Source organism: Spinacia oleracea, chromosome 4 (genome assembly GCF_020520425.1).
Source record: "Spinacia oleracea cultivar Varoflay chromosome 4, BTI_SOV_V1, whole genome shotgun sequence".
NCBI lineage: Eukaryota > Viridiplantae > Streptophyta > Magnoliopsida > Caryophyllales > Amaranthaceae > Spinacia > Spinacia oleracea.
The window spans coordinates 94,634,637-94,778,815 of NC_079490.1; the positions used below are offsets into that span (position 1 = coordinate 94,634,637).

The window sequence follows — 144,179 nt, forward strand, 5'->3', positions numbered from 1 at the left end:
AAATAATATGTTTTCCTGGCTTTATGGTTTTTCCGCATGATTTATGAATTGTCATATGTATCATAACCTAACACGACCCATGTGAATAAATCTAAGTAAAGAATGTTTGAACTATGTATATGTATTTACTAAGTTAAACATCAAAGGATCTAAGTAAGATTCTTAACCTATATTATATGTCAAAGAATTTAGCTGGATTTAGTATCTACTGAAACTAGATGAGCTAAAGTTACATGAATAGAATTCAATTGGGAATTATTCTGCAAAAGAATTTATCATGTATGATATAATCTGAGGATCGCCAAAACGTATCGTATGGCTTTAGGCATGACGAACATATACCAATCTCTATTGATCTAAGTGAAGATCAACTAGATTGAGATCAAGAATACTTATGGTACTTGAAAAGGTACATAGGAATAGTTCTTGATTCAAGGAAATAAAGATATGCTAAATATTGATGCTACACGCATAAACACTGGCAAAGGATCAAGCAACACCCTTTGGAGTTAACCATTGATAAGGACGAGCTATAGAGCATCGTGTTTTAAAATGGCAACATGGATTGGAGACCATGATTTGTTGCGTGGGAAATTAAATATTAATTTCTATGTTCTAAGATACAGCTGGAAAGTCTTCCACATATCCGTGAACTTCTTGGATAAGAAAATCCAAACCAAAGCATCACTAGCAACCTATACAGTTGAAGTAGAAGTACTTATTGCCTAAGAAGCAATAAAACTGAGTTGTTTACATTGAAAGTTCTTCACTGAACTTGGCTGGATCACATGTCTGCTGACTTGATGGTTCTTCATTGCAAAATGCGTAGAACCACTATTTAAGTAAGAAAGACTAGATCACAAAATAAACATACTCAAAAGATCTTATCATCATATCTCGAAGAACATTCGATGAAAAGGATATTAAGATTGGCAAAGCATGATAACTAAACCTATGCAACAAGTGAGAAGCAACACTCACATTGTAGCACTGGAAATCAAACATAGCTTTGAAATTCCATGAACTGTTTTAAAGATGGGTTTAAGGCCCATGGTTGTAAAACATTGGGGTTGAACATTTATCATAAATGAAATGTATTTTCATATTCCATTTAATCTTGGTTTAGTATTAAATGACGAGTCCCTTCAATTTAACGAAATATTCAAGATAGACTGTCAGGACTAGTCCTGTGACTAAGAAATGTCTATCAAGTGAACTTGAATGTCAAAAGTTGAAAATGGTCCCTGGTCGGAGTTTTCTATAAAATTGGACGCATAGAAAACGTTAGACGACTAGAATGCAAGATGACTAGTAGTTCTGTTTCTTGAACTATGTGGACATGGCAATGTCATAATCATTTACATAGATACTTACTTTGGGAAGACTAGTATCGGACAAGACCTATGAAACTTTACTGTAAGAGATGAAAATCTGTCATAAGTAAATTTCATTAAAATTATTAGACACTAAATCCTCAATACCTGAGTGATTTGAGATTACTTGTTTGAGAACTGGTTGCTTTGACGTTGACCAACCGTCGCACCGTAAAAGGAGGCTATAAAGGCAACGCTCAGGTAATCACCTATCAAACGAAGTCTAATCTCAAGATCGCAAGATTGGGATTGTCCTCCCATAAATCGGGATGAGATGCTTAAAAGTTGTACAAGGCCACTCGGAGAGCTAGAAACTGTGAAATGCATGGCCGTGCTCGGATGAATCATAGGCTATGATTATCTGTCTATTTGATCAGTTGAACTCTGAAACCGAGGAACACCTCTAGACATAATAAGGATGACAACTCTTACCTTATGTTCAAGAGCAAGCATCGAGCGACAAAGGAATTAGGAAATGCACACTTGTCCCTAAGGACAAGTGGGAGACTGAAGGAAATAATGCCCTTGGTCCAAGTATGCATTCTATGTTAAGTCTAATAAGTGCGGTTCAGTATTAATTAACAAGTTAATAATTCAGTGAGATCAAGTGAGCTGAATGCCTAGCTAGAGGCCGCTTCAGTTCAAGTGGAATTAATGATATTAATCCACAGCTTACTCTTGACTGAACCCGTAGGGTCACACAAATAGTACGTAAACGGATCAAGTATTTAATGGCATTAAATACTCCATCTATGGATATTCGGAATCGATGGATCTTGGTTTCAGTGGGAGCTGAGATCGTCACAGGCAAGAAATGAATACTCCGGAAACGATGATATTGCCGGAAACGGAAATATGGATCGTATCAGAAATATAAATATTATCCAAGTCGTAGATGTTGCCGGAAACGGAAACATGGTACGTATCGGAAAATATTATCAGAAATGGAAATATTGCCGGAATCGGAAATATTGCCGGAAACGGAAATATTGTCAGAATCGGAAATATTATCGGAATCGGAAAATAATTCCAGAAACGGAAATATTAAATATTTGTTCGAAACGGAAATTAATTCCGGAATCGGAAATATTAAATATTGTTCGTATCGGAAATGAATTCCGGAACCGGGAATTTAATCGGAAGCGTATCGTACGAATAAGCATCGGACGAGGCCTGCCGGACGAGGGCCCAGCACGAAGCCAGGCCATCGCCCAGCAAGCCAAGCGGGCCACACGAACAACCAAGGCCACGCCAGGCCCAGCGCAAGGCCAGGCCCAGCAGGCCATGGCAGCGCGCGCAGCGCGCGCAGCTGCGAGCAGTGGGCTGCGAGCATTGCTGCAGCTCGCGTGGGCTTGTAGCTCGCGTGGGCCGAGCGGCCGTGTGGGCTGTGCGCGGGCATGGCCTGCACGCTTGCGGGTCATGCTCGTGTAGAGTTTGTGTTCACATACGAAACCTAAAGAGTACAGGATTTGTTTAATGATTAAAATTCCTAATCCTAAAAGATAAATTAATTAAATAAGAATTCTACTAGGATTCTAATTTAATTAATTCGTATCCTAGTAGGATTCGATTATTTATTCCATGGTCTATAAATATGAGTTAAGGGCTCATAATTTATATCGAGTATTCAAGTATTCAAAGTGATTTTTGAGAGCAAAAATTCAGTCATATAATTGCCTACAATAGCCGAAAATTCTAAGTAACTTAAGGGCGATCCTAGTTGGTCAAGCTTAAGGCGGATCCGGACGTGCTGTGGACTATCTACGGAGGGACGACACTTGGAGTCCTAAAGACTTGTTCTTGTTCGGTTCGGGCGCAGCTAGGGAGGGCACGCAACAAAGTGTATGCATCTAAACTATGCTAAATGATTATGTGTAAATAATATGCTTTCCTGGCTTTATGGTTTTCCGCATGATTTATGAATTGTCATATGTATCATAACCTAACATATTGCACTAATGCGAACACGACCAAGAGTAAGAGGCAAAGACTGTTAGGTTATGATACATATGACAATTCATAAATCATGCGGAAAAACCATAAACCCAGGAAAACATATTATTTACACATAATCATTTAGCATAGATTAGATGCATACTCTTTGTTGCGTGCCTTCCCTAGCTGCGCCCGAACCGAACAAGAACAAGTCTTTAGGACTCCAAGTGTCGTCCCTCCGTAGATAGTCCACAGCACGTCCGGATCCGCCTTAAGATTGACCAACTAGAATCGCCCTTAAGGTACTATTATTTTCGGCACTTTATAGGCAAATGTGTGACTGAATTTTTCTCTCAAAAACTCACTTTGAATACTTTGAAACTTGTGTTATAAATTGTGAGCCCTAGCCTCATATTTATAGCGGTATGGAAAGGGAATCGAAATCCTATTCAGATACAAATTAATTAAACCTAGAATCCTACAAGAACTCTAATTTAATTAATTTATCAAATAGAATTAGGAATTTAATCATTAACCGAACTCTGCATGTTTTAGGAAACGTGCACGAACACAAACACTTGCACACACACGCACGGCAGCCACGATGGGCCTCATGCGTGCGCGCGAGCAGCAGCCCACTCAGCGCCCGCGCGTGCTGCGCGCTGTGCGCGCTGTGCGCGCTGCGCGCTGCGCGCAGCCTGCTGGGCCTGGCCTTGCGCTGGGCCTGGCGTGGCTGTTTGTGCGGCGCGCTTGGCTTGCTGGGCGATGGCCTGGCTTCGTGCTGGGCCTCGTCCGGCAGGCCTCGTCCGATGCTTATTCGTACGATGCGCTTCCGATTAAATTTTCCGATTCCGGAATTCATTTCCGATACGAACAATATTTAATATTTCCGATTCCGGAATTAATTTCCGTTTCGAACAAATATTTAATATTTCCGTTTCCGGAATTATTTTCCGATTCTGACAATATTTCCGTTTCCGGCAATATTTCCGATTCTGGCAATATTTCCATTTCCGATAATATTTTCCGACACGTACCATGTTTCCGTTTCCGGCAACATCTACGACTTGGATAATATTTATATTTCCGATACGATCCATATTTCCGTTTCCGGCAATATCATCGTTTCCGGAGTATTCATTTCTTGCCTGTGACGATCTTAGCTCCCACTGAAACCAAGATCCGTCGGTTCCGAATATTCATAGATGGAGTATTTAATGCCATTAAATACTTGATCCGTTTACGTACTATTTGTGTGACCCTACGGGTTCAGTCAAGAGTAAGCTGTGGATTAATATCATTAATTCCACTTGAACTGAAGCGGCCTCTAGCTAGGCATTCAGCTCACTTGATCTCACTGAATTATTAACTTGTTAATTAATACTGAACCGCATTTATTAGACTTATCATAGAATGCATACTTGGACCAAGGGCATTATTTCCTTTAGTCTCCCACTTGTCCTTAGGGACAAGTGTGCATTTCCTAATTCCTTTGTCGCTCGATGCTTGCTCTTGAACATAAGGTAAGAGTTGTCATCCTTATTACGTCCAGAGGTGTTCCTCGGTTTCAGAGTTCAACTGATCAAATAAACAGATAATCATAGCCTATGATTCATCCGAGCACGGCCATGCATTTCACAGTTTCTAGCTCTCCGAGTGGCCTTGTACAACTTTTAAGCATCTCATCCCGATTTATGGGAGGACAATCCCAATCTTGCGATCTTGAGATTAGACTTCGTTTGATAGGTGATTACCTGAGCGTTGCCTTTATAGCCTTCTTTTACGGTGCGACGGTTGGTCAACGTCAAAGCTACCAGTTCTCAAACAAGTAATCTCAAATCACTCAGGTATTGAGGATTTAGTGTCTAATAATTTAATGAAATTTACTCATGACAGATTTTCATCTCTTACAGTAAAGTTTCATAGGTCTTGTCCGATACTAGTCTTCCCAAAGTAAGTATCTATGCAAATGATTATGACATTGCCATGTCCACATAGTTCAAGAAACAGAACTACTAGTCATCTTGCATTCTAATCGTCTAACGTTTTCTATGCGTCCAATTTTATAGAAAACTCCGATTAGGGACCATTTTCAACCTTTGACATTCAAGTTCACTTGATAGACATTTCTTAGTCACAGGACTGGTCCTGACAGTCTATCTTGAATATATCGTCAAATTGAAGGGACTCATCATTTAATACTAAACCAAGATTAAATGGAATATGAAAATATATTTCATATATGATAAATGTTCAACCCCAATGTTTTATAACCATGGGCCTCAAACCCATCTTCTAAAACAATTCATGGAATTCAAAGCTATGCTTGATTTCCAGTGCTACAACGTGAGTGTTGCTTCTCACTTGTTGCATAGGTTTAGTTATCATGCTTTGCCAATCTTAATATCCTTTTCATCGAATGTTCTTCGAGATATGATGATAAGATCTTTTCGAGTTTGTTTATTATGTGATCTAGTCTTTCTTACTTCGATGGTGGTTTTACTCATTTTGCAATGAAGAACCATCAAGTTAGCAGACGTTTTTCTTGCTTCAAGAGTGGTTCTACGCATTTTTCAATGAAGAACCATCAAGCCAGCAGATAGGTGATCTACCCAAGTTCAGTGAAGAACTTTAAACAACCCTGTTTTATTGCTTCTTAGGCAATAATTACTTTTACTTCAACTGTATAGGTTGCTAGTGATGCTTTGTTTGGATTTACCTATCCAGGCAGTTCATAGATATGTGGAAGATTCTCCAACTATATCTTAGAACATAGAAATTATTATTTTAATTTCCCACGCAACAACTCATGGTCTCCAATCCATGTTGCCATTTTCAAAACACAATGCTCTATAGCTCGTCCTTGTCAATGGTTAACTCCAAAGGGTCTTGCTTGATCCTTTGCCAGTGTTTATGCGTGCAGCATCAATATTTAGCATATCCTTATTTCCTTGAATCAAGAACTATTCCTATGTACCTTTTCAAGTACCATAAGTATTCTTGATCTCAATCTAGTTGATCTTTACTTAGATCAATAGAGATTGGTATATGTTCGTCATGCCTAAAGTCATACGATACGTTTTTGGCGATCCTCATATTATATCATACATGATAAATTCTTTTGCAGAATATTTCCCAATTGAATTCTATTCATGTAACTTTAGCTTATCTAGTTTCAGTAGATACTAAATTCAGCTAAATTCTTTGACATATAATATAGGTTAAGAATCTCATTTAGACTCTTTGATGTCTAACTTAGTAAATGCTTATACATAGTTCAAAACATCCTTTACTTAGATTTATTCATATGGGTCGAATATCTCCAATGGAGTCTTTCGTGTTTGATTTAGTAAATGCCATTACTTAATCCAAAACAATATCATAAGATCTTTGTAAATAGATCTTAATACCCAGTATGTACTAAGTTTCGCCTTGATCCATCATTGATGAATAATTTCAAATCTAAGTCATTAGCATTTGAATGTTATTTCACAATAGAGAGATATGTGTGATATACATAGGACCAAATAAGTTTTACGTACTCCCACTAAACTTCTTATATATCTATAAGAATCATGTATATTTTATGAAACTAAAATACTTATTAGTTTCACTAAAATACAGTTCCAATTCCCAATTGCTTGCTTAAATCTGTACTTAGATTTTATAAGCTAGCTTTCCTTTTCAAGCATTTATTTGGATCCACAAACTCTATGACATACCATGTACATATTGTATTCCATCATTTGATTGAGGAATACGTTTTGTCATCCAATTGCCATATGTACCAATATGCAATCATTGCTTGAATTATAGACTTAAGCATTACGATTTTGCATGAGGTTTCAACACAATCCATGCCATGAATTTGCTTGTAACCTTTAGCAACTAATCTAGCTTTGTGTGTGAACATAATTCCATGTTTGATGGTTTTTATCCTTAAAACAAACTTGCAACCAATAGGTGTGAAACTATTCTTGCAAATCAACAAAATTTCAATTTTGTCATCAAAACATTGAGTATGTTTTATGGCCTCTAACCATTTAAAACATTTGAGTCTATATATGGCCTCTAACCATTTTAGGGAATCTGGGTTTCGTCATAGCTTTCTTACAAGTCACAAACTCATTAATCTACATGATAATAGTTTGACTGCAAGTTGTAGGTTTCTTCACTATTTAATAGAAGAATCTCATAGTTTCATTGACCTGATCTCTATGTTTCTTCACTATCTAATAGAAGAATCTCATAGTTTCAGTGACTTGAATTCTATGCCTACTTGGGTATAGAACATCAAACAATAGAATATCAATAGCCACTTGAAAGTCCTTTGAATATTCTGTTCTCCTTGAAGCACTTGTAAAGTCTTCTAAGAGATATCTATTCTTTAAAGCCACTTCTAAAGTCCTTAAAGAATAAGTTCGGATTTTCTGAAGCACTTCGAAAAGCCTCCGGAATGTCCGTTTATGTTTGTTGTTCGCCTCGAAGACTTTCGAGGTCTATTTTCTCCCACTTGTCATTTTGGAAACGAATCTCCAAAAGGACATTATTTCGAGCAAACAAACATTATGTTCTCAAAAATTCGTGGTAGAAACAATACCCTTGTGTCTCATTTGAATAAATCACAATGAAACATATATCTATACTTGGGCCTTAGTTTGTCGAATAACAAACACTAAGCTCCCACTGAATTTAGCAACTCTCTATATATATATTATCGAAAAGATATTCTGAAATTTCTTTTCTATAGCTTTGACGAATTTAGTTTAGTTTGGTGGTAGTTGAGCATTTTGTTTTAGAAATTATAGGAAAAGTCTTTATGATTCATCATTGATCGAATCAAGTACTAATTGACTTCGATTATTCCAACTAAGATATGCCATATCTTATGGACCTAGATTGTGAAATTACAACACACAATCATTGATGATCATATTTGGTCTCAAGTAATCATCAACATGATCTAACCTAGATCTTTATGATTTCTTGCCAAGTGGATTTTATACCTCTGAATCTTTGAACTAGCCAAACAGATTCAACTTATATCACATTTGAGTAAATAAACCTATATTCACTCAAATCCATGTGAAATAATAAAGTCATAAAACCTTTCTTTAGCTTTGAACTCTATCGTCTAGGCGTTCTAACAATAGTTCATATTCTTTGTTACTTTCAACAAGTAAGACTAGCTTGTCTTAAGTTGATCTAGAAATCAACCAACTTTCAAAAGTCCATCAAAATAGAGCTTTTTAATGTTAACTTGTTGATATGGTCTAAGCAACAATGCCAAAGATTAGTGGAACTCAAATCAAGAAGTTGATTTGAACCTAGTAAAGTTCTTTAAAGAGTTGTTTGTTTTAATCAAGCATATTGACTCAATCTGTAATTGACCATTTCATTCAAATAAACAAACAAACATTGTTTTTGTTTTTCTTGAATGTGAGTTTTTCTGTGTTTTGAAAAACAGAAATTTAGGTATGCTGATTATGGAACAAAATAGCCATTAAGTTCCAGCCTTTGAAAGGACTTAAAACAAACTAGATGACCCTACAACTAATGTAGCATTGCCATGCTTCATTTCCCACTTGTAGGTCATTAGTGTATCCTAGCTTCCATTGTTTGAGTTATTACCGAAGTAAGAACCTCAAGCGGTATATGATACCAAGGAAGTTTGATTGCTAGGTCACTTCTCTTTAAACATAAACTTATAGGTAGAAACGGAATCGTAAATTCCTTTCATTTGTTCCTCGTTTTCCTATTTCTTGTACCCTTTCTTATAGTCTTAAGAATTGAATTCTTTAGTGTTGACTTTTATACTTTGTTAGACATGTCTAATGTCACCAACAAGGTTCTTTACCATTTTAATTTATGTTGAATATTTTGTTTCAACTAGATGATCTTACTAGAAGCTTCTAAAGTTCTCTAAGTATCGATCTATTCGAATGTCTAGGGACTAGACTCATTCGAGAAATAAATGGACAAAGATATTAGGTTGTTAACCATTGGTAAGGCTGAGCGTTTAAACTCAATGCTTTATGATCTCAAAACTACATTGTATTTTGAATTCACAAGCACCAATTGGTTTGCCATTCGATTTTGATATTCGAAAACAACCATAAAAGTCGATATAAGAAACGTACATTTTAAATTGCTCACTTTCTCTCTTTTCCGTGAATCGTTCTTGGATTCACTACCAATCGAGGAAATTTACTGTTACCTTTCTAAAAGGATTTATTGCAGTGCAAGATATTTAATTATAAACAATAATTAAAACATACATTGAAGCATGCAAAGTTTAAACATTTATCATGAATAATAACTTGAAATTAAAGCAACCATGCAATTCAAACAAGTTATTAGCATTTTATTCGATTTTATTGTTCCGGCAGGTGTGAATAAAATGATTCCAAGACCCTAAAATCATTGAAGAACTAAGCACAATTTGTCGACTTAATCCTAAAACATCTTAGGTAAGCAAAAGCCTTTTGCTAATAGTCTAGAAACTACTCTTGGTTGATAGGTACGTCTAAGAACTTGTTAGGTAAACCTATCGATTTTGCCACGACATAAAAGGACTCCTTACTTATATCGTTGAGTTTCACCAAAACTAACATGTACTCACAATTATTTGTGTACCTTGCCCCTTTAGGACCAATAAGTAACACCTCGCTGAGCGAAAACTATTACTAGATTGATGTAAAGGATATCCAAGCAAGTGTATATTTTGGCATGGCACCTTTTAACTCAATTTTTAAGTTTGGAACTTAAGGCTCTTACTATGTTGGTTAGATTTTAAGTGAACTAAAATCCTTAATCATGCAACATAATCAAGCTTTTGATCTCATGCATTTTAAGACATATTTAAAATCAATAAATAACTTAAAACATGCATAAGATATTTGTGATCTAGTATGGCCCGACTTCATCTTGAAGCTTTGACTTCAAAGTCCGTCTTGAAAATCTCCGTGGGAGGCACCATTTTCTTCAAATAGGATAAGCTATAACTAATTACAACTATTTGATGGTTCGCAGACCATATTTGAATTGAAAAATAACTTTGGTACTTTAGACCAATTACATTCAAATTAATGGTACGCAGACCATATTTTCTATCCTATTTGGGCCATACTAGTCACTTCATAACCTGCAAAACAGTACATATACAATATATACCATTCACCCATTCATTATCATGAATGGCCCACATAGCTGGTTAGTAAAACACATTATGCATCACGTAAACATTTGCAGCAATTAATCAAGGGCACCAATAATCTACCAATTATTCAGTCCTTATTAATTCTAATCAAGTTGTTTTAACCTTAAGGATTTGTAGACCTAATCAAGAGTTTATGACTAAAAAGCGCTCCCACTTAAACCAATAAATTCATATGCTTTACCAATTTTAAACATAAAAATGTATTTCTAGTCTAACCGGAAACATACAAATTTAATTAAAATTTAAAGCTCATATAAATTTATAATTGAATCCAAAAAGTTTAATTTAATTTCAGTCGTATTTAAATTAATTCATGATTTTAATTTAAGTAAAATAATTAGAATAAATAACATTTATTATAATTATAATATTCAAAATTAAAATCCAAGAAAATAATTTAAATTATTAATTTTAAAATTAATTAAAATTACGTGAACTGAAATTTTCAAATTAAACATTCAAAACGATCTAATCGTAACGCAAACATCCTACGCGTTGCACGCCCATGGGCCGCACGCACACAGCCATTGCTGGCCATGTGCGCGCAGCCCATGCGCTCGTCGCATAGCTGCTGCATCCCTATCGCAAGCCTCCGCACGCATTGGTGCTCGCTGCGCGCGCCAGCGCTCATCGCACGCGGGCTATCGCTCGCAGTGCGCGCGCGACATCGCTCGCTGGGCGGGCGACATCGCTCGCTGTGCGCGCGAGCAATGCTAGGCGCAGCGCTCGTGGCACGCGAGCTTGCGCTCGCTGCGCGCGAGGCTGCGCGCTCTTGTGCGAGGCAGCGCGCGTTGTGGCGCAGCTCGCTTGCTGCCCACACGCGACTGCCTTGGCTTGCCCTACGCCCATGCCCATTCGTCCATTGGTCGTGGCACACGACACAAGGCAGGGCTGCTGCCTTGTGCTCGTGCACTACGCCCTTGCTCATTGCATTCGTGCCGCATGGGCGACGAGCTCCCTTGCTCGTCGTCGCATGCCCGCATTATACAACACCCCTTAAGGGTAACACGAAGCGTCCATTGCTTCGTGCGTGCAAGTTATATGAACGAATCGCATAAAAATTTAAAATTTATATTTAAAATTAATGACAAATTAATAAATAATATTAATTTCATAATTTTAGGGCGAAAAAATCGAAAATTTATTATCCAATTGATTTTCGATTGTTATGGATTCAAGTCTAGGTCATAAAAATTTAAAATTTATCGTAAATTTACAATTTTTATGGTGGTTTTTAATCATAGGTTTCTAATTAAATTACAATTAATTATGAAAATCAAATTAATTCTAAATTATTCTAATTTTCAACAAATTAATCATAATTACAAATTAGATTGCATAATTAACAAGACTAGGCATTCAAACTTGTTAAACATATGCAGTAGGTCAATCAAAAATTCAAGATTTATCAACAAGAATCGCAAATATTTAATTTAACATCTTAAATTTACGAAATTTTGCATTCGAAAAACTAAAACCTTCGAAAAGTCATAGTTAGGCTTCGAATTTGAGAATTCTGGGTTCGGCAGAAAAATACTAATTTTGTCAAAATTTTAGAATGCCTTTTACATGCGGAATTGACACAAAAATCACTCAATTCGGATGAGTAACGAAGAAACTGCCGAAAAACTGCGTACGTATAATTAAATAAACGCAATTTGCAATTAATTAACAATTACGAAAATTAATCACCCCTTTTAATTCTTGCAAATTTGTAATATTTAACCATGTTCATGCAATTTAGATTATGAAAATAATAAGGGGCTCGTGATACCACTGTTAGGTTATGATACATATGACAATTCATAAATCATGCGGAAAAACCATAAACCCAGGAAAACATATTATTTACACATAATCATTTAGCATAGATTAGATGCATACTCTTTGTTGCGTGCCTTCCCTAGCTGCGCCCGAACCGAACAAGAACAAGTCTTTTGGACTCCAAGTGTCGTCCCTCCGTAGATAGTCCACAGCACGTCCGGATCCGCCTTAAGATTGACCAACTAGAATCGCCCTTAAGGTACTATTATTTTCGGCACTTTATAGGCAAATGTGTGACTGAATTTTTCTCTCAAAAACTCACTTTGAATACTTTGAAACTTGTGTTATAAATTGTGAGCCCTAGCCTCATATTTATAGCGGTATGGAAAGGGAATCGAAATCCTATTCAGATACAAATTAATTAAACCTAGAATCCTACAAGAACTCTAATTTAATTAATTTATCAAATAGAATTAGGAATTTAATCATTAACCGAACTCTGCATGTTTTAGGAAACGTGCACGAACACAAACACTTGCACACACACGCACGGCAGCCACGATGGGCCTCATGCGTGCGCGCGAGCAGCAGCCCACTCAGCGCCCGCGCGCGCTGCGCGCTGCGCGTGCTGTGCGCGCTGTGCGCGCTGCGCGCTGCGCGCTGTGCGCGCTGCGCGCTGCGCGCTGCGCGCAGCCTGCTGGGCCTGGCCTTGCGCTGGGCCTGGCGTGGCTGTTTGTGCGGCGCGCTTGGCTTGCTGGGCGATGGCCTGGCTTCGTGCTGGGCCTCGTCCGGCAGGCCTCGTCCGATGCTTATTCGTACGATGCGCTTCCGATTAAATTTTCCGATTCCGGAATTCATTTCCGATACGAACAATATTTAATATTTCCGATTCCGGAATTAATTTCCGTTTCGAACAAATATTTAATATTTCCGTTTCCGGAATTATTTTCCGATTCTGACAATATTTCCGTTTCCGGCAATATTTCCGATTCTGGCAATATTTCCATTTCCGATAATATTTTCCGACACGTACCATGTTTCCGTTTCCGGCAACATCTACGACTTGGATAATATTTATATTTCCGATACGATCCATATTTCCGTTTCCGGCAATATCATCGTTTCCGGAGTATTCATTTCTTGCCTGTGACGATCTTAGCTCCCACTGAAACCAAGATCCGTCGGTTCCGAATATTCATAGATGGAGTATTTAATGCCATTAAATACTTTATCCGTTTACGTACTATTTGTGTGACCCTACGGGTTCAGTCAAGAGTAAGCTGTGGATTAATATCATTAATTCCACTTGAACTGAAGCGGCCTCTAGCTAGGCATTCAGCTCACTTGATCTCACTGAATTATTAATTTGTTAATTAATACTGAACCGCATTTATTAGACTTATCATAGAATGCATACTTGGACCAAGGGCATTATTTCCTTCAAAGACTACTTATCGCCCAAATTCAAAATGCAAGCCCCACGACTTCTACATTATGGATTAAAGGTAGCAAAACATTACCGATAGCTCGCACCTACACGAGCGGAACCCCAAGGCATATTTCTCGAAAGTACCTACAAAAATCGTACGCCAAAAGGAAGCATCCCAACATGCATACTTGGGGGCTCCAAGCTACGAAACGACCATAGCAAAATAAAAAAATCTCGAAGCAAATGTTTGAACAATCGAAAGGGCACGATGTTTGAGCCCACTTCATGAATGGGCCTGAACCCTATCAAGCTTCTAAGCAAACTATTCAAAATTAGTCATTGCTCAAAAAAAAAAAAAAAAAATTGATTCAAGCAAACTGATTAATGGACCGCACACAACGGCCATTCTATGAACGCTCGTTCGCACATACATATCATCTTTTCTAAGTATCGAACATTTACAAACGCGTTCAAAAGAAAAAAAGAAGAAGAAAACGAACGAACAAGAGGCCAACTGTGTCATCAAGAAACCTCGCCAGAAATTATTTTCAGCGCCCAGCGCTGGGCGCCGAAGTCTTTAACGCCCAGGCATGGGCACCGAAAATGATCCCAGACCCAAAAAAAAAAAAACAGCTCTGACTTCTATAGGGCCCTGCCATATTCATTCGACTTGAAAATTGCCGATTTCTTTACTGAAAGTCGCACCTCACGGCTTTGTTAAGAGTAGCACACCACTACAAATGTCGCTCGCACTTACGAGCACAATCCCAAACACGATCAAGGACATAACAGAATGCGTATCCCCAAGGAACCTCTTTGACAAGAAATGACCGTCAAGCACGAGTGCTTGGGGGCTCGAAGGAAAATATATATTATGCAAAGTTAAAACAATATTCCCAGACCACGCTGTACGAAGTCCCATGTTTGGATGTCTAAAAAAAAAACGGGATTACAACCTCAAGACAAAGGTCGCCGTTGATACTTATACATAGTCCCCTAATCAAGGACCCAAGTAGTGGCAAAATTGAGCAGAAAAGACTAGCTCAAAACCATGAAAGATGATGACCACCAGACAATGGTCCGTCTAAGCACGTTGTCAATCCACATTCAGGTTGTAACTAAATCTGAGCATCCCCCGAAAGAAAACAAAATTCTTCAAAACACAAAAACAGGCTCGCCCACCTCCAGCGGGCGGGGTCTGCGTCACTAGCCGCGCAGGTCCTCAGTTTTCGAAAAATAAAGTCTTCAAATTCCAAATAGGCTCGCCATCTTCAGCCGGCGGGGTCTACGTCACAAACCACGTAGGTCCTTATTTTCAAAAAGCACAAACAAATTTCAAAATAGATTCGTCCACTTCTATCGGACGGGGTGTCCACCCTTAGCGGACAGGTTCGCCATCTTCAGCCGGCAGGGTCTACGTCACAAACCGCGTAGGTCCTTATTTTCAAATTTCAAAAACAGATTCGTCCACTTCTATCGGACGGGGTGTCCACCCTTAGCGGACAGGCTCGCCATCTTTAGCCGGCGGGGTCTGCGCCACTAACCGCACAGGTCCTTAGTCGCTGCAGCGATAACTTTTTCTGGTTTTCCCTTTTTCCAAAAATTAAAGGACTGGTTTTCCTTTTTTCCAAAAATTAAAAGGATTGGTTTTCCGTTTTTCCAAAAAAGAACGATGTGTTGGATTTTCCTTCGTTTTACGTCCCATAAAAACAAGGGGGTTTTCTCGTTTAGCTAGCCCTGAAAATGAGAATCACTAGTAGAAAAAAGCCCTGTTGCAGCCCCCTTATTGCAGAGTACATGTACTAATACGCTTCAACAACCAGTAGGTCAACGCGGGTCAAACTCTTTAAAGGGTTGTTGCAGCGTAAAAATTAATTGTCCCCTACAAAAGAGCTTTTTGCAGCGTACATAATAAAAGCCCGCAGCAATAACCCTTTTATTTTGCAGCGTACATGGTAAAAGCCCCTGCAATAGCATGTTCTAATTTTTTTCGCCGCAACGTTAATTCACACCAAACATTTCATCTCAAACCTCAAGGCCGATTTCGAAATTATATCTCGCGCTCAGTACCCCCTTTATTCTTCCCTCAGCGTTCCCTGCGTCTCACCCGTCGCCGGTGGTTCTCGCGAGTCTCCGTCGCCGCTGGGTCTCGCCCGTCGCCGGTGGTACTCCAGCAAGGGTATATTTCCTCGCCTCCTCGCCTCCTCACCAGTGGTTCCTTGGGGATTTGGGAGTTATGTATTTTCGTATCGGCGGCAGAGCACCACTCCACCGTAGCGACGTGAGTGACGGCGGTAAGCAACTCTGTCACTTCATCTTCTTGCTCCTTTTTTTTGTTGTTTCTGGGGTAAATTAATTTTGTGATTTGGGTAAGTTGAAAAGTACAGAAGATTGAAGGGTGCACACAGATTGACTCAGATCTGGGTAACATACAGTGGAGTTTTATAATTTAGGAAAAATACATTCTTGTGATTATATTTGTTTTTTTGCTTGTTATTCCATGACCCTTTGCTTTTTTGCCCCTTCTCGTTGTTGATATTTTGGATTAATGAAAAAATATTAAATTTCTTGTTGGGCTTCTCGCAAAATTCACAAAGTTAATGATTTAAGCAATTTTTTTTTTGTTTTCCTGGGATTGATTTGGTTGATGAAGGTTAGTTGTAAAGAAACAGTGTTTAGATTGACTAGCTTTTAGAGTTTTCTTTGTTTTATTAACTAGAATTAGGGATTTTCAGTATAAATAGACAAGATTGAAGTAGAAATAGATGCCTATTTCTTGATATTCAATTGATCAGATTCTTGTTTTGGTCTTTGTTGCTGGTTATTTATCTGGGAATTGAAGATTTGAAGCTCATAATTGGTTGTTTGAGCTGTAACCTTTCCTGGGAAGTAGAGAAGGGGGAGAACAAGAGGTGATTTTGATAAGCTCATAATTGGTTGTTTGAGCTGTAACCTTGCCTTGGTTGTTGAGTGATTTAAGGACTTGATTAGGCACCAGTTTCCTTGTGATCAACACTCATGAGTTTATACAGAAGTGGGTAATGAGTCAAATTCGTATTAATTGGTATGTGATTGATGGAGTTTGTAGAGGAGATTCAGAAAGGAGTTAGTATACCAATAATGATTGGCAATCTGTTAGTGAGGAAAAGGCTATTAGTTCACCTCTGCAACTTGTTGGGCTTGTGATGAAAGCAAAGTCTTATAGCTTATCACCCGATAAGCCTGAAACAAACACACTCTTTGTGCACAGATCAACTACTGGGAATAAGGTTGTTGATTGCAATGATCTTCCTGTGAAAGTTAGTGAATCTGTAGAATCATTTTCTGTTAAGAATGATGAAGAAGAGCCTGAATCATTGAGGGTGTTGATCTGTAGTCATAGTTCTGGTGTTTCTAATGATATCACTGGTCAGGAAATTAGGGAGGAAGATTTTGTATCCTGCACGTCATTGGCTAGTGAAAACAACAGTAATAACGACGAAGAATTCGGCTAGTGAAAACAACAGTAATAACGACGAAGAATTCCTAGCTTTAGAGTCTAATTCTGATGCAAATTCACCAGCCTCAAGTGATACAGAGAACACCCAATCAGCTGTTGTTGTTCCTCAAAAGTCTAATATTATGGGGTCAATATCTATGCCAAATCCTGTTAGAGACGTGTTTGCAGTTGCGGAAGAATTCCTTTACTTTTTCTCCCCCTTCTATTTGTGTCAGACTGCTAGATACCTGATTAAGTCAGCATGTGACATGAGTGGTTGTCACGCACTTGGCAGCACTCAGTGAGAAAGTCAAACTTTGCTAGTCTTAGACCTTTTTTCTACACTTCTATCTATGCCATGTAGATGACCTAGTTGAGATATACATGTATGGATTACATTCTTTTATCTCACTTGCTTAATATTTTAACCCTTTTCAAATTATCTCACTTGTTGCATAGTCATAGTGCAGGCTTTTGGTGCCCTAACTCCCTTGCCAGTTGATGAGCTTAGGGATGGATTTGGTTGGTCCCATGTCATCCTTCCTTTAATCTTCATCTACACTTGTCTCTGAAATAGAAGTGTCTCCCGAGTTTATAGTTGTACTGTTGTAATATTCTTTTTAACCTGTGTACTGTCTCTTTTTGATCTTGCAATAACATCATCTGCCTTTATAGTTGGGGTGGAGGGTGCATATCTGCCGTCTTTTCATTTTTTGAGCCAATAATTTATATTGGGTCAGTTATTGATTACAGGAACTATATAATTATCTGTGTTAATCCAGATAATTATTGCCGGAAAAAGTAAATCAAAACTGGTATTGAAATTCAAGGCTTTGAAACCAGTTATGCAAACCTACTTATAGCTTGCTTTGTGAGCCTGTGACGAGATTGACTACATGCTTTATTCATAAGTTAGATATGTTAGTTTTCTGATCTTTTTTTACCATTTTCTCTGTAACAGCTTAGAGTGCTCGATAAAGAAGATCCACTTCATCTTATCTAATATTCCTCCTCTAGGAAACGTTGATGAGAAAGATGCTATTGAGATGTGGAGTGCAGGTGATACCCCTTTCTTGTTTGATTAATTGGCTTCTGGTGTCCATCAATTTCTTTTGTTTTCACACCCTATGATTTCTCATTCTTATTTATCCAGATTAGTCTTAGCGCTGCAGACTTGGGGGAGACTTTATGCTCCCTGAACTTTTCTAGTCGAGTCAAGGGAATCGAATATGGTCCATATTTGGTTGGTTGCTTTTTTGTTCTGTTCTGTATGAGATATTGGTGCATTCCCATTGTGTATTAGCTAGACATTTGTCCTCTGAGTATGAACTTATGTTGGAAATATGGTAGAATAGGTAGGAATTTCTTCACTCTTAGACCAATTAAAGGGTTCAAATGGTATTTCTAAACTAGCAGAACTGTGATGGATGGATGGCCTTCAAGCGAATTGTATACATGTAGAGTTCACCTCTTATATACTCGAATGCATAGAGATTGTATGCGTACAGTTTAAGGCCGGCTAGAGATAGTCACGTTACACCATGACTACGAAGGCCGGCTAGATGAGGTAATTAATTAATTTTCCTTACTCTTGATTCGTATTCGAGACTATTAGTACATTGTCATTAGTTGCTTGAATTTTAAAATGTGACATTTAATTGAATTTAATCTAATGCTCCCATCAAATTTTATCTTTTGTAAAGGTCTATACTCCGAGGAATGCGCCTTATGCTAGTGAGGAAATTGATGTGGTTCGTGAGCAATGGGCTAAGTTTTTTACGAGCAAGTATTTATTATTGGCCTGAGCGCGCTTGATTGAGTAGGTTTAGATGTTATAGAACAATCTTTTACTTCGTATATTAAAATGTATGCGTTCCTTGAAATTGGAACGTACATATATTTAAATGTATATGGTACGTGCACTTTGGTTTTGGAATATATACAAAACTACAGTTATTGTTTTTATATTTGTTATACAGGTTTCGATATTCTATTATTGTTGTGACATGTTTCTATATTTGGTGCAAGGCACTCTAGGTATCCCTAAACAAAATTAAAATTTTCCACCCAAAAGTGCTTTGTTGCAGCGTACATATATATGTGTACGCTGCAACAAGGGTGTAAAATTTGGCAAAATTTCAGACTTGTTGCAGCGTACAAATAGATGTACCCTGCAACAGGTCGGGTCTTTTACAGCGTACATAAATTTGTACGTTGCAACAAGCCAAGATTTTTGCCAAATTTTTTACACTTGTTGCAGCGTACATGCATATGTACGCTGCAAAAAGGTACTTTTCGCAACGAACATTGTACGCTGCAACAAGTTCAGACTTGTTGCAGGCCCCCTAGTTGCAGCATACGATGTACGCTGCAACAGGGGTCTAAAAGCCCGCTGCAATAAGGGTTTTTTCTACTAGTGAATCTTTAAAAAACATTTTTACCTCGTGGTTGGACTTGGCCAGACCCAATTACACTTTATAGCTTTGATTTCGAAAACATTTGTAGCTACCCCCAATGACAAAGTGAGGAAGTTTCTACGCCTCTTTAGATACTTCCAATGACAAAGTGAGGGAGTTTCTATACTATCCGTTGACAAATCCCAATGACACGTGAGGGATATGTCGACACTTCAAGTGATGACCCTTAAGTCAAATGTTATCACTTAGGGGCTCGTGAGACCCTCGCAAAAGCAGGTCACCATGGCTTGTGTGACGCACTCCGTCTAATACTTTGACCATCGTCTTACTCCAAGACTCAGTCAAAGTGGGGGCTAACTGTAGACACCTACTTTTGTCCCCATTCCCAAAAGGGAAGGTTCGATGATGAGAACATAAATCTCCACTTGACAACGCATCTCCTATAAAATAACGAATCTCAATTCCCCTTTTCATTTCACCCGAAACCTGCTATTTATAGAAACCTGCTATTTATGAAAACCTGCTAGAAATAGTAACTGCCGTAATAGGTAGTTGTTAAAAGTGGCAAGTCATAAAAGATAGAAACCTGTCAGAATTAGGTGTTGCACTCCAACATAAATCCTAAATGAGATAGAAATTGCGAGAGAATCCTATTCCTAATACGATTCGAAAATAAAGAGTTACGTATTAATTAAAATCCTAACGAGCCTAGAGTTCGTACGGGCCCAGACGCATCCCGTCATAAAATTAATACGCACTAAAAGACTCGATTAAGTCTCATACACTCCGGATTCTAAGAGTCCGAATCTGACAAAGAAACGGCCCAAACATCAATTTCAACGCCCAGCCCTGGTCGCTGAAATTGCCTGGATCCTATTTTCAACGCCCAGAGATGGGCGCCGAAATCTTTGACGCCCAGCCCTGGGCGCTGAAAATACTTGGGATGTGTTCTTTCCTAATTCTTCGTGGATTAGAGTTCTACAATTCTATCTTTCCACGAACTCTTTTTTATAAATATAGCCCCAATTTCGACGTGAAAAACACACACAACACACAATTCATATTCTGAGTATTGACTCCAACCCCTAAGCCTAAGCCTCACGCTGCGAAATTGATCCCGCATTCTGTCGCAATCGATCCAAAAATCGAACAGAACGTATCCTGTCCCTTGTAGCTGAAAAATTAAGCCCGAAAACTTGAGATTCGTTAAATAAAAGGAGAAATAGAAAAGCCAAAGTGGTTAGTTTTCTTAGAACCGTGACGCACCTCTCAAGGGTGCGTCGTAATGTGTCCCTTCGCATGATTTAATCGCTTTCCTCGCCTTTTATAAAACTGTTAAACTATTAAATCTGATTGTTCTATCACGCCTAATAAAGATAATATCTTGGACAATGGAACTATCATGCTAGGTCCCTTAAATCAATCTAAACAAGATAATCACGATCGATCTAGTATTATGTGTTGCATATTGTTAAAATCAATTCAGATTAGTTTAATAGTTAACGCATGTCCCTTCAATTATTTATGTTGAGCTAGTAAGGATATCCTGCCTCTAGAATTATCGAAGAGCGAGTACTCCTCTCGGTAGTTACAGTCCCCCGAACCCTCAATCTCTGCCCTGCGGGTGTACGTTGAGCGATCCCCACACCAGGGATCACAAGGGAACTTATGGCCGTCGTGGTCAAACATAATTGCACTCCCTTTATGTCACGATAACCGGGTTTTGTCAGTTTTTCTCATTGTCGTTAAAAACTGAATGGCGACTCCTATATTACTAGTCAATTGGGTGTAAACTCACAGGAAATCCAATTACACTTGATTTGACAAAAAGAAACGTCACACCCACGAGGGACGAGGTCACGCATTAGCCTCGTGCTTTTTCGAACCCCTCACACAAAGACATCCACAATATTTTTCTGCTCCACATAATTTGGCTATTTGCCTTAGCATCCATACTTCACTTTACCTACAAAGACAAGCAAAAATCTTAAACATTGTTAATACCAATCACAGATGACGAATAAGATTAAAATTTAGAATAAAATTTAAAATAAAATTAAGATTAAAATAATTTCTTCATCTATTTCACTTGTCAGCAAATGTTTCATGTTACATAGTCAATAATATTCGACTGCACTGCTTCAAAATCAATTTTGTTTCACCTATATCATTGTTTAAGATAATACCTTATCTTCCTCTTTGTATACTTTACAGTTCATATGGGTCTTATGATTAAAAAAAAAAATATGTTGTTTCTTTCAATACTAGCAATTCAGAAATCCCGCAAACAAGATGATATCAAAATCGTGTGTCAGAAATATAACTTCAAGCTTCCAACAGAAAACTATGTACATTCTATTGTACAGTTATATTACAAATTTATGAATAAATGACACATTCATACAGATGATAAATAGTTGAATTTCAACACAAATCTAATCAAGTTCACATGTCAAATGTCACAGATCATATAACATGTAAGTCACTCTTTTCAGGTCCAATGTTGTAAGCATTAACAAACGTAGTGCGTTTCCTTTCAGGGGTTTTGTTCATGGTTTTTAGCATTGATCCTAGGTTGAAGCTTACCGCCCACCTGGGTTTATACTTTAAATTTACCGAAGTGTTTTTCTTTTGGTTAAGTGAAGTTGTTGTTTTTTGCTTCAGTTTGTGGTTGCCTGTCAGGGTTTTTTAGCATTGATCCTAGGTTGAAGCTTAGAGCCCACCAGGGTTTATATTTTGGCATTTTGCTAATGCCTTGTTTGTCATTATTTGGGGCTTGGAGGGGGGGGGGGGGGGGGGGGATTCTCTGTCCTTAACAGAGTCTGCTTTCCAGTTTAACTAATATGGAGAGAGATAGAAAGACAGATAAGTTTTAGAAGCTGATTTTCTTGGTGTACAGAGAACAACCGATACTTAACCGTGAAGGAAAAGTCTGTCTCCTAATCTGAAAATAAAAGCATATTTATGCAGATTACTGTTCATATGGATTTTGCTTGTAAAATACAAGTAGCATTTTGGATATCCGTATAAAGCTTTGGAAAATAGTTATTATGCAGTACATATTTTTTGAATACTTAAGTACGTTTCTTTTTGTTCCTGATTTATATCTAGGTCCCGGATTTCGTTATCCATCAATCTTAGGAATGTTTGGAGAAGATGAATGGCTGGTCTATAGATCACCATGCAGCTAGTGGTAAGAAAGGCTTCACCTTTGTGCTCCATTCTACTCTATATATGTCATCATGAAATGTGTGAAATGTTGTTAGTTATTTTAATATGTCAATTTTATTTCATTTTGTTTGTCCATTTTGGGTATCATATTTTCGCCCCACAACGTTCAACTGAAAGTTTGTTGTATTGCTTCAAATGCTCACTTATATTTATGGGCTTATTAACTGACACAAACGATTTCAGGGTTGACAAAGAAGGTCGGTGCACAAACAGATTTTATGAACATGAATTCAAACAGAGCCACAATGGCAACATAAACCGCCCCTTTTGTGAGAGGTTGGTGCACACCCTATAATGCAGTTTCATCCTTGCATCATCTCTGGCAAAAATATAGAACTAACAGGGGAAGAGCTCAATTCCTGCAGAAAAGCTTCAAACATTCAGAAGAACCATGTTGTATAGGTGACTTACAGATGCATTTCTAAGTTACTTTTCTTCATAAGCTGTTCATATTTCAAGATTATAAAACAGCAAGTTGGTTGAAAAAAATGATGAGTTCATTTGGATGTTTAAATATTGGTAGCAATGCATGCTTTATGAGCCTACTAAAAAAGTGAAAATCATAGAGACTGACCTACCAGCTATTCATAACCATGACTCTGAGGTTCTGAATTGGCAACCCCCCCCCCCCCCCCCCCCACCAGGTAAGGTCAAACTCAATACAATTTTGCAGTGTCGAAGGAGGACAGGGTGGGGTTTGGGATGGTGGTTCGTCCTAATGGTGGCTGGCAGCAAGCCCACAAAGGGCATCCCTGTACTACAGGCAGAAGCTGCAGCTCTGCAGTTTGGTCTGCGTTACGCGAAGGAAGCTGGCTTCTCACTGGTTGAGGCAGAGGTTGATAGTGCAGGTCTTGTAGCACTGCTGAAGGGGAACTCTACGGAGCTATCCCCCACCCAAGTTATTGTTCATATGGTATTAAGTGTTTCGCAAATAGCCTACCTTATTGTTGTTTTGGTTTTCGTAGAAGGAGTTGTATCATTTCACTATTGATCCTGAAATTGTTACGGTGGTTTGAACACGACCTATGTTTGAAGGTTAACCAAGTGCCCCAGGAAAACAGTTAAATCCTTCTCTTTCATTTTTTTGAACTAAAGTTTTATTGATTGGAATTTCCTAAAAAAAGTAATGACCCTAAAGCTTAACATTAATACACTTGGAGCTTTTAAAAATGATGAACCTCTAGTTGTAAAAAAAAACCAAAATTACTAACGATAAACCAATCACGAAACGCTGCAAATCCTAAAATATATTCTTACGAGTAATGACATTGCAAAACAAAAAGGTGGGCAGATGAACTAAGAAAGGGCAACACATCAGGTAATTTAGAGGCTTAAAGGTGGGCAGAGGAAGCAGATAGCCAGATAAAACAGTTTATACCTGGATAGAATATCATTTCAAACGTTCGCAATGTAATAGTTAAAATGATACCAAATCATCAGTCATTCAATCATAGAATTTGATCTCATAGAGGGTCTAATTGTCAGTTCTTAGCTCAACAAGGTTCATAAATATTCACAAGAAACGAAAGTCATACCAGGATTATCAAGATCCACATCCATATTCACAAGGGCACCATCAATTCATCAAGGGGTGCATCTTCCGGTCCATCTCTTCCTGTCAGTCCATCTTTATCAAAGTCTGTCTCCATATATACTATCTCCAATCATCTCCTCTTCAGGTTTGCAAATTAAATTAATAAGTCACATGAAAGTACATGTAACACATCAAAATATTATTTACATAACTCTTTTCCAGTTGCAAAAGCATAATATGTTTACCTCTTTCCAATTCCATATCTTGATTATTCCCACTAAATTGCTCAGCATTCACATCACGTGCATCTACATCATAGAGTAAAAAAATAAACAATTTTCAGTTTATAAAAACACAATAAACAAAGAAGAAGTTGGGCCCTTTCAACATGTCAAGTGTTAGGGGGAGGGAGAGAGGAGGCAATAGGAAACTTTCTAGCTAAACCAAAGTGGCAAGATTTATTGTCAGGGTAAACCAAAATATCACCTTTCCTACTTTGCTAAGATACAGATGTTCAAGCCAACTACTTCATACAATGTTAATTGGTGCCACTAGATATTGTATAAATATCTAAGATAACCCGAACCCATACCCAGACTCACTATAGCCTAAGTCCGAGAGCCCAAATCAACTACACTCGTTACCAGAACTGAAGGCCCCAAACCCATATAAAAGATGAACACGCCATCAACTCTGCTGAACCCACAACAGTGGCTTAGTGCCAACATAGTTCAAACTAATTTGTCTAGCTATTATATTAACTAAAATCAGACTTATATCATCCAAAAAGCAATCATAATCAAATCTGCTAAAAAATCATAATCAAATCTGTTAAAGAATCATAAACAAATATCCATCAACAAAATTCGGATAATCTCAATAAAATCAAATAGAAAACAAACATTAAGTTCAAACTTATGTCATCCAAAACAGGAAAAAAAAAGAGCCAAATCGTCAAAATTACAAAAAAAAACGCAATAAAACATAGAACTGGAAAAATAATGATGAAAATTACCTTCTTCTCTAATTACCTCCCTAAGAAACTGCAATAGAAAACTACAGATCACCTCCTTGTTCTCTCCTGTCCTCTGCCTCTTCTTTCAAAGCCTATAACAACACCCAATTAGTCATTACACTTATTAAAAATTTCAAACATATAAACTAGTTCACCAAAAGAGTTAATCATGTACTTAATTGAGAATACTGATTCTCAAGATGATGAATCGTCACTTTCATATGATGTAACCATTGCTCAGTTTCTAATCAATTGACAATATTCCACAAAATTTTAACACCCAATAGAAGCAAATTCAGTCAAATTTCATCATCAGACAATTTCTAGTATCATCAGCAATACAAATTTCGATTAATTAATTAATAATAACCAAATCAATCAAACAAAATAAGTAAAAATATTTTACGAAAACAAGAAATCAATCGCAAAATTAAAATATGGTGTGATTGAAATTCAAACTCGTATATGGAACTTACAAAAAATCGCATAATTTAAATATCATATGATTTAGATTCAATATTAATGTCTGATAGAAGCAAGGAGTATAGAATTGTTGATAAATAAGCATGAAAGGGGAAGCAACAGGAGGGTGAAAGAGGCAAGAGAAAGAGGCGATAAATTGGGGGAATTACCTCCTATAAATTGAAGCTAATTCAGGGGAATTACCTCGGCGGAGAATCGTTGTTGATTTTGCCCTCGTTCTTGATCAGCAGCAAGAAGCTTGAAGGTTTCGTAGCGGTGCCGCCTTGAAGAGTTCTTTGACAGTTTGAGAATTAGGAGTTCGGTCAGAATAGAGAGAGAGAACAGTTTTAGGGAATTCGCGTTGGATTCACCATATTTTTCCCGCTTTTGTTTTTTTTTTTTTAGATAAAAAAAAGTGATTTTTATTAGCCACGAAAATAATTTTGTGGCAAATTTCGTGGCACAAGTGTATGTTCGCCACGAATGTATTTTTCTCGTGGCATAAATTTTGTTGTTATTCTTAGTTTATTACTAAATGTTATTTTTTCCGTGGAAAGATGTAAAATTGCCACGAATTTAAAATTCCCGTGGTTCACAAGTGATGATTTGTAGTAGTGAATGTAGCCAAAAAATTAACGAAATTGAAGCGATCACTACTACAAATCCCGTCATTTAGAGACACTTTTTAAGCCTGTTTTCGACGCCTAAAAGCGTCGAGAATTCTGGCCTCGACGCCTTCCAAAAGCGGCGACAAAATGTTAGTCGAGAATTTCTCAACGCTTATAGGCATCCTCAAAGGTCAACGCTTTTTTCCGACTAGGTGTTGATTCAAGCGTCGAAAATCGCGACGCTTTAGGGCGTCGAGAAATGTATACATTGGCGTCGATAATATCTACTTATCCCGCCATACTTAGCAACATCCTAATTAACTTCTAGACGCTTTTGGTAGTCGGCTAAGAGAATTATGGCAGAAATTTTAAATCTATATATAAATGAGCACTATATCACGAAATCAAAAAGCATTCAAATTTATTTGTATAAGCTTTTTTTTCCACCTACGTACATGCACAAGAATAAATTTATAATTATAAAATTAAAGCAACAAGATCAATAATGGAACCTGAATTTTGAATAATTGGTCTTCAATAAAATTAGCTTAACTATAAAAATTTAGATATAGCTAGTTAATATCTATAGTACATACATGTTACTAGCCAAAATCCATAGTACATAAATGTCACTAACCAAAATCCTAACCAAAACATCATCAGATATAGAAATCATATCTACTAAACCAAAGAACTAAAGCCTAGAAAAACTAGGATCTAACTATATATATTATGATAGTAGCTTAGAAGCTAAGTGTCCTTGCCTTCATTCTCGTCTTGCACCTTATCAAGTTGGACGACCTTCAAAGAAAAATAAAAAATGTAACAAGTACACTATATATATTTACTATGAAAGTAATCAAGCTAGTCATTGTGATCACTATATATATATATATATATATATATATATATATATATATATATATATATATATATATATATATAGCAATGCATTAAAAAAATAAGATAACTAAATTCTGTACAAGGTGGGAATGAGTCGGTTATCTAGTATTTGCATGAAGCTATCTGGTAAGCAGTACTAACCATTGTACACTAAATACTATAGTACAATACTAAATACACAAGTTCAAGTCACCGATTATTACTCCTTTGGACAATGTAAGAACTTCAAAACTAATAGTGCAAATAAAGAATACAACAAAGCTCTTATTTCATTGACTGGAGTACAAATTAAACAAAATGCAGAACTTCCAGCTATAACTTGAGTGTTGAGTGTTGAGTGTGATCACAACTTGGGTGTGAAATCTGTTTGGAAAGTTCTACTGAACTTCCAGCCTTCGTTAGTATAGAAAAAGTGAACCTATCAAGAGTTGAAGACACATTCTGCCACCCTCGTGCATTGGTTGTTGGAGAAACTCACTAGATTACCACTAACATTCATGAATAACAGAAAAATTCTAAAATTCTTGAAGCTGCCTCCACAACTCACCTAACATAACATAAACCAGTTATTCTAACTAGTTTACGGGACTCCAAAGAAAGTGTAAATGCATTCTTTCTCTGGAATGTGTTAGTAATTGATCTTGGCTGCCTAAGGCAACTACTAACCTGCAGTAGGGAAAATCTTTTAGGCTTTAAATAAAAAAGGCAACTGTCTTATCATTAGACGAGTGCATGCATTATTATAATAAGGGGTTCTGAATGGTTATATCTAGGAAATTAGGACTAGCTAGAAAGTAACAACAACCTGAAGACACAAAGCAAGAAACTTTATTTAAAGTGGCTGCCTCGGCATCAGAAACTATCCTTTGTTCTCATCCCTTGTTCCATATTTGACCTGACTACATAAATGAAATTGACAGGTTTCTCTTTCTTAAGCAGTAATTCTTCTAACACAAATAACAAAGCTATGACACAGTGAGGCAGTAGCTAATCTATTCTTGCTGTCCTATATTCCTGTAGTCCTGTGAGGGGCTATGACTCCATCCCAGACAGTTCCTATCATTCGTTCATGATTGTGAGTTTCACTGGCACTTTAAGCTCATAGCTTTTAGAGCATCATGAGCATGAATTCACTTCATATCATATTGAAGCTATGCAAAACGGTTTGCACGAATGATTAAAAACAACACAATTCAGAGAAAGACCTTGTTTTAGAATCACCTACTAAATACAACAAGAAGCAAATAGTGAAACCAGAACACTAAAACAAAACCAGCATAGAATGGGTTTGGAAATGGTCTCAAAATATTAGATTGCTTTGTTTTCAGAGGTTAATCAAGTACACTCAGTAATAGGACCCAACAAAACTGATCAGGAATAACAAAGAAACAGCTATAAACTGATCAGTCTAGAAAATTCTCAACGGAATGATTTTTCACCCAGCGCTTACACCCAGGCATTGAGCTAACCGCGCCTAGAAACAATGTGTTTTGTAGTAGTGCATGTGTAGGACAAAGTGACAAACTCCCCACATCATTTTAACACCAAGAAGTTCACGTAAAAAATAAGAACACCAAGATTCTAGAGTGCATAGAAAGTATTTACACAAGGATTGTATTACCTTGTCTCACTTTTCTGAACTTTTTGTGCAATATGGTGGAGAACTTTAGGGAGACAAGTCACCAAGATATCACATATTCACATGAACCCCAACCTCAATTGTTCTGTATTTCTCTCTTGTTCATCGATTTTTTTTGACACCCTAGGTAATTAGCTTTACAAGGGACCACTCTAAACCCATTCTGGATTTTGGTTTGTAAAAGTATTACCATGCTCCACTAAAACATAGAGAAAATAACCTTATAAGCCCTTGGTTCCATTATAACACGAACAAATAACCTTATAAGCTTAGAACACCAAAACTGCTAAGCCCTTATAGAGAGATATATAGAACGAAGTTTATAGCCACTAATACAAAAAAGGGCATAGAGTACTGTTGAAATACACTTTATAGGACGCCTTAGAGGCGTTCTCCAACTTAACGCGCTATAAAGTTTATAAAACGGGTAAAAGAAGCGTTTTATATAGATAGTCATAAAGTACAGTGATAAGAGATAAGCGTCCTCTATTCCCTTCCTAAAATCAGAAAATAAAGAAGAAATATAGAACGGTTAACGTACATAGCCGTCTCTTTACTCTATAATAATGCGCGCCTTCCGTACATAACCGTCCTCTATTCTTCCTGTTAAATATTGAGATACATAACACCTTGCGTACATAGGCGTATTATATACTTCCTGTTTAATATAAAAATAGAAAGCAGTTTCCTTACACAACCGTTCTATATTCTACCCTTTTTTTTATATATTATAGTTGCACACGCGTCCCTAAAATAGGATATTACGATTCTAGGTCCTATATGTAAACCAAATCTTAATAGATAAAATAGAAATGATATCCACGCGATCTTTCTGAAAATAATTTCATTCAATAATAAAATAATATTGTTCATTCAATAACAAGATCCTATTATTCATTGACAAAATATAAATGATCTACCCAAGTACGGCAAAAACAAAATCCAATATCAATAAAAAAAATAAAAAAAATTGTAGCGGAAGAGCTTTGGTAGAATGGTAGCAGCAACAACGTATTGGGGATTGTATAGCAGCAGCAACTGGGGATGGTGTAGCAGCAATAATAGCAGCTTCTGAAGCAAGAACAACTTCTGCAGCAACATCAACTTCTACAGCAACAGTAGGGACAATATCGGTGCAATTGTCTACTGGTGGTAGACTAGCTTGGCAGTTCGTCTGCAGGACTGAACTGAGGTAATTAACCATCTCCTTGAGCTAGCTTAAGTCACACTAGATCATCGTCAAAAAGGATATCAAATATACTAATTAGTAATTACTAAACCTAACATAAGATAGAAAATGCACCTTAAGATGAATGGAGTTTTCAATTTTGATGGGACTGTATCACCAAAAAGGCTGGCCTCATCTGCCATCCTATACAAGACTCTTCGCACAATCTCACCCAAGTACATTCCTGATATCATTTTCTCAAATATCTGTCACAATATGTGGATATTGTTTAGAGTTTGTAAGATAAAAGGAATACGCAGATTTGAGGGTCACGAGAGAAATAAAGAGGACAGAAAAAGAAGAGGATAAATTTGGAACGTTGAGGGGGAAACAAAGAATCAAGGATAGCAGAAAAGACTCACCATCTCCCCTGATTTGGGAAAAGGACCATGCCAATATGCCACTTGTGAATTTCACTAGCACGTTCGACATAAGCTGCGTTTATTCCAGTACCCAATATAACAGCAGCAATTACATCTTTATGGTACCTACCTCTAGCTAGGGTTCCAACTGTATCGTTGACCTGAACCATTATAGAAGGTAAAATGATATCAAATATACTGTAAGTTAAAAACATCTACTTATAGAGGAGAAAGTAAAAACTAAAAGAGAAAGGACCATCACAATTTTGTTCAAGCAAAGAACTCTTTACAAAAAGAACAAGACTACAATGATTGATTTCTAGGATATAATCTAATCACCAGAAAGAACATAGCAAGTACTCGTATTAGTCCACTACAGGCAACCATGCCTCCAAAGACATCTCAAAGCACAACTTGGTACAATAATCATAACATGAATTTACCATAACTTATCTGTTATTTGTAAATGTTAACCTGAACCCAAATAATTCACAATAATAGAAAATTTAAGGCAACTAACCATTGGAGAAGCGCAAAAAACAAAGGAGGTCGTGATTTACCAATGCGAGTTTTGTTTTATCAGCAGAAAATATCACTTGCTGTAAATTTAAGAAAGAAAAATCAGATTGAAATTTTGGGCACACGATCATATTCAGGCATGAGAGCGCCCACTAAGGCATGGCCGGCCTCTACACAAAAAGGAAAGCTTAAAACAGTTACAACCTATAGGTTAGCACTATCAGGCGAGAAGTTTACTAGGCTTGATCATTTTATCTTAACCCACCATGATATGCTACTAAATGCTTCGTCTCCTCGGAAACATCTGCGTTTTTCTTCTCTGGACCAGCAATGTTCTCTCCGAGCACATTATTCTCATCACTGTAAATAGCAAGAATGCAAATTACAATGATCCTAGCACATTGCAGTATTAGAACCTGGGAGCAACCAACATTGTAATTTGTAAACATCATATTAACCTCAACAAGACAACCACCTTTATAACAGACCACCTCAACTCAAGGCAAGGGCAGAAAAAGGGTTATGAGGATTGGATACGTGCATTCCCTTTCATCAACCAAACTGGTTACTTTCCCCCCTAACACATTTTGTATAATAACCAGGTGTCTTAATTGAAACAGATGAAAACAACTAGGTGCCTTAATTGAAACAGATGAAAACAAAAGACAAAGAAATCCCACCTTTAGGTTTACAGAACTAATTTGACAGGAGTTTGTAAAATGAAAAATGCAGATTCAAAATCCCTTGTGAACCTCAAGGCTACAGTTTCATCTATAAGCATAGTTATGGTAAAATGACAAGCTTGCATCATCATCATCATCTACACAAACTAATTTTCGTAATATGTTGCTAGAATTACACAAATTTCTTCGTTAATGCCTAAAACTTCAGATAAACAAATCATCTGATCTAATATAAAATTTATTCTTAAAAAGTATTTCCCCCTCCTCCTCTTTCTTTCTTTAACTGGGAATTTCAATATAACTCGACTTAAATCATATAAACTTAAAACTAAATCAGTTTAAAGGACTTAGTTTATCAGATTCATTCGGTAAAAAATCATGAATTGTTCGGCTTAATTATTAATCAAGCATCAATGATTCGATCTAAAACTTGAATGAAAGTTTCTTCCACATATAAAATTCCATACTTTGACATTGTAATTTGATAATTAACAATATTCATAATCCCTAGGGTTATTAGTTGAAGGATAAATATGCAGAACAAAATTAAGGATACCAACCTTGAAATTTGGAGTGGTGGGGAGTCGATCGGCGTTCACCGGATGTTGAAAAGGAGCGGCGGCGGTATTGCAGTACGGCAGTACAACGGCACAGCGAGGGAGAACGGGTAGTGGTGCGCGGTTTTGGGATTTGGTTTTGCGGGAGATGGATTTTGGGGTTTATATTCTGTGAAACACTAGTAATACGAGTAGTTGAGTTTTACTGATTAGAGTTTCATTTGTATTTGGTTTTGGGTTAACCCTAAAATTTAAATTTTTGTTCAGTTAATTAGATTTGGTTTTAATTTCATTCTGCCGTCAAGGTTAATAGTACGCATATATCATTACCGCTTTATATGTTATGAGTCGTATATATGTATTTATTTATTTTAATTTTTTTTTTTTATCGTGGTAAAAAATACGAAACTGTTAAGTAAGGCAAGCGCTCTATATTCTTTTTCCACGGAACAGTTATCTGGGAAAGGCGTTCTATATTCTCCTGAGAAACGCCTACCACACTTAAGTGTTCTCTATCCAGTGTCACTTATTCTAACTTTTGTAGTAGTGAGCCTTTCCTCACGGCAAAGCAAAGCAAATGTATAATAAAATAAAATGCAAAGAATACTGTAATCTGGAAGATGACAAATTTCCGAGAAGTTAACATATCGGTTATTGCAGTTTTTTATTACATAGTGACCAATTCTCATTATGATGAGTATTTGTTAGGTTGCTAGCTTATCCTCAGGAAGAAAAGTGAGTTATTTATTTAAGAAAAAGAAAAACAAACTTCAATCCAATATAAATTTGTATAACAATGATTTACTATTACTACTACTGGAATCTTCTTTAACCCCTTTTGATTCCATTATAACATTCAACTAGACAGTTAACGATAAAAATGCCAAATATAAATCTGAAGGCCTAGATAAATTACCAATACCAATCTAGATAGTTAACTAGTATAATACCCGTGCGATGCACGGTTTAGATTAATTTCGAATGAAAATTAAATTATAGTTATTGACAACTGTCATCAATAGTGTTTATAGATGCTCTTCTAACTAAAATTATTATTGGATAGATATGTTATGGCTCCGTCCAATCTCTTATTTTATTTAAGAAAAAAAAAACACAAACGGTACGTATATAAAATTATTTTCACCATGTTCATCACCCGTGTCAAAAATTAAAGTCATTTACATCCATCATTTACTTAGATAATCATATCCACCTAATACTCAACAAACCATGTATCTTTATACACGATCACTTAACACCCACCTACACAATCTAGTTTATTTAGCTACAGATGACTTCAACGCGGGGCGAGTGCGGAGGATTGGTCACTCCATAACTGTACTTGCTTATCTTGTTCCTATCCTTTCCACCCACGATAAATATGATATTCATCCTCATCGCCAACACAATCTCGATCCCACCCTCGCGGGGCACAAAATAAAACTCATCCCGCTCCTTCACCCACCCTAAAATCTACACCCGCCTCAAGCTCACCCTTGGTCCGACAATTTTTTTTTGGTATGAATGTTTTGAATTTTAAAACATTGTTCTAGAGTGTTTGGCAACTTAGTTATCTGATTAGGTGATTGAGTAAATGTGCGAAATTATAATATGTAGGTTAGTATTAAAAAAAATATTGATATACTTATAATCAATTAGATAAAGGATAATTGAAGCTGTCAGGTACTACCTACGGCAGATAACCTCATCACCCGCATCAGATAAACTTTTCATTCCCATAACCCACAAAACTTATCTCCATCCCTAGCCACCTAGGATCAATGATGGGGTCAATCATGTTGAGGGTCAAAAACTTTCCTTCATTCCTGCGTTAGATAACTAAGTTACATATATATGAAATAGTTCATTATCACTTTCATGATTCACGATAAAATTTTAACATCAATTTAGGCACTAATTTAAAATCAATCTACTTATTGAGTAATAGTGAAGATGTTTACATTTTAATTAATAAACTACAACCCTTGTTGGAAATAATAGCGTAGCAAATGCAAAGCGGTAGCAATCGAACAATAGGAGATTTCAAGTCGAAGTAACTCACAAGTAGTCGCCCCACATAACATCTTATTCAATTTTTTCGTTTTTAGGTGGTAAAAAATATATTTTTTTTGGGTGGTAAAATACAAGATTTTTTTTAGGTGGTAAAAAACAAATTTTTGATTTTTTAGGTGCTAAAAAACACTTTGTCCTAATAAATATGGACTATGAAATTCTATTTAGCACTCCTATTTTCTTCTTTTTTTGAATGTTCAACAATAAAGCAATACAATTAGATAGTGACACTTGTCAGCTCCACACCGATGCATCTTTATATACATGTATATGTTAATAGATTAATAAAATTGCAAATATGTATATGGCTTTTGAAATTCTCTTTAACACTCCCATTTACTTATTTTTTGAATGTCCAACAACAAAGCAATACAATTTTTCCCCTTACTCTTTTTTGAATTCATTGAATTACTTTTCATAACAGGGGATTTAAATGTTCTTTAAGATATGAATAAGTCATACCCTAACCCGTTCTATGTCCTTTTTTAATATGTCATTTGTTGTAAACAACAAAAAATTGTAAATCCAATTGGTAATTTCATATATTTAATTTTTTAACTTGCAACAAAGTCTCGCAATACACAACTTACAGAGGAGGTAAAGAGGAAAATATCAATATAGAACATATAAAAATTTGAATCACATAATGTGTCATCCTTACATACGTTTAGGTTTCAATTAAATTGTTCGTTTGCATATTTTCTTATTCCTTTTAAACTTAGGCTTTGTTTGGTTGATAGATACAGAGTAGTATATTCTTCATCTAATCTATTTCTATGTTGTGTAATAAAAACATATTTTGCTATCCATACAATAATAGCGGCTATAATATTTCAGTATTAATATACGTCATAGTACACATATTGCATGTTCAATTTTTTTGATATAAGATAATATACAGGTTTTCCATAATATTGTATAAGATAATTATTTTTTGGACAAAAAATTATTTATGTCAAAGGTTGTTGAAATTTATTTTTTGGAAGTTTGTTGCATTTCATATAGATACTCGTTAGTATGTAATCAGCAATATTTCAATTTTTATGCAAGTCTACAAAATATGTCTTTTTAAAATTAAAATCCTTATATTATATTCGTACAATATACTCCGTATTGATTCTATCTTCATCTTTCTTTTAATATGAAATATTTTCTTACGATATATTTGATTCTCTCTTCATCTTTGTTTTAATAATTTTAATTTTTATAAAAAAATACTACTATAGTACATACTTAAATCAAGGCGATACTATGAAGCATGTTCTAAGTGTGAAATAATTACAACAAAACTATGAAATATGTTAAAAGTGTGAAATAATTAGATCAAGGAGATTAAGAATGTCATTTATTGATTTAAGTAAATACATATTCAAACATCCCTTATGTTAATAAACACTTTATTAAACGATTGTAGTTTAATTAAATTATATGGTAAGAGTATTAAACTCTATTGTCTAATCGTAAGAGTGCTTAACATAAGCATGGTTAAATTGCCTATACATTAAATTGATATTTATCAGACAATTGCTCTCTTTTTAATCTATTTAGATACGACAAACTATTTGCACAATAGCTTAGATAGTTCAAATTTACTTGAACGTAAATATTTAGTATGCAATACTTTTTGTTATTTGATTCTATTAAACAAATTCTATTAAAAAGAAATAGTGTCTTAGTTGTTTGATTCTATCAAACAGGCGTTATGCCGCTATTAATAAAAAATAACAAACTTTTCTTTCAACCTTGTTCGGTTGTTACTCGTGTTGTTTAATGTTAAACAATGAAGCTCTTTTATGGATTATTGACATTGTTGGTATTGAATTACTTTTTTTGTTTTTTATGTTATAGATCGGTTTGCATTGGTTTGGGTGGTGGACTGGTGGTCTTACATTGGGAAGAGTTTGGGAATTGTTTTTTTAAATTGTAGAGAAAAATTTCATAAACCGTACTTTGAAAACATACTTCGTAATATGATATTGAACTATAAGCTAAAACATATTTCGAAATATGATAATAAACTGAAATATATATTCCGTATAATTGATTTGTTTGCCGGAAAATATTTTTAGAATGTATATTATAAACAGAATCTTTAGGATTTGTAATCAAAATAAATAATACAATTCCTTAAATAAAATATTCTAATTCCCTCAAAAAAAATTATTTTTTTAATTAAAAAGAGAGGCGAATCAATGAGTGACACTTGTCATCACCACATTGATTTCCTCTCTTTTAGTATATTATATAGATATATAGATATAGATTTCCTCTCCTAAAAAATTATAAAGTTTCCCTAAGAAAATTAAAAATTATAAAGTTTTCCTAATAAAATTACAAAGTTAAGTACTCTTATATTATGAGACTACGACGAAGTTCAAGCTTGAATTTTCTCACTATGTCGATGGCGCAAGTGTTTAAGTTTAGTTTTCAGTTCATAATCCTATATTAGAGTGGAAATGGAGAATGTGAGAGGTGAAAGCTAAAATAGAGGAGTGAAAAAGAAAAAAGAGAACCGACATTCAATATTACACCCGATTTCTTGAAATATTTGGGTTAGACAATACTCCGTAACATCCAATATGATATGCATAAATCGATATTTTCAAATATGTGCAATATTATAAAAAAAAAACCCTAAATACTTGGACATATATCAACATAATTTAGATAGCATCTGATGCAAAATGCATATTTTTTTTATAGAACTCAGAGATTATATATCTCAATAAGTCAAAGTTCGTTGTTATGCTTGCATATTAGTAAGATATAGTTTTCATATTCAGTAAACATAATTTTTTTTTTGAGGGGATTCGTTATACATATATTCCGTATATGTTAGGAATGTTGTAAAATTTTTAGTAAAAGATTGTTAGTTAAAATATTGATGAAATTTTATGGCATTATCCATAGTACATTTTTATCATTTACAATGAATGCAGTTAGTTATAAATGATAAAAATGTATCTGTAATATATTTTCCTTATATACCTCCTATAGTTAATTCTCTAGCTCTTTATCTTCTTTAATAAGATTTCAGTTTAAAGAGTAAAAAATGTCTATGATTTATATACCATATGTTTATATATTACAATATATTTTTTAACAAAAATAAAACAAAGACAATAATATCTTTCATATTTTTATAATTAAAAAAATATATTATATAACTAAAAGAGAGGCAAATCAGAGAGCGACATTTGTCAGCTCCACATTGATTTCCTCTCTTTTAGTATAATATATAGATAGATGATAATAAGGCCTACATAAATTAGCTACTCAAAATTTACAAAAAGAGTGCAACTTTGTGAGATTTATATAACTCAGGTATGGTGTTTTATTGCATGGAATAGACTATCTCTTCCCATACATTGTTTCATAGAATGGCTGAGTAGTTCAAACAGACTACAAAAACTCCTATGGTAATGTTTGTTTACTGATGGCCAAATGATTTAAGAAGTTTGACAGAAATATGGACTAGTAACAGGCTAACACAAAGTAGTAAGAAAATCACCTTTCCGGCAGCACCAGACACACAGAGACAAATACCTATATCCTTATGAGAAGATCCAACCTCATAGAAACCAGTATATTGATCATCTACTAAAATAATAGGGACATAGATTGCAACATTATTAGCCTTTAAGGGAAATATGGTTATTGATCGAACTAGAAGAGGCAAAGTTGCTTAGTAGTAATCTGTTTTATAACCAATGAAGTATTAGCAATAGTTGATGACAAGGATACTTCATATTATTATGTATTTTCGGATATTAGGCTTATAAGATAATACCTGCATTTTTAACAAAACAGAAACTAAAGAGACAAGAGGAAGAGATAATGTACCTGATTGCCACACAATAGCAAATCTCGCCAAAAAAGTCTCAAATGTTGCCAAGTACTGGTCATTCATACGCATTTTCACACACTAATGAAATATATGTAATTCTAAAAACTCAAAAGTACCGTCTAAAAGAGGGCATGAAGCTCAATACCCTTGATACGATGGTTAAAGCCTATATCTCTAGCTATACCTGAAATTTGCAAAATGAAAATGACAAATGACAGGTCTGCCTGTATCTATCTACAATAAGCACGTAAACATGACCACTTGAATCCTATATAAAGGGCTTAAGAGATATGATTGAGAAAGACAGACATGTAATTATTCAAGCGGGAATATGAAATTTAGCTAACTAGTAAAACAAAGAATGTGATCCCAGAAAAAAATGAAGGATCAAGCCACAAAAGATTTTGTAGCATAACATGTAAAACCCAAACGAAAAATATTAAAATTCAAGTATACAATGAAAATACTCCATGTAACATCTGCATTTGATATTTTTATGTACTCAAAAGTCAAAATGATCCCTGAGAAGTATATTTTTATGACCTAACTTATTTCATAACTTCACAGCCACACATGTATGCTAAAATACATGAAAAATCATCATTAAGTTTGTATCCAGCAAAAATAGTCAAAAAATCTAAGAGAAAGGATGCCATCAATTCCCATGATACCCTTAAACTGGATTCACTACATTAGATATTACACCGAAAACCTAAATCAGATGTCCAATGCTCAAACTATCTAACGAATTAAATATGGACATTCGACCAAAAACAAAATAAAATTCCATTATGAAAACCCTGAATCAAAATCTAAGTTATAGACCAAAAATTCCCAATTGACATATAATTAGGGGTGTTCAAAATCTGAAACTCAATTAAAAGTGGATGCCAAACCGGTAGCGAAGTAAAGAGAATTGACAAAGTATAGAAGATTTATCATTTTAGCAATTGACACAAGAGAGAATATAAAAACTAACGCATAAAACCAAAGAATTCTGAACTTGAGAGAAATTTCATACCTTAAAATCAAGATGGAATTTTCGGCAAAGAATTTTGTTTTGTTAGATTCTGGAACAAAAATTCATTAACTAGAACAAGATATGGAACAAAAAATTTAACTTGAGGAAAAAACCTAATATATTCAACAAATTCAGAACATGGGAGACCATTAATACCTCAAAGTGTTTGAATTTTGTTTACAGCTTGTTGTAATTCTTATAATTGCAGCAATTCTTATTGCATTCTTGTTACATCAACCATACGATACAAATTAAAGTGACGAACTTGCGGTAGAAGTAAAGAGAAAGCACGTAGCCGGTAGCCTATTATATGACGTTCGATGATCGGACGACAATAAGTAAATGTAAAAACAAGGAATCTCTGAGGGTGGGTTGACAATGACAATTCTATAACACTTGTACATTATTATTTATATTCACGCATAGGAACATTATTGAGCGTTTTTGATTTGAAGTTGCAATTAGGAATGAAGGTAGCTAACGTTGTAGGCTATCAAGGTTAGGTTGTAAAGCAGTGGTTAGAGCTTCCCAGCCCGCTTGAGTTGGGTGTGAGTCATCCCAGAAGAAGTAGTTGTTTGGGTGTTGGCATACCGTGTACATGTTATTGCCATTTTGATCCACATTTCCACAGTAGTAAGCGGGACTTATACCCCTGCAACATGGCCTCATGGGGTTTGCAAATTTTGAACTTCCTGCAAGAGGTTTTACAAGTTAATTTAAGTAGCTAGATATATCGATCATGTGTTAAGCTAACTAGGTTGATTGTTAAAATGAATAAGTACCTTGTTGATTAGTAGCATTTTGTTGGATGACCGATAAAAAGGCATTATACAAATCAATGATGACAATTGGGGAGCCATGAGTGTGATTATTGTTCAAGTTGGTAACTGCTTGTTGTAATAAGGTATTGTGAAAAATAACGGCCTGGTTGAATGTGTCATTGCACCTTTGGAATGAATTCTGTATTGTACTACGAGGTAGACATCCCAAAGGTTGTAATGCCGTCACTGATATTTTCTTCACTCCTAATTTGTAGATGCGTTTAATATCCACCACCAATTCATTTACGACTTGAGGTATAAATGTTTGCAATCCCTATATCAAACCAAAACCACCCATTTAGCTTCATCAAAGTCCTATCATGAGTCATGAGTCATGAGTCATGAAAAATAAAACATAAAAAATAAAAAATAAAAATACTTGGCTACTTATTTACCTGAACGGAACCACCTCTAGAAAGGTACGCTGAGTAATCATTGCCAACAAGACTAACGTGAGCAATGGAAGTCTCAAGGTCAAAAGGTGTGAAAACGGATTCATTGAGTAGACGTTCAAAGAAATCGATCTGGGTTGTCATGTTCGGGTATGGTGCCGTAGTGTCAAACACTCCCGTTCCTCCGAAAGCGAAGTTCATCCCATATTTCAAATGCTTGCCTCCAAATCTTCTAAATTTGTAGGCTACCGGTGACTTTAATCCCAGATATCTAGCTGTATATATATACCAAATTATAAACATGCATATATAATTATATTGTCCATTTTTATAATTTGCAATGTTCTTGTAACTCATTCAAACAAAAAAGCATACAAATCACTTAATCGTACAAGTAAACGTTAAGGCAGATTACACCAAAACTTAGACAGTCAAATGTGAACGATAAAGTAGTAAGGCACACTTTATTTATCTGTATAAAGGGGACCCCAATAATATACTCCGCATATTTTACAGCCTTAAAGAGAGATAATGATATGAGTTAGGACGTGGGTGAAAAAAAGGAGGGAATCAAAGGAATTGGACAGCCACATAAAAGATACGGAGTATAATTGGAACAAATTATGTTAGGAAAAGAAGGGTGATTTTTACTTCAACTCAAAAACAAATAGGGTAGTTTTTTTTTCGGATATCAGATATGTGTGGCTATACACATATCAGCTAAAAGACAAAAAATGAAGTATCATTCATGTTAAAAAAGTAACATTCTGTAAAAAAAAAAATATCATTCTGTTAAAAAAAGTACCATTTTTGTTTTCAAAAATGTTTTTTTTTTTTTTTTATACTTTTGTCTTTTGCTATGATATGCATTAGCAAACACATATCAAATATGCAAAAGACTTCCTCAAAACAAATACAATAAAGATGTCACTATGGAAAAAAAGGTGAGTAAAAAAGGTGAGTATTTAAACAGTCTTTTCCATTCTTTTGTTGACTATCATTTCATACATCAAACATCAAAACATAGGGTGGTTCTATAAAAGTTAATTAAGACCACTAATGTTGAAACAAGCCTTTCCAAAAAACACATTTAAGTGTCCTACATTGATAAAAGATGAGAGAGTTAATCATTTAATAAGGCTAAGAGGCTACTCCCTTTATTGCCATATAGTTTAAGGTAGAATTTCCTACGGTTTTGTTAAATGGACTTTCTTTCTCTTGATAACGGGTGCGGCATAGGCCCGTATTTAACATAGTATCAGAGCGGAAGTTTGTTGGGCCTTTCAATTTCTAAGCCACTAGTTAAGGGACTTCTGTTGGATGTTCATTCCCAATGAGGGCTATAATACCTTCTAGTGTGTTACAAATCCTATGGATACATTGGAGAAAAATGAGATAAAAATACCACCTTATAAGCTTGTGGAGTCACTCCCACTATTGCCAATTGATTTTAGTGTGGAACCTCAATTGGGCTTATAAGTGGTACAAACTCTCCTCCTCCTCGTGGGTTGCCCAGATCTATTTCATCAATCATTCGAATCTGTTAATTCCAACATGATTCACCGGGCCATACACGGGCCCGTACATGAGAAGAGGTTGACCACATATAAGCCTGGCGGATTTCCATCCTATAACCAATTGGTGCTAAGTGGAGTTGCCCCTCGATCTTATATGTTAGTCAATCTCTCCCTATTTCTTCCATGTGGGATGACTAGTCCCAACTCACATGTGGATCATGCTCTTAACGTTCCCCCTCACATGTGACCGGTTGAGTTAGTCATTTGACATGGTATCGGAGCCAGCATGACGCAAAGGTCACGGGTTCAAATCTTATCTACCCCTCCTTTCAAAGTGGAATATTTCGCGTTGGGTATGAGAAGGCCTATGCTGCATCCACACTTCAGACCCAAAAGGCTTTCATGTGAGGGGGCGTGATAGAGTATAAAACTAATCTTAAAGCTTCAACCATCAGCTTAAGCTTTTGATTGATTTGATTCTTTGACACAAATATTGTTAGAGTGTTAGCATTTATACCAAAATTTTCCTAAATATTTTGTAAACATGAAGCGGGTATTAACTGTAGAACCGGTGTTAGCAGATTTTTGGCATAAAATCGCTCATCATATTAGCTATTTATTTTAGCATAGAGTGGATGATAATACCCACCTATAAAAGATGGATAGCTATTTTAACTCAAACACCAAAATAGAGTCGATGATAATGCATGTAATTGGCGGTTTTATATAAGGTAAATATTGATTACATCTTTAACGTATACGGTTCTTAACTTGACTAAAGTTGACTTATAAATTAAATTCTAAAATACTTAATGGATTAGTAGCAAGTCAATCGCGAAAAGGCTACATATATCCCTTGGGTATGATACCCTTGGTTGTGATTGGTTTAAAATTTTAAATTCCATGTGGGGTTGCTCGTTTAGATTTAAATTTTAATCCCATGTGGAGTTGTTTATGTGAAAACAACCAATGAGAGCCCAACATATGTTACTATTTGATACCCATGGGATATATGTATCAGCTTCATTAGCTAAAGGAATAGTTTGGATCTATTAATAATTGGAGTATAATGAAAGATAATGAAAGATAATTCGACTTCCATCTCTAAAACAAATATAGAGTAGCAAATATAGAGTACTACCTATTAAATTAAATAAGTCAATTCAAGTCCCTTAAACTCTGTGCCGGTCAAATCGGGTCGAGTATTTCGGGACGGAGGGAGTAGTTTACAAGTACTACAAATGGCCAATGAAAAGGATAAGAGTGCACGGAACTGAAAAAAGGAACGTACTACTTAACTTATACAAAATGCTTCTAGATTTTAAACAACTCCGTTTACTTTTGTAAATTTTGCGAAAATAAAATAAATTATAGTACTCCCTCTGTCCCTTAATACTCGACCTGTTTTGACCGGACACGCTTGCCAATGTACAATTTTGACCACCAATTTCTTTAATTGCATATTATAAAAACTTATAAAATATTAATATTTTGAAAATATATATTAAGATGAATCTAACAATATATTATATACTAACATTTGTTTTCATATACTAGAAATAAAATAAGGTTAAAGTGAATTATGTGAATATTGCAAAAAGTCAAAACAGGTCGAGTATTAAGGGACGGCGGGAGTACTCCGCAATAGATTTCAATAATTTTGACAATACATTATTAATTTATACTGTCGTTGTAACTTTTTCTCAATCAATACTCGATCAATATGTACCCTCATTTCCCTTTTTAAAAAAAATTTACCTGCAAATATCAAACAAAGGAAAACTACTTTGAAAATACTTTCTTCTTGGAAAATTAATTGAAAACATTTTTACGCCAAATTAAATAGAACCATGATAAAATTTTAAATATTGTCTGAGAAGAAAGTTTAATTTTTAAAAAAATCTACAAACCCTACTATTGTATGTAATACGGATTACTTGGTAAACTTCAAATGCTAAGTATGTTTCACAAATTTACTATGATCCAAAGCGCGCATGAAGTGACACAGAAAAACGAAGGAAAAAAAAAAAGGACAATATGTTAAATGATAACATATTTAGTTACTTAGTCGGTTGATAAACAACAGTTCGAATACTCGGTTGAACAACGCACATTTAATTATATCTTTGGTTTATAACTTACGAATTATATCATTTGATATCTTAGTATTTCGGCTCTGCTTGGTTTGACGGAAAACATTTCAAGTAAAAACATATTTTTGAGGCGGGTTATGAAAGGTTTGAATTAAACGGGGTGTAAACGAGTTACGGTTTGTAAACGGTTTGGGTTGTAAACGGTCCGGATTGAAACAGTTTGGGTTGTGAACGGGTTTTCCCCGGGTTGAAACTGTTCGTGTTAAAATAAATCGGGTCATTAACGATTTTCGGGTCCATTCGGTCCGGGTAGAAACGGTTTCGGGTTGACGCATGACGGTTTGTTATCGGGTATCGGGTCTTAATCGGTTAATATTTTCGAGACGGTTCAGGTTCGGGTTGATTGTTATCGGTTCGGTTAGTTTTCGGGTTCCAACTAACGGGTTATTAACGGTTCGAATTCTTAACGAATCGGATTAACCCAGCAGGTTCAACGATTCGGGTTGAGATTTGACAGCGCCTACCTTTTACTACCTTTTACTAATGCACATATATAATTCAAACTAATTTGTTTATTTATTTGCATGTGTTAATTTGGGGGCTTTCATATGGCAAAATGACCGACCATAAACTAGGTTAGGTAGCTACTCTTGGTCATTTCACCTTTCACATACGGAGTAGTACAATTTTGAAGCGGTGTAAAATACAAACCTCCAGTTGTCATTTTACGAAGTCACGCATGCATTTTAATTTGTAATCATGGACCACGTCTCAAAATTAGCAACAAGTTACTCAAATTATAAACGTACGTACCTAGAAAATCAGTGAAAACACGACCATCCGAGAAACGTCCAGAAGGCTTGCCGGGAAATGTGATACCATATGGTAACTTCCAAGAGTCACCATTTGAAATTCTGTTATTTCCGGTATCTGCGTAGGAATCTCCGAACACAAACAGTTTCTTTGTGTCCACACCGTTATGCTTCACATGATGGTGGTGCTGGTGGTGGTGACGCGAGGAACCCTCTACCACCTCCACACCTATTAAAAAGATAAATAATCAAGTAATGCATACGTAGTACTACATACATGTTTAGAATAACTTTTTTGGGAGTGAATAAAATTATTGTCTAATGTTTATATAGAAAATTTATGTTTGTGCGTAGATCACTAATTGATTTTAACAAACCATTATTCGTGAGTAGAGCACAATAAACTACGTTCTCACAAAGTGTATGTCAAAATCAACTTTTATTGTGCCTAAATCGTTTCTCTTTATTTATATAAAGGTAATGACACTAATAATTTTTTTTAATTTTGTATCTAAATAGCTATTTAGTCCGTAATCCGTACTGATCTGGAATGCACGACCTTTAGCTTTAAGGTTAAAAGGGGATCCCAGGTCCCAACCTACAGAAATCCCAACTAATTCTAAAGATTGATAAATATATATACTTCGTCCGTTTCTGAAATATTGCGTCATTTGTTTTTTACACTATTTTGTTTTTTACACTATTTACACTACAATTTGGCTATTTTTTGTGATTCGTACGTAAGGAAATTTTAGTCATGTGTGGTCATGTTAGATTCGTATCAATATATATTTTCTAAATATTAAATTTTTATAATTTTTACTTGCACAAGATTTGAGATATTAAGAGTCAAAGTAATGATTAGAGGAGTAAAAATAAACTATGGTGCGATATTTTGGAAACGGAAAGAGAAACCATTTGGGGCGGGCAGTAAGAATTGATTGAGCTCCCACTTGATTCTCTACTATATGAACTATTTGAAATCAAGTACTTTTAACAAAAATTAATAATTACTCTCGGTCTCAGCCTGTCAAAGATATGTTGTAAGTAGATGAATAATGTGTATACTTACCTTTACCTGTGAGAAGGAAACTGGATGAGCAAAGGAAGAAGGTGAATAAGAGCTTTTGCCCCGGAGCCATTATTATTGTAGATTTGTAGGTAGCAAAGTAATAAGAAGGATGGATGAAATGCGGAATGAGATGTTGTGGTCGTAAAAGAGGGATGTATGCTTAATGCTTTGAATCTTTGGTGGCTCAGGAAAAACGTTGTATATATAATGCTTTCTGAATCAAAACTGAAGAAAAAAAGAAAAAAGACAAAATAAAAAACGAAAATGTTAGTTGTATTGTATTATGACCAAGTGTAGACGCACTTGGCTTCGTAAAAAAAATAAAGAAATTGTCTTCTCTTTTTATTTTAGTGTATGACTTTATTCCATGCTTCCCTTTTGTGGGCCCATCGTCCTATTTTGTATCATTATCTTATTCATCCTTTTATTGTTTCATGTATTCCTTTAATCCCTCTGTATTTTATTAAAATTCACATATTGATCGACATACATATTAAAAAATGAAAGTTGAATCTAATTGTTGTAGGTGAAATTACCGTGTCAGCTTGTATTAGTAAGAAGGAGACACGTGGCACTATCTATGCCTCGTATGCAGTCTACAGACCAAAAGATAAAACAACGTGTCTCAATCACTGCCCTACACGTGATAAATACTCCCCTAAATATTTTAAAAGATGATAATTAACATAGCCTTATTATTATCTTTAAAACGCTCCATACGAATAAAATGTCCTAACGGAAATTTATCTTATTTTATCATTTCCATGTTTTCTACTCCGTGTATATTACCCATAGTGATAAGTTAAATATTTAAAAAGATGATAACAAACAAAAGTACAGTAGATTTCATCGTAAATTTATCCTACTTCTACTTTTCCATGTTTTGTACATATCTTTTTCATTCTTTAAATTACCCATGATGAACAAATAACTAAGACATTAAAAGTCATTTTTCAATCTGATTTGCTCTAAGGATACACCAATGTAATAAAAAAAAACAAATTATGAATGAAGAATCAACTGAAAAACCTTTGCAAAGAGAAAGAAGAAAAGAAGAGTAATATTTTATTTTATTTTATTTTATTATGAGTGTATGTAAATGGGGTAAATGCTGAAAATTTAATACAATATAAGAAAATGAAGCAATCTCTAAGGGATGAACTAAATAGAATATGAGGCGAATAAATAAGGACAGGGGGAGTCTACACTTACAAAGCATATGTAATGATTTTGTTAAGATCACATGAATAACTTACTCGAGTTTTTTCATTATTGAACTAACATTTCATAACTCGATTTTTCTATGAGTGTCTTATGTATAAACATTTTAAATTTTTTTTTTTTTGGCAGTCACAAACATTTTAAATACGGATATTTCATGAAATACCCTCGAGTTTTGAAATAATTCACCAAATGCCCATCAAGTTCCAATAATTCACCAAATACCCCTGACAATTGACTTAATGCCCCAAATACCCTTACTGATAACGGTCCGTTAGTCCGCCGTTAGCCTAGTTTCATAATTCACCAAATGCCCCTTTTTTAAAATTTTATTTCACCAAATACCTCTATTATTAAACTTATTTCACCAAATGCCCCAACCTTAAAAATAGTTATTCTGATGTTCCAACGTCTAGTTTTTTCGTTTGAAAATTAGTCCTATACTAGTTAAGAAACTATTACGCACCATACCATATAATAACATAACTGAGCAATTCTTGAGTAAGATTGTGTTAAAAGACCCATTGTTATTACTTATTATTGACCAAGACGACTTTTAATTCATAAAATAGGCAAGTAATTTCAGGGTTAAAACTTCGGATCTACGACTCTACGTGATTAATTGATTGTTATAGTGCATCACCAAGTAGTACGCAACTACGTACGTAGTACTCCTTACGTCTCTTAATACTTGCATCGCTTTTTTTTTTGGTCCGTTTCTTAATACTTACACCGTTTTTATAAATGTTTTTTTTTGTCAATATTATATTATTTTTCACACTTGCCTAATAACCCATTTACACCCAGGGGCGGAATTAGGGGGGCTGGCGGGGCCATGTCCCCCCATGATATGTTCAAGTATTAAATATGCACTTTAAAAACACATGTCTAGTATAACTCAAGTGGTTATTTTCCTTGAAAATTGGAGGTGCAAGGGAGGTACAAGGTTCGATTCTTAGCTCTCTATTACATGTTAATATTTGGCCCCCCTATGTATACTTTCTGTTTCCGCCACTGTTTACACCCATACTCCTTATAAAAAATCATTTAACAATCACTACAACATATAAGATCAAAGAGGGCGAAAAAAGTCGCCCTCTTAGATCAAATTATCGCCCTGCTAAGCTATAAGGGCGACCTTAGAATCGCCCTCAAGGTCGCCCTGTTATTGTCGTTGTATTAGCTTTTCAGGGCAAACAATAAAAGTCGCCCTCTTTCGTTGAGATCTAACAGGGCAACTTTCTTCACCCTATTTGGTTTATTCAAAAAAGGCATCCATATTCGCCCTCTTTGGTAAGAATCAAGGACGGCAGAGTATATTTGTTTGCCCTCTTAAATCATATCAAAAAGGGCAAGCGTTTTGCCCTCTTTGTTCAAATCAAATACAACAAATAAAGTCGCCCTCTTTGATAATTATTTTATTTTAAAAAAAAATAATCTGATAGGTAGGCTCCTACCTGATATAGGACAATGACATAATTCACCACAAACAATAACAAATCTTTGCACATTCGAAAGTTCTTTTACAGCCTCCAAAAAAGCATATATATATATATATATATATATATATATATATATATATATATATACAGCAAGCCAACAACTTAACAAAATAGTTCATACAACTTCATAAAGCTCTGTAATTTGCCCCGCGCGATGCACGATATAATCATCTAAATATAAATTTGCACCGCGCGATTAAATCCTAGCTATATTAACACTTTACTACAAGGAACTCAGAATTCTATTAACACTTCAATGGAACAGAAACTAGTCATTTATATGGAACAGAGGGGACGTTATGGTGGCATGCTCATAGAAAATGGTTGCGAGCCACTGTATATGGAGCTCTAGTCATTTATCCAAAGCTAGGATCTTCATATCCCTTCCCAAAGCCTGCTAAGGAATTTCCTTTAATTCTAGGTAACATTAATCTCTTATTCTCATCAGACTCCTTCAATTCCTAATCTGTATATGTTCTGAATGCTTAACAGACGGCTACAGATGCTGCTTATACCAAGCCCTTCACTACCAATGTTGTGTGCACCTTTCAGTAATCTAATGTTCAAGCCCTTCACTATAGATGCTGCTTATACCAAGCCCTTCACTACCAATGTTGTTATGATAGGGCCAGGACAAACAACCAATGTATTAGTCACTGCTAACCAACCACCAGGACGTTACTACATGGCAACTACACAATAGTTGATAGTCAATGCAACTATCAAAAATTTAGCATGTAGGAAAATGCAAGATGTCATAAGCAAAAAGTACATTCCCCCCATTTGATTCCATTCATTAAGTAATCCCACTGTCCCAAGAGATTTTTTATTTTTCTATATTAGTTTATCCCATTTTATTGTCCACTTTAGCTCATAAATGAATATTAAGAATCCATTCTCAATGAATTAATTGATTAATTGATTTTATAATAGTTTGTCCAAATATAGAAAACAGAAGTGCATGCATCCAGATAGATTTTATAAACTTTGTCATCCATGGCTCTTAATTTCCAGATTTAGAGAGCAACTGTAAATACAGAGATATGGCATAATTGACCTTAAAGTGACTCAAAATCTGTCTAGATTAGTATGTCTGCAGGCTTACGATATCAAACATGAGAGTAATAACAATACTTATATACATTGTCTTTTTTTCTTAGGTTGTTGAGTGGTAGAGTCTAGTTGCGATAATGATGATTGAGTGTCTAGATTGATTGTTCTTTCTCCTGCAAAATCAGAAATCGATATCAGAAGCTCCACAGAATGTGGTTAGTTTACAGATTCTAATAACAATGCTAGAAACCAATCATATATACTCACCTTCGGGCAAATTTCTTGAGCTAGAAGCCATCAAATCAACTCCTGAAAACAACGGAACAAGACCTATAAATTAGAAATTTATGTAATATTAAGGTCAAAACCAGATGCAAACAACTAAACCCGAAAGTAAAGGAGGGGCAGATATTAAGGTCAAAACCAGATGCAAACAGATTGAAATTAGGAACAAGACTTATAAATTAGGAATTTATGTAATGGACAAACAATAAGAAATATTAAGTTCCATTAAAGATTAACCAATTCAAATTAAGTCCTGAATACATATAACTAGTAGCATAAATGAGAAACAAAAAATCTCCTTAGCAGCAAGTCGATGAGTTATTCACTGTCCAAGTCATACAAGCCCCCAGGGATTTCTTCTTCTTCTTCATCGTCTAGCTCACTTTGCTAATCTTGCTCACTATCTTCTTCTTCTTCTTCCTCTTCATTCACAACCTCATTTCCCAACTCAAAATCACTTGCATTCACCAACTCTGGAGGAACATCATTTCTTGGTAAGAGAACATCATCATCATCATCATCTCCACCATCTCCATCACCTTCCACTGAATTTGGTACTTCAAAGTCCAATCCAACGTCGTCATGATCATCATCAGAGCCATCTACCTCAACAATAGGGAAATTGTAGAAATTACAAGGGACAGTCTTAATAACAATTCTCCAATCTGGCTCATTATGTGCCCTAACATTATAAACTTTCCCTACTTGAGATGCCATAGCAAATGGCTCATTGGTCCCTAAGAACTTTTTGAAATTGAGACTTACGCCGCCAAACTTATCTCTTTTTATCCCTCGCCGATAAACATCAAACCAAACACATCTAAATAACACCACAATAGGTTCTATATCCCCACTATTTGGTGCATCATATTCAAGTTCTATGACTTCTTTCAAAACCCCGAAGAAGTCATTTTCTCCACTCTCTGCATCTCCTTTAACAATTATTCCACTATTTTGCGTCTTTCGCCTTCTTTGACGCTTCTTAGTGTGAAAGCGATACCCATTTACATAGTATCCTTGATAGCTTTTCACACTCTTACTCGGGCCTCGTGACAATGATAGTAACTCAGTTGTTACTCTTGGATCCCCCTCCGTGTAAAGCTTCCAAATCTATGAAAATGAATTTCTTAAGTAGCTTAAATCATAATATATAAAGTGGAAATTAATTAACTACACTCGGTTCACTTACCTGAGATCGAAACCAATCAACTAGACTTGGCTTTGGCCCATGTATAGTGGTGTACTCTCTGTACAACATACAAGTGTTAGTGCACTTCTTGACACTTGTAATAAAATAGTTATAGAAAAGATGATAGCTTACCCTATAAATGGTTGTACTTCTTGACAATTCATCAGAACATACAATTGAGCTTGCTTCCAATCCAAAAAGCTCAATTGCTTAAATGTTCTTTTGCCTAATGGATTCCCCTTCTTTTGGAAAACTGATAACTTAAACAGCAGAGATTCTTGCCTATCCATGTTATTTCTACTCGTGCGATTGAACTTGGTCTCAATCCCATTTAGATATCTAGATATAAAGGAAAGACATTCTTCCATTATGCGCGCATTAGCTATCGAGCCTTCTGGTTGTGCTTTGTTACTCACAGTAGGTTTCATTGTGTGCATTTCCCTACAAGCGGTAACCATTACACAACAGGTTGCAATAAAAAAATAACTTCACATATTAATATAAAAGGAATAACTTGTTACCTTTCAAACCGATATTGCCAACGATGTTGCACTGGGCCAGCTATCTTGGCCTCATTGGCCAAGTGGATTGGAAGGTGGACCATAATATCAAAGAAAGCCGGAACAAATACCTTTTCAAGCTTGCAAAGAGTAATTGCAATACTCTTTTCCATCTTCTCCAACACATCAATTTTTAGAGTTTTAGAACACAATTGCTTAAAAAATAAGCTAAGCTCAACCAAAGGTTCTAGCACCTCCTTAGGTAAGATACCTTGAAATGCCGGTTTAAGCAAATCTTGCAAGAACACATGACAATCATGACTTTTCATGTTTGAGATTTTTCCATCTTCCATACTTGCACATCGAGCTATGTTAGAAGAGTAACCATCTGGCACTTTAACCTTGGACAAGAACTCCAATACTTTACGCCTCTCTATACATGTCAACTGATATGGTGCTCTAGGGATGGCATATTTATCACCTATCTTAATAGGAATTAAATTATGATGCACATTCATCTCCTTCAAATCCTTTCGAGCTTTCAAGGTGTCTTTTGTCTTATTAGGAATATCAAGTATTGTTCCTAATATACTGTCACAAATGTTCTTTTCAATATGCATGACATCTAAGTTGTGTCTTATCAAAAGCTTACTCCAATAAGGAAGTCTAAAGAAGATGCTCAACTTCTTCCATTGGTCAAACAAGTATCGATCGGTTCTCTTTCGCTTCTTCCCAAAAATCACATTGGGGACACCATCAAATGCCTCTAATATCTCATCCCCTGACAAAGGAATAGGAGGTGGTCGTCTCTCCTTTTCCCCATCAAAAGATTTCTTGTCATTTCTCCACCTATGATCGGGTTCCAAGAACATACGAGTACCTTTAAAGCATTCTTTCGATCCATGCTTTAACCGCTTGTGCCAAGTATGCTTATGACATGTTGGGAAAGCAAGTTTACCACAAGTACTCCAACCAGACAGATTCCCGTAAGCAGGAAAATCACTCATTGTCCACAATAGCGCGGCCTTCATATTAAAATTTTGGCGACTATGTGAATCATAAGTTTTCACCCCAACTTCCCATAACTCTTGAAGTTCATCGATCAACGGCTCCAAGAACACATCTATATCATTTCCGGGGGACTTTGGACCAGGAATTAGGAGTGATAGCATGATGTAAGGACTTGTCATACACATCCATGGTGGGAGATTATATGGCACTAAAAAGACTGGCTATATACTGTACTTAGTGCCTAAATGTGCACCAGGATTGAAACCATCAGTTGAAAGACCTAATCTCACATTACGTGGATCTGCTGCAAAATCAGGAAATGAATCATCGAGCTTCTCCCATGCCTTTGAATCATATGGATGCCTTAATACGTCCTTATCCATTCGCTTCCTATCCTTATTCCATCTCATGTGCTTAGCAATTTTTGAAGACATAAAAAGCCTTTGAAGCCTAGGAACTAAAGGAAAATGACGAAGAACTAGACGAGGTATTCTAGGAATCCGTTGTGAGGTCCCTTGAGATTCCGAAAATGTGACACTATCATCAAATTCACCACTACCTTCTTTCCATCTGGACTCCTCACAAGTAGGGCATGAATCGGCATTTTCATACTCCTTTCTATAATGAATGCAATGATTTACACAAGCATGGATCTTCACATAATTCAACCCAAGATCTTTTGTGTACTTCTGGGCTTCACGGGAGCTCTTTGGAAATTTAGGATCATAATTGAAGGCCTTATGTAACGCACTAAGCAGCAAAGTAAAGGACTTATCATGCCAATGTCCACTAACCTTGAGATGTAAGAGAGTTACGATGAACTCCAACCTTGAAAAGGTTTTACAACCCCGGAATAATTCTTCTTCTGCATCTTTCATTAACCTATAAAACTTATCAGGAATTTCGGGATGGTCTTTATCCTCTTCATCTCTATCATTCAAATTCTCGGGCACTACATTTGTGGCATCATGCACCAAAGCAGCCATCTCCTCGGATACGAGAGGATCTTCATCATCAAACAAATCACCTTCCTCCTCGGACATTTCCATGTTTCCCATGTCAAGTTGTTCTTCTCCATGGAATATCCACGGATTATAGTCAGGCTCCATTCCTACTCGCAAAAGATGAGCCCGCATTGTCTCTCGATTATGGTCGATGTAATTTCGACACTTCAAACAAGGACACCATTTCTTAGCCCCGGTATTAGGGATTGTGTCTTTGAAAGAAAAATCGAGAAATTTTTTAACACCATTTCGATAAGTTGGTTGTAGCCGATTGCTCAACCCTTGTATATGCATCCAACTCCTATCATTATCCATGCCATCTAATCACAAGAACATATACTGTACTAGTCATTCAAAGAATATGAAACTACTGCAAGCTTGATCATAAAATAACAGCTGTATAAATTTAGGCTCAAGGATGTTGAGAGTTGACTTATGTATAAAGATCATATAATCTGTGAAGAATACGTACTGTTGAGATATCAGGAGTAGTGTGGGGTAAAATAAGTAATGCAACACAGTACTTTCATACACAACAGACATATGAGTACCTGAAAGTAGAAACCTAATCTTGACAGAAAAATAATTGATTCTTATTATGTACGTTTTAATCTGATTTATATTCCTGACTATTATTTAATTATTCATATATATAAATGAAATTTAGCAAGTCTTCAATTGTCAGCAATACTGTACACTGCTTCAGCTTAAGTAATCACCAATTCCGTTTCAAGTATTTAGTTTTCTTTTTATTATGGAAATATTCGTCTACTCATACACCTATTTAATCCTGTGGCTATTTACAGACGCACAAATGCAGAAGTTGCAGGATGTTTGTATTCATCTATCTGTTATGTACACAAGATTACTGGAGGTGTGAGGCTAGGCTAAACTATATATTGATGGTTGCGGAATTTCAACTGTTATCATAATTTAGAATGATACAACAAGCTTCATATTAAAACATGATAGAACTATATAATGAAGTATACTTTTTTAGGGATGAGTTAATACAAGGGAGCTTGTTATGTATAAATAAATAAATAGCAATTATTTTGAGGAGAAAAGTGGAATATTGTCCACAAATTTTGACCTTCTCATGCTGCTAGATGTATGTGTAATGGACTAATGGGGCTTCGGGTTTTGATTAGGGCATTTATTAATTGTAATCTATGTATGGTAAACTTGATCTTGAGGTCATCTTAGTAAATGCAGTAATGTCAAATTTTAGTGAAATTTAAGCCCATATTGTCAAGAAATTCTGTTAATTTTTTTGTTAGACATTTGTTGAGCCTATTTTGACAAACAAACGAATTCTTTTTTATGAGAACTAGCTATAGACTGAATAAAAAACAGAAAGAGATAAAGGATTCAGAAAGCTAGTTTAAATTTTGTTTTGATGAACAATACAACCAAACAAATAAACAATTCTGTTAAAATCCAACGAGAACAAATTCAATAACTAATCAAATTGAACATTATTCCCACAAGTCAGACAACCAAATCAATAAAACGCAATCTTCATGATATCAATTACAACATTAACCATATTATAATTTCATCAATTACAACAGTAACCATACAAGATACAACAATGCAAGTAGAAGTGTAGAACACTTGCCACATTCATGGAAAAATCAAAAGAAGTAGATGATACCAGTAAGCAGAAATCGGCCTTCTCTCGAACAAATATCTGCGGAAATTGATCTTCTCTCAAACAAATCTCAGCATAATCGGGCTTTTTTCGAACAAATCCCCGAGGTTACGAACTAAGCATAGACGAAGTTGAGAAATTCAATCAATTAGGAAAATCTAGGAATGAATTCGGGAGAGAATCAGGGAGAGAGAGGGCGACGAAAAAACTGAGAATCGATTGATTTTTTTTCCAGGGAAAACGAATTTGGGATTTTAGGGTTTGTGTTTGGAGTTTCTTGAAGAACTCTGGCAGAAGAGTAGGAGAGTCATAATGGCCGATAACGAATTTGGGATTTTCGAGGTTTATGTTTTATTATTTTCATAAAATCATTTGATCAAAGAGGGCAACTCTTGACGCGCGTCTTCGTATTTTTAACAAAAAGGGCGACCCTACCCTATTCGCCCCTATTGTTAATGTGTACGACAACGATATAATGTCGCCCTAGTTGGTTAATTAAGTAAAGGCGATAATTTAAGCGCCCTCTTTGTTTAAAAAGTGTCGCCCTCCCTTTTCTATGTTTTTGTAGTGAATTCACACCCCCACTCTTCACCCCTTACACATTTCCCACTAACTATGTTTAAAAAATACTCCTTTATCAACTAACACTCATTAAATTAGTAAGTCAATTCAAGTGTTTTAAACTCCGCACCGATTTGATGGGAGTAATATGTGAACCAACTTGAGAAGATAGAATACGAGGATATCGTTCAATCACTGTGACCTAGCTGAGTAGCTGCTACTACAAGTAGACTATCAATTTACGATACAAAGTTTGTGCGTAATCATCACAAAACGTTGTTTTTGCAAATTATTGCTTTAGAAATATTTTTTTAAACAACTACGTAGTACTACGTACCTTGCAGTACTATGATTTTTTACCGTTGCTATCATTACCTAGTGTTTGGGCTTCCAATTGAATATCAATTGGGCCACTAAGTCCAAAGCCCAATGGCTCAAAACAACAACATCAAACCCGCTACACTCCAAAAGGCTATTCAGCCATCAACCAAGGCCCATGGCCCAATAGCAATAAATGACCTATGGGAATTTATTATGCAAACACTATAAATAAGCCGCCAAGGCTCACACCTCAAGGTACGTCCAATTTATTTCCTTAAGACTACTCTCTAGAGAACTTCTCTCTCTAGAATCCGAGCATTATTCTTACTTAGGCATCGGAGGGGCATTCCTCGGAAACACCCCCGAGGCTAGTAACTTTGTCTTTGTGCAGGTGAATTCGGACATTACTATTCAAGCTAGCAAGATCTTCAACACACTCGAAAGGGCCTTCATTCGAAGCCCATTGTTCTATCCACTTCAACATCGGAACAATTTGGCGCCGTCTGTGGGGAAAAACACTTCAAAGCCTTGGAAAACACCCCATTTTTCACTAGAAAAATGGAAATTCCCAACAATGGCAACCGTGACTATGTCCTTGTCCATACGGATTCAGGATCCGGCGAGGGAGAGCAATTGCAATCAGTGGCGAGGTCGAAACCGACAAGGGCTACCGCCGCAACAGCTAGCAGACCTCCACTCCCTTCTCGAGAAGAGCTCGCCGTAGCCATGACTATCATGCAGAATTTCCTCTTCAATGAGAAAGAACAGGCACAGGCGGCAGATCTCCGAGAAGCGAGGAGAATCAGGCGACAACTTCTGCTGAACAGGCCACCGCCTAACGAAGAAACTGCGAGACCAGAACGCACTCTCCCTACGATGTCGGGAACACACTTGACGACAAGATGGAGAGAGAGTACATGGGATACGCAAAAAAGGGCAGAACAGCAGCCAGAATGGTTTGAAACACCGTCTCCAACACCGCAAGCTCTCCAAAGCGGGGTAAGTGACCACACTCGGATCCGAAGCTCGGTACACAGCAGGCTGCGACCTTCGGTCCATGATAGGCTGGGCAGCACCAGTGGGTCCAGTAGGCAACCCGAGGCTAGTGGCCGGTTGAGAAGGAGAAGGAGGAGTGACCGAACTCCCAGTCCCCTACACGCCCCCGAGCAATCCCACAGAGGAAACTCGAAGAGCGAAAATATCAGGGCGAGGCTAGGAAAGAGGATCATGACCCCAGCATCTTCCCCGTTCTCAAATGATATTGTCATGGAGGAGATCCCTAAAGTTAGGCTACCAGCACACTTAACATACAGCGGAATCACGGATCCGAGAGATCACGTCATCTCCTACGAACAACAAATGTTCCTAAGCCCCTACTCCGAGGCCTGTTGGTGCAAATATTTCCCAACCACGCTGACGGGAGTTGCGGGAGAATGGTTCAGGTCGCTGCCGAAGGGATCGATCAAGAGCTGGAAGAAGCTGAAGAAGAGGTTCTGCATACAATTCGTGAGCAACAATCGCCCCGAACGAACGACCGCAGAGCTAACCTCCATACAACAAGAAAGAGATGAAAGTCTTCGGGACTTCATGGCCAGATTCATGAAAGAATCAACTAACATCCCGAACTTGCAGCCAGACGTAGCAATCTTCGCTTTGAAGCACGCACTCCGGGAGGGAAAATTCCGAGATAAATTGTCAATGAAAAACCCCTTCAAACATAGCCGACGTGCTACAAATGGCAGATGCATTCATCAGAACGGAAGAGTTCAACAAGGCAGCAGCAAGGTTGAAAGGCCCCTCGGATATGAGGGACACCAAAATGAATCAGAGTAAGCCCGAGGGCAACTCAAGAAAGGGGAAAGAGAAGGTGGGTGCGAGAGAGGCGAGCCGAAAGAAAGATGGAAAGAAGGGAGAATTCCAACCCAAGTACACCAACTACACTCCACTCACTATACCCCGAAGAGAAATTTTCAGCCTCCACAAGGATGATGAGAAGTGGAAGCTACCAGACAAGCTCAGAACAACCCCCTTCGCAGAAACAAGAACAAGTGGTGCGAATTCCACGATGACTTCGGCCATACCACTGAAGAGTGCAACTCACCGAAGGATAACATCGAGGACCTCATTCGCCGAGGATACCTAAAGCAATACTTGCTTGACCGAAGAACGGAGAGGGAAGAGAAAGAAAAAGCAACGTCTGGAAAGCTACAAGAACAGGCCCAGAGAAGAGTCCATGAGACCGAAGGGCAAAAGAAAAAACCAATTCTCGTGGTGTTCGGAGGACACAGATCCGGCCACGCCAGCAAACAACACTTGAGAGCTCTCTCCCACCGAGTCAACTTCAGCACTGTAGGGGAGAACCAACCCACACCCCCGAACATGACCTTCACTGCTGATGATTGCCTCGGGACCCAGTACTCTGTGGATGTTGTGGTTGTTGAGATCCATTTCGATCACCAACGGGTCGTCGTATTTGTACTTTACCCCGAAGACACATTACCTCTCCGGAAGAGGAAAACGCCGATGAAACGAATGAAGTAAGGTCCCGAAGTAGATTCAGATCTTTGCAAATTCACTGTGAATCTGCTTCGGGACCTTACTTCATTCGTTTCATCGGCGTTTTCCGCTTCCGAAGAGGTAATTTGCTTTCCGTTCTCGCTTTCTTTTATTTCTACCCCGAAGTACTGGTCGATGGAGGGAGCGCCGTCAACATAATCTTCAGAAACTGTTTCGAGCAGCTCATCCTCGAGGAAGGAGAAGAGCCACTGACTAAGGTCAGTTACCCGCTCATTGGCTTCAACGGATCCGCAGAAATTCCCCGAGGAAAGATCACCCTTCCCGTTACCATCGGCCAAGGCCTAGCGGCGAGAAACGTCCGAGAAGAATTCTTGGTGATGGATTGCGACTCGGTATATAATGTCATCATGGGACGAACCATGATTCACAAGATACAGGCAATCCCATCCACATACCACCAGATGATGATGTACGTCTCGGACGCAGGTTTCGCCGAACGGATAAAAGGTGACCAGGAGGTGGCAAGATCAACCTGTCACACTGCCATCCGAAAGCCGAAGCTAGGAGACAGTCCTGAAGATGAGGATGGGAAAGGTTCCTCCCTGAGAGAGGAAAATGACGCAAAAAAGAGAAAGGCTGGGCCGAGCAGTCTGATAAAACCCGCAGAGGTTGATGCTCGACCAGAAACCCTTTCCCCCAAACCAGACAAAGAAATGGAGGACATCCCCCTGGAGGATAACTCAGACAGAAGTGTTCGAATAGGCAGGGGCCTAAGCTTGGGACTCCGAATCGATCTGATCCAGTTGCTGAGAGATCACAAAGATATTTTCGCATGGTCAGCAGCCGATATGCCAGGGATAGACCCGGAGATGATCTGTCACAAGCTGGATGTCAATGCCGAGGCTCGACCAATCAAATAGAAAAAAATGAATTACTCCTCGGAGAAGAACAAGGCCATCGCCGAAGAGGTAAAGAAATTGCAAGAGGCAGGTTTCATTGAGCCGTGCATGTACCCTAAGTGGCTAGCCAACGTGGTTATGGTCAAGAAAGCAAACGGCTAGTGGCGCATGTGCGTTGATTTCACGGATCTGAACCGAGCCTGCCCAAAAGACTGTTATCCCCTCCCGAGGATAGATCAACTAGTGGACTCTACCAGTGGCCATGCATTGCTCAGCTTCATGGACGCCTTTTCAGGGTACCACCAAGTATTCATGCACCCCGACGATAGAGCGAAAACCGCCTTCATCACAAGCGCAGGAGTGTTCAACTACAGAATGATGCCCTTCGGATTGAAAAATGCCGGAGCCACCTACCAAAGGCTAGTTGATCACGTCTTCGTCGATCAAAAAGGAAGAAACATCGAGGTCTATGTGGACGATTCCATAGTAAAAAGCATGAAGGAGGAATACCACATCAAAGACTTGACCGAGACCTTCGCCAACTTGAGGAAATATAAAATGAAGCTGAACCCGAAGAAATGTGTCTTCGGGGTAAAGTCAGGGAAATTCCTCAGATTCATGGTGAGCGAAAGAGGAATTGATGCAAACCCGGACAAGGTCCAGGCAGCATTAGACCTACCCGAGCCAAAGACGAAGAGAGATGTGCAAAGGCTAACAGGCAGGTTAGCCGCACTGTCGAGATTCATATCGAAAGCTTCGGACAAGGGGGCACCCTTTTTCAAAGCTCTCAAACCAAAGACCCTCCCAGGAGGAGAAGCAGAGCCTATCAAAAAGAAAGGCGTCCCGAGGAAGGTGGACCCCGAGCTGACATGGGAACAAGAGCAGAAGGATGCATTCCAGCAGCTCAGGGCTCACCTAGCCCAACTGCCGACGCTAGCCAGGCCGAAGGAAGGGGAAACCTTGAACTTATACGTCGCAGTTAGCCCCGGGACAGTAAGCACAGTACTTCTTCGGGAAGAAGAGAAAAAACAACAGTTAATCTACTTCACCAGCCGAACTCTAACAGATGCCGAGACTCGGTACCCACTCATTGAGAAAGTAGCATACGCAGTGGTGGTAGCTGCCGAAAGATAAGGCCCTATTTCGACTCCCATCAAATAGTGGTGCTAACTGACCAAACACTGGAGGAAGTGCTAGATAAGATAGAGAGGTCGGGAAGATTGGCTGCATGGGTTTTCGAGCTATCTGAGTTCGGCATCAAGTATCAGCCGAGGACCGCCATGAAAGCACAAGCACTCGCTGATTTCTTGGCCGAATGCTCATATCAGGAAATGTTGGATGACACCAAAAGAACATGGGAAGTATACACTGACGGATCTTCCACAGTGAATGGCTCAGGAGCCGGCGTAGTGATGATACCTCCAGTAGGAAAAAGCATTGAATACGCCCTGAAGTTCGATTTTAAAGCAACCAACAATGAGGCCAAGTATGAGGCCGCGATCGCAGGGATAGAGCTATGCTTATCTCTGGAGGCCGAACATGTTTGTCTCAAAACTGATTCCCAGCTCGTAGCCAACCAAATCCGAGGGGAGTATGAGGCCAAATGGCCAAGTATGACAGCTTACCTAGCAAAAATTAAATCCTTAACGTCAAAGTTAAGATCCTTCGAAGACATCCTCATTCCCCGAGGTCAAAACACACAAGCAGATGCATTGTCCAAACTTACAAGCTCAACGCTCATCGACCTAAACAGGTCGGTCCATGTGGAAGTACACCAAGAGAGGAGCATTGACACGCCACCCCCCACAGTCTGTAATCTGCGTCCCGAGCCAAGCTGGATGGACGCAGTCATCGCATACAAGGAGAGGGGAGAACTTCCCGGAGACAAGCTGCAAGCAAGAAAGTTGAAAAGATTTAACCAATGGTTCGTCATTGACGCCAACGGAGAGCTCATGAGAAAGTCATTCTCAGCCCCATTGCTGAAATGTGTTGGTCCAACTGACGCCGATTACATCCTAAGGGAAATCCACCTCGGCATATGTGGAAATCACATCGGAGGTAGGGCATTGGCTCACAAGGCACTAAGGGCCGGATTCTGGTGGCCCACCATGGTTTCCGAGGCAAAAGCGCTGACAAGGAAATGCGAGAAATGCCAAAAGTTCGCACCAGCAATCCACCAGCCAGCTCAGAACCTGCAATCAACACTCTACCCCTTACTATTTGCACAATGGGGCCTGGATATCATTGGTCCATTCCCCTCGGCTGTGAACCAGAAGAAGTGGTTGATTGTAGGAGTCGATTATTTCAGCAAGTGGATCGAAGCCGAAGCAGTCTCATCCATCACTGAGCCACAAGTCCGCAAATTCATCTGGCAAAACATCATCACAAGGTTTGGAATACCGAGGCTAATGGTTTTCGACCATGGAAAACAATTTGACAACACGCCACTGCAGAAGTGGTGCGAGCAGTTTGGTATTCGCCTCGCCTACTCAGCAGTATGCCATCCTCAGAGCAACGGCCAAGCCGAAGCCGCGAACAAGCTCATCCTCAACGCACTCAAGAAGAGAGTCGAGGACGAAAAGAGTAAATGGCTAGAAGAGCTCCCTAGAACACTCTGGTCCCTACGGACCACCGAGAAGGAAGCCACGGGGCAGACGCCTTTCCACTTGGTATACGGTTCCGAAGCTGTCATCCCTGTAGAAATCGGAGCAGAAAGCTTGAGGGTCCAGGCATACAACAAGTATGATGGAACCCATGGACAAAGCAACGATCAACTTCTGTCCGAGGCCCTAGATCTACTAGATGAAGCTCGGGACGAAGCCAGAACTCTAAACGCAGCCTACCAACAGAGGGTTAGCAAACACTACAACCGAAGAGTCAATGCCAGGCCTCTAAAGGTCGGCGACCTAGTGCTCAGAAACGCTGCTGCAGTTCAAAAGGGAAGGATCCATGGGAAGCTCTCGGCAACATGGGAAGGGCCATACATCATCCACTCTGTAAAGAGGACTGGCACCTTTATGCTTAAACAGTTAGATGGAACAATCTTGAAGAACCATTGGAATGCCGATGTTCTCAAGAAATATTTTGTACGACCTCACCCCCCTTGTAACCCAAGTAAGTTGTTTAATGAGAAGAGGAAAGCCACTGGCACCATGTGTTTCATTAAACATATCTCTGTGTCTTTTGTTCTATCACCATTTTTTTTATATATATACATGCATGCAACTTCGGATCTGATCAATCCGAAGCTAAAAACAACCCGAGGCAGCTATTCCTTGGGGACTAAACCCAAGAAATAGCTGACTCAACCCAACCCGCAAGGTATCGTCCAGAATCCCCGGATTCGCGATACCCAGGGAAATTCCGTTCGCAACAAAGTCTCTCGATTAGTTATAAAAAGTTCGACTTAGATCCACGGATCCCCGAAGCTCATAACTAAGAGTCAGACTTGCGACTTCTTGCCCAGGTTTCCGAACCAGAAAAAGTCGGAAGAGCGGAAACAGACGTTAAAGAGCTCAAAAGTAGCCTCTTAATAGATCCACGGATCTGAAGAGCTCAGAAGCAGACTCTGAACATGTCTACAGACGTTAAAGAGCTCAAAAGTAGCCTCTTAATAGATCCACGGATCTGAAGAGCTCAGAAGAAGACTCTAAACATGTCTAAACGCTAAGGAGCTCAAAAGTAGCCTCTTAACAGATCCATGGATCTGAAGAGCTCAGAAGCATACTCTAAATAGATCTAGACTGTAAAAAGTCCAAAAGCTACCGAGTTCCTCAGCAGAGCCTAAGCAAAGCTCATAAGGACTCAAAACGAGTGTCTTAGAAAATCCATGGATTTGGAGAACTCACAAACGAAGAAGTGCCTTAGCAAATCTACGGATTCAAAGGCAAAAGAACTAGATACTTCGAAAGCATAGAAGGCCAAAACATAAAGCAAAGCCATTTTTCATTCAATATTTGGGGGAACAAGTACAATCACACCAACTAAAGCTCGGCACAGCCCTAGGAATCCTCAAAAATTGAAAGCAAAATGACCTAAAAAAGCTAAATCGGCAGCCATCAACAGACAAAATATCGGCCTACCGAAGTACTAAGAAAGAAAAAAGAAATTATTAAAGTACAACGCAGCACCGAGGCAAAAGGGAGAAAGTCAAGCACAAGTTCGGAGGTCCTCAACTGGAACCGACCGACTCTGAAGAAGACGACTTCCCGAGTCCCTAAGAGACATCACCAACAAGTCCCTGAGGAGCAGATCGCGAAGAAGCGCCAGCAGTGGTATCACCTTCCGAGGCGACCTTCCGAGCTTGCTGCTCCTTGGCAGCTTCTTCACGCTCCTTGGCAGCATCGTCTCTATTGGCTTGACACTCCACCAAGTTATCCTCAGCCTCGAGCCACTGGGGCACATGCTCGGCCCACTTGAAGTCAGGCATATGCTTGGCGAACATCCGACGAGCGCCGAGGATCCCCTCCCAATACTGGTCCCGACACTGCTCGGCAGTGTACAACAAGGCCTTCTCCTCTTCGAGCTGGCGAATCTTAGCCTTAAGCTCATCAGCTTCATGCTCAAGCACGGGAATCCGCTCAAGGGCGGCTGTGAACTTCTGGGCACTCTCACGAAGGTTTAGGATGACAGAATCCTTATTTTTTAGCGCAGCCTCAAAGCTAACCTTCTCCTCGGCTTTCTCCTTCTTAAAGGCCTCGTGCTCCCGAGCATCAGGCTCCATCTTCGAGGTCAAATTAGTAATCCCCTTGCCGAGCAGCTCGAGCGTAGCCGTCTGCTCCCGAGTAAACTCGGTAACCAAGTCCTTCATCTCCTCAAGCTCGGCAAGAAGAGTATTAGCCTTCTCATCCAGAAGAGGGACATCATGATTGTAGCGCTCTTCGAACCTGGCCAGCCGCACCTCGTCGAAATATTGGCACTCGGCGGCAAAGGAGAACCAGAAGTGCGCCTACGCGAAGATGAAAGGAAAAGTGAAAACCAAAAAGAATGAAAACAAAATTAATAAAAGAGAAGTGATATTCGCCTTACCTCATTCAAGTGAAACTGAGCCATTTGAGTGGGGTGGTTCGCCTCTTGCCCAGGAACACGCCAATCAGGGATACCCCGAAGCATATTCTCCCTAGCAGCATCGGGACCGATCATAGACTCGGGATGATCCTCGGGATCTTCCCCCAGAACAGACGCCCGAGAAAACCGAGCCATGGTTTCCCGAACTTTACGAGGCACCCTCCTCACTGGAACATCAAAGGATGGGTAAGCCCAAAGCTCCAGCACCGAAGTAGAAGTAGCGCTCAACGTCTCGCGAAATTTCCTCTTCACTCCGTGTTTTTGAGCAGACTCACCACCCCCGGGAACCGCAAACTCAACATCCTTACTAGCCGAAGGACCACCCTCCGCATTCCCCGAAGAAGTAAGGTCCACTGCCACCTTCGGGGGAGTTTGTAAATCATCTCCCTTCCCAGCCGCAGCAACATCCTCGGAACCAGGAACCTCGGAAGAGCCAAGAGGGGGGTCAACTTCAAATTTCTCCACCATTGGAGTAATATCAGAAACAGTCCCCCCCACTGGAGTCAAAGGCTTCAGAGGCGAAGGTATAGCAACTTCTTCGACCAAAGGCTGGTTCACAGGCTCGTCCTGCACCAGAACCGCCACACACTCTTCAGCTTCTGACCAGGAAGCGGAAGCTTACCGCGAAGGCCCTTAGGTGGACCCATCTCTTCTCTCTGCCGAGCAAGATAGCGCTGACCTGCCTCGGAAAGATTGGGATCTTCAGCAACAACCTGCCGAATTCTCTCCTCAGTCAGATAAGGATGACAGCTCAAAAACTCGAGGACCTCGGGACTAGGAGTTACCTTCGACGAAGAAGTAACTTTCCTCTTCAACTTCGAAGGGGATCTCTCTCTTGAAATCTTCTGCCTTTTTGGAGAAGTCTCTCTCCCCAAAGTCTTCCTCTTCTTCGGCTTCTTCGACTCCTACAATAGGAAGAAGGGGCATATGAGAAGCGATCAACACAAAATAGCAAAAAGGCGCAGAAGAAATGTTGCTTACTTCGGAAGCGGCAAAAGAGGGAGGAGACGAGGCAGAGGAAATAACAGGCGCAAGAACTGTTACCTCCGGTCCCTAAAATACAAACACAGGAGGCGACATCAAAACCGAAGCCACAAGAGTTCACAGAACCGAGGTCTAAACAAAATTAAAAATAAAAACAGCGTTATCGGATCAGAGGTAGTTACCAATTCAGGAAGCACTGTCCGCCTCGGAATTGCCTCTCCAGGATTCTGAGAGTCCCAAGGGTCGGCACAAACGTCTCCTAAATGCGCAAGAGCGTGATCCGAGAACTCGTGATCCTCGAGCTTTGGCTGCCGAGGATTCTGCTTCTTGAAGTCGTACGGCGGGCAACGAGTTAGAACCCCGTCACCGTTGAGCTGGTAACCAAGCACCTCGGGAACGATAGCTTTCTCGCCTTGATCTGCGCGAAGAAGATAAAGAGGATGAGATTCAAAAAAATAAAAAGGGAGGTTAACACCTCAACTGAAGCACGATCTCAGCATAGAAAACCTCACCCCTGTCATAGATGCTACTGAGATCGGCAGCAGTGAGGATGACCTCCCGGGTAATGTAATGCAGGTTTGGAAGGCAATGCAACGGCTCACGAACAGCCTTGGCTTTGAACCACTCCAGCTGCATGCCGTGGTCGGAATTCCCCTTGTCAACAGAGCCAACCCGCGACATCGAAGGATCCGGCTTCACAAACCACTTCGGAGGCGAGAAATAGTGAGGATGCTTCGGATCCACAGGGACACGGACTAACAACCATTGCTCCTTTCACCCATGGATCGAAGAGACGTACGGAAAGGCAGTCATATAAAGGTCCTCGCCTTTCCGCTTGTTCTTGTTATTTATGGCCCACCAGCCAGCCTCAACGTTCGCGTTCCTAACAAGCTCATGCATCTCTTTGAAAACCTCGATCGACGGCTCATAGCCGAGGTAGTCACACATCCAACGATACCCCATAATATGGCGCATAGTCTTCGGAGTCAGCTGGCCTAGAGAGACGTTATATTCCTCCAGCACACGAGCAATAAACGGATCCAAAGGGAACCGAAGCCCGTAGTCAAAATGATGGAGATACACAACAATGTACCCCGGAGGAGTACGAGTCACCCTCCCATGCTTCTGCGTCGGAAGCTCGCACCAGCAACCAGCAACCCAAGGCGTGCTGAATGCCATACAAATCCCCGACAAGCCGATGATACCTCCCCTTCTTGGCTTTCACTAGCCACTTCCCATCAACTGGCACACCGTCCGGACCAGCTATCTCGGTTTTATCCTCAAAAAGGCTAGCAAGCCTCCCCAAGGGGTCAGCCTCCTCCCACCGCCTCGGAAAGAATGGGCGAACGGGAAAGCGACCCGTCACACCAGCCCCTCGGCTTGACTCAGCGCGAGCTTCATTCCCCGAATCCTCTTCAGCATTAACCTCGGGAGATGCTGATCTCGGCCCTTCGGAAGCAACCATATTCTCTTCCTCACCACTAGAGGAGGACACCACACCGGATTTCTTCTTCCATCTTCCCCCAGCCATGGCGAAATGGGAAACGCCGAAGAAACACATAAAAGGGTAGTAATAAAAGAAAGCGAGAACGGAAAGTAAATTACCTCTCCGGAAGCGGAAAACACCGATGAAACGAATGAAGTAAGGTCCCGAAGTAGATTCACAGTGAATTTGCAAAGATCTGAAGAAAACACGCGAATAAAACGCCAGAATTCTTAAGAAATATGGAAAGCGTTTGAGCGAATAAAGTTTAAAATGAAGAAAGGGGTGCGGTATTTATAGGCCACGTTCTAAAAAACGCCCAACTTCTGCTCCTTAACACTTGTCATCAATTCGCGAATTCAAACCACCCCATTTTTCGGAAAAAGAGAGGGAACCTTTGGACTTCTGACAGCTGGAAACCTACCCATTTAGTTCTAAATGGACCGGGTCTGGGGGCATGTTGTTTGGGCTCCCAATTGAATATCAATTGGGCCACTAAGTCCAAAGCCCAATGGCTCAAAACAACAACATCAAACCCGCTACACTCCAAAAGGCTATTCAGCCATCAACCAAGGCCCATGGCCCAATAGCAATAAATGACCTATGGGCATTTATTATGCAAACACTATAAATAAGCCGCCAAGGCTCACACCTCAAGGTACGTCCAATTTATTGCCTTAAGACTACTCTCTAGAGAACTTCTCTCTCTAGAATCCGAGCATTGTTCTTACTTAGGCATCGGAGGGGCTTTCCTCGGAAACACCCCCGAGGCTAGTAACTTTGTCTTTGTGCAGGTGAATTCGGACGTTACTCATTCAAGCTAGCAAGATCTTCAACACACTCGAAAGGGCCTTCATTCGAAGCCCATTGTTCTATCCACTTCAACACCGGAACACCTAGAAAATAACATATATAATCCTTCTTTTGGTTTCTGCCTCTTAATTTCATCTCATCCTCCTTTCTCTCCCCCAGAGAAAGGAGGATCATAAATAATGAAAGATCGAATTGTATTGTATTATTGTAATAAGAGGTTAAAACTATTACATGTCGGATATGTACCCTTGAATGAGTTCGTCATTAACGTTTGTCTCAATTCCAATTTTTAAAAATAACAAGGATGCATGAAATATCTTCTACACATATGAGGCAGTGGCGGTGCCAGGATTCTATGCATAAGGGTTTGAAATTTTCAAACGCATAACAAAATAATCCGAAATTCAATTTACAACTAACAATTCGGTGGTACACGTGTTCTATTACAATAACACTAAAAAAAACTATAATTGAACTCCTCGAGTTTTCATTTTCTTGTATTAGAGGTTCATTTTGAGGTGTTGGAGGTTCTCTTTGAGGTGTTAGATGTTCATTTCAAGGTGGTTAAAGTGGTCTTGAATTTGGTAAAAAAACAAGCAGAATTTTTTTTTGTGACTTTGACATACGATCTTTTTCCGAAAGAACTTCAATCTAAACCTTCATCTCATGTCCATCTATTCAAAATCATAAATTTTAATTTTAATTCCAAGTTAGCAACTTTTTTACACAAAAAAATATTCAAAGTTTCAAACCTCAACTCTTTATTCATGAATAAATTTGAAAAAAGTAATTAGTAAACAAGAAAGTTACTGAAGTTTTTCTTCAAGAGTAAAAGGAAAACCAAAAAAGAGGAAAGCAAAAATAAATAAATAAAATGCTTTTTGAATGCAGCACGCTACACAAGGGGATCGAACCCCAGACCTTTGGGTAAGATACTGATCTCAAAGCCACTGCGCTACTTAGTTTATTTATGATACATTGTAGCGATAAAAATATATAACATTTTTCTCTGTCTAGTAAGGGTTCCGTTGAACCCGCTGAACCCTTACTGACACCGCCCCTGATATGAGGTATGTTGTAGGTATAATAATTTCAAAAAAAATGAAGGTTTTGTATCATGTAATGTTATACAGGCCCTGTTCTTTAAAGCTGAACTTAACTGAAATGAAATGAATAATGAATAATAAATAATAAATTTTTAATTATTATTATTATCATTATTATTATTATTATTATTAAGTTGAATTGAATTGAATTGAACTGAACTAAATGCTCCTGAAGTGAACTGAACTGAACTGAACTGAATTGAACTCAACTCAACTGAATTGAACTGAACTGAACTGAACTCAACTTAACTCAACTAAATTGAACTAAACTGAACTGAACTGAACTGAACTGAACTCAACTCAACTGACTTGAACTGAACTGCGAAATAAGTCAAAAATGACTAGGCCATATTTGTATAGGATCTTCATCATTTCGTTAGCCCTTTATTTGTCATATGATGTAAAGGCATAAGGTTATAGGAGAACATTTAAGGTGCACCAAGCTATATAGTTGCATTCCCTTATACTTTCTCCCAACATACGTCGAGCATGTGTTGAGATTTTACAGTACTGTCCTAATATATGTTACTATGTGATTATGACACATTGATAAACTCTAGATGAGAGATGAGTCCGCTCTATAAGGATATGGAATTACTCCCCTTATCGCTATATAGTTATAAGGTGGAAGTCGTGGAACCTTATTTGATATTGTGCAGTAAAAATCCTCTGCTCGTGATGAGTATGGCCCATACCCATATGGCCATATCTAACAACATGTGAGAAGGAGAACCATAAGAGGATCCACCCAATAATATATTGAGTTATAAACTTATAATGCAATGCATTAGATTCAAAATGAGGCATACAGCGCTCGTGCCTCGAATACCAATTCTAGCAAATAGTATCAGTTAAGAATTCCTAGATTGCACGCCGAGCTATCCTAAAAAATTGCAAGTCAAATACACACATAGACGACGAAGCAAGTAAGCTACTCCGTTGTGATTTGGTCAAAGGTTTCAACTTCAAATATAAGCCCCCACCTTAATTACTTATTCAAGTCCTTGATCAATTTTCACATTTTATTAATTTAATGAATTTTGAGGTAGGACCGCCGGATCATAAGAATTGACTTCCTATTTAACATGATAATCGTGCAAAACATTAGTATTTAGTACTCGTCTCTGATATAATTTTCAAAATTTTAATAACACTAAATTATGTTTGAATAGCACAAACAGAGGGTATAAAAACACTAGCTAGTACTAAAATATGAGGCTACACGTGATATATCCGAGGTCGTTTACTTGAACTCAGACAGCTCGAACTCTGAAAGTAATCAAGATATGATAGGTTTATGTGTTCATTTAGAGGGAGGAAAAAATATGGCATCAGAAGTCCTCTTTGATCGGAACTTATTCTCTATCTCTGCGCTCACATTGAAGGCTGCCTGCAGTACTTGAGGAGATAGCGCCTTCCATGCTGAGGTCTTACCGGCTAAGTGAGTGAATACCGGACTGCAAACATCACAAGTCATTTCAAGTATCAATTACGAGAAACAGACCCGAAAAAAATAAATAAAAAATAAAAAATAAAAAATAAAAAATAAAACTTACTTAGGTTGAGTAATGATAGAGAACCACTCCATCCCTGAAGGATCAGCAATCTTGGAGACGACAAAGAACCTGGGAACTATAAACAATTGTCCTGGTTTGACAGTAGTTTCTAGTACCCTTCTTCCATCAATCCCCACAAGTTGAAGTCGTCCAGTTCCCCGTACAATGTATGTAACCTGAAGAGCAGAGTCAGAAGAAAAACCAGGAGAACACATTGCACTACCATCCAATCTTACAAGATCAGCTCCAAGGCCAATCTCTCTAACCAAGGGCAAGTTATTTGTATTCAAAACTACCACTCTACCACCATTCTTCACATCCACATCAAAAGGGGCTTCCTCACAGTTTAAAACCATGCCTTTCCTGTTTTCAATCTTGGGTTCAGGCATTTTTGATGATGCATCAAGATGAACGATTCCACTCCTAGGTTGATTTCCTACAAGAGAATTAACTGTTTTTTCATCCAACTCCCATGCTCGACTTATAAATTCTGTACTAAATCCAGTGAAGATGCCATTTGATCCTGTCAAGAAAAAGTCTGTGAATCTCCCTGCTTTGTGGGCTTTGGAGGTGTCACCTAAGAAGAGAATTATTAGCTCTGTGTCTTCCTTGTTGTACCACCACGTTATTACACCGAAAGGGAGAGCTATTGCATCTCCTTTCTTTACCGGGATCACTTTTTCTTCCTTTTCGGGGAGGACAATTCCGACCACTCCATTACCTGCTAATTAATAATTTATTACAGTGCTATCATTTTAGTATCAATTTAATATATAGGCAATTTAACCATGCTTATGTTAAGCACTTTTACCATTAGAGAATAGAGTTGAATACTCTTGTCATATAATTTAATTAAACTACAATCGTTACATAAAGTGTTTATTAACATATGTATTTACTTAAATCAAAAAATGACATTCTTAATCTCCTTGATCTAATTATTTCACACTTGTAATATATTTCGTAGTTTTGTTGTAATTATTTCACACTTAGAACATGCTTCATAGTATCGCATTGATTTAAGTATGTACTATAGTATTTTTTTTTGTTCTACAAATATAAATTAAAATTATTAAAAGAAAGATGAAGATAGAATCAAATATATCATAAGAACATATTTTATATTAAAAGAAAGATGAAGATAGAATCAATAGGGAGTATATTGTAAGAATATAATATAAGGATCTTAATTTTAAAAAGACATATTTTATAGACTTGCATAAAAATTGAAGTATTACTGATAAGTACATACTAACGAGTATCTATATGAAATGCAACAAACTTCCAAAAAATAAATTTCAACAACCTTTGACACAAATATTGTTTTGTCCAAAAAATAATTATCTTATACAATATTATGGAAAACCTGTATATTATCTTATATCAAAAAAATTGAACATGCAATATGTGTACTATGACGTATATTAATACTGAAATATTATAGCCACTATTATTGTATGGATAGCGAAATATGTTTTCATTACACATCATAGAAATAGATTAGATGAAGAATATACTACTCTGTATCTATCAACCAAACAAAGCCCAAGTTTAAAAGGAATAAGAAAATATGTAAACGAACAATTTAATTGAAACTTAAACATATGTAAGGATAGCACATTATGTGATTCAAAATTTTAGCTATGTTTATATTGATATTTTTCTCTTTACCTCCTCTATAAGTTGTGTATCGCGAGACTATGAAATTACCAATTGGATTTACAATTTTTTGTTGTATACAACAAATGGCATATTAAAAAAGGACATAGAACAGGTTAGGATATGACTTATTCACATCTTAAAGAATATTTAAATCCCCTGTTATGAAAAGTAATTCAATTAATTCAAAATAGCGTGAGGGAAAATTGTACTGCTTTGCTGTTGGACATTCAAAAAATAAGTAAATAGGAGTGTTAAAGAGAATTTCAAAATCCATATACATATTTGCAATTTTATTGATCTATTAATATATAAATGTCCATTATTACTCATTAAAATAGATTGATTTTAATTTGTTTATAAAGATGCATCGCCGTGGAGCTGACAAGTGTCACTATCTAATTGTATTGCTTTATTTTTGAACATTCAAAAAAAGAAGAAAATAGGAGTGCTAAATAGAATTTCATAGTCCAAATTTATTAGGATAAATTGTTTTTACCACCTAAAAAAAATTAAAAATTGTTTTTTACCACCTAAAAACGAAAAAATTGAAGAAAACGTTATGTGGGGCAATTTCTTGTGAGTTACTTCGACTTGACATCTCCTATTGTTCTATTGCTACCGCTTTGCATTTGCCACGCTATTATTCCAGCAAGGGCTGTAGTTTATTAATTAAAATGTAAACATCATCACTATTACTCAATAAGTAGATTGATTTTAAATTAGTGCATAAATTGATATTAAAATTTTATCGTGAACCATGCAAGTGATATACTATCCTTGCATTAATGAACTATTTCATAAATGTAACTTAGTTATCTAACGCGGGAATGAAGGAAAGTTTTTGACCCTCAACATGATTGACTCCATCATTGATCCTAGGTGGCTAGGGATAGAGATAAGTTTTGTGGGTCATGGGAATGAAAATTTTATCAGATGCGGGTGATGAGGTTATCCGTCGTGGGTAGACAGCTTCAATTATCCTTTATCTAATTAATTATAAGTATATCAATATTTTTTTTAATACTAACGTACATATTATAATTTTGCACATTTACTCGATCAACTAATCAAATAACTAAGTTGCCAAACACTCTAGAACAGAGTTTTAAAATTCAAAACTCTCATACCAAAAAAAAAATTGTCGGACCAAGGGTGAGCTTGAGGCGGGTGTACATTTCAGGGTGGGTGAAGGAGCGAGATGAGTTTTATTTTGTGCCCCGTGAGGGTGGGATCGAGATTGTGTTTGAGATGAGGATGGGTATCATATTTATCGTGGGTGGCGAGGATAGGAACAAGATAAGCAAGTACAATTATGGAGAGACCAATCCTCAGCACTCGCCCCGCGTTGAAGTCATCTATAGCTAAATAAACTAGATTGTGTGGGTGGGTGTTAAGTGATCGGGTATAAAGATACATGGTTTGTTGAGCATTAGGTGGATATGATTATCGAAGTAAATGATAGATGCAAATGACTTTAATTTTTGACACGGGTGATGAACATGGTGAAAATAATTTTATATACGTACCCTTTGTGGGTTTTTTTTTCTTAAATAAAATAAGAGACTGAACTGAGCCATAACATATCTATCCAATAATAATTTTAGTTAGAAGAACATCTATAAACACTATTGATGACAGTTGTCAATAACTATAATTTAGTTTTCCCATTCAAAATTAATCTAAACTGTGCATCGCACGAGTATTATAATAGTTTGCGTCCTAAAACGTTTTTTAAAAAATATGTCTACTTTGTTTCTTTTTATTTTCTATCCTTCTTTATAAACTTTTACTTATACAAAAAATATTTGAATATAGAATATGACAACTAATAGATACCACATAATAATAATAATTTTCTTAAATAATTTTGGTAATATTTTAGTCAAATAGGTATATCAAATGGAAAATATATTTACATAATATTTTGATTTAATTAGCATATTAAACATATAAAATACTTCCTCCTTCCCAGATTAGTTGTTACACTTTCCTTTTTTGTCCGTCTAGATTAGTTGTTACACTTCTAAATTAGGTATGACCCCACAATTATTATATTGTCTCTCTCTTCCCACTAATTTTTTTTGTCCCCACACCCTCTCTCATTCAATTAAAAAAATACCCCACTAACTCCACTTCTTTCACATCTACTTTTTCAATAAAATAACAATTGATAACCGAACAATCACTTATCACCTAAAACTTTGTGTAAAGGTAAGTGTAACAACTAATCTGAGGCGGAGAGAGTATGTAATATGTAATAGGACGGAAATTGCATATTAAATGATTAAGTGAGTATGTAACTGATTTATTTATTATGCATTTGCTTTATGAGACGAACTATATTAGTTAAGAATTTTATACATAAAATGATAAAATAACAATGTTAGATATCCGTGCGTGCACATGATCTAATCTAGTGTTAAAATTAAATCAAACTGTACAAACCCAACTATTATCAATAGAGTTCCATAATTGCAATTCTTAAATAAACATGAATATTAAACATATACCATAAAATTCATCATCCAAAATTCACCAAGACAAAGAATTATGAACAACTAGATAGATCCCATGCACGCATGGATATTAAAAGAAATATTTTACCATTTTTTTGGTTAAATATTTGAGTGATAAAAGAATAATTAGAAAAATAAAGTAGTACGGAGTATAAACGATATAGCTTGCATATTTTCAAAAGATAAATAAAGTCATGATATATTTTGTAACATATTTCAGAATTTACAAATATTATTTTTTAGAAATAAAATTAATTGAAAATCAAATAAATTATATTGAAGATCAATTAAGTAAGGAACGGTAAAATTTTAGTCAAAATAGTGAATCTTTCTATAAAAGTTAATTGGAATAAATAAATGAATTAAAAAGGAAAATTTTTGGTAGGAAAAAATTTCACTAGAGGTGACACGTGTCACTTATTTTGTTTGTTTTAAATGTAACTAGTTTGTGGGCCCGTTCGATGAACGGACTGGTTATATGTTGGTAGTGTAATGGGGTTTAGAAGTTATGTTGTTTGTAAGCAGGAGTTTAAACTAAATGACAATAATAAAACTTTACGACCTATGAAGTCTTGTCTTTTTAATCATTACATTTTTATACTTATGTTCATCTCCCCTGAAAAAATAGGTCCACTTTAAATCACTGCCAATAACATAGCATTTGTACAAAAATCAACAAAACTGTTACATTGTACGACTATAATCATGATATTCAATTAAGGAAAAGGCTTAACAAATTCTAACTATTGAACTATATTGACAAAACTTTTCTTATAAGAGAACTAAAGCTAATTGTAATTCCCCTAACAACAAAAATATACAAATAAAACCCACTTAAAAGTCTCAAAATGTTGATGATGATTTACCTATCTTTAATCATTTGCATGGAAACCATACATTACAAGATTCTCCTTCTTTGCAAAATGAATTGCAACTAATTAAGCAAGAAAATAAACAACATACTTTCAATATGCTTAAGAAAAATCAATAACAACGTGCTTAGAGAGAGAGAAGGGGGGGGGGGGAGATGGTACTACTACTTGAATTGCATGCATAAAAATAAAAATAAAAATCGAAATGTTGAATTAAAACACCCTATGACCTCCTACCATTTCAAAAAGGATCAGTAAAAAATTATATTAGTAGGAGATTAAATTTGAATGAATGTCACAGAAGAATGAGAGAAGATTTGAGGATTGAATTAAATTGACATTGAAAATCTCTATTATATAAAGGAACAGCTGAGGGCATAATAGTAAAATAACTTTTCGTGTCCCCCTGTGAATTGACGAAATTACCCCCTAATTAAACCCCCCCACCCTTTCACTCTCACACTCTCACTGAGTCTCGCACATACCTCTCTTTCTCTCTCCTAGGTCTTCGGCGTCCCTAACCTCCCTCAACCTCCCTCCCGTTTTCTCTCTCCTTCCTCTTCCTCTTCATCTTCTTCGATCTTCTTCCTCTAATCCTCTTCCACCAAACCCCATCCTCCATTCCAAACCCTAAATATTTCGTGTTTCTTTCACCGCACACGCAGACTCTCTCTCCTCCGCCTCTCGCCTTCGCCACCGCCATCACCATCACCATCACCATTAACGTCTGATCTTCTGGAGATCCGGGTGAGATAACTCGCCGTTTTTCCGTTCTATTCTCTTCTCAAAGATTCGGTAAATTCGGATTAAAACTTATGTTCTTATTCGTTTGATCTTTGTGTTATTGAGGTTTTTTAATCATCAATTGGTGGAGATGGAGATGGAGGCGGCATCGGTCGGCCCTTTTCACGTTGAATCTCTTCAAAAATCAAAACCCTCATCATCATCTAACCTGTTAAGTTTCCCAACTTTTTGTTTTCGATTAATTAGGGTTTCAATTTTGCTTTACTTATTTCAATTTCGTGTAATTTTCGATTAACCAGAAGGAGGCGGCATCGGTCGATTAATTAGGGTTTCAAAACCCTCACGTTGATTATTTTTGGGTGAAGTTTTTACTGAGGCAATGGCTTCTTCATCAGGTATGAAATTATGAATATCCTCTTACCATTTTGTTTAATTGCTAATTTGATTGAAAAATACAATCTTTTGTCAATCAATTGAAAAAAAATACATTCTTATTTCTAATTCTTCATGTATTTGGTCAATTTGATTCATTTTCTCATTTGCGTATGTCTTAAAAAAACGCCAATTACTTTGAGTTTATGATTTTTTAGCTGATCACTATGAAATTTGGACATCAGCAGGACTGGAATTCCAATTGCACTCTTTTGGTTTGTGCATTTCGGAATAGGCCAAAGTTCCGGCAAGTTGAAGCAGATGGTGGAACAATTGTTTCAAAGGTTTTCACCTTTATCTTGGTAAAAAATCTTGCTTGCATTGCCTTTTATCATTCATCTTTTTCCTTTGTTTCGTTGCCTTGAATCATTAATGGTCTGGGGTAAGTTTAAGTGTCAATAACTGAAGCAAAGTATGCCTGTTCTTTGAACTATTTCTTTGGGAAAATGATTGCTAATGCTACTCATATCTTTTTGCTTTGGAAAATCTACTAGGTTTCGAGAAAGGAACCAAGTCCGTTATCGCTTTCTACATGACATGAAATTGCTATTGTTATTCATGAACTAGCTCAGGCTTAGTGTTGTAAAACAGACACATATTATTGGCATATTAACATATTTATTGTGGCATATTGACACATATTTATTGGCATATTGATACATATTATTGGCATATTGTTGGTGTTCTGACTGAGGCAGGGCTATAGACTACAACTACTCCGTATACGGGGAAACCATTATCGCTTTCAAATGGATATGAGATCAAATTGTTGAACCAAATTTTTGAACTAAATTGTTGGGGTTATAAGGGTAGGAAGAATGTTAAGGTCATGAGAGATTAATCTATCTCTAAGAGTTGAATTACTGGTGTCATTTTAGTTTGCTACAAATGTGACATTCATTAATATTTGCTCTTAATAAACTAAATTACTCTTTTTTCTTAGGTTTGATAAGGGATTTTGAGTGTTAAAGTGTTTATGTGGATTATTTTTGTTACTATGAGGTTGAGAATTGCTATGACAAAATGTTGATACGATAGTAACTCCTTCTGTTGGACAATCACTCTGATAATCAGTCTTGGTTTATTGCCAATCCTTTTGAATATCTTTGTCTGATGAATGGTTATCTGATGTGATGATGAATGCTTTTGGTAATTTGGTAATCACGCTTTTCGTGTCCCCCACGTAAACGACAAAAATACCCTTCCCCTTTAACTTTCAAACCCAACAGCGTAAAACACAAAGTTCACTCTACGCCGCTTCACTCTCATATTTTCTCTCTCCTCCCTTCACTCAAAGAGTCAAAGATCTCAAATCTTTAGTTCTCTCTCATCTTCGATTTATTTTTTTAATTCCTTTTATTTTTTTTAATTTTTTTGCATCAATTTTGTTGTTTTTTTGGATTTGGTTCTGTTTGTGCGACTCCGATTTTACAAACTAAGGATTTAATTGTTGTTTTGTTTTCGTTTTTGCATTTTCATTACTAACTGAAAACATATTTATAACGAGGTTTTACTTTTGATTAGGTTTTAGAAATCTGATTTGCAGCCTTCAGATCATCAAAACAAGTAAGATGTGGGTGTTTCATCTACGCAACGATGTGAAACAGAGGATCAGGTTATCGATCGATTAGGGTTTGAGGGTTTGATGGATTTTGTCAAGGTTTTGGAGGGAAAGATTAATTTGGTGGATCAGAGAATTAATCAGATGCGATTAAATTGTAATAATAATAACAATTCTCTTGGTTTTAGTCATAAGATTATGTTGGATTGTTTTAAGGGTCCTGATCCTGATATGGGTTTTGTTGGTTGGAAGGAGTAATCAGGTGTGGTTGGATTCACCATATGATTGTCATTATCAATCTAACGGTATGATTAACGATATTACGGGTTTAAATGGTGTTGAGGCTCAAATTTTTGCGAGAAAGATGGATTTGATTGATGAAAGGAATAATCAGATGGATTTGATTGATGGTTTTCTCAAGGTAAAGTTTCAATATTTTTATTGATTATTGTTGTCTTTATTTTAAGGTTGTTTTTGTTACCAAAGATTTGGACTTTAGGATATGTAGCTAAGACATTGATACATGTTTAAATCTACAGTTTGGTCCAAATTACCAGAGGCCGTAGCATATTTTTAAATGATAAACAGTAAAGTCTAATACACTGCGGGGTACAAATGATTAAATCTACAGTTTAATTGCTATTTTGGATCATTGTTTATGTGGTATTTCTTATTGTAGATTTAAACAATAACTACAGTTTGGGGAAAATTAAATCATTGTGAATGCGCATATAACAATTAAAAATACATCTCACGTCTTTTCCAAATTAGACCTATGATTTGTAATCAGTATCTTTGTGAATGCATAAAAACATGTTTAACTTAAATTTTAGGTCTGATAACAGATTTATCGATGGTAATAAACCTTTTGGGTTCCATGCGGTTGTGTTGAGTTGTTGCTTAGGTATGAGATGGAAATTATAGAAAGAGAGCAGTAGTGATTGGGAGGAGCAATATTGTGGGACTACCTGCATCCTTACTTTTGATTGCTAATTTTTATATACTTCGTGTAATTTACTAATGTTTGATTGAGTAAGAATTTGGGCAATTTGTTCTTTTAATTTTAGAGCTTGAGGAAACGTAGGTGGTGGTGGTGGTTTTGTTCATGAGAAGACAGTGTATTAGGCTAGGTTTGAGTAATGCAATTTTAACATGGTTAAGCTCACTGGTTCAATTGATTATTTGTTGTTTTAGTGCTAGAGTTGGTCTTCTAATATTTCGTGATGTCATCTTTTGTTTTAATTAAACTTAAACCATTCATGTTTTATCATATCGATTCTGAATTCTGAAATATGTATTAAGTAGTAACAACCTATTGATATCCCTTTGGTTGATATCTTCCTGTGAATCAAGTATTATTTTTATACTCAATTTCTTTTTTTTTTCCTTCTATTGAACGACGTTCTTTTTTCTTTTTCTATTGCAGTGGACCTCATAATCCTAGCATTATTGTAGCTGCGACACTGTCGAAAATGAACAGAATGAGAGATGTCAAAATGTCGAGTGACAAGTCGAAGCTAAAGAGACAGAATAGTCGTTGTACTCGCAATCAAGTCTTATTTTTATACTCAATTTCTATTTTTACTCACAATCAAGTCTCATAATCGTAGCATTTTGTTTTCTGTAGTATTTTTTTGTACTCTCAATCAATTTAAGAGGTTTGTGACAATATATCCATCGCGTGTATAATCTCGCACGCATCGCGTGCATATAAGACTAGTAATTAAGGTTGGAGAGTTAATGAGAAGATGAAGAACCAGGAAGGTTGTTTTGGCATAATCAAGTTGAGTATTGATTCTAATTTTTGGTACTCCCTTCGTCTCATTACTATATAGACCTGTTTTTATTTTGAGCGTCCCGAAAAGTCAAGAACAACGTGCTTAGAGAGATTGGGTGGGGGGGGGGGGGGAGGTGGTACAACAGCTTGAATTGCATGCATGAAAATAAACAATCGAAATGTTGAATTAAAACACCATATATAATCTCTTACCATTATAAAACGGACCAGTCAAAGTCTATTAGTGGGAGGTTAAATTTTGAATGAATGCTACAGGCCGGAGAAGGGTAGAAGATTTGGTGATTGAAATAAATTGACATTGAAAATAACTAAGGCCGAAGAGTTAATGAGAAGTTGAAGAATGGGGAAGATGAAATAGGGGACGGTTGTTTAGGAATAATAAAGTTTTGTATTGATCCTAACTTTTGGTACTCCCTACGTCCCATTTTTATAGTTCTGTTTCTATTTTGAGCGTTCCAAAATTATAATCACGTTTTTTCCATTAAGTTTTCCACTTTTTCATGTGCTATATTAATCTAAAATGCATTGAAAACCCAACAAAACTTTTCCGTGTACTATATTTCAATTCTTCATGTACTATATTCCCTTTTCTATGTACTATATTCCACTTTCTCATATAAATTAATTACTCCGTATCAATGTACTACTCCGTATATTACAATTTCCCGTGTACTATATTTCATTTTTCTTAAAACCCGTGTTTTTTTGTCAACGGAGCTATAAACATGGGGCGAATGGAATACAATTCTAATAAATCAGGGATTAGTAGTATACTACGTGAAAACTAATGGAAATAAAGTGGAATAATGAATGTCCATTATTTTTTTTATAACAAAAAGTAAATAGAAAAATTAATAAAATTTGGACACCTGTATTCAAGATGGAGTGACTTATGTGTCATTAAAATAATCATGGTTATGTTTTTTAAATACTAGTTATTGATAGATAGATATATTTTCTAGATTACAAAGAATCAAACAAATAAAAACAACTAATTCCGAAACTACTAAACTAAAGTAAATCCCAAAAAAATCAAAATAATTATACACCCATCTTAAATACAATTGCAAGATAATCAAATGAACAGCTGGGTATTTAAATCTTAACATAGATTTCACATAAACCAACAAAAAATATAAACCAATTAAAACGATCATTAAAGAAATAAAAAAGGGTACCTTGAAGAACATAGGCAACTTTGGAGGAATCAGAAAAAGCAGGTAAAGAAAATCCAAATTTCTGAAGAGCAAGTTTAGAAGCGCCGATGTTACCCTCGCGTAACATAGGAAGTTCAGAGTCGCACCATGCATAATATGTGCCTCCTGTTCCACCATGAACTTTTGCTGCTGATTGGGGTGTAAGTTTAATATCCATTTTCTCCATTTTTCTTTATATTTCTTATTTTTTTGGATTAATTTACAGAAAATTGAAATGTAAATTGCAGAAGTTGATTGATGATATTATTGCACAAATTGTAGTGATATGGAATGGTGTAGCTGATTTTAGGGGGATGTGTTTTATTTATAGGCTTGTTATTTTAATGAGAGAATTGAATTTGTTTGTAACAGAATTGGAGTTTACGTGTGACACACTAATTTAGTGTTTTACAAATGGATTGGGCCGGGGAGCATGAATAATTAAGTTATTTTTACACCAATTTTCGACCATAGTTATTCGGGATGGCAATTTGGACCAAATTGGATATGATTTTGGCCCGACTTGAACAAATTACGTACTCATGATTTAATTACTAAAGAAGATGTACTTAGATGGCTAGATGCATAACTCATGAACTACTTACTCAATCAGCTTGCTCAACTAAATATTATAATGTCAAGTACAGATTATGTGGTAATTCGACTTGAAAAAACTAATAAAAACCTCGAAATAACTTCACATGTAACAGTAATAGTAGTACTTGTACGGAGTATTAACTTTCTTTCATACACGGTTTTAATTACTGTTTGATTATGAGTATATATAGTTTTTTTTTGAAAGAAAAATTAATTCATTAATAAAGTGTCATATGACATCTACAAGAGAAAAATAGATCTAACAAATACATGAAAAATTGAATCTAATAAAGGTTTCCTTCATCAAAACTACGATCGTTGAATCAATCTTGCATTGTAGAACGTCTCCCGTATATAACGCTGGAACATGCCGCATTTTCAGAGAGAGGGTCTAACGATTTGTTGTAGCCGCGAGGATGATTTTCACTTGATTCATCTTTATGTACTCGAAAAATTGATATCTGTTGCGATCCTGCATAAAACTTTACCAATGGATCAATTCTACATAAATCCACTACGAGTGAACGACAAACCAAACGAACTAAAACTAACTCCACCATAGGGAGACTAACGACAAGGACGAACTCCGCCCATACGGTGAAAATTTATTGAATTTGAGAGACAAAAGATGAATTAATTGAAGACAAAGGGTCGAAAATAGTCTAATATCCGAAGAAATTAGACTATTTCCGACCTACGACGGCCAAGATAATAAACCCTAGAAAGAGAAAATGAGAGTGTTGTGGGATCTTTTGTGGTGATGACGTGTCACAAGTTCCTCGGAGGTATCAAGTATGCGCTGGCACGATCTTCCTACAACCTGCAAAACAAGAATATTCCCGTAGGAATGCCTAAGTAAGTATAGGCTAGAGAGAGAAGTAACTTTTAGAGAGAAGGCAGAGCAAATATAGTTTAAGGTAGGTGGGAATGAATTGAATGCCCCTTTAACTTGGGATCTGAGCTTTTAGAGAGCAGCAACCTCTTGTTTAGTTTTTGTTTCTACATAGTTTTTGAATGCCAATTCTTTGTTTTTATTTATTGGGGAGGCGTCCTGCCACTTGCCGTATTCCTCTCGTATCTGGACGGCGTCTTCGCTTCTTGTTTTTTCTTTCTTTCTTAAGTCGGACGTCCTGTTCGTTATGCAGGGCGGCATGACACGAATTAAACAGACGACCAATGTGGGTGCATGGGCAGCACCCCGAGAGAGGGACAACAGGGTTCCCTTTTCGAACCCGTCCTACGGAACTAGGAGAGGAACTAGTTCCTCATATCATTCGGGGGACATGGGTGCTAGGGCGCCCGTTCTCCAAGAAGATGAAAAAGTGTGGCTTGCCGTCCTCGTGTCCCACGTGAGGATTTCGAGGATGATTCTTCCAGTTCTTCGGACGAAGAATTTGCCAAGCATCTTCCTCCCATGGTTCGTGGAAAAGAGGACGTGGATCTATTTCCCTCTGATATCTTCCCAAGTAGGAAATAGTTGAGGTACCTAAAGGAGCAAGGGCGTGATTTCGAACGTTTCTTGCTCTTGCCTCGTGGTTTCAGTTTTAAATGCCCCCACTCTCATAGTACTGTAGACCGCCTTTCTTCGGGAGAAGTTGCTGTCTATACGGCCACCTTTCGATTAGGCCTTAGGTTTCCTTTACACCCTTTCGTTATGGACGTTTTGAATGGTTTTGACATAAGGCTGGTGAAGAAAATATGTCCTTCACCCAAGGTGCATTAAGTCTAATACCAAGATTCGGATTAATTGCGAACAATTAATTCAGTAAGATCAAGTGATCGGAACAGCTAGCTGGAGCAATGCTTCCGATCAGTGAGCTCTAGTCTATATTACGCTCACAACTTACTCTTAACTGAACCTATAAGGTCACACCAATGACATGTAACAGATCACCGGATTAAATGAATCGGAAATTCATTTAATAGCTTTTCGAGAATTAGTTTGGAAAAACGTATTGTACGATACGACCTTGTATCGGAATTATATATCGTATCGCGAATATTTGTAAGCTAGATGAAATGAATAATCGTATCGTACGACGGTGATTCGTTGTGTACAATACGATAAATAATAGCCGTAAGGCGTTCGTCGCGAATACGAGCCGCATCGGAGCTGTCGGCTCGTCGAGCCAAGCGCGCAAGGCCCAACGAGCCAGCGAGCTGGCAACGCAGCAAGCAAGCCAGCCCGCCTGGGCGTGGCAGCGCGCACAAACGCGCAGCAACACAACAGCGAGAAAAGCAAGGCCCACGACCCATGCTGCTCGGCTGCGCTGTAGGCTTCGGCCTGCAGTGTGTGTGTGTTGTGCGCGGGCTGTGCACGAGTGTGTGATGTTTGGTCGGTCAAGGCCTTTGGTCTTGGCTGGTTACACCTAATATAACAATTAGGTTAAATTTTTCACACACCAACACAATTTAGTTTTTCCAGTAACCTAAACCTAATTCCTATATTACGTAGTTCAGTTTTTCTCTCTACCGAAAAACTGTTCATCTCGAAAAGCAACTATTTTGTGCGTTGTCTAAGCTACAATAATGAAGACGGATCTGAACGTGTCGGTGAACCAAATAGAGGAACGACAAGTGGGGTTCTTTGTTCGTGTTCGTTGATACTACACTCGGAAAAACACGCTCCAAATGTAAGTATGCTTAATCTGTGCTTTAAACATGTTTCCTGGCTTTGGGGATGTTCCGTACATGTTATGTATGTTTAATTGTATTCCCCTACAGTGGTATCATGAGCCTTATGTATTCAAAGCATTTTTTAGCATGATTTATTGTTTTTGCTGTTGTCGAATTTTTTGGAATTTTTTATTGAATTTTTCGAATTATTATGGATTATTGGATGAATCGCGTAATAGGTTCTGAATTCAAAAAGTTTCGTATTTTCGACTTTTCTGACCCTAATCTGATTGAAAACGATTTTCAAATATCAATTCATGAGAACGAAATCGCAAAAACAGGCCTCGAAGTATGTGTTTTTGGGCGTTTTTGTTAATTTTCGTATTAAAATTACCAAATTCGGAACGTTTTTCAATTAATTGGTCGACCTAAACTATTCGGAATTGATTGAAATTTTGACACAATTCTGTTGGGTATATTTTAGAATTATGGTAAAATGTTCGGCCATAAAGGTTAAGTATAAACCCTAATTCTGCTTTCCCCAAATTCGTAAATTTTAGATCGCTAATTGATTTTTTAAATAATTTAGATCAGGAAATTTGGTTAATTGGGAAAGGGAATATAATTTCATGGAAAGTGGAAGTTTTTAAAAATTATTGGATTAAAATTTTGATTAAATTCGTTAATTTTAATCAACACTTAAACCAAATTCGGAAAAATCTGAAATTTAAATGTTTAGAACGATTTAAAGTTTTAGATTCGATTATTTAAAAGATCAAATTTTTGGTTGAAATTGTTCGTTCTCAAAATTTGAATAAAGTTAGCCTAGATTTAATAAATTTAACAAAATTGGAATGTTGTTAAAAATTAATTAAATCGTTAAGTCGTTATTTTTCGAAAATAAAAATCATAAATTTTATGAAAAATAACTTAATGCAAATTTATTCGTGAATTTTTTATTTTTTTTAATTAGTTGGTTGATGAGCGACATTTATGTCGCTCTTAGCCTAGGATTTTATGTTAGTTTTTATGCTTTTTTTATAGTTTTTATAGCTTTTTGTGTGAGATTTATAAGTTTTGTTCCATCTTGTGCTTTATAGGTGATCTTGATGAAAAATGATGGAAAACAAGTGAGTTCGAGCCAAAACAGGGCTTGTGCGGTCGAGTGGCGTTTTGTGCGCCCGAATAGAGTAGTGCAAATGGAGTTCATGGAATTTCCAATTTTGTGCGATCGAATGCCCTCTGTTGTTCGGTCGCACAGAATGGAGTTCATTAAATATGATTTGATGATAGGATATCCATGCTAGTTGAGTGGTAGATGCAAATGCTATTCGATTAGAGCCACGTGGAACCATAGGATAGGTTTGGCAAGAGATTGTGGGCCTATCTTGTGTGATCAAATTGCGGTGCCTACTATATGCTAGTTAGTTTAATCTAGGATTAGGCGAAAGCTCTTCCGTGGATTAGACGCTTAGCGTTCCCTATCCGAGAGGTGGCGGGTTCGTCTTTAGATGCCATTTGCCTAATCACCATTTCGTTGCATGATCACCATTGTTAAATAGTTGAATTCATTTCCCCCGGTTTCCCTAGCCTATCCCCGACTCCCTAACGTTTCCCTTTCTTGATTCAATTTAGCATAATTCTTCGTTTTTAGATTCTTAATAGTGACAATTCAAAACCAAATCCTTGTTCGAACTAGATTGACTTTAAAACTCATTAACCACCGTTTCTTTGGGACGATCCCTTTGCTTACCGCTAGCCAGTAGTTGAGTGGTTTTATAAATATTGTTTGCATAGGTTGTTTTCTATTAACGACGGAAAATACACTTATCAAAATGGCGCCGTTGCCTAATTCTAGCTTGGGGGGAGTTTTGTTGTGTGGTTGTATACTTGTTAATGCTCATTGCTATGAATCATACCATTATGTGCTTGTTTCTTTGTTTTTAGATTGATTTAGTTTGATTTTAGTTTCTTTTCTTTTTGTTTGTTTCTTTTTGTTTCCCTTTTTGGTGTGTTTTCTTATTTTCTTCCTTTTTCTTTCGTTTTGATTTCCTTTTTGTCAAGGCAAGTATTTCTAGGTTTTCTTAGGCAATATTCTTGATTGGGGCATATAAAATTGGAACTTGTAGATTAGAATGCTTTTATTCCTAATTGGTAGATTTTTACACGGTTCTTAATGTCTTGGGTTGAGTCTAGGATTTGGTGTCAATTAAGAAAGTTGGTTGAACTTTGGGTAGCATGCATCTTCAACCCTTGGCTTGTGGTAAGATGGTGTCGATCTCTCTAGTGACTTGAACCCGGAGAGAGTGGTATTTGCTCCCATGTGAGGTTCATGTTCAAATTAGCCCAAACACATATTCATATATTTTGAGTGGCATGGATCCTTAGCATTGACTTTCTTGTCACCCGAGTTTGACCATTTCCTTCCCGAGACCGCGACCGAACTACTTTAGGGGACGATAGAGGCATTTCTTTCGGTGACTAATTTTTCTTTTTAGTTTAGGACTCTATTTTCTTATTTTTCTCATATGTTTTTGTTTGCATTTGCCCCTTTGCTAGCCATTTGAGCCTTGACCCTTCATTTCTTATGAGCACATTACAAGCCTAATAGCCTTTGTTTTGTTTTCACCCTTAGAAGTGATAGTGAAGCTTAGAGTTATGATGCTTGTTGGTTTTGAATGAATATGCAAAGTTGAGGAATGATTGTTATTGGTATGAATGGCAAAGTTTGGGAAGAATGTTGTATATAGTGAATAATTGTTGCAAAAGCAAAAAAAAAAAAGAAAATAAGTTTTGGAAAAAAAAAAGCCAAAAATAGAGAAAAAACAAGGCATGAAAAGTTTCATTTGAAACACAAAAAAAGAGGAAAATCAAATCAAGGAAAAAACGCAAAAAAGAGTTGTAGTTTGGAATTGTTGTTGAATAAGCTTGGGGGTACCCCAAATAAGTGGTACGAGTTTGTGTTTGGTTCAAAATGCTTGAGTTTAGTTCTATCATTCCGCTTCACTTTAGGTATGAGCACCAAATGGCCAAATTTGTTCCGCGCCTTACCCCTAGCCTTCGTTACTCCCTAAAAGCCCTCTTGACTCTTTAGAGTTGAGTCATTGTCGGTGGAGGGAGGATTTGGTCAAGCTTAAGGAACAAGGTTGTCATGCTAAGATGTCGGGTAGCCTAATGTTGATTTTCTGGCGCCTTCGCGGTGTCTTGAGACGCTATTCTCAAGGATGGATAAGATCTAGAGATTTGACGTGGTATGCCCGGATGTAGGGGGATTGACTAGTGCTTGCCCTTAGTTCACTTTCCTTGATGCTCGAATCTTTCACTCGGTTTAGGACATTAGTTAGCGTGTATCATTTATTTGATTAGTAATATTAGTGTTCTTCTATACTTGTACCATAATAAAGCCCATCTTGAATTTTGTAGTTTAATTTCTTTTCTTCTCTTTTCTTTTCTTCTTCTTTTCTTTCTTTCTTTCTTTTCTTGGTTTGTGTTTTCCATTTTAGGATTAGATTTGCTAGATTTTGATTTTGGTAAATTTTTAGAATCTGATTAGTTGCTCATTCTTCCTTAGTTGAGTTTAGTTTGCTAGAGACTAGCAAACGCTTAGCTTGAGGGAGTTTGATGAGCGACATTTATGTCGCTCTTAGCCTAGGATTTTATGTTAGTTTATATGCTTTTTTATAGTTTTTTATAGCTTTTTGTGTGAGATTTATAAGTTTTGTTCCATCTTGTGCTTTATAGGTGATCTTGATGAAAAATGATGGAAAACAAGTGAATTCGAGCCAAAACAGGGCTTGTGCGGTCGAGTGGCGTTTTGTGCGCCCGAATAGAGTAGTTCAAATGGAGTTCATGGAATTTCCAGTTTTATGCGATCGAATGCCCTCTGTTGTTCGGTCGCACAGAATGGATTTCTGAGACAGAATGTCCCAAGATTGTAAAACGACCGCACAACCCTGGTAATTCGACAACACAGGTTTTGTGCGATCGAACGTGCTCTGTTGTTCGACCGCACAGGAGTTGTGCGCCCACACAAGGCATTTCGTTCGAGCGAATCGTGTTGCAGAGGAATTATGAGCCAAAGAAACCCCATTCGATCGAACAGGGTTCTTCGTTCGGTCGCACATGACGAAGGAAATGTTCTTCGCTGCCTTCGCTCGCACAGGACCCAGCATGTGCTCGAATGACTCTTTTACGTTCGGTCGCACAAAAGGTCTGTGCGACCGAATGGTTGCGCGGGCTGCTCTTATTCGAATTTTGGCTTCTATTTGGGGAAACTTATAAATAGATTTTTCGATTATTTTGTAAAGGGTAGAATTTTAGTTGATAATTTTAGATTCTCAAAGTTAGTTTTTCAACAATTCTAGAGAGAGAAACTCTCCTCCATTCAAGCTTCAATTTGTAATCCTTCTTAACTCTTCTTCAATTTTGCAATTTAATTCTTAGTTTCTTAATTCTTGCTCTTGCTTTGTTGTTGATTGTTCTTCAATTCCTTAATTTCTTGAATTCTTGATTTATTTGATTGAAGTTACTTTGATTTTCAATTTATGATTTGATTGTGCAATTGAACTCTTAATTCTCTTCTCCTACTCCTTCAATATCATGCTTGCTAGCTTATTCTTAATGGATTGCTTGATTTCTAAAATGACTATTGAGTAGAATTAGGTTAGGGTAAGGGGAGAATCTAGGGGCTTAATTAGGGGAAATTTTTGATTGATTGTTGGTTGATTCATGTGATTAAATATGATTTGATGATAGGATATCCATGCTAGTTGAGTGGTAGATGCAAATGCTATTCGATTAGAGTCACGTAGAACCATAGAATAGGTTTGGCAAGAGATTGTGGGCCTATCTTGTGTGATCAAATTGCAGTGCCTATTATATGCTAGTTAGTTTAATCTAGGATTAGGCGAAAGCTCTTCCGTGGATTAGACGCTTAGCGTTCCCTATCCGAGAGGTGGCGGGTTCGTCTTTAGATGCCATTTGCCTAATCACCATTTCGTTGCATGATCACTATTGCTAAATAGTTGAATTCATTTACCCCGGTTTCCCTAGCCTATCCCCGACTCCCTAACGTTTCCCTTTCTTGATTCAATTTAGCATAATTCTTTGTTTTTAGATTCTTAATAGTGACAATTCAAAACCAAATCCTTGTTCGAACTAGATTGACTTTAAAACTCATTAACCACCGTTTCTTTGGGACGATCCCTTTGCTTACCGCTAGCCGGTAGTTGAGTGGTTTTATAAATATTGTTTGCATAGGTTGTTTTCTATCAAGGACGGAAAATACACTTATCATTGGTCCGTAGGCACGAACCAAAGGCACAAACACGAGCGGTGTGTGGACGTGTGGCTCGTCATAGCCATGCGGGCTACCTCACCACTACCGAGCCACAGTAACGCGGGCAGCAGCAAGCGTGCAGCGTGCCTCGCGCGCTGGGAGAGGAGAGCGATCAAGGTAGGCATGCCTTGGCTTGCGAGCTGCGAGCAAGCAAGGGGCAAGGCTGCCTTGCCTTGCGCGCAGCGTCGAGCACAACAACAACACGGGCAGCGACGAGCTGCGGTACGTGTGCGCGCTGGCTGCGGGGGCATGGGCGCATGCTCGTGTGCCTCGTAGGCCACACAGCACGAGCATTGCTGGGCTGGGCGCAGGCCTAGCCCGCATTGCACTTGAACATTTTTTTTGTTTTTGTTGGGCTTGAAAATTTATGTTTGCATTAAATTAGGATAATTAATAATTATTTTATTTAACTTGGGTCGGGCCGTGAGTTTAATTTAATATTTAAATAATTAATTATCATGAATAATTATTGGTTTGAGTGGGAGCCGCTTAATGAAATTAAAATAAAATAATTATTTTAATTATTTTCGTAGGTCGCATTATTTTAATTAAATTAAATTTTAATTAGAATAAATTCTAAGGATTAATAATTTGGAAATTGATTAATCTTTTAGGACGTGTTTATGTGAACGTGAATTTTAAATAATTCACGTAAATACTTGCATAATTAATTGGGCCATTCGTTTTAGTATACGAATGGGTGAATGCATAGAATGTATATTTTATGTAATGCAGGTACTCCAAGTGACTTGTATGGCCAATATAGGATAGTTAAATACGGTCTGCGAACCGTTTTATCTTTAAATGTAAAGTTTTAAATATGGTCTGCGAACCATTGAAATTTTGATGTAATTTTTATTATTTCAAGTATTTCTAGTTTAGAACTTTAAGTTAGCATTGAATGAAGATTCAAGACGATGCCAAGCTAAGAAGATGGTGAAGAAGATTGGATGCTTCAAGAAAAGAGTTTTGGGCCATACTAGTTCGCCAATTTTATTTATGCTTTTATATATTGAATGAATGTATATTATGCATGAATACGTTGTTTGTATGCTCGATTAGATTTAGTTCACTAAATAATCGAACTAACATAGGAACAACTAGGTCCAAAGTAATATTGAGTTCAAAAGTTGCCTTCCAAATCAAGTACTTACAAAAATCTAAGGATCTAACGTAGTAGGTTTATGCCAAAGCGAGGTGCTATATTAGTTGACTTAGATATATGGTAAGGCGTCCCAAAGGAGCACGTTGATTGTGGTTTCAACTCAAACAACAATGGCATTATGTTGTGGCTATGGGATAAATTATGGTATTAATTTATTAGCCAAGAGTAATTTGGAGATTACTAGAAATAGGTTTTTCTTACATAGAATCTTAAAATACTTAAGACATGCCAAAGCTGCTTAAGGATTTAGGACTTTTAGGGTCTTGGAATCGTTTCATTCATTTTGGACCATGTTTTGCTTTTGCATGAATGAAATTTTTAATAGCTTTAATGATTGCATGCTAGCATTTATTTTAAAGTTATTAAGTTATGAATGGTTATTTATTGCAAATTCTTTTCAATTGTAGTAATCATATGGCCGCAAACATAACAACAATCAAATCATCGGAAATTCTGGATGTCGAGTTAAACTTTACTAACATTCTTGAATGGGAAAGGAAACTTATCGAAGTTTTAAAATTTAACGACATGCACTATTTCATTGAATAACCTTTTCCTAGCTATAATGCGCAGGGTATGACTCCAGAAAGGTACAGAAATTGGGCACTTCACAAGTACCTTGTCACGGAGTTTATCCTAAAATTATTCCCGGAAATTGGAGAGGGAGGTTCATTACTTTTGAGCCTCATGCTCTCCTAAGTCGACTTGGGGATAGATGTCGTGTGGGGTTTCAACCCAAAGGCCAAACTGGTGGCAACAGGGTTGATGAATGGGCAAATTCAATGAGCAATCTCAAACTCATTACCCCTCATAGGTCGTGTCTAGAGAACGAACTTCTAGAGGAACAAAAGCGCACTTACTCAACTAAGATGGACAGAAACACACCAATTCGGTCTCATGTGGATATGATGTCTGGATTATTTTTCACAATTGAGAGACTTGGTGGTTCCTTCAAAGAGTCAATAGCTATTGCACTAGTGCTGAATTCTCTTGATAGGGATTATGAGGGGTTTAAGATGCACTATTCTGTGAACTTGTGGAATTGCTCGAGAAATTCGAGAGAATCCTTGAGTTCAAGAAAGACCATTTGAATGTGAGGTGCACCAAATTCAAGAAAGTGTGCAAAGGGAAGAAAAGCAAGGTTGCATCTTCATCCACTCCCGAAGGGCAACTGGCGCCTTCCAAGAGCAAGATGAGGAAAAATGCTCTCCTTCAACATCACAATGCTTCAATTGTAATGAAATTGGTCATTACAAACGAAATTGCCCTAAACTAAAGGAAGAGAAGAAGGACGGAAACGTTGCTTCTCCTTCAGGTATGTATGTTATACATTGTAATCTTGCTAATTCTACTTCTTGGGTATTAGATACTGGTTGTGGCTCACACTTATGTTCCAATTCGCCGGGACTAAGGAGAAGTAGAAGGCTTGATAAAGGCGAGATGAATCTACGCGTGGGAAATGGAGCACGGATTGCTGCATTACCGTAGGATCTTATTTTATTTCTTTACCATGTGGTTTTGTTTTGGAACTAGAAAACTGTTACTATATTCCTAGTATCACCAGAAACATTATTTCAAGTTTCAAGTTTGGATTCTAAAGGTTTTAGTTTTCAATTTAAAGACAATAGTTGTTCTTTTTCTTTGAATGGAATGTTTCATGGTTCAACAAAACAAGAAAATGGTCTATATGTGCTAGATACGAGCAAACACATTTATAACATAAATACTAAAAAGGCTAAAACTGGTGATTCCGATCTCACATTTCTGTGGCATTGTCGATTAGGCCACATAAACACAAAGCGCATGGAATTACTTCAACGGAAGGGAATTCTAGAGTCATTCGACTTAGAGAAGATTGATCAATGCGAATCTTGTTTACTTGGCAAAATGACAAAGCAACCTATCTCAAAGGTGGGAGAAAGAGCAAGGGAACTTCTAGGGCTAATACATACGGACGTATGTGGGCCTATGAGTACGAAAGCTAGAGGTGATTTCAGCTATTTCATAACGTTTACGTACCATTTAGTAGATATGGCTATATTTACTTAATGAAACACAAGTCTGAATCGTTTGAGAAATTCCGAGAATTTCAAAATGAATTAGAGAATAAACATGGCAAGAAAATCAAAGCTCTAAGATCAGATCGAGGAGGTGAGTATCTTAGCCACGAGTTTGATGACCATCTAAAAGAATGCGGTATTCTTTCTTTCTGAATTGACTGCTCCGGGGACACCTCAATGGAATGGAGTGTCGGAACGGAGAAACAAGACCTTACTTGATATGGTCAGGTCAATGATGGGTCAAGCTGAACTTCCTTTACAATTTTGGGGACATGCATTGCAATCATCAGCACTCACACTGAATCGTGCTCAGTCAAAAGCTGTTGAAAAGACTCCATACGAATTATGGACTGGGAAACTTCCAAAGTTGTCTTTTTTAAAGATTTGGGGTTGCGAAGCATATGTCAGGCGATTAATTTCGGACAAGCTCGAACCAAAATCTGACAAATGTTTCTTCGTTGGGTATCCAGAAGAAACAAAGGGGTATTACTTCTACAACAAGTCAGACAACAAAGTATTCATTGCTCGTGACGGTGTCTTTTTGGAAAGAAATCATATTTCCAAATTGACAAGTGGGAGAATAATAGACCTCGAAGAGATTCGAGACGAACAACGAACCAAGAGCTCTTTAGAAGCAGTTCAAGGTGAAGAACCTCCAAGGTCTTTAGAAGAGCCAGTGGGAGTAGTTCCTTAAAACGTTGTTGCCCCTCGTAAGTCAAATAGAACTAAGGTTCAGCCGGACAGATGGACAGGCGTCCTCTTGACTGAAAACTTAGACGTTCTCATATTAGATAGTGATGAACCTATGACTTACAAGAAAGCTATGACGAGCCCAAGCTCCACTAAATAGTTAGAGGCCAGGAAATCCGAGATAGACTCCATGTCTGAACATCAAGTCTGGGATTTGGTAGATTTACCAGATGGGTTTACACCTACCGGATGAAAATGGGTCTTCAAATTGAAGAAAGACAAAGATGGAATTATATACATATATAAAGCTAGATTGGTAGCAAAAGGTCACAGGCATGTTCACGACGTTGACTACAATGAAACCTTTTCTCCAGTCGCGATGCTTAATTCTATTCGGATAATCCTTGTGATTGCCGCGTTTCATGACTATGAAATATGGCAAATGGATGTCAAAACTGCCTTCTTGAATCGTGTTCTTGAAGAGACTGTGATTATGACACAGCAAGAGGGTTTTGTCGATCAAAAGAATAAAGGAAAGGTATGCAAGCTTAAGAAATCCATTTATGGATTAAAGCAGGCATCAAGGAGTTGGAATAAACGATTTGATGAAGCAGTCAATAAGTTTGGCTTCATCAAGAATCAGGACGAATCTTTTGTATACAAGAAGGTCAGTGGGAGTAAAATTGCATTCCTAGTCTTGTATGTAGATGACATACTACTTATTGGAAACGACATTCCTATGTTGGAGTCTGTAAAGACTTGGCTTGGAAAGTGTTTCTCAATGAAGGACTTAGGAGAGGCACATTACATATTGGGCATCAAGATCTATAGGGATATATCTAAGAGGATTATTGGACTAAGGCAGAGCACTTACATTGACAAAGTGCTAGCAAGGTTCAATATGATGGAGTCAAGAGAGGCCATCTACCCATGTCACATGGCACGTATCTAAGCAAGACTCAATGTCCCAAGACATCTGATGAGCGTAGAAACATGAGTGGAATTCCATATGCTTCGGCTATTGGATCCATCATGTATGCCATGATTTGTACAAGGCCAGATGTTTCGTTCGCACTCAGTGCAACGAGCAAGTACCAGCCAAAACAAGGTGAGGCACATTGGACTGCTGCCAAGAATATCCTAAAGCACCTGAAAAGGATTAAGGATCAGTTTCTGGTCTATAGTGGTACAGATGAGTTGATTGTTAAGGGCTATGCGGACGCAAGCTCTCAAACCGACAGAGATGATATCAGATCACAGTCTGAGTTTGTGTTCTGCCTTAATGGAGGAGCAGTAAGCTGGAAAAGTCCGAAGAGAAGCACTGTTGCGGATTCTACAACTGAAGCCGAGTACATTGCTGCCTCAGAAGCAGGAAAGGAAGCTGTTTGGATTCGGAAGTTCATCGAAGAACTTGGGGTTGTCTCCTCCATTAAAGGACCAATGGCTTTGTATTGCGACAATAGAGGAGCCATTTCCCAGGCAAAGGAGCCTAGGAGCCACCAGAAGTCCAAGCACGTACTGCGGCGATTTCATATACTTCGAGAAATCGTTGAAAGGAAAGAAATCGAGATTTTCAAGGTTGGAACTGACGACAACGTCGCGGATCCATTGACTAAACCGTTGCCACAAGTGAAGCATAACACACATGTAGAAACCATGGGAATCAAGCATATTGGAGAATGGCTTTGATTTTCTAAGTTTTGTTTTAGAACATCTGTTAGATCTGTGTTTAAAACAATTGGTTTAACCATTTCATATTTACGAAATTTATTATTTCACATTCATTTAATTTTGGTTTAGTATTAAATGATAAGTCCATGTGATTCAAAACATTCAAATGGGATGTCAAGATGGATTCTTCGACAAAGAAACACCCATAAGTGAACTTGAATATTGAAGTCACAAAGGATCCCTAATCCAGGTCATTGAAAGGTGGACGACCAATGACTAATGAAGATTAGATTGCAAGTAGATTTGTAGTTCGGCTTCTTGAACTAGATTAACTGGATGTCAGAATCTTTTGCATAGATACTTATTGGATCTTGTATCGGATTGACCATGAGAACACTTTAAGAGATTAAAGTCATGTCATAAGTAGTTCTCATTAATGGTGATTAGACCCATTCCTCAGAATATGAGTGATTATATCTGCTCGTTTGAGAATTAGTTCGCTCTAATGCTAGCTAAACGTCGCACCGTAAAAGGAGGCTATAAAAGCAATTATTGGGGGTACTATGAAATAAAGTGAGTGTTCATAGATTGCAAGAGTGGATTTTCCTCCTACATTTGATAGGATATGGTGTTGCTATGTACCAAGGCCTCTCGGAGAGTTAGATACAATGAAAATGCATGGCCGTGCTCAGAATGGTTAAGGCTTAACCTTCTGTAAAAGTTTAACAGTTGAGCTCTGTAATCCGAGAAACACTTCTGGACCTAATAAGGATGGCTTGGATCATACTTTATGTTCAGCAAGTAACACTAAGCGACAAAGGAATGTGAATGCACACTTTTCTGAATGACAAGTGGGAGACTGAAGGAAATATGTCCTTCACCCAAGGTGCATTAAGTCTAATACCAAGGTTAAGATTAATTGCGAACAATTAATTCAGTAAGATCAAATGACCAGAACAGCTAGCTGGAGCAATGCTTCCGATCAGTGAGTTCTAATCTATATTAGGCTCAGAACTTACTCTTGACCGAACCTATAAGGTCACACCAATGACATGTAACAGATCACCGGATTAAATGAATCGGAAATTCATTTAATAGCTTTTCGGGAATTAGTTTGGAAAAACGTATTATAAGATACAACTTTGTATCAGAATCGTATATCGTATCATGAATATTTGTAAGCTAGGTGAAACGAATAATCATATCGTACGATGGTGATTCGTCGTGTACGATACGATAAATAATAGCCGTAAGGCGTTCGTTGCGAATACGAGCCGCATCGGAGCTGCCGGCCCGTCGAGCCAAGCGCGTATGCTAGCAAGGCCCAACGAGCCAGCGAGCTTGCAACACAGCAAGCAAGCCAGCCCGCGTGGGCGTGGCAGCACGCACAAAGGCGCAGCAACACAGCTGCGAGAAAGCAAGGCCCACGACCCATGCTGCTCGGCTGCGCTGTGGGCTTCGGCCTGCAGTGTGTGTGTGTGCTGTGTGCAGGCTGTGCACGAGTGTGTGATGTTTGGCCAGTCAAGGCCTTTGGTCTTGGCCGGTTACACCTAATATAACAATTAGGTAATATTTTTCACACACCAACACAATTTAGTTTTTCCAGTAACCTAAACCTAATTCCTAAATTACGTAGTTTAGTTTTTCTCTCTACCCAAAAACTGTTCATCCCAAAAAGCAAACTATCTTGCGCGTTGTCTAAGCTACAATAATCAAGACGGATCTGAACGTGTCGATGAACCAAATAGAGGAACGAAAAGTGGAGTTCTTCGTTCGTGTTCGTTGATACTATACTCGGGAAAACACGCTTCAAATGTAAGCATGCTTAATCTGTGCTTTATACATGTTTCCTGGCTTTGGGGATGTTCCGCACATGTTATGTATGTTTAGCTGTATTCCCCTACAGCTGGCCCAGCTGACCCCTAATTCCTGGGCAAATGTTTTTGGTTTTATCGCAAAATGTGCGTTAAGTGACGTCGTACCTTCCTTTTCGTCTTTTGTTAGGCTTGTAGATATTGCCCCATCTTCTCGTTCTCCCCAGGTGTGGTTTACCCTTTATAGCCGACGGGGTTATAAGACGGTAGTAGGTAAGTCGTCCAGCTGGGTATGGTGCAGGACCATGTAGGGGAATACAGTTAAACATAATAACATGTGCGGAAACAATCCCCAAAGCCAGGAAACATGTATAAAGCACAGATTAAGCATACTTACATTCGAAGCATATTTCCCTAGTAATCTATCAACGAACACGAACATAGAACTCCACTTGGTTCACCGACACGATCAGATCCGTCTTGATAACCGTAGCTTAGACAATCAATCAAGAGTTTTTGCTTTTTGGGAAGAACTAACTTTTGGAGGCACAGAGAGAATTAGGGTTCTCTGAGTGTCTAGGGTTAAAGAGTGATTAGTTGTCTGGAAAACACAAGTGTATAGGTTATTAGAATAACCTAACAACCAACCGGCCAAGCCAAAAGGCCATGACTGGCTAGCAAGCCCACACGGCAATCGACAAGCAAGCACGTAGCCAGCTGGGCCATGGGCCGCGCGCTGCTGCTGCTGCGTTGACGCCTTTGGCCCGCGCGCACACGCAGCCGCTTGGCTTTGGGCCAGTGCTGCTGTGCTATGTTGTTGCGCAGCATGCGCCCATAGGCCTCCAATGCTTCGTGCATTCGGCTCGTGGGCTGCTCTTTCTATTGCGTCTAAAATTGTCTCTCGATAATTTATTTATTGTGTCGTACTTGACGATCCAACGTCGTACGATACGATAATTCGTTTCACCTAGCTTACGAATATACCCAACACGATATACGATTCTGATGCAAGATCGTATCGTATAATACTTTTTCCAAAACTAATTCCCGAAAAGCTATTAAATGAATTTCCGATTCATTTAATCCGGTGATCTATTACGTGCCATTGGTGTGACCTTGTAGGTCCAGTCAAGAGTAAGTTGTGAGCTTAATATTCATTAGAACTCACTGATCGGAAGCATTGCTCCAGCTAGCTGTTCCAATCACTTGATCTCACTGAAATAATTGTTCGCAATTAATCTGAACCTTGGTATTAGACTTAATGCACCTTGGGTGAAGGACATATTTCCTTCAGTCTCCCACTTGTCATTCATACAAGTGTGCATTCACATTCCTTTGTCACTTAGTTTTACTTACTGAACATAAGGTAAGATCCAAGCCATCCTTATTAGGTCCAGAAGTGTTTCTCGGATTACAGAGCTCAACTGTTAAACTTTTACAGAAGGTTAAGCCTTAACCATTCTGAGCACGGCCATACATTTTACATTATCTAACTCTCCGAGAGGCCTTGTTACACAACAACACCATATCCTATCCAAGATAGGAGGAAAATCCATTCTTGCAATCTATGAACACTCACTTTGATTCATAGTCCGCCCAATAACTTCTTTTATAGCCTCCTTTTACGGTGCGACGTTTAGCTAGCATCAAAGCGAACTAATTCTCAAACGAGCAGACATAATCGCTCATGTTCTGAGGAATGGTTCTAATCACCATTAATGAGAACTGCCTATGACATGACTTTAATCTCTTAAAGTGTTCTCATGGTCAATCAGATACAAGATCCAATAAGTATCCACTAGAAGAAAAAACCTCAAGTGCGGGCTCAGTTTAAGGGGTTTAATGGCGGCTTTTACATGTGCAGCACATGGCCTGCCCGCACTTGATGAAGTGCTGCCAATTTGGAAAATGAGCCCGCACTTGACATATTTTGTGCTGCCAATTTTAGAATATGAGCCCGCACTTGACATATTTGGTGCTGCCAATTTTGAAAATGAGCCCGCACTTGACATATTTGGTGCTGCCAAATTTGAAAGTGAGCCCGCACTTGACATAGAAATGGGCAGCACAAGCATGAAAATGAGCCGCACTTGATATATAAATGAGCCGCACTTGGTTTATAAATGAGCCGCATTTGGCCTATAAATGAGCCGCACTTAATCTAGATTTGTTATATAACCGATTTCTCTGCTACATATTATAATTGGACCACGCCACTGATTAACCTCCATACGTCACATGAAAAGTATCCAATTATATAGATAATTAAATAAAGTAGTATATAATTGTAAATATAAAAGTCGATTACATTACAATCATACGAATAACTAGCATCCATAATTTAAGATTCAGTACAAGAAAATATCAAAGACAACCACGGGTGAAATGCCGCTCCCTCGAACTTCATCTATCTCCTCAAACTTCATCTATCTCCTCGTACTTCATCTATCTCCTCAAAGGTGAAAGGCTGCTCCCTCGGATTATTGAATACCTTAAAAAGATCGACCATTAAAAAATATATATACACTTTAGTTATATTATAAACATTGAATCGTACAATAAATTAAGACTTAATTTGTTCATAACAAAGAAATAATGAACTGTATAATAATAAAATTGGTAATTTCGGTCCCAACTTTCATTTAATGAACTTAAATGAGTATTTTAAAGTCCTTCCATGTTTAATACACTTAGTTTTATGTTTCAAAGACTAATTCTCACCCATTTAGTGAAGTTATGCACATTTAAGCCTCGTAGTTCATTATCGGTCACATTTTGACTAAAATGGCTAATTTCGGTCCCAACTTTCAACTAAGGAACTTAACTGAGTATTTTAAAGTATTTTCATGTTTGATACACTATGTTTTATGTTTCAAAGACTCATTCTCACCCATTTTGGTGATGTTATGCACATTTAAGCCTCGTTAGTTCATTATCAGTCACATTTTGACTAAAATAGCTTATTTCGGCCCCAACTTTTAACTAATGAACTTGAGTTGTAATCATTGATTGACAACAAAATTCTACTTCCACAATCAATAGATAATGATTGAATGATTCACCAATTAACCCGCTAAAACCTCCCGGCATAAAAGGTACATTACGTATGACTTACTAGTTACGAATCGGATCATAGAATACGTGTCTTTAAAATGTTTCTCAAATCATAAATTTCTTACCTTTTATGTTGTTCCTAAAATGGAAAATTGCCATTTTGCTCATGAGCAAGTAAGTATAAATGTATAATCACAAATGTAACCGAATCAATAATCGACCCTAAGGTCGCTGACATGTTCTTTAGTTAGGCAAGCAGGACTAATGAAAATAAATAACAAAAGCTATCCAATGCCATTCTCATAAGTCTGTCGTAGCTCCATAGAGGAATACCAAAGGAAACAATTGACCTAATTTGCACAAGATAAACCCCACAGAGATCCTGATAACCCAACACTCCACCTTCTTACCATATGAGACATCTATGATTTAAACACATTTAACATATCATCAACAATTGATCAAGAGCAAATGACAGATATCAATTCTCAACAACATATTGAAAACAACAAATTGTAACAAGATCATAAATTAGTATAGTAATAAGGTTTTATTGAGACAATTACTACAAGTTTGTCATGATACATACCTGCATGCCCATGAGCAAAATGGCAATTGTCCCCAAAAGGACAGAACTCTGTTGTTTCAAACTTGGTATAGAGCTTTGTTTTCCAATAAACCGGCCTTGAATTCCCTCTCATAACATCCATAACACCATTACCATTCTCCGCCATCCTATGAACATCATATTGATCAGGAGCCCTAGGTTGCTGCACCATAGGAGGCCCTGTAGTACCAATGCTGATTGCAGAGATCTCCCTAGAATTCTCCCATTGAATCTACCCCATTAGAGAAAGGTGCAAACGATGAAAAAAAGAATCAGAGAAACTCATCCTGTTGAAATTTGAGATGCAAAATCAATCAATCTCAACAAACCCAGATCAAAATTAACTAAAGATTCAAACTTTCTTATATACCCACTAATTAAAACCAACCAAATCCTAAATTAAAGGGGACAAAATCAAAGAATTCGGAAATTACAACGAAGATTTGATAAGAGGGAATCAAAGAATTGAATAATTGAATTAATTGAGAGATGATTAATATATATAAATCTCCAGATTAGTGAAAACAGAACATGGATAGTAGTGGGTAGAATATATATTGGACGAAATATGGGAACCCCAAATTGAAAACCCTAGCAGCCTTCCTCTAGAATTTAACAAAGGGAAAATTGCAGAGAAAAAGGTGGAAAGATAAAAGGAAAAACCCTAAAGCCCTTAAACCCTAACGGTTCATTATCTTAATTTACGCCATTATCCTATCCAATTTACTTAATTTAGATTGTCCTGGTCTTCTAAACTTATATGAACTTGAATTTTAAATCAAAATTAAACTAAAACAAAAATTGAATTACCTAGAGAAAGTGTAATTACCTGGGAAACTTGAATTAAGCAGAATCGCTGAACGATTTCTTCTAATTAGGGCAACTCGAAGCTTCTGGTTGTGTGGGTTGATGGGGGGCGAACAATATAGAATAACCTTGAGACTACATTCTTCATCTCAGAAGCGGCGATGGCAGAAGCAATGGCGGCGATGGCGATGGCAGAAGCAACAACGACGATGACGATGGTTGAAGCAGAAGCAGAAGCAGAAGCAGAGAAGGTGAAGAGGAGGACCGAGAAAATGACAAAAAAATCTAATGTTGCCTCTATTTTCAAAGAACTTTTGTGCGGCTCATTTGTTAGCCCACATTTGAATTTAAAGAGCCCGCACTTGAACTCAAGTGCTGCCAATTTTCTAAAATGAGCCCGCACTTGTGAAAATGCATTATTTCTTTTTTTTTAGTGCTCTCAAGTGCTGCCAATTACTAAATGAGCCGCACTTGAAGGGAAGCACATGGCGATTTTTCCTCTAGTGATCTATGCAAAAGATTCTGACATCCAGTCACTCTATTTCAAGAAACAGAACTAAAAAATCTACTTGCAATATAATCTTCATTAGTCATTGGATACCTTTCAATGACCTGGATTAGGGATCCTTTGTGACTTCAATATTCAAATTCACTTATGGGTGTTTCTTTGTCGAAGAATCCATGTTGACATCCCATTTGAATGATTTGAATCACATGGACTTATCATTTAATACTAAACCAAAATTAAATGAATATGAAATAATAAATTTCATAAATATGAAATGGTTAAACCAATTGTTTTAAACATAGATCTAACAAATGTTCTAAAACAATACTTAGAAAATCAATGCCATTCTCCAACATGCTTGATTCCCATGGTTGCTACATGTGCGTTGTGTTTCACTTGTGGCAACGGTTTAGTCAATGGATCCGCGACGTTGTCGTCAGTTCCAACCTTGAAAATCTCGATTTCTTTTCTTTCAACGACTTCTCGAAGTATATGAAATCGCCGCAGTACGTGCTTGGACTTCTGGTGGCTCCTAGGCTCCTTTGCCTGGGCAATGGCTCCGCTATTGTCGCAATACAAAGCCACTGGTCCTTTAATGGAGGGGACAACCCCAAGTTCTTTGATGAACTTCCGAATCCAAACAGCTTCCTTTGCTGCTTCTGAGGCAGCAATGTACTCGGCTTCAGTTGTAGAATCCGCAATAGTGCTTTGCTTAGCACTATTCCAGCTTACTGCTCAGCCGTTGAGGCAGAACACAAACCCAGACTGTGATCTGAAATCATCTCTGTTGGTTTGAAAGCTTGCGTCCGTATAGCCCTTAACAATCAACTCATCTGTACCACCATAAACCAGAAACTGATCCTCCTTTTCAGGTACTTTAGGATATTCTTGGCAGCAGTCCAATGTGCCTCACCTGGTTCTGACTGGTACCTGCTCGTTGCACTGAGTTCGAACGAAATATCCGACCTTGTACAAATCATAGCATACATGATGGATCCAATAGCCGAAGCGTATGGAATTCCACTCATCTTTCTACGCTCATCAGATGTTCTAGGACACTGATTCTTGCTTAGATATGTGCCATGTGACATGGGTAGATGGCCTCTCTTGGCTTCCATCATATTGAACCTAGCTAACACTTTGTCAATGTAAGTGCTTTGGCTTAGTCCACTCATCCTCTTAGATCTATCCCTATAGATCTTGATGCCCAATATGTACTGTGCCTCTCCTAAGTCCTTCATTGAGAAACACTTTCTAAGCCAAGTCTTTACAGACTCCAACATAGGAATGTCGTTTCCAATAAGCAGTATGTCATCAACATACAAGACTAGGAATGCAATTTTACTCCCACTGACCTTCTTGTATACACAAGATTCGTCATGATTCTTGATGAAGCCAAACTTATTGACTGCTTCATCAAATCGTTTATTCCAACTCCTTGATGCCTACTTTAGTCCGTAAATGGACTTCTTAAGCTTGCATACCTTTCCTTGGTTCTTTTGATTGACAACACCCTCCGGATGCGTCATAAACACAGTCTCTTCAAGAACACCATTCAAGAAGGCAGTTTTGACATCCATTTGCCATATTTCATAGTCATGAAAAGCGGCAATCGCAAGGATTATCCGAATAGACTTAAGCATCGCGACTGGAGAAAAGGTTTCATCGTAGTCAACGCCGTGAGTTTTCCTGTAACCTTTTGCTACCAATCTAGCCTTGTATATGTATACAATTCCATCTTTGTTTTTCTTCAACTTGAAGACCCATTATCCAATATGAGAACGTCTAAGTTTTCATTCAAGAGGACGCCTGTCCATCTGTTCGGCTGAAATATAGTTCTACTTGACTTACGAGGGGCAACCACGTTTTGAGGAACTACTCCCACTGGCTCTTCTAAAGACCTTGGAGGTTCATCAACCTGAACTGCTTCTAAAGAGTTCTTAGTTCGTTGTTCGTCTCGAATCTCTTCGAGGTCTATTATTCTGATGGAAATAAAGCCCTTGTTCCAAGTATGCATTCAATGCTAAGTCTAATAAATGCGGTTCGGTATTAATTAATTATACAAGTTAATAATTAATTATAAAGTGTCTAATGCTTGCAACCATGAGTGCGATCTACAGAAAACGTTCATCAACTCAGATGCTTTCACGATCATCAGTGAGTTAAAGAACATGTTCCAAGATCTGGCTCGAGTCGAAAGATTCGAGACTCATAGGCAAATGCTTGAGACCAAGCTTAAGAAAGGCGAGCCAGTAAGTCCACATGTTCTCAAAATGATTGGACTCATTGAGAATATGAGTCGGCTAGATCATCAATTTTCTCAGGAAATGGCTATAGACACCATCCTCCATTCTCTTCATAGCGGGTATGGTCAGTTCAAGCTGAACTACAATATGAATAGTCTGGACAAAACGCTCACTGAGCTTCACGGTATGCTGAAGACCGCTAAAAAGACGCTCAAAAGTGATAAGCAAGATGTGCTTATGGTGCGCGGGGGCAAGTTCAAGAAATCTGGCAAGAAGAGGAATGCTAAGAAAGATGGAAAGAAGGCCAGCCCGACTAAGCAATCTGGCGGCACCAAGTCTGAAAAAAAGAGGGTGAGCCAACCCACCTCTGAATCTGAATGCTTCTACTGCAAGAAGAAATTGGAAGAGAGATTGCTTGAAGCTTAAGGAAGATAATAAGAACGGAACAATTGTTCCATCTTCAGGTATTTTCGTTATAGACTGTATACTTCCTAATTCAACTTCTTGGGTATTAGATACAGGTTGTGGCTCACACTTATGTTCCAATTCGCAGGGACTAAGAAGAAGTATAAGGTTAAGCAAGGGTGAAGTCGACCTACGAGTGGGAAATGGAGCACGGATTGCTGCATTAGCTGTAGGAACTTATTATTTGTCGTTGCCCTCTAGGCTAGTTTTGTAACTGGAAGAATGTTTCCATGTTCCAAGTCTTACTAAAAACATCATTTCTTTCTTGCTTAGATGCTAAGGGATTTTCCTTTTTAATAAAAGACAATAGTTGCTCATTTTATTTTAAAGAGATGTTTTTTGGATCTGCTAGATTAGTCAATGGACTTTATTTATTAGATCACGACAAACAAGTTTATACCATAAATACCCAAAAGGCCAAAAATAATGATTCAGATCTCACCTATCTGTGGCATTGTCGATTAGGCCATATAAACATAAAGCGCATAGAAAGACTTCAAAAGGAAGGAATTCTAGAACCATTTGTCTTAGAGGAATATGGTAAGTGCGAATCATGTTTACTTGGAAAAATGACAAAGCAACCTTTCTTTAAAGTTGGAGAAAGAGCAAATGAACTATTGGGTTTAATCCATATAGATGTATGTGGACCAATGAGTACAAATGCTAGAGGTGGTTTCAGCTACTTTATGACTTTCACTGATGACTTCAGTAGATATGGTTATGTCTACCTAATGAAGCATAAGTCTGAATCCTTTGACAAATTCAAGGAATTTCAGAGTGAAGTAGAGAATCAATTAGGCAAGAAGATTAAGGCATTGCGGTCTGATAGAGGCAGTGAATATCTGAGCTATGAATTTGATGACCATCTTAAAGAATGTGGAATTCTATCAGAATTGACTCCTCCTGGAACACCTCAATGGAACGGTGTGTCAAAACGGAGGAATAAAACCTTTCTAGACATGGTTAGATCAATGATGGGTCAGGCCGAACTTCTAATAGAATTTTGGGGACATGCACGTACTAAACACAGCTGCACTCACTATAAATAGAGCTCCGTCTAAAGATGTCGAAAAGACTCCATATGAGTTATGGTTTGGAAAGCCTCCAAATGTGTCTTTTCTTAAGATTTGGGGATGTGAAGTATACGTCAAACGATTAATTTCAGACAAACTTCATCCAAAATCTGACAAATGTATCCTTGTGGGCTATCCAAAGGAAACAAAGGGGTATTACTTCTACAATACATCTGAGAACAAGGTGTTTGTTGCTCGAGATGGTGTCTTTTGGAGAAAGATCACATTTCCAAAATGACAAGTGGGAGAAAAGTAGACCTCGAAGAAATTCGAGTCGAACAACAAACTCTAGAAAATGCTCAAGATGACATTCAAGATGAAACTCAGAGATCTTTAGAAGAATCTGGTGAGAATCATGGTTAATCTAGAAATGTTACCCCGCGTAGATCGCAAAGATATAGATCTCAACCGGAAAGGTACTTAGGTATTTTGACGAACGAGAGCTATGACGTTCTATTACTTGAAAGTGATGAACCTGCGACTTACAAACAAGCTATGACGAGCCCTAGCTCCAAGCAATGGCAAGAAGCCATGCAATCTGAATTAGACTCCATGTCTGAAAACCAAGTATGGGATTTGGTCGATTTGCCAGATGGCTACCAAGCCATTGGAAGCAAATGGGTTTTCAAACTGAAAAAGGACAAGGATGGGAAACTTGAAGTTTTCAAAGCAAGATTGGTTGCAAAAGGTTACAGGCAAGTCCACGGTGTGGATTACGATGAAACCTTTTCACCAGTTGCAATGCTAAAGTCTATTCGGATAATGTTAGCAATCGCTGCATATTACGATTACGAAATATGGCAGATGGATGTCAAAACTGCTTTCTTAAACGGCGTTTTAACAGAAACTGTGTTTATGACACAGCCTGAAGGTTTTGAGGATCCAAAGAATGCTAAAAAGGTATGCAAGCTAAAGAAGTCAATCTACGGATTGAAGCAGGCATCCAGGAGCTGGAATATACGTTTTGATGAAGCAGTCAGTGACTTTGGTTTCATCAAGAACGCAGACGAATCTTGTGTATACAAGAAGGTCAGTGGGAGCAAAATTGCTTTCCTAGTATTATATGTCGACGACATATTACTTATCGGAAATAACATTCCTATGTTGAACTCTGTCAAGATTTGGCTTGGGAAATGTTTTTCGATGAAAGATCTAGGAGAAGCACAGTACATATTGGGCATCAAGATTTACAGAGATAGATCTAAAAAGATGATTGGACTTAGTCAAAGCACTTATATCAATAAGTTGCTTGATAGGTTCAAGATGGCGGACTCCAAGCGAGGCTACCTACCCATGTCTCATGGAATGACTCTAAGCAAGAATCAGTGCCCAAAAACTCTTGATGAGCGCAGACGAATGAATGGGATTCCATATGCATCATTGATTGGTTAAATAATGTATGCTATGATATGTACACGCCCGGATGTTGCGTACGCACTCAGTGCTACGAGCAGATACCAGTCAGACCCAGGAGAGGCACATTGGACTGCTGCCAAGAATATTCTGAAGTACCTTAAAAGGCACAAAGATGACTTCCTGGTCTATGGTGGAGATGATGAATTAATTGTTAAAGGCTATACGGACGCAAGTTTCCAAACCGACAAAGATGATTTCAGATCACAGTCTGGGTTTGTCTTCTGCCTCAACGGAGGAGCAGTAAGCTGGAAAAGTGCTAAGCAAAGCACCATTGCGGATTCTACAACTGAAGCGGAGTACATTGCTGCACATGAAGCAGCAAAGGAAGCTATATGGCTAAGGAAGTTCATAGGTGAACTTGGTGTAGTCCCCTCCATTAAAGGACCAATAGCCCTGTATTGTGATAATAATGGAGCTATTGCACAGGCAAAGGAGCCTAGACACCACCAGAGAGTCAAGCATGTACTTCGTAGATTTCACCTTCTACGAGAGTTCGTTGAAAGAAAAGAAGTCGAGATAAGCAAAATTGGAACTGATGATAACATATCAGATCCATTGACTAAACCTCTGCCGCAGGCGAAGCACAACTCGCACACTGCAGCTATGGGAATCAAGCATATTGGAGAATGGCTTTGATGACCCTGTTTAATGTTTTAAAGTTTTAGAGTTTAAATCTTTGTAAAACATTATTGGTTAATCATTCACAATAAATGAAAAGAATTCATTTTCCATTTAATTTGTGGTTTATTAAATGATGAGTCCCTTCAATTTGACGATATAATTCAAGATAGACTGTCAGGACCAGTCCTGTGACTAAGAAATGTCTATCAAGTGAACTTGAATGTCAAAGGTTGAAAATGGTCCATAGTCGGAGTTTTCTATAAAATTGGACGCATAGAAAACGTTAGACGATTAGAATGCAAGATGACTAGTAGTTCTGTTTCTTGAACTATGTGGACATGGCAATGTCAAAATCATTTGCATAGATACTTACTTTGAAAGACTAGTATCGGACAAGACCTATGAAACTTTACTGTAAGAGATGAAAATCTGTCATAAGTAAATTTCATTAAAATTATTAGACACTAAATCCTCAATACCTGAGTGATTTGAGATTACTTGTTTGAGAACTGGTTGCTTTGACGTTGACCAACCGTCGCACCGTAAAAGGAGGCTATAAAGGCAACGCTCAGGTAATCACCTATCAAACGAAGTCTAATCTCAAGATCGCAAGATTGGGATTGTCCTCCCATAAATCGGGATGAGATGCTTAAAAGTTGTTCAAGGCCACTCGGAGAGCTAGAAACTGTGAAATGCATGGCCGTGCTCGGATGAATCATAGGCTATGATTATCTGTTTATTTGATCAGTTGAACTCTGAAACCGAGAATCACCTCTGGACATAATAAGGATGACAACTCTTACCTTATGTTCAAGAGCAAGCATCGAGCGACAAAGGAATTAGGAAATGCACACTTGTCCCTAAGGACAAGTGGGAGACTGAAGGAAATAATGCCCTTGGTCCAAGTATGCATTCAATGTTAAGTCTAATAAATGCGGTTCAGTATTAATTAACAAGTTAATAATTCAGTGAGATCAAGTGAGCTGAATGCCTAGCTAGAGGCCGCTTCAGTTCAAGTGGAATTAATGATATTAATCCACAGCTTACTCTTGACTAAACCCGTAGGGTCACACAAATAGTACGTAAACAGATCAAGTATTTAATGGCATTAAATACTCCATCTATGGATATTCGGAATCGGCGGATCTTGGTTTCAGTGGGAGCTGAGATCGTCACAGGCAAGAAAAGAATACTCCGGAAACGATGATATTGCCGGAAACGGAAATATGGATCGTATCGGAAATATAAATATTATCCAAGTCGTAGATGTTGCCGGAAACGGAAACATGGTACGTATCGGAAAATATTATCGGAAATGGAAATATTGCCGGAATCGGAATTATTGCCGGAAACGGAAATATTGTCAGAATCGGAAATATTATCGGAATCGGAAAATAATTCCGGAAACGGAAATATTAAATATTTGTTCGAAACGGAAATTAATTCCGGAATCGGAAATATTAAATATTGTTCGTATCGGAAATGAATTCCGGAATCGAGAATTTAATCGGAAGCGTATCGTACGAATTAGCATCGGACGAGGCCTGCCAGACGAAGGCCCAGCACGAAGCCGGGCCATCGCCCAGCAAGCCAAGCGCAACAACCACACGCCAAGCATACGACCAGGCCCATCGCAAAAGCCAGGACCAGCCGAAGCTTGGGCGCGCGCGCGGACAAGGCTGCGACAGTGGGCCTTGCGCTGTGCGCTCGGCGTGGGCCGCAAGGCCTGCGTGCGGGCGTGCGGTGCTTGTGCGCCACTCGTGTGTGTTACTCGGAATCCTAAGGCTACCGGGATTCGTAATATGATTAAATCTAATCCTAATAGATAAACTTTGTTTAATTAGAATCCTAGTAGGGTTATAATTAAATAGATTTGTATTCTAATAGGATTATAATTCCTTTCCATAAACTCTATAAATAAGTGCCTAGGGTCACATATTTACAACGAGTTTTCAAGTATTCAAAGTGAGTTTTTGAGAGAAAAATTCAGTCACACAATTGCCCAAAAGTGCCGAAAATAATAGTACCTTAAGGGCGATTCTAGTTGGTCAATCTTAAGGCGGATCCGGACGTGCTGTGGGCTATCTACGGAGGGACGACACTTGGAGTCCTAAAGACTTGTTCTTGTTCGGTTCGGGCGCAGCTAGGGAAGGCACGCAACAAAGAGTATGCATCTAAACTATGCTAAATGATTATGTGTAAATAATATGTTTTCCTGGCTTAATGGTTTTTTCCGCATGATTTATGAATTGTCATATGTATCATAACCTAACAGACGACATATTACTTATCGGAAATGACCTTCCTATGTTGAACTCTGTCAAGATTTGGCTTGGGAAATGTTTTTCGATGAAGGATCTAGGAGAAGCACAGTACATATTGGGCATCAAGATTTACAGAGACAGATCTAAAAGGATGATTGGACTTAGTCAAAGCACTTATATCAATAAGGTTCTTGAAAGGTTCAATATGGCAGACTCCAAGCGAGGCTACCTACCCATGTGTCATGGAATGACTCTAAGCAAGACTCAGTGCCCAAAAACACTGGATGAGCGTAGACGAATGAGTGGGATTCCATATGCATCATTGATTGGTTCAATAATGTATTCTTTGATATGTACACGCCCGGATGTTGCGTACGCACTCAGTGCTACGAGCAGATACCAGTCAGACCCAGGAGAGGCACATTGGACTGCTGCCAAGAATATTCTGAAGTACCTGAAAAGGCACAAAGATGATTTCCTGGTCTATGGTGGAGATGATGAATTAATTGTTAAAGGCTATACTGACGCAAGTTTCGAAATCGACAAAGATGAATTCAGATCACAGTCTAGGTTTGTCTTCTGCCTTAACGGAGGTGCAGTAAGCTGGAAAAGTGCTAAGAAAAGCACCATTGCAGATTCTACAACTGAAGCGGAGTACATTTTTGCACATGAAGCAGCAAAGGAAGCTATTTGGCTAAGGAAGTTCATAGGTGAACTTGGTGTAGTCCCCTCCATTAAAGGACCAATAGCTCTATATTGTGATAATAACAGAGCTATTGCACAGGCAAAGGAGCCTAGACACCACCAGAGAGTCAAGAATGTACTTCGTAGATTTCACCTTCTACGAGATTTCGTTGAAAGAAAAGAAGTCGATATAAGCAAGATTGGAACTGATGACAACATCTCAGATCCATTTACTAAACCTCTGCCGCAAGCAAAGCATAACTCGCACACTGCAGCTATGGGAATCAAGCATATTGGAGAATGGCTTTGATGTCCTTATTTAATGTTTTAACGTTATTGGTTAACCATTCATATAAATGAATAGAATTCATTTTTTCCATTTAATTTGTCGTTTATTAAATGATGAGTCCCTTCAATTTGACAATATATTCAAGATAGACTGTCAGGACCAGTCCTGTGACTAAGAAATGTCTATCAAGTGAACTTGAATGTCAAAAGTTGAAAATGGTCCCTGGTCGGAGTTTTCTATAAAGATGGACGCATAGAAAACACTAGACGACTAGAATGCAAGATGACCAGTAGCTCTGTTTCTTGAACTATGTGGACATGGCAATGTCGCAATCATTTGCATAGATACTTACTTTGGGAAGACTAGTATCGGACAGACCTATGAAACTTTACTGTAAGAGATGAAAATCTGTCATAAGTAAATTTCATTAAAATTATTAGACACTAATCCTCAATACCTGAGTGATTTGAGATTACTTGTTTGAGAACTGGTTACTTTGACGTTGTCAACCGTCGCACCGTAAATGGAGGCTATAAAGGCAACGCTCGGGTAATCACCTATCAAAGGAAGTCTAATCTCAAGATCGCAAGATTGGGATTGTCCTCCCATAAATCGGGATGAGATACTAAAAGTTGTACAAGGCCACTCGGAGAGCTAGAAACTGTAAAATGCATGGCCGTGCTCAGATGAATCATAAGCTATGATTATCTGTTTATTTGATCGGTTGAATTCTGAAACCGAGAAACACCTCTGGACATAATAAGTATGACAACTCTTACCTTATGGTTAAGAGCAAGCATCAAGCGACAAAGGAATTAGGAAATGCACACTTGTCCCTAAGGACAAGTGGGAGACTGAAGGAAATAATGCCCTTGGTCCAAGTATGCATTCAATGCTAAGTCTAATAAATGCGGTTCAGTATTAATTAATTATACAAGTTAATAATTCAGTGAGATCAAGTGAACTGTATGCCTAGCTAGAGGCCGCTTCAGTTCAAGTGGAATTAATAATATTAATCCACAGCTTACTCTTGACTGAACCCGTAGGGTCACACAAATAGTACGTGAACGGATCAAGTATTTAAGTGAATTAAATACTCCATTTATGGATATTCGGAATCGACGGATCTCGGTTCGAGTGGAAGCTGAAATCGTCAAAGGCAAATTATGAATACTCCGGAAATGAAGATATTGCCGGAAACGGAAATATGGATCGTATCGGAAATATAAATATTATCCAAGTCGTAGATGTTGCCGGAAACGGAAACATGGTACGTATCGGAAAATATTATTAGAAATGGAAATATTGCCGGAATCGGAAATATTACCGGAAACGGAAATATTGTCAGAATCGGAAATATTATCGGAATCGGAAATATTATTGGAATCGGAAAATAATTCCGGAATCGGAAATATTAAATATTTGTTCGAAACGGAAATTAATTCCGGAATCGGAAATATTAAATATTGTTCGAATCGGAAATGAATTCCGCAATCGGAAAATTAATCGAAAGCGCGTCGTACGAAATAAACAACGGACGAGCTTGCTAGACGCAAGGCCCAGCACGAAGCCAGGCCTGCGCATAGCAAGCCCATGCACGCAACACAGCAAGCCAAGGCACGCACACCCAGCCAAGCAGCGCGCAAGGCCAGGCCCAACGCGCAAGGCCACTGGCGCGGCCAAGGCAATGGGCTGCGCAGCGTTGTGGGCCGAGCTGCTCCGCGCGCGGCATGCTCAACACCCCTTGTGGGCGGTGCGTGCGTGTGTGCGTAGAGTTCGTGCATACGTCGAATCCTTAAGAAATTAGGATTAGATTAAAAGATTAAATTTCCTAAAGTTACTAGAGTTAGTTGTTTAATTAAATAATAACTTATTAGTTTTAATTAATGTCTAATTCTAATAGGATTAGATTAATTGAAACCTAGCAGACTTCTAATTCCATTATTCCAACCCTATAAATATGTGAAGGAATTCACAATTTAAAAACATATAATTCAAGTATTCACATAAGTTTTAAGGATTTAAACTAACGTTAATTTGCCACAAATTATTCGAATAACTTAAAACCTTAGGTGCAATTCTAGTTAATTAAATCTAAGGTGGATCCGAACGTGTTGTGGACTATCTACGGAGGGACTACACTTGGAGTCCTAAACTTGTTCTTGTTCGGTTCGGGAGCAGATAGGGAGGGCACGCTACAAATGTATGCATCCTAAATTATGCTAATTGTTATGTGGCAATTAATTTGTATTCCTGGCTTTATGGTTTTTCCGCATGAAATATATATGCTTTATATGTATCATAACCTAACAAATTCTCCCACTTGTCAATTTGGAAATATGATTTCTTTCCAAAAAGACACCGTCACGAGCAACGAATACCTTGTTGTCTGACTTGTTGTAGAAATAATACCCCTTTGTTTCTTTTGGATACTCAACGAAGAAACATTTGTCAGATTTTGGTTCGAGCTTGTCCGAAATTAATCGCTTGACATATGCCTCGCAACCCCAAATCTTTAGAAAAGACAACTTTGTAAGTTTCCCAGTCCATAATTCGTATGGAGTCTTTTCAACAGCTTTTGACGGAGCACGATTCAGTGTGAGTGCTGCAGTTTGCAACGCATGTCCCCAAAATTGTAAAGGAGGTTCGGCTTGACCCATCATTGACCTGACCATATCGAGTAAGGTTCTGTTTCTCCGTTCCGACACTCCATTCCATTGAGGTGTCCCTGGAGCAGTCAATTCAGAAAGAATACCGCATTCTTTTAGATGGTCATCAAACTCGTGGCTAAGATATTCACCTCCTCGATCCGATCTTAGAGTTTTGATTTTCTTGCCATGTTGATTCTCTACTTCATTTTGAAATTCTCGGAATTTCGCAAACGATTCAGACTTGTGTTTCATTAGGTAAATATAGCCATATCTACTGAAATCGTCCTTAAACGTTATGAAATAGCTGAACTCACCTCTAGCTTTCGTACTCATAGGCCCACATACGTCCGTATGTATTAGCCCTAGTAGTTCGCTTGCTCTTTCTCCCACCTTTGAGAAAGGTTGGAGCGATGACGTGGCAGCAAAACCCGAGCACGACCGAACCGTCTAGGCCACGCACGCAAATTAAGAATTGGCGTGGCATGGGCAGCGAGGGATCTCGCGCACCATCCCTCGCTGGCCTGGTAAAGCATAGCAATGTAGAGCAAGGAGCGAGGCAAGGCAGCGAGGGAGCTAGCGATCCATCCCTCGCTGGCCGAGTGAAGTGCAGCAAGACAAGCAACGGAGCAACGAGGCAGCAAGGGATCTCGCGCACCATCCCTCACTGGTCTGGTGAAGCGTATAGCCAGACAAAGCAAGGAGCGAGGCAGCGAGGGATCTCGCGCACCATCCCTCGCTGCCCTGTGTGTGTGCAACAAGCAATGATGAGGCAATGGGGCAGCGATGGAGCTAGCACAATGCAAAGCAGCGAGGGAGCTAGCGAGCCATCCCTCGTTGTCGTAGTGAGGCGTAGCAATGCACGATGAAACACAACGAGGGATGCGGCGGCCCAACGAGGGATGAAGCGACCTCATGCACAGGAGATACATCGAGCTGATCGTCAGGATTGACATAATCGTTCCCGGAAAGCTTAGTTCTCCGATCAAACACTTCGTCTCCGACTCAAACCATCCGGTGATCATTCGATCCACCTCCAAACACTCCGAAAGCACCCAAATGATTGTAAAATCACCTGAAATATCAAAGAAAACACAAACGGAGCGTAATAGAGTACAATAACGACGACTTATGCAATTATAACTCTAAATGTAATTAAAATGAGACAAATGCCTAGAAATGCAACCTAAATGAGCATAGAATACCCTATATAAATATGATTCATCAAATTCTCCCAAGCTAGACTGTTGCTTGTCCCCAAGCAACACTAGACCGAAGACAGAGAAATGAGACGCACATGACTTTCATTGAACCTGAACAAACCTACTCAACTCTCGGGCAAATAATCAAACAAAGTTATTGAGACAGAAATTTAGCTCGGATACAAATAGAACCACGAAGCATCATGATCCACAATTGAAACAACCAAGCTTAGCCACAAATTGTTCTCAATCAAGCTAGTCGTCGCCGCATACCTTGTAGAATATAAATATATGATGCAACGTGGGGTAAGATGACAATAGCAAGAAACAATTTTCGCTCAATCACAAAACAAACATGCCGATCAAGAGGTCTTTATAATAAGCTTGTAATGGGGCTAGGTAAAAAGGAAGGGTAGGATATAATTTGGGAAAAAGTGAGAGTAAGGTCCAACTTTTGGAGCAAAGGTGAACTATATGCGTCGGCGATAATGACGAAAATCCAACTCCATCGAACAATGAAATCCGAACAATCAACTAAATTATAACCAAGGGGAAGAACATAATATAATGTCAAATGATCTTTCTTAAATCCCCTTTCCTTGCCTTCAAACTATATACAAAAACGAAAAACATATATTTTTTTGATTTTTCTTTGATTTTCTCTTCTTTTTTTTCTTTTTCTTTCTTTCTTTTTTTTCTTTTTTTTTAATTTTTTTTTTTTATGAAATGAAACAAAAAATGAAAACGAAATGGAACAAAATAATGAAAACGAAAGTACATAAATAAATCTAATGCTAACTGTTACAAGCTTGGGTGCCAACAATAATATGCACCATCTCCAAACCACATATCCAACCATAGGCTCGAACCACGAACTATTGGCTTAGTGTGCCAATCAATCAACATCAATGAAACCATTACGAACACCAAAGCTCCCCCAAGCTAGACTCGGGACAAGTAACCAACGAGGCTAATAGGGCTCAATTTTGTGGAGTTAAAAGAATACATGGACAAGGCTACAACATGGGTATGAAAGGCAGGAACTGATGTTTCTAAATTCGTCTGAAGGCTTCCTAAAAGAATGGCCTCTGTCATATGCGGCATGCGTGAGTTGCGACTAAACTACTAATGAATCTCAAGCTAGAAACATACAATAACAAGTCACATCAATCACACAAACACATAGTAAGATGATCTACAAGGTAATTGGCTAGCTATTCTTGACACGAGACCAACATCTTACCGCATACCATTCAATTGGTTCCCACAATGCCAAGCAGTTATCAATGTATAGCACAACCGACTGAATTTCAGAATCATAGCTAAGTTCAAGAGAAGCTCCATAGAGTTAAATAAAGTCCGAACATTGTTGAGAGTCAAATTCACTATGCAGGGTATAAAGAAATGTGAATACAAGTAAAGAAAAACAACTAAACTAATCAATAATACTAGGAAAGCAGTACATTTTTTTTCGTTGCACGTAAACTCCCACCCCTAATGGATGGTACAAAGCGTACAACACCTATGAAAGCGATAAAAAGTACACTGAGGAAGCAATAAAGGATAGGATAACCCTCCCCCAAGCTAGAATGATGCAGTGACCCCACTGCGACAATACATTGTAATGCAAGGGAAAGAGAAAAGGAATGACTCACTCAGCAAGAGTCGGGGCAGGAGCTGGAAGTCGTGCAAGAATGGATGGAAACATCCTGACGCAAAGAGGCAACCTGGTCATCAAGAGCAGAGAGATGCTCGAAGATAGCAGTATGAAAAGTTTTGCAAAGCGAAACAAGGGCTCCCAACTGGTGCTCAAGTGGTACAGAGCCGGTAACAGGAGTAGGTGCTGCTGGACCCTCGGGGGAAGCAGCAACGTGAGATGCAGGAGTACTCACAGAGGGTCCGGGGGGTGGACGCGCGGAGTCTGCCGTCCGACTCCCCGATCGTCGAAAGTCAGGTGAGAATGTAAAACATCCCGAGGTAGTGAGATCTGCCCGAGAGCACGGGAGATAGGCATAAGGGGAGTCGGCCAGACGGTGTCCCCCTCGTTTCACGTTCCAAACATAACGATCTCTTGTCTCTTTGAGCCAACCAAAACGACCCAATGCCTTAATGTCAAGCAAATAATTTTTCGATGAAACCGGCTTCTTGCCCTTAGTTGATAACCCAAAATGCTTGGAAATGCAAGTGATAAAACCGCCACAATGAATATCTCCAACATCTTTGTTACGAGCAGTATGAAAGGCAGAGACCAAGAAAGAACCATAATCAATCGTAGCAAGGTCCGGGTGCCTTTTGATAAATTGTTATTCCGTCGTTGAATAGAAAATCACCTCACCAAACAAAATTTATAAAACACCTAAACTACCGGCTATATTGACTATAGCGTCAAGTATAGGGATCGTCCCATAGGAATGGATATGCTTGACTATTCAATCTATGCATTCACAAGCTAGTTCGAATGGAATTTGAGTTTTTGAATTAATCTAATCTAAGCTAGAAATGCAAACAAATAAAGAAATTCTAGAGGATTCGGGAATCGGCAATGGGAATCGAATCAAAGAAATAACAAGGTCAAGACATTCATGAATATGCAACGACATAGAAAATAGGGGAATGAAAACTAATGACGTACTCGCCACCTCTCGGATAGAGCACGCGAAGCAACCTAGCCTATAGAAAAGCTTTCGCATAGTCCTAAGCTAGATTAGCTTGCATATAATAGGAACTATCAATCACTTGCATGAACTAGGCTCACAATGTCTTGCCAAACCTAAATCATACATTCCAATCTAATCCAATCAACTAGCATTTGCAACTACTACTCAATTGGTCATGGAAAATCCTATCACTAAATCACATTTAATCACAACATCAATCATGAATTTTCCCTAAAATTCCCCAAATTCAATGCCAAAGCTTCATCCCTAACCTCTAGACTAAACTACTCAATTAGCATGATTAACATCAACATTAAACTAATATTAATCCTAATCATGAAACTAATTGAACTAATGAAGCTAATTGAAACAATAAAATTCAGAAAATTCAAACTACAAAAATTGGGGAAAAATCAATGAAATTCAAAACAACAAACTAATCCTAGAATTCAAGCATGAAATCAAAGCATGAACGAAATTAGTGAAACAATTAAAGAATTAAAGAACAAATCAAAAAGAAAAGTAGAATTATACCTTGAATTGAAGAATTAGCATCAAACTTGAAGAACAAAATGAAGAACAAAGCTCAAAAGAAATAGAAAAGAAATTTGAAAATTAAAGATTGAATTGAATTTAGAATCAAGAATTTGAGGCTAAGAATCCTTAATCCTAATCTCTAATCAAAGCCCTAAACTAATTCTAGAGAGAGAATTCTAATTTGAAATCCTAAAACTAATTACGTGTTTTACAAAATGAAAGCCTAAATTACAAGTTGCTGTGATTTTCGATTTTATAGTAGCAGCCCCGCAGTAACATTCGATCGAATTGAGGGTACGCTTGGTCGCACAGATTCTGTGCGGTCGCACAAGACCCATCATTCGGTCGCACAGCAATTTTAAGAGCTTCTGCCTACAATTTGCAGTTTTGTTCGACCACACAAGCTGAGCATTCGATCGCACATAATCTGTTCGATCGCACAACACTTCTTGTGCGACCAAACAGATCAAAGGAGATGTTATGCGCTATTTGCTGTACTGATCTGCTGCGGGCTGTAGCTGCTGTACTGATCTTGCTACACTATTCTTCTCATGCTGTTGTTGCGTTGTGATGCTACAAGGCTTGAATCAAAGCACTCAAGTGGGCAGCAACGAAGCTCAAACATTAGCAGCCAAGGAAAGTGCTTCGTGTAGCTGTTGTGGCTGATTAGTGTCCTTGTTAGCTCCTTTGTTGCTGCTGCATTCTACTCGCTTGTTACTGTTGTATTTGCTGTAATCAAGGGACTGCAAGGGAGCCTTTTTGGTGAGCTTAAGGGCTGCTTTGAAGGACTGTAAAGGAGCTCGCACAGCAGTGTGCGCATACACGCTATTCTTGTGTGATCGCACAGCTACTGCACTATGCGTGTTGCTGTGGCTGCTTGTGTTTTGGCTGATCTGTGGAGCTGTTATTCTTGCATGCATAGCTGCTGTAAGTGGACTGTTGCTGCACTGATCTGAGGTAGTTCGAGTGTTGCTGGCTGCACACACACACAAGAGCAAGGTGCCGCAAAGCATTATTAAATCGCAAAGCACGTTATTAAAAATCGAAAACATTATTATTAATTCGTTTATCATTTTTGCAAATCGTGAAGCATATAACTCGTCGACAAGCATAATGACACAATATTAACACGGTAATACTCAAAACGAACCTTATGCAACGAGAATGCGCGCAAAAGGCATATTTAGAGCAAAAACGACTAAAATATGCGCAAGACGAGAAAATGTAACGATTAATGCAAAAATGCGATAAACGAACTAAAAACGATAAAACTAAGCGAAAGTAATAATAAAAAGCTAATAAAATGAACTAAAATCCTAAGCTAAGAGCGACATAAATGTCGCTCATCAAACTTTCAATAGTGAAAGCCAATAAGTGTCTAAGGTAAGATGTAGTGACTTGATTCATCTTCTTTTTAGGGTAGAAGACACTCTTAATCACCCGATGGAGCAATCTGTGGGATGGATTGATGATCGAGCCACACTTGCTATGGCCGAGATTCCAATCCTTTTTTCCAGTTATTTGAAACCAAAAGTGAGAGAGATCACAAGGCTTATCATCCTCAGTTATATTGTCATCCAAGAAGGTGTTGAACCTGTATGAATCAATTGTGCATCCTTTCTCCCATCCAAATATATAATTTACCTCATCGACAGTCAACTCACGAGCTACACCACCAAGTTTAAAATACAGCTTTAAGGGCTCCCCTTTGAACTCAAAGGAAGCTAAAAATTCATAAGTCCAATCTACAAAAGTAAGCTCAGTAATACCAACAAATTTCTCCCAAAAAGAACCAGAAAGAAGATCTACAATACTAGAATGAAGTCCCAACTTGGTAGACGCATCTATGGAGTAGAAAAGTGTAGAACGAACTGGGTTTTTGTGCAAGGCGACTAGCAACGTTTGTTGGCGAAGCTCGGGATTTGGATGTGGTGGTGGTGGTATTATGGGTGTGGGGGCTTGTAAGGGTGGTGGTAATATGGGTGGGGTGACTTTGGATGGTGGAGGTTTTGGGGTGGGTGGCTTTTTTGAATGTGGCAGGTTTGGGTGCAGTTGGTTTAGTGGCAACGCTTAAGATTCGAGCGTCTTGGTGGTGTCATGGTGTATGAAATCTGTGATAAGTGTCACCGCAATCAACAATGCCAATAATCTAAGTAAATCAAAACTCCAATACTCCAAGCAATAGTCAAATTAATGAAATCAAGAATCCACAATGAAGTAATTTGGCCCTCAATCAGTTCAATTGACAATCAAGAAATTCATATAATTCAATTCAACCATAAGCATAGAAATTCTTGAATAATGTCAAAGAGTAAAGAGAGGGAGTAATTCGAATCTTACTACCAACTTGGTGATGAATAGAGCATGAAATTGATGTAAATCTCCTCCGTTGACCCTTATGAAGTTCACAATTCAACCAATTCGAACTCCAACCATGAGAAACAAAAAGCCCCAAAGTGACTAAGTCTGGGGTTTATGATTTTAAAGTGGGAAAAGGTGGGGAATTTGAGGGTGGTTGGCTGGGTTGAGGCAACGCCAGCAACGGGGTGGTCGCCGGCGGTTAGTTATGTTGGTGGCAGTTGGGTGATGGTTGGTGTTGGTAGGTGAGGGTGAGAGAGGGGGGGTTCGAAGAAGCTTGGGGGTGGGTTGTTTGCGTGAGGCGAGAGAGTGGTAATGTTTATTGAGGGTGGGCTGGCATGAATGGCGAGAGATCGAGTGCTCCCTTGCTGGCTGCGAGGGATCCCTCGCCGGGCGCTGCGTTATCGAGTGGACAGGCGAAGCTGAAGGCGAGATCTCTCGCTGGCGTCGATCTAGCGCTCGCTGGGAGAGATCGACGAAGAGCAGCATGGGCAGTCATTAATGGCGAGAGATCCCTCGCTGTATCGAGGGAGCGCTCGTTGGGCTCGCTAGCAAGGGTGCAACGCATAGTGTAGCTGGCTACCGTGAGATCTCTCGCTGGTCTGAGAGCTGCTGGTGCGACGAAGAGCAGCGCGGGATGGTGCTAGCATAGAGGGCATCGCTCGCTGACTCCGAGGGATCCCTCATTGGCGTTGCGAGCATCGAGTGGGCTGCGAGCATCTAGCTGGTGTGTGACAAGTCCAACGCTCACACTGGGTTGTCAACGGGCAAGGCAGTGGTACTCAATTGGAGTGGATATAGGCCAGTGTGCACGCTGGGGAAGCGCTGGGAAATGCGGTCACACAAGGAGTTGCTAAGGCTTATCGATGCATCAAAATTCTCGGAATAACTTGATCATACACCTACCTAAAAAATATATCAAACACCACTAAAGTCAAAAATTAGAATCGTTAGTAAAAATTAAAACACACAAAAATAAATAGATAAATACGCGCGATTAACGGAAAACCAATCTAAAAATGGAATAAAAATATGAATTCAAGTGAATTCAAAATAAAATATTTTTGTTCTTTTGTTGTTTCTATTTTTTTTCAATAAATTAACCAAATAAATAATATAAATTAAATTATAAATAGAAATAAATGAAAAATTGAAATGAGGAAGAGTTAGAAATCGGGTTGCCTCCCGATAGGCGCTCGTTTTAAGTCATTAGCTTGACTCCAAACCTCAAAAATCAAGTGTCGATGGGTGGATCGGAGAGATAGATCGTCTCCAATTTTCCGATAAACGCTCCTTCAGTGTATAGCTTCATACGTTGACCGTTCACTTTGAACTTGGTGCCATTTTCACTAGCAACCTCAATAGCTCCATGTTCCTTGACTTCTGTGATAGTAAAAGGTCCGGACAATCTAGACTTATGCTTTCCTGGAAAAAGCCGTAATCGTGAATTGTAAAGCAAGACCTTATCACCGATGATGAACTCTCCTTTTTGGATCATCTTCTCATGAAACTTCTTCGTTTGCTCCTTGTAGAGCCTATGATTCTCTTAAGCTTCAAACCGAAGTTCATCTAGCTCATTCAATTGAAGAAGTCTCGCTTCACCGGCCGCCTCTAGATCCATATTAATCTCTTTTACAGCCCAATTAGAGAGATATTCCATTTCAACCGGTAAATGACAAGCTTTGCCATACACCAACCGATACGGAGTTGTCCCTAACAGAGTCTTGTAGGCCGTGTGCAACGCCCACAATGTGTCATCCAACTTCAACGACCAATCTTTTCGAGACTTGTTGACCACTTTTTCGAGAAGTCTCTTGATCTGTTGATTAGAAACTTCAACTTGGCCACTCGTTTGAGGATGATAAGCCATGCCAACCTTTTGAGTAACTCTGTGCTTCTTCAGAAGAGCCTTAAAAGTCCGTTGATGAAAATGGGAACCCCCGTCACTAATCACGACCCTTGGGACTCCGAAGCGCGGAAAGATGATTTTCTTGAAAAGCTTCTAAACGACGTTAGAGTCGTTGGTTGGCGATGCAATAGCTTCCACCCACTTTCTAACATAATCAACGGCAACCAAGATGTACCGATTCCCACATGAAGAAGGGAACAGTCCCATAAAATCGATGCCCCATACATCAAATGGTTCAACCTCAAGAATTCCAGTCTGTGGTAGCTCTTGCCTTTTCGAAATGTTGCCCGTTCGTTGACATTCGTCACACGCATTGCAAAAGAAACGAGCATTCTTGAATATAGAAGGCCAGTAGAAACCACTTTGAAGAGTTCGATGGGCGGTCGGAATAGCACCAAGATGACCACTAGAAGGTAAACTGTGACAATGCTTAAGAACCTCGTGGGTATCCCAGTCTGCTACACACCTACGAAACATACCATCGGCACACTTCCGATACAAATGTGGATCATCCCAAAAATACCGCTTAGCATCATGGTAGAATCTCTTACGTTGTTGATATGTCAACTCCGGAAGATGGGAGCCACCAACACAATAGTTTGCAAAGTCCGCATACCATGGGGATTGAGTAGACACAGAGAATAGATGATCGTTAGGAAACGAATCATTGATAGGCCCGTCTGTGCTAGATTAAAATTTCAACCGAGAGAAATGATCTGCAACAACATTCTCAGCACCCTTCTTATCCCGAATCTCCAAATCAAACTCCTGGAGAATAAGAATCCATCGAATAAGTCTCGGTTTGGCCTCTTTCTTGGCCAACAAATACTTCATGGCGGCATGATCAGTATGTACAATGACTTTCGAACCAACAAGATACCTCCAAAATTTGTCAAGAGCATAAACAACCGCAAGGAGCTCCTTCTCAGTAGTGGCATAATTCATCTGAGCCCCATCTAAGGTTTTGCTTGCAGAATAGATAGCATGCAACACCTTGTTCTTTCTCTGGGCAAGTACTGCCCCCAACAGCATAATCACTAGCATCGCACATAATTTCGAACGGCAAATCCCAATCCGGAGGCTGAATGATTGGAGCAGTTATCAATGCTTTCTTAATCCTGTCAAAAGACTCCAAACAAGCATTAGTGAACTCAAATGTGGCATCCTTGAGAAATAATTGAGTAAGGGGTTTCGCAATTTTAGAAAAATCTTTTATGAAACGGCGATAGAAACCCGCATGACCGAGAAAACTCCTCACTCCATTGACATTCACGGGAGGGGGAAGTTTCTCAATCACCTCAATTTTTGCTCGGTCAACTTGGATGCCACGGTCAAAAATAAGATGAGCAAGTACCATTCCTTCATTGACCATAAAGTGGCACTTTTCCCAGTTTAATACCAAATTCACTTCAGAACAACGTTTAAGCACTTTAGAAAGATTATGCAAACATGCATCAAAGTCAGAACCATAAACACTAAAATCATCCATAAATACCTCCATGATATCCTTGATGAAGTCAGAAAAAATGGCCATCATACACCTTTGAAATGTAGCAGGGGCGTTTCACAAACCAAACGGCATTCTGCGGTATGCAAAAGTTCCATAAGGACAAGTGAACGTCGTCTTCTCCTGGTCGTCTGGGTGAATGGGAATCTAAAAGAAACCTGAATATCCATCCAAATAACAGAAAAAGTTGTGTTTTGATAATCTTTCTAGCATTTGATCAATAAAGGGGAGGGGAAAGTGATCCTTCAAGGTGGTCGTATTCAACATTGATAATCTATACACATACGCCAACTTGTAACAACACGAGTGGGGATAAGCTCATCCTTATCATTCTTAAGAACCGTTGTCCCCCCCTTCTTGGGAACGACTTGCACCGGGCTCACCCATTTTGAATCTGAAATGGCATAGATGATGCCCGCATCAAGTAGTTTCACTACCTCTTTTCTCACCACGTCTTGCATATTGAGATTCAAACGACGTTGTGGCTGGATGCGAGGGCGGTGATCTGCTTCCAAATTAATTCTATGCATACAGAAGTCGGGACTAATACCCTTGAGATCGTCAATGCTATACCCGATTGCCTTTTTGTGCATACGGAGCACGGTCAGAAGCTTAGAAAGTTGGCTATCGTCGAGTGCAGCATTAAAGATCACACGAAAATCCTCATTATCATCAAGAAATGCATATTTAAGGCGAGATCGTAATGGTTTTAGTTCTACCTTCGTTACCTGTGGTTCGGAAATAGAGCAAACAATTTCTAATACCTCAAAACCATCGACCTCCTCAGCTTCAATTCCATCTAAATTCGAGATCAAGGAATCAATCTCACAATCTCCTTCTCCTTTTTGGGCCTCCAAGGTGAGAGTCGCCAGCAATAAATCATCATACAACATTCTAGGGATGTTGTCTAGAGAAATCTCTTCTACAATATCAATCCTGCAACAAGTATTCTCAAGCATAGGAGACTTCACAGCATTGGTTAGATTAAAAGTAACAGTATGTTAGGTAAGGACAAATATAAAACATATATTTCATGCGGAAAAACCATAAATCCAGGAATCCAAATTAATTTCCACGTAGTCAATTAGCATAATTTAGGATACATACATGTGATGCGTGCCTTCCCTAGCTGCTCCCGAACCGAACAAGAACAAGTTTAGGACTCCAAATGTCGCCCCTCCGTAGATAGTCCACAGCACGTTCGGATCCGCCTTGGATTCAACCAACTAGGATATTCTCTAAGGTATTATGTTTATTCGAAAGCTTAATTATATATTTTAGGCGGTTTATTAAATTCGTACTTGAACTTAAACTATATGAATACTTATTGAATTGTTGTGTATAAATTGTGATTATGAACCACGTATTTATAGGGTGGAAATAACGGACTTAGATTTCTAATAGAATTCAAATAACTAAATCTATTAGAATTCTAGTTAAATTAATCCTTTAGAATTTAATGTTTTAATCAAACACAAAAACATTTAATCCGTGTAGAATTAGGAAAACGATTTAATCAAGCAATCCTAAACGACCAAGGAATTAGTCGTACGTAGAATTTCACACACACGCAGCCCACATGGGCGTTGGTGCGCGGCTCGGCCAAAGGCAGGGTGCTGGCAGCATGCGGCCCATCGTGGGCGCTTCTGCTGGGCCATGCCTTGCTCGCTTGCGGCTGGGCCTGCCTTGCTCGCTGCTTGCGCGCTGGGCTTGCCATGCTGTTTGTTGTGCGCGCGGGCTTCTCTAGGCGCGGGCCTGGCTTTGTGTTAGGCCTTGCGTCTAGCAAGCTCGTCCGACGATCATTTTGTACGTCGCGCTTCCGATTCGTTTTCCGATTCCAGAATTCATTTCCGATTCGAACAATATTTAATATTTCCGAATTGAACAAATATTTAATATTTCCGATTCCGGAATTTATTTCCGATTCCGACAATATTTCCGATTTCGGTAATATTTCCGTTTCTGGCAATATTTCCGATTCCGGCAATATTTCTATTTCCGATAATATTTTCCGATACGTACCATGTTTCCTTTTCCGGAAACATCTACGACTTGGATAATATTTATATTTCCGTTATGATCCATATTTCCGTTTCCGGCAATATCATCATTAGAGTATTTAATTTACTCAAATACTTGATCCGTTCACGTACGATTTGTGTGACCCTACGGGTTCAGTCAAGAGTAAGCTGTGGATTAATATTATTAATTCCACTTGAACTGAAGCGGCCTCTAGCTAGGCATTCAGCTCACTTGATCTCACTGAATTATTAATTTGTTTAATTAATTAATACTGAACCGCATTTATTAGACTTAGCATTGAATGCATACTTGGACCAAGGGCATTATTTCCTTCATAGTATCATCACCAACACTCAAAGTAAGAGACCCAGACTTGACATCAATAACAGAACCTGCAGTACATAAAAATGGCCTGCCCAAAATTATGGGGATTTGACTATCCTCCTCCATATCTAGCACCACAAAATCAACAGGAATGTAGAATTTCCCCACCCGGACAGGAACATCCTCCGAAATACCTAGAGGATATTTTATAGAACGATCAGCCATTTCCAAAGTAATTTGTGTTAATTTTAGCTTTCCCATATTCAACCTATTACAGACAGAAAGGGGCATGACAGACACACTTGCACCTAAATCACATAATGCCTTATCAATCAACAATGCACCTACATGACAGGGGATGGAAAAACTACCCAGATCCTTAAGTTTGGGTGGAGACTTATTTCGCAATATGGCACTACACTCTTCAGTTAGAGCGACTCTCTCCACACCACCATAATCCCTTTTCTTAGTGATCATCTCTTTCAAAAAATTTGCATAAACAGGAACTTGAGATATTAAATCAGTAAAAGGGACCGTTACCTCAAGATTCTTGACCATTGCCAAGAACTTACCAAGTTGTTGATCGACCTTAGTTTTTTGCATCCGGTGAGGGAAAGGCAACTTAGGCACAATAAGGAGAGAATCATAAATCTTCTCCTTCCCCCATATTTGCGCCAACATTATCAGCATTATCAACTTTTGGGACTTCAGGATCTACATCAACTGCTTTCATATGTGTTCTCCTTAGCAAGAGTTGCATCATCAATGGGCATCGGGGGTCCATCATATTTAGTGCCACTTCTAAGAGTGATACCATTGGCACTTTCTCTATTCTGGGGAGGAGTAGGTTGCCCTGATAGTGTACCCGGTTGCCTTTGAGATAGAGTGTCAGCAAGTTGAGTAACTTGATTCTCCAACATTCTGTTCTGATTCTTCAACTCTTTGATGCTCTCATCATGGTTCTTTTGAGCTATCTTTGCGGTCTTCTGCATATTTGCAATGAGCTTATACAGATCACCTATGTTAGGCTCTAGAGTAGCACTACTCTGAGGGGGTTGTTGATATCCTTCATGCGGGGGGCTATTAAACCCCGGGGGAGCATTATGTGAGGCTCCTTGTTGAAATGGAGGACTAGCAACATGTGGTTGAGGTGGATGGAACCGTGGTTGTGACCATTGTTGCTGGGGTTGAGGATTCTGAACATTGTTGCCCCGATATGAGAAATTTGGATGATTCCTCCAACCCGGATTATATGAATTGGAATATGGGTCATTAGGTTGTCTCTGTTGAAAGGCATTCACTTGCTCCATTTGTGTGGTATCCTGCGAACTATAAGAGCACTCATGACCAAAGTGACCTTGAATTCCACATACTTCGCAGTAAGAAGTTGTCACTGGAGCTACACTAGACATAGCATCGATACTCATTGGGGGAGTACCAGACTGAGGAGCCTTCAAAGAATCAATCTTTAAGTTCAAGGTTGCCACTTGTGAGGATAATAGAGAGTAGGAATCAACGTCCATCTTGCCCCTCTTTGATGTGGTTCTGGTAGTGCTATAATGATTGGCAGCTAGATTGGCAAGAAAATCATAGCCTGCATCCACTTCCTTGTCAAGAAAGACACCCCCAGCAGCAGAATCAACCGTGTTCTTTGTTTCATCTTGCAAACCATGGTAGAAAATCTGAACCAAGAACCATTTTTCAATGTTGTGATGCGGACACGACCGCTGCAAAGCCTTGAATCTATCCCAGGCTTCTCGAAGTGACTCTCCAGGTTCTTGCGTGAATGTAGTCAACTTGTGCCTTATTTCGGCAGTCTTGGTGGGTGGAAAGAATTCTTCCAAGAAGGCCTGTGAAATAGCACTCCACTCCGTCTCCTTGACATCGTTCAACCATGTTTGAGCCTTATCACGAAGGCTAAAACCGAATAACATAACTTTCAATTGGTCTTGAGTGACCCCTTGATGCTTGATAGTACCACACAATTGGTTGAACCTTTGCAGATGGTTAGTGGGTTCCTCAGATGGATGACCACTGTATTGATTTTGAGATACCATGGAGATTAGAGCGGGCTTGATCTCAAAGTTGATTGCCTCAATAGTTGGAATTGTGAGCCCAGTCGGAACACTATTCGAGGAAGGCACCCCATACGATTTCACGGATTTCGACATCATGTCACTCGGTGGAGTCTGTGAGTCTTGGGACCCTGACTGCTTCTTCTTCTTTTGTTGCTTTTTTAGTTGCTGAAGGGTCTTTCCAAGATCGGGATCGGGAGGAACCAAGGTACCCGTTCTGGCAGACCTAGGCATAAACAACAAACGAGGAAAACAAGTGAGATTTGCCTCAATTGGAACTAAAAGTTCCAATGAGACAGTGGAAACAGTTCAAATAATCAAACTAAAACTAACAGAATCTAGCCGTCTCCCCGGCAACGGCGCCAAAAACGTGATGAATTAAAAAGTGATACCGCAAGTGCACTGTGTCTGTTGTTAGCAGATACTTAGCAAAGACGGGTCGATCCCACAAGGAGACAAGTTCTATTAGTTTTTGCTCAATTATACGAACTATTTCAATAAGGAAAGTTGATTTTGAGTATTAACTAGTAAAACTAAAGCAATAATAAAAATGCGTAATTTATCAATGAATTAAAGGTCTAGGGGGTCTGTTCGGTTCACCATGCTTATACCAATCCAAGAACACAAATCAATTCGACAATGAATAGGCTAGGCCGAGTAATTAAAGTATATGTTAATCCTACGATCGGGTCTTAACACTTTCAATCCAACATATGCAGTACGGTCGCTAACATAATCGGAATTGCCAATTTAACAAAGCCTCTAAGAATATGATCTTTCAATTCTAATTCATTTTAGCTAGATAATCAGTCCACGATATTGGCCAATTACATGAATCAACAATTAAAACAAATCAATTAGAATTACTCAAGCAATAATCTATAAATTAACAAACTTTAATGCATAACAGTCATGGTATAAACATGGCTTCCCTTACTTAGCCCTAGAATGAAACTACTCGCTCATAATTGAATTAACAAGCATGAATAATGAAATAACAATGAATTTCATAATGAACAATAATAAGAAACAATATTTCAAAGCAAGAAAAGCAAGAAGAATTATGAAAATACCTCTATATTGATCAATCAAATGGAATGTACTAGGGCTCAATAATATGAAGAGAGAAAAATAAAACTAAGCGTTCAAAAGAAGTCTAAGGAAAAAATAACATAAGGGAAATAAATTAATTCCCTTGAGTATTTATATGCTCCCTATTTTCTAAAATAAAATAAATAAATAAATAAGAAAATAAAGATAAAAGTCGTCGATGATTGGTCGATGGAGCGATGACGTGGCAGCAAAACCCGAGCACGACCGAACCGTCTAGTCCACGCACGCAACGCAAGAATTGGCGTGGCATGGGCAGCGGGGGTCTCCACCATCCCTCGCTGGCCTGGTGAAGCGTAGCAATGTAGAGCAAGGAGCGAGGCAAGGCAGCGAGGGAGCTAGCGAGCCATCCCTCGCTGGCCGGGTGAAGTGCAGCAAGACAAGCAACGGAGCAACAAGGTAGCGAGGGATCTCGCGCACCATCCCTCGCTGGCCTGGTGAAGCGTATAGCCAGACAAAGCAAGGAGCGAGGCAACGAGGGATCTCGCGCATCATCCCTCGCTGCCCTGTGTGTGTGCAACAAGCAATGATGAGGCAATTGAAGGAAATAATGCCCTTGGTCCAAGTATGCATATAATATTAAGTCTAATAAATGCGGTTCAGTATTAATTAACAAGTTAATAATTAAGTGAGATCAAGTGAGCTGAATGCCTACCTAGAGGCCGCTTCAGTTCAAGTGGAGTTAATGATATTAATCCACAGCTTACTCTTGACTGAACCCGTAGGGTCACACAAATAGTACGTAAACGGATCAAGTATTTAATGGCATTAAATACTCGATATATGGATATTCGGAATCGGCGGATCTTGGTTTCGGTGGGAGCTGAGATCGTCACAAGCAAGAAATGAATACTCCAGAAACGATGATATTGCCGCGAACGGAAATATGGATCGTATCGGAAATATAAATATTATCCAAGTCTTAGATGTTGCCGGAAACGGAAACATGGTACGTATCGGAAAATATTATCGGAAATGGAAATATTACCGGAATCGGAAATATTGCCGGAAACGGAAATAATGTCAGAATCGGAAATATTATCGGAATCGGAAAATAATTCCGGAAACGGAAATATTAAATATTTGTTCGAAACGCAAATTAATTCCGGAATCGGAAATATTAAATATTGTTCGTATCGGAAATGAATTCCGGAACCAGGAATTTAATCAGAAGCGCATCGTACAAATTAGCATCGGACGAGGCTTGCTAGACGAAGGCCCAGCACGAAGCCAGGCCCGCGCCCAGCAAGCCGAGCGCCCAACATGGAGCTGCCACAGCCTCGCCAGGCCCAGCACAAGGCCAGGCCCAGCAAGGCCTTTGGCGCGCGCACGCTGAGCGTGCTGTTGGGCTGCGAGCAGCGACTGCTCGTGTGGGCCGCAAGGCCTGCGCGGGTGGTGCGATGCTCGTGGCCATACGATGCTCATGTTCGTAAAGAATCCTAATCCTATCGGAATTCGTGTATTGATTAAATCCTAATCCTAATAGATTAAATTTATTATTTAGAGTTCAAGTTGGATTCTAATTAATAAATCCAAATCCTAGTAGGATTATCATTCCTTTTCCATACCTCTATAAATAGGTGCCTAGGGTCATAATTTATAGACACAATTGAAGTATTCTAAAGGTATGATTTTGAAGAAAAATCAGCCATACACTTGCACCTAATAGCCGAAATTCCTAAGCTACCTTAAGGGCGATTCTAGTTGGTCAAGCTTAAGGCGGATCCGGACGTGCTGTGGACTATCTACGGAGGGACGACACTTGGAGTCCTAAAGACTTGTTCTTGTTCGGTTCGGGCGCAGCTAGGGAGGGCACGCAACAAAGTGTATGCATCTAAACTATGCTAAATGATTATGTGTAAATAATATGCTTTCCTGGCTTTATGGTTTTTCCGCATGATTTATGTTTTGTCATATGAATCATAACCTCACAGTGGTATCACGAGCCTCTTATTATATTCATAATCTAAATTGCATAAACATGGTTAAATTTTACAAATTTGCAAAGAATTAAAAGGGGTGATTAATTTTCGTAATTGTTAATTAATTGCAAATTGCGTTTATTTAATTATATGTACGCAGTTTTTCGGCAGTTTCTTCGTTACTCATCCAAATCGAGTGATTTTTGTGTCAATTCCGCATGTAAAATGCATTCTAAATTTTTGACAAAAAAGGTAGTTTTCGGCCGAACCCAGAATTCCCAAATTCGAAGCCTAACTATGACTTTTCGGAGGTTTTAGTTTTTCGAACGCAAAAGTTTGTAAATTTAAGATGTTAAATTAAATATTTTCGATTCTTGTTGATAAATCTTGAATTTTTTATTGACCTACAGTATATTTTTAACAAGTTTGAATGCCTAGCCTTGTTTATTATACAACCTAATTTGTAATTATGATGAATTTGTTGAAATTCGAATAATTTAGAATTAATTTGATTTTCATAATTAATTAATAATTTAATTAGGTATCCATGATTAAAATCCACCATAAAAATTGTTAATTTATGTTAAATTTTTAATTTTTATGACCTAGATTTGAATCCATGTTAATCGGAAATTAATTGATTATAAATTTTCGATTTTTCGCCCTAAAATTATGAAATTAATATGTTTTATTAATTTGTCATTAATTTTGAATTAAAAATTTTAATTTTTTTTTAAACGCTCATTAATGTTGCACGCACAAAGCAATGGAAGCTACATGTTACCCTTAAGGGGTGTTGTATAGTGCGGGCACGTGACGACGAGCAAGGGAGCTCGTCGCCCGTGCGGTACGAATGCAACGAGCAACGATGTGTGCGGCACGCTAGGCTCAATGCCTAGGCATGCACGTAGCACAGTGGGCGAGGGCGAGGCACACAAGGCACTACACGATGCGTGTGGGCAGCAGCACGCTGCGCCACAACGCACCATGCGCGCCAAGACAAGCAGCAGCCACGACGCAGCAATGCTGCGCGCAGCGTAGCCCGCAAGGGGTGCGTGTGTGCGTGGCCTTGTGCGTGGGAGTGTGTGGCTATGCTAGGGATGTGCGACGATCAATTCTCACGGGGCATGGGCCTCGTAGCTCGATGGGGCTTGGGCGCAAGCCCAAGTGCCTCGTCTTGACCCGATTGATGCGCTTTGAATTTAATTTTTAATTTTCAGTTCGAGAACGATTTTAATTAATTTTAAAATTCGTAATTTAAATTGTTTTCTTGGATTTTAATTTTGAATGTTATAATTATTATAAATTTTATTTATACTAATTATTTTACTAAAATTAAATCTTGAATTAATTTAAATTCATTTAATTCAACTGAAATAAATTAAATTAATGGATTCGATTATAAATTTATATGAGCTTTAAATTTTAATTAAATTTGTATGTTTCCGGTTAGACTAGAAATACATTTTTATGTTTAAAATTAGTAAAGCATATGAATTTATTGGTTTAAGTGGGAGCATTTTTAGTCATAAACTCTTGATTAGGTCTACAAATCCTTTAAGGTTAAACAACTTGATTAGAATTAATAAGGACTGAATAATTGGTAGATTATTGGTGCCCTTAATTAATTGCTGCAAATATTTATGTGATGCATAACGTGTTTTACTAACCAGCTATGTGGGCCATTCATGATAATGAATGGGAGAATGGTATATATTGTATATGTAATGTTTTGCAGGTTATGGAGTGACTAGTATGGCCCAAATAGGATAGAACACATGGTCCGCGTACCATTAATTTGAATGTAATTGGTCTAAAGTACCAAATTTGTTTTTCAATTCAAATATGGTTTGCGTACCATCAAATAGTTGTAATTAGTTTAATTATAGCTTATCCTATTTGAAGAAAATGGCGCCTCCCACGGCGAAATTCAAGACGAAGTTACCATTTTCGAGACGGACTTTGAAGTTAAAGCTTCAAGATGAAGTCGGACCATACTAGATCACATTTATCTTATGCATGCTTTAAGTTATTTATTGCTTTAAATATGTCTTAGTTATGCATGAGATTGTGGCTTGATTATGTTGCATGATTAAGGATTTTAGTTCACTTAAAATCTAACCAACATAGTAAGAGCCTTAAGTTCCAAACTTAAAAATTGAGTTAAAAGGTGCCATGCCAAAATAAACACTTGCTTGGATATCCTTTACATCAATCTAGTAATAGTTTTCGCTCAGCGAGGTGTTACTTATTGGTCTTAAAGGGGTAAGGTACATAAATAATTGTGAGTACATGTTAGTTTTGGTGAAACTCAACGATATAAGTAAGGAGTCCTTTTATGTCGTGGCAAAATCGATAGGTTTACCTAATAAGTTCTTAGACGTACCTATCAACCAAGAGTAGTTTCTAGACTATTAGCAAAAGGCTTTTGCTTACCTAAAAGATTTTAGAATTGAATCTAAATACATAATGTGCTTAATTCTTCAATGGATTTTAGGGTCTTGGAATCATTTTATTCACACCTGCCGGAACACATAACTTGAATAAAATGCTTAATGAACATTGAATTATGCATGTATGCTAGAATTTAAGTTTATTAAGAGAAACTGTGAATGGTTATTTATTTGTTTATTCTTTTTAATTGTAGTTTTAATTATGGCAAACAACAATTCATTCAACATTCGATCAATTCTCGAAAAGGAGAAGTTGAGCGGGAATAACTTCCTTGACTGGCAAAGGAACTTGCAAATAGTTCTTATGCAGGAAGAAAAGGAGTATGTCCTGGAAGAGGCGATGCCCGAAGACGCAGGCGAAGGGGTCACTCAGGCAGCCCTCAATCGTTGGATTGATGCCAACAAGGATGTGAAATGTCTAATGCTTACAACCATGAGTGCAGATCTATAGAAAACGTTCATCAACTCAGATGCTTTCACGATCATCAGTGAGTTAAAGAACATGTTCTAAGATCTGGCTTGAGTCGAAAGATTCGACACTCATAGGCAAATTCTTGAGACCAAACTTAAGAAAGGCGAGCCCGTAAGTCCACATGTTCTCAAAATGATTGGACTCATTGAGAATATGAGTCGGCTGGATCAGCAATTCTCTCAGGAAATGGTTGTAGACACCATCCTCCATTCTCTTCATAGCGGGTATGATCAGTTCAAACTGAATTACAGTATGAATAGTCTGGACAAAACGCTCACTGAGCTTCACGGTATGCTGAAGACCGCTGAAAAGACGCTCAAAAGTGATAAGCAAGATGTGCTTATGGTGCGTGGGGGCAAGTTCAAGAAATCTGGAAAGAAGAGGAATGCTAAGAAAGGTGGCAACAAGGCCAGCCAAACTAAGCAACCAACTGGCGCCAAATCTGAAAAGAGGAAGGTCAGTCAACCCACTTCTGAATCTGAATGCTTCTACTGCAAGAAGAAGGGGCATTGGAAGAGAGATTGCTTGAAACTAAAGGAAGATCAGAAGAACGGAACAGTCGTTCCATCTTCAGGTATTTTCGTTATAGACTGTATACTTGCTAATTCAACTTCTTGGGTATTAGATACAGGTTGTGGCTCACACTTATGTTCCAATCCACAGGGACTAAGAAGAAGTAGAAAGTTAAGCAAGGGTGAAGTCGACCTACAAGTGGGAAATGGAGCACGGATTGCTGCATTAGCTGTAGGAACTTATTATTTGTCGTTGCCCTCTGGGCTAGTTTTGGAACTGTAAGAGTGTTTCCATGTTCTAAGTCTTACTAAAAACATCATTTCTGTTTCTTGCTTAGATGCTAAGGGATTTTCCTTTTTAATAAAAGACAATAGTTGTTCGTTTTATTTTAAAGAGATGTTTTATGGATCTGCTAGATTAGTCAATGGACTTTATTTATTAGATCACGACAAACAAGTTTATAACATAAATACCAAAAAGGCCAAAAAGGATGATTCAGATCTCACCTATCTGTGGCATTGTCGATTAGGCCATATTAACTTGAAACGCATGGAAAGACTTCAAAAGGAAGGAATTCTAGAACCATTTGACTTAGAGGATTATGGTAAATGCGAATCATGTTTACTTGGCAAAATGACAAAGCAACCTTTCTCTAAAGTTGGAGAAAGAGAAACTGAACTATTGGGTTTAATCCATACAGATGTATGTGGACCAATGAGTACAAATGTTAGGGGTGGTTTCAGCTACTTTATCACTTTCACTGATGACTTCAGTAGATATGGTTATGTCTACCTAATGAAGCATAAGTCTGAATCCTTTGACAAATTCAAGGAATTTCAGAGTGAAGTAGAGAATCAATTAGGCAAGAAGATTAAAGCACTGCGGTCTGATAGAGGCGGTGAATATCTGAGCTATGAATTTGATGACAATCTGAAAGAATGTGGAATTCTATCAGAATTGACTCCCCCTGGAACACCACAAACGGTGTGTCGGAACGGAGAAACAGAACCTTGCTAGACATGGTTAGATCAATGATTGGTCAGGCCGAACTTCCAATAGAATTTTGGGGACATGCACTAAATACAGCTGCACTCACTATAAATAGAGCTCCGTCTAAAGCTGTTGAAAAGACTCCATATGAGTTATGGTTTGGAAAGCCTCCAAAAGTGTCTTTTCTTAAGATTTGGGGATGTGAAGTATACGTTAAGCGATTAATTTCAGACAAACTTCATCCAAAATCTGACAAATGTATCCTTGTGGGCTATCCAAAGGAAACAAAGGGGTATTACTTCTACAATACATCTGAGAACAAGGTGTTTGTTGCTCGAGATGATATCTTTTTGGAAAAGAATCACATTTCCAAAATGACAAGTGGGAGAAAAGTAGACCTCGAAGAAATTCGAGTCGAACAACAAACTCTAGAGAATGCTCAAGATGACATTCAAGATGAAACTCAGAGATCTTTAGAAGTATCTGGTGAGAATCATGGTCAATCTAGAGATGTAACCCCGCTTAGATCGCAGAGATATAGGTCTCAACCGGAAAGGTACTTAGGTATTTTTACGAACGAGAGCTATGATGTTCTATTACTTGAAAGTGATGAACCTGCGACTTACAAACAAGCTATGACGAGCCCTAGCTCCAAGCAATGGCAAGAAGCCATGCAATCTGAATTAGACTCCATGTCAGAAAACCAAGTATGGGATTTGGTCGATTTGCCGGATGGCTACCAAGCCATTGGAAGCAAATGGGTTTTCAAACTGAAAAAGGACAAGGATGGGAAACTTGAAGTTTTCAAAGCTAGATTGGTTGCAAAAGGTTACAGGCAAGTCCACGGTGTGGATTACGATGAAACCTTTTCACCAGTTGCAATGCTAAAATCTATTCGGAAAATGTTAGCAATCGCTGCATATTACGATTACGAAATATGGCAGATGGATGTCAAAACCGCTTTCGTAAAGGGCGTTTTAACAAAAACTGTGTTTATGACACAGCCTGAAGGTTTTGAGGATCCAAAGAATGCTAAAAAGGTATGCAAGCTAAAGAAATCAATCTACGGATTGAAGCAGGCATCCAGGAGCTAGAATATACGTTTTGATGAAGCAGTCAGTTACTTTGGTTTCATCAAGAACGCAGACAAATCTTGTGTATACAAGAAGGTCAGTGGGAGCAAAATTGCTTTCCTAGTATTATATGTCGATGACATATTACTTATCGGAAATGACATTCCTATGTTGAACTCTGTCAAGATTTGGCTTGGGAAATGTTTTTCGATGAAGGATCTAGGAGAAGCACAGTACATATTGGCCATCAAGATTTACAGAGATAGATCTAAAAAGATGATTGGACTTAGTCAAAGCACTTATATCAATAAGGTTCTTGATAGGTTCAAGATGGCAGACTCCAAGCGAGGCTACCTACCCATGTCTCATGGAATGACTCTAAGCAAGACTTAGTGCCCAAAAACACTTGATGAGCGTAGACGAATGAATGGGATTCCATATGCATCATTGATTGGTTCAATAATGTATGCTATGATATGTACACGCCCGGATGTTGCGTACGCACTCAGTGCTACGAGCAGATACCAGTCAGACCCAGGAGAGGCACATTGGACTGCTGCCAAGAATATTCTGAAGTACCTGAAAAGGCACAAAGATGACTGCCTGGTCTATGGTGGAGATGATGAATTAATTGTTAAAGGCTATACGGACGCAAGTTTCCAAACCGACAAAGATGATTTCAGATCACAGTCTGGGTTTGTCTTCTGCCTCAACGGAGTTGCAGTAAGCTGGAAAAGTGCTAAGCAAAGCACCATTGCGGATTCTACAACTGAAGCGGAGTACATTGTTGCACATGAAGCAGCAAAGGAAGCTATATGGCTATGGAAGTTCATAGGTGAACTTGGTGTAGTCCCCTCCATTAAAGGACCAATAGCCCTGTATTGTGATAATAACGGAGCTATTGCACAAGCAAAGGAGCCTAGACACCACCAAAGAGTCAAGCATGTACTTCGTAGATTTAACCTTCTACGAGAGTTCGTTGAAAGAAAAGAAGTCGAGATAAGCAAGATTGGAACTGATGACAACATATCAGATCCATTGACTAAGCCTCTGCCGCAGGCGAAGCACAACTCGCACACTGCAGCTATGGGAATCAAGCATATTGGAGAATGGCTTTGATGTCCTTGTTTGATGTTTTAAAGTTTTAAAGTTTAATACTTTGTAAAACATTATTGGTTAATCATTCACAATAAATGAATAGAATTCATTTTTCCATTTAATTTGTGGTTTATTAAATGATGAGTCCCTTCAATTTGACGAAATATTCAAGATAGACTGTCAGGACCAGTCCTGTGACTAAGAAATGTCTATCAAGTGAACTTGAATGTCAAAGGTTGAAAATGGTCCCTGATCGGAGTTTTCTATAAAATTGGACGCATAGAAAACGTTAGACGACTAGAATGCAAGATGACTAGTAGTTCTGTTTCTTGAACTATGTGGACATGGCAATGTCATAATCATTTGCATAGATACTTACTTTGGGAAGACTAGTATCGGACAGACCTATGAAACTTTACTGTAAGAGATGAAAATCTGTCATAAGTAAATTTCATTAAAATTATTAGACACTAATCCTCAATACCTGAGTGATTTGAGATTACTTGTTTGAGAACTGGTTACTTTGACGTTGTCAACCGTCGCACCGTAAATGGAGGCTATAAAGGCAACGCTCGGGTAATCACCTATCAAACGAAGTCTAATCTCAAGATCGCAAGATTGGGATTGTCCTCCCATAAATCGGGATGAGATGCTAAAAGTTGTACAAGGCCACTCGGAGAGCTAGAAACTGTAAAATGCATGGCCGTGCTCAGATGAATCATAGGCTATGATTATCTGTTTATTTGATCGGTTGAATTCTGAAACCGAGAAACACCTCTGGACATAATAAGGATGACAACTCTTACCTTATGTTCAAGAGCAAGCATCAAGCGACAAAGGAATTAGGAAATGCACACTTGTCCCTAAGGACAAGTGGGAGACTGAAGGAAATAATGCCCTTGGTCCAAGTATGCATTCAATGCTAAGTCTAATAAATGCGGTTCAGTATTAATTAATTATACAAGTTAATAATTCAGTGAGATCAAGTGAGCTGAATGCCTAGCTAGAGGCCGCTTCAGTTCAAGTGGAGTTAATGATATTAATCCACAGCTTACTCTTGACTGAACCCGTAGGGCCACACAAATAGTACGTAAACGGATCAAGTATTTAATGGCATTAAATACTCCATCTATGGATATTCGGAATCGGCGGATCTTGGTTTCAGTGGGAGCTGAGATCATCACAAGCAAGAAATGAATATTCCGGAAACGATGATATTGCCGGAAACGGAAATATGGATCGTATCGGAAATATAAATATTATCCAAGTCGTAGATGTTGCCGGAAACGGAAACATGGTACGTATCGGAAAATATTATCGGAAATGGAAATATTACCGGAATCAGAAATATTGCCGGAAACGGAAATATTGTCAGAATCGGAAATATTATCGGAATCGGAAAATAATTCCGGAAACGGAAATATTAAATATTTGTTCGAAACGGAAATTAATTCCGGAATCGGAAATATTAAATATTGTTCGAATCGGAAATGAATTCCGGAACCGGGAATTTTACCGGAAGCGCATCGTACAAATTAGCATCGGACGAGGCTTGCTAGACGAAGGCCCAGCACGAAGCCAGGCCCGCGCCCAGCTAGCCGAGCGCCCAACATGGAGCTGCCACAGCCTCGCCAGGCCCAGCGCAAGCCCAGGCCTAGCAAGGCCTTTGGCGCGCGCACGCTAAGCGTGCTGTTGGGCTGCGAGCAGTGACTGCTCGTGTGGGCCGCAAGGCCTGCGCGGGTGGTGCGATGCTCGTGGCCATACGATGCTCATGTTCGTAACGAATCATAATCCTATCGGAATTCGTGTATTGATTAAATCCTAATCCTAATAGATTAAATTTATTATTTAGAGTTCAAGTTGGATTCTAATTAATAAATCCAAATCCTAGTAGGATTATAATTCCTTTTCCATACCTCTATAAATAGGTGCCTAGGGTCATAATTTATAGACACAATTGAAGTATTCTAAAGGTAAGATTTTGAAGAAAAATCAGCCATACACTTGCACCTAATAGCCGAAATTCCTAAGCTACCTTAAGGGCGATTCTAGTTGGTCAAGCTTAAGGCGGATCCGGACGTGCTGTGGACTATCTACGGAGGGACGACACTTGGATTCCTAAAGACTTGTTCTTGTTCGGTTCGGGCGCAGCTAGGGAGGGCACGCAACAAAGTGTATGCATCTAAACTATGCTAAATGATTATGTGTAAATAATATGCTTTCCTGGCTTTATGGTTTTTCCGCATGATTTATGTTTTGTCATATGAATCATAACCTCACAGCAATGGGGCAGCGATGGAGCTAGCACAATGCAAAGCAGCGAGGGAGCTAGCGAGCCATCCCTCTTTGCCATAGTGAGGCGTAGCAATGCACGATGAAACACAACGAGGGATGCGGCTGGCCAACGAGGGATGTAGCGACCTCATGCACAAGAGATACATCGAGTTGAGCGTCCGGATTGACTTAATCGTTCTCGGAAAGCTTATGTAATACCTCGTATTTTTATAATATTTATAAGTATATTTCATTATATTTATAAAGCATTTTACGATTAATTCGCATTTAAATAATATTTAAATGTATTTTATTTAAATGTATTTTAATTAATTAGAATATTTATTATTTTAATTAATCACGAAAAGAATTTAATTCTTGAGCCGGGAAATTTAATGGGTTTCAAATGATTTTAAAGGATTCGGGTTTTAAATGAAAGGTCCAATTCGTTTTATTAAACGAGCTCAATCAAAAGAATTTAATTCCAAGCTCTTGGCTAGCCCAATCATTAATTGCTAAGCCCAATTCTATTTTCCTAAGCCTAGCCCATTAAAAATAAGGAGCCTATAAATAGGACTCTTCATCATTTAATGAGCCCCTAAAATTCATAAACCCTATTTTTGCTTTGCTTGCCCCTCACTCCAACTCCCTCTTCTCTCTCTCATCCGCACGCACGCCCGCACAGCCTCGTGCTCGTGCCTTCGTACTGCCGTGCCATCGCCCCTGCTCCTCGAGTGCTACGTTCCTTGTGCCGTGTGCTCGCCCGTCGCCCACACACACACTCTCGCCCTCCCTTTCTCTCGCAGCCCGCCCAGCCAGCACGCATCGCTGCTGGTGTCGTGCTGCTGTGTTGTTGTTGCTTCGTGTGCACCGCACACCCCTGCCCTCGTCTCTCTCTTGTGCGCCCTCGCGCCAGCCCCTGTCGCCAGCCATCGTGCCCTCGCGCCAGCCTCTGCGCGCAGCCCTGCTCGTCGCCCCTCAATCCCGCGCGCGCACACACACGGACGTGTGTGTGTGTGTTGTTCGTGTTCGTAATTCAATTTTTTTTGCCCAATCACCCTAATTCGTGATTGTTCCGTGCTATAGGCCGGATTGGTATAATTCTCTCCTTCCTTACCTATTCTATTTCAATTCCGTATTTTAAATTATAATATTAATATTGTTTTGAATGATTAAAATGTTGGGAATCAGTTATGAACACCGTGTTTTGAGGATTTGCATGTTGTGATTCATTAGGCTTGTTTTAATTATTTAAGCATGAATTTTCAGATTCGTTTATTTAATAAAGGATTGATTTTTATGATAATAAATTAGTATTATTGGGATTTTCAAGTTAGGGTTTTAACCTAGACCTAATGAGTCAATTGATTAGCATAATTAGGTGATGATTTTAATTATGATAATCAATTATATTTTCAGATTTGAATAAAGGCTTAAAGTGTTGATTTTTATTGATTTTAAAGGCGGAAAAAGTATGTTTTCGTACTAGGGATTGGTTTTGCAAATTGAGACGTTTATATTGTTGAAAAACAATTGAATTCTAAAGTTTAAATAAGGTTTTAGATTTTATAAAGTTGCTGGAAATTTAATGAACATGGAAATAATTTAAGTTTCATTATTTTGATGATAGGAGGTGATTTCTAGTTGAGTGCTCGTTATTGCAAAGTGGCCCCTACGCTTAGGTATTCAAGGTACGTACAAGTCTAGGGCGACCACACCTTTTGTCAATGACATTACATTATTGTTGATGATGTGAATTATATTATGTGGATTCATATATGCTTTGGTGAACGATCATGTGGATTAATATTATTGGAATTATTGAATTGTTGGTTGAACAAGCATGTTGAGATTATTATGAGTATGGATTTCATTGTCAATCATGTTGTTCAATATTTATGCATGTATGGTTTGTTTCACATGCAAGGGATGATCATTTAATTGTATGCTATCGTACGGGATGTCTAGCATACTTTGAGCCAATTATTCGTACCTCGTTGTACTATTTATTTTACCACGTGTGAAGGGTTAGCTCATGTAAGCAACCGCACATGTAGGGTTCAGTTGGGAATATTATGTATGAAATGAATTAGGATTTGTCGTGCAAGGGCACAACCCTCATGTTAATGTGCATGATGTGGAGTCTCACTTTGGTGAGGAGGAACATGGTAGTAATTTCACAAGAGTCTTGCTTGGTTGATCACAAGTCTTAAAGCATTAAAATAAGGTTGTTTTGGTTGTTGTTTATTAATTGTATGAATGTACATTGTTGAGTCTTGAGTTCACCTTCAAATAAAATATTAATAAACGTAAAGTGCAACCGGAACAAGCTTCAAAACTCTTGGAACGTATATACCTTGAGTATGAACAATGGGGGGAGTCTTGCCGGAAAGCTCGTACTCCTACTAATGATACAAGACGTTGTTTCATTTATAATATGCGCAGAAATTTCGTCGGTATGGCCCGACACTCGGTATGGCCCGATTTTATTATTTATTATTTGGTGTATGGTTGGCTCCCATCACCTTTTCCTTTATGGAACTTTCTTTTGGCCCGTTTGAAGCTTATTCTAATTGAATTGTGAGTCAAGAGTCGAGTCAAGAGTCGAGTCTTGTATTCATGATTGATTGTTTATTATTATATGGCTTTTGCATGTTGATTAGTACTTAGTGAGTGATGCATGTTTTAGTTTCATTTACTCTATGCTTGTAAGTACTCAGCTTTTGCTGACTACGTGCTTTGTGTGTTTTGGTCATGGCCTTTGCCTTAATGAATGATGATCTATCATTTGCACTTGCATTGATGGGGAGTAGAATAATATAGCAGGTTGGTAGATCGGAATCATGTGGCTTGGGATGATCGAGAGAGTTGCATGTTTTCGTACTTTGAAACTATTTAACTATACTTTAATTATGTTTGAAATGTTTGAACTATTTATGTTTTGGTTTTTGGGCCGTTATGGTTCCAAATTGTAGGAGGCCTCAATATTACATTAATTATGTTTTAAAAGTTAGTTGACATTAAATTCCGCTGCGTAATTCTGGTAATAGCCTTAACCGTTATCACGGTGGCGGTAATACTTTAGTAATTCCTTTATTTTAAGTTGGAAAATAATTTTATAAAAGCAAGGAATTATTAGGGTGTTACAAAGTGGTATTCAGGAGCTTAAGGCTACTTTGTAGTAAGTAATACTACAAAGTGGTATACTAGAGCTTAGTTTCATTCCTTCTTTGTAGTAATCAATATTACAAAGTGGTAATCGGAGACTAATGCGGAACTTTAGGATTTTTAAATATTATTTTCCTAAAGTCAAAACGTATTATTTTGAGTACTCAATGTTTTAAGGGTCAAATATTAATTATTATGGGTCGTTTGAAATAAGTTGAAAAGTTGGGATTATTATTTAATTTAATTAGTTTTTCCGATTTTTTTTTTATTATTCGAAATTTTCGAATTAAATTCGAACTTATTTTATTAATTTCGGAATTTCTTTTATTTAAATATCCGAATTATTTCAATTATTTATTTATTTATTTATT

At 38.2% G+C, this 144,179-nt stretch overlaps 4 protein-coding genes and 4 long non-coding RNA genes across 11 annotated transcripts; 2 read left to right on the forward strand and 6 right to left on the reverse strand.

Moving 5' to 3' along the window:
• The first annotated feature begins 15,692 nt into the window (after positions 1-15,692).
• On the forward strand, positions 15,693-19,163 carry LOC130459347 (uncharacterized). Of its 2 annotated transcripts, XR_008918698.1 has the most exons (4): positions 15,694-16,014; positions 18,160-18,257; positions 18,352-18,765; positions 18,902-19,163. It is a non-coding gene; the product is annotated as an uncharacterized lncRNA (long non-coding RNA). The 2 variants fall into 2 exon arrangements; XR_008918697.1 differs by having other exon boundaries at positions 15,693-16,014; positions 18,160-18,765.
• A 2,197-nt stretch (positions 19,164-21,360) lies between these two features.
• Positions 21,361-26,225, reverse strand: LOC110775774 (uncharacterized). Of its 2 annotated transcripts, none has more exons than XR_002529877.2 (5): positions 26,062-26,222; positions 25,396-25,487; positions 24,626-24,688; positions 24,382-24,519; positions 21,361-21,581 (listed from the first exon to the last, which is right to left on the reverse strand). It is a non-coding gene; the product is annotated as an uncharacterized lncRNA (long non-coding RNA). The 2 variants fall into 2 exon arrangements; XR_002529878.2 differs by lacking the exon at positions 21,361-21,581 and adding an exon at positions 22,452-23,205 and having other exon boundaries at positions 26,062-26,225.
• Positions 26,226-39,397: 13,172 nt separating this feature from the next.
• LOC110775770 (GDSL esterase/lipase At5g03610) lies at positions 39,398-46,282 on the reverse strand. 2 transcript variants are annotated; one of them, XM_021980370.2, is made up of 5 exons: positions 46,011-46,282; positions 44,934-45,161; positions 40,514-40,785; positions 40,080-40,392; positions 39,398-39,989 (listed from the first exon to the last, which is right to left on the reverse strand). In XM_021980370.2, the coding sequence occupies exons 1-5, from the start codon at positions 46,072-46,074 to the stop codon at positions 39,775-39,777; spliced, it is 1,092 nt and encodes a 363-aa protein (XP_021836062.1). In that variant the 5' UTR covers positions 46,075-46,282; the 3' UTR covers positions 39,398-39,774. The 2 variants fall into 2 exon arrangements, with proteins under 2 accessions (XP_021836062.1, XP_021836061.1); XM_021980369.2 differs by having other exon boundaries at positions 46,005-46,275.
• Positions 46,283-51,808: 5,526 nt separating this feature from the next.
• Positions 51,809-52,926, reverse strand: LOC110779785 (uncharacterized). The gene is made up of 2 exons (XM_056841991.1): positions 52,026-52,926; positions 51,809-51,927 (listed from the first exon to the last, which is right to left on the reverse strand). The coding sequence occupies exons 1-2, from the start codon at positions 52,924-52,926 to the stop codon at positions 51,890-51,892; spliced, it is 939 nt and encodes a 312-aa protein (XP_056697969.1). The 3' UTR covers positions 51,809-51,889.
• A 60-nt stretch (positions 52,927-52,986) lies between these two features.
• On the reverse strand, positions 52,987-54,084 carry LOC110775772 (uncharacterized). Its single transcript, XM_021980373.2, has one exon. It carries the CDS (start codon positions 54,082-54,084, stop codon positions 52,987-52,989), a length of 1,098 nt encoding a protein of 365 aa, XP_021836065.2.
• Positions 54,085-70,233: 16,149 nt separating this feature from the next.
• On the reverse strand, positions 70,234-81,766 carry LOC110775773 (glutelin type-D 1-like). The gene is made up of 3 exons (XM_021980374.2): positions 81,494-81,766; positions 70,731-71,451; positions 70,234-70,631 (listed from the first exon to the last, which is right to left on the reverse strand). Exons 1-3 carry the CDS (start codon positions 81,696-81,698, stop codon positions 70,478-70,480), a joined length of 1,080 nt encoding a protein of 359 aa, XP_021836066.1. The 5' UTR covers positions 81,699-81,766; the 3' UTR covers positions 70,234-70,477.
• LOC130459982 (uncharacterized) lies at positions 76,751-79,116 on the forward strand. The gene is made up of 3 exons (XR_008919773.1): positions 76,751-76,919; positions 77,145-77,258; positions 78,481-79,116. It is a non-coding gene; the product is annotated as an uncharacterized lncRNA (long non-coding RNA).
• Positions 81,767-99,696: 17,930 nt separating the features above from the next.
• Positions 99,697-102,250, reverse strand: LOC110775768 (uncharacterized). The gene is made up of 3 exons (XR_002529876.2): positions 101,953-102,250; positions 101,106-101,410; positions 99,697-99,953 (listed from the first exon to the last, which is right to left on the reverse strand). It is a non-coding gene; the product is annotated as an uncharacterized lncRNA (long non-coding RNA).
• Positions 102,251-144,179: the final 41,929 nt, after the last annotated feature.

What these genes read in the sequence shown, in the direction of transcription:
- LOC110775770 (XM_021980369.2), bottom strand. Translation starts at nt 46,074, where the DNA reads ATGGCTCCGGGGCAAAAGCTCTTATTCACCTTCTTCCTTTGCTCATCC. An exon ending in TTTCCTTCTCACAGGTAAAG is followed by an intron (nt 45,162 to 46,004) that starts GTAAGTATACAC and finishes TCTTTTTAATAG; the next exon opens with GTGTGGAGGTGGTAGAGGGT. An exon ending in AAATGCTACTAATCAACAAG is followed by an intron (nt 39,990 to 40,079) that starts GTACTTATTCAT and finishes AACCTCTTGCAG; the next exon opens with GAAGTTCAAAATTTGCAAAC.
- LOC110779785 (XM_056841991.1), bottom strand. Translation starts at nt 52,926, where the DNA reads ATGCTATCACTCCTAATTCCTGGTCCAAAGTCCCCCGGAAATGATATA. An exon ending in GCTTAAACCGGCATTTCAAG is followed by an intron (nt 51,928 to 52,025) that starts GTATCTTACCTA and finishes GTGTTGGAGAAG; the next exon opens with ATGGAAAAGAGTATTGCAAT.
- LOC110775772 (XM_021980373.2), bottom strand. Translation starts at nt 54,084, where the DNA reads ATGGATAATGATAGGAGTTGGATGCATATACAAGGGTTGAGCAATCGG.
- LOC110775773 (XM_021980374.2), bottom strand. Translation starts at nt 81,698, where the DNA reads ATGGAGAAAATGGATATTAAACTTACACCCCAATCAGCAGCAAAAGTT. An exon ending in AGTTGCCTATGTTCTTCAAG is followed by an intron (nt 71,452 to 81,493) that starts GTACCCTTTTTT and finishes ATTAATTAGCAG; the next exon opens with GTAATGGAGTGGTCGGAATT. An exon ending in TCTATCATTACTCAACCTAA is followed by an intron (nt 70,632 to 70,730) that starts GTAAGTTTTATT and finishes TGATGTTTGCAG; the next exon opens with TCCGGTATTCACTCACTTAG.